General features: G+C 41.0%; 10 protein-coding genes and 1 pseudogene across 10 annotated transcripts; 6 read left to right on the forward strand and 5 right to left on the reverse strand.

Moving 5' to 3' along the window:
• Positions 1-9,273: 9,273 nt before the first annotated feature.
• On the forward strand, positions 9,274-20,387 carry LOC119720722 (exosome complex component RRP4-like). The gene is made up of 8 exons (XM_038190538.1): positions 9,274-9,421; positions 11,029-11,130; positions 12,069-12,114; positions 13,787-13,942; positions 14,881-14,949; positions 16,734-16,910; positions 18,995-19,123; positions 19,744-20,387. Exons 1-8 carry the CDS (start codon positions 9,309-9,311, stop codon positions 19,819-19,821), a joined length of 870 nt encoding a protein of 289 aa, XP_038046466.1. The 5' UTR covers positions 9,274-9,308; the 3' UTR covers positions 19,822-20,387.
• A 4,033-nt stretch (positions 20,388-24,420) lies between these two features.
• On the forward strand, positions 24,421-25,395 carry LOC119720401 (allatostatin-A receptor-like). The gene has a single exon (XM_038190066.1). The coding sequence runs from the start codon at positions 24,421-24,423 to the stop codon at positions 25,387-25,389; it is 969 nt and encodes a 322-aa protein (XP_038045994.1). The 3' UTR covers positions 25,390-25,395.
• Positions 25,396-31,255: 5,860 nt separating this feature from the next.
• Positions 31,256-32,499, forward strand: LOC119720402 (annotated as a pseudogene).
• Positions 32,500-33,682: 1,183 nt separating this feature from the next.
• Positions 33,683-34,735, forward strand: LOC119720813 (dopamine receptor 2-like). Its single transcript, XM_038190665.1, has one exon. The coding sequence runs from the start codon at positions 33,760-33,762 to the stop codon at positions 34,726-34,728; it is 969 nt and encodes a 322-aa protein (XP_038046593.1). The 5' UTR covers positions 33,683-33,759; the 3' UTR covers positions 34,729-34,735.
• A 3,462-nt stretch (positions 34,736-38,197) lies between these two features.
• Positions 38,198-39,163, forward strand: LOC119720411 (allatostatin-A receptor-like). Its single transcript, XM_038190076.1, has one exon. The coding sequence runs from the start codon at positions 38,198-38,200 to the stop codon at positions 39,161-39,163; it is 966 nt and encodes a 321-aa protein (XP_038046004.1).
• Positions 39,164-42,636: 3,473 nt separating this feature from the next.
• On the reverse strand, positions 42,637-43,573 carry LOC119720412 (perlucin-like protein). Its single transcript, XM_038190077.1, has 2 exons — positions 43,305-43,573; positions 42,637-42,853 (listed from the first exon to the last, which is right to left on the reverse strand). The coding sequence occupies exons 1-2, from the start codon at positions 43,571-43,573 to the stop codon at positions 42,637-42,639; spliced, it is 486 nt and encodes a 161-aa protein (XP_038046005.1).
• Positions 43,574-46,731: 3,158 nt separating this feature from the next.
• LOC119720842 (perlucin-like protein) lies at positions 46,732-50,273 on the forward strand. The gene is made up of 2 exons (XM_038190700.1): positions 46,732-47,016; positions 49,722-50,273. Exons 1-2 carry the CDS (start codon positions 46,748-46,750, stop codon positions 49,930-49,932), a joined length of 480 nt encoding a protein of 159 aa, XP_038046628.1. The 5' UTR covers positions 46,732-46,747; the 3' UTR covers positions 49,933-50,273.
• Positions 50,274-57,985: 7,712 nt separating this feature from the next.
• LOC119720413 (G-protein coupled receptor moody-like) lies at positions 57,986-59,146 on the reverse strand. Its single transcript, XM_038190078.1, has one exon. It carries the CDS (start codon positions 59,144-59,146, stop codon positions 57,986-57,988), a length of 1,161 nt encoding a protein of 386 aa, XP_038046006.1.
• Positions 59,147-64,197: 5,051 nt separating this feature from the next.
• LOC119720414 (G-protein coupled receptor moody-like) lies at positions 64,198-65,358 on the reverse strand. The gene has a single exon (XM_038190079.1). The coding sequence runs from the start codon at positions 65,356-65,358 to the stop codon at positions 64,198-64,200; it is 1,161 nt and encodes a 386-aa protein (XP_038046007.1).
• A 17,198-nt stretch (positions 65,359-82,556) lies between these two features.
• Positions 82,557-87,496, reverse strand: LOC119721023 (perlucin-like protein). The gene is made up of 3 exons (XM_038190895.1): positions 87,270-87,496; positions 85,115-85,436; positions 82,557-83,423 (listed from the first exon to the last, which is right to left on the reverse strand). Exons 2-3 carry the CDS (start codon positions 85,384-85,386, stop codon positions 83,219-83,221), a joined length of 477 nt encoding a protein of 158 aa, XP_038046823.1. The 5' UTR covers positions 85,387-85,436; positions 87,270-87,496; the 3' UTR covers positions 82,557-83,218.
• Positions 87,497-94,920: 7,424 nt separating this feature from the next.
• LOC119719932 (perlucin-like protein) lies at positions 94,921-102,736 on the reverse strand. Its single transcript, XM_038189415.1, has 3 exons — positions 102,403-102,736; positions 97,524-97,859; positions 94,921-95,997 (listed from the first exon to the last, which is right to left on the reverse strand). The coding sequence occupies exons 2-3, from the start codon at positions 97,790-97,792 to the stop codon at positions 95,778-95,780; spliced, it is 489 nt and encodes a 162-aa protein (XP_038045343.1). The 5' UTR covers positions 97,793-97,859; positions 102,403-102,736; the 3' UTR covers positions 94,921-95,777.
• Positions 102,737-117,868: the final 15,132 nt, after the last annotated feature.

A 117,868-nucleotide genomic window follows, 5' to 3' on the forward strand; every position in this document is an offset into this window, starting at 1 on the left:
AAAAAAAAAATACTACTACTAAGGGGCCATTGAGAATTTTCAATGTTTTAAAATTTCGTCTTTATTTCCAAATTATTTTGACCCACCCACCCACCCCTAATTTCGATTTATAAAAAAACTGATTTGTTACGCAGTATTAAAAAACAAAACATGTACATGTACATGTACATGTACATGCACTTGCATGTACATCATTACATCCCACTTGCGGGCCTGTGCGGGTTGCGTGTCCTTTGGGAAAGACTTGGATCTTTTTTTCCATGAAAAGTGAATTTCGATTTTCAATTATTTAGCTTGACCCACCCACCCACAATTTGGTAAAATAGTCGAAATTTTAAAACATTGAAAATTCTGAATGGCCCCTAAGTGGCGCCACCAACGTCAAAAAATAGCGCCCCCCCCCAAAAAAAATACTTCTACTAAGGGGCCATTCAGAATTTTCAATGTTTTACAATTTCGACTTTATTTCCAAATTATTTTGACCCACCCACCCACCCCTAATTTCGATTTATAAAAAAACTGATTTGTTACGCAGTTTTAAAAAACAAAACATGTACATGTACATGTACATTTACATGCACTTGCATGTACATCACTACATCCCACTGGCGGGCCTGTGCGGGTTGCGTGTCCTTTCGGAAAGACTTGGATCTTTTTTTCCATGAAAAGTGAATTTCGATTTTCAATTATTTAGCTTGACCCACCCACCCACAATTTGGAAAAATAGTCGAAATTTTAAAACATTGAAAATTCTGAATGGCCCCTAAGTGGCACCACCAACGTCAAAAAATAGCGCCCCCCCCCAAAAAAAAAATAATAATAAAAAAAAAAAAATACTACTACAAAGGGGCCATTCAGAATTTTCAATGTTTTAAAATTTCGTCTTTATTTCCAAATTATTTTGACCCACCCACCCACCCCTAATTCCGATTTATAAAAAAACTGATTTGTTACGCAGTATTAAAAAACAAAACATGTACATGTACATGTACATGCACTTGCATGTACATCATTACATCCCACTGGCGGGCCTGTGCGGGTTGCGTGTCCTTTCGGAAAGACTTGGATCTTTTTTTCCATGAAAAGTGAATTTCGATTTTCAATTATTTAGCTTGACCCACCCACCCACAATTTGGAAAAAAAGTCGAAATTTTAAAACATTGAAAATTCTGAATGGCCCCTAAGTGGCGCCACCAACGTCAAAAAATAGCGCCCCCCCCAAAAAAAAAAACCAAATAATAATAAAAAAAAAAAATACTACTACTAAGGGGCCATTCAGAATTTTCAATGTTTTAAAATTTCGTCTTTATTTCCAAATTATTTTGACCCACCCACCCACCCCTAATTTCGATTCATAAAAAAACTGATTTGTTACGCAGTATTAAAAAACAAAACATGTACATGTACATGTACATGTACATGTACATGCACTTGCATGTACATCACTACATCCCACTGGCGGGCCTGTGCGGGTTGCGTGTCCTTTCGGAAAGACTTGGATCTTTTTTTCCATGAAAAGTGAATTTCGATTTTCAATTATTTAGCTTGACCCACCCACCTACAATTTGGAAAAATAGTCGAAATTTTTAAACATTGAAAATTCTGAATGGCCCCTAAGTGGCGCCACCAACGTCAAAAAATAGCGCCCCCCAAAAAAAAAAATAATAATAATAAAAAAAGGGGCCATTCAGAATTTTCAATGTTTTAAAATTTCGTCTTTATTTCCAAATTATTTTGACCCACCCACCCACCCCTAATTTCGATTTATAAAAAAAACTGATTTGTTACGCAGTATTAAAAAACAAAACATGTACATGTACATGTACATGTACATGCACTTGCATGTACATCATTACATCCCACTGGCGGGCCTGTGCGGGTTGCGTGTCCTTTCGGAAAGACTTGGATCTTTTTTTTCCATGAAAAGTGAATTTCGATTTTCAATTATTTAGCTTGACCCACCCACCCACAATTTGGAAAAATAGTCGAAATTTTAAAACATTGAAAATTCTGAATGGCCCCTAAGTGGCGCCACCAACGTCAAAAAATAGCGCCCCCCCCCCCAAAAAAAAATAATAATAAAAAAAAAAAAAATACTACTACTAAGGGGCCATTGAGAATTTTCAATGTTTTAAAATTTCGTCTTTATTTCCAAATTATTTTGACCCACCCACCCACCCCTAATTTCGATTTATAAAAAAACTGATTTGTTACGCAGTATTAAAAAACAAAACATGTACATGTACATGTACATGTACATGCACTTGCATGTACATCATTACATCCCACTTGCGGGCCTGTGCGGGTTGCGTGTCCTTTGGGAAAGACTTGGATCTTTTTTTCCATGAAAAGTGAATTTCGATTTTCAATTATTTAGCTTGACCCACCCACCCACAATTTGGTAAAATAGTCGAAATTTTAAAACATTGAAAATTCTGAATGGCCCCTAAGTGGCGCCACCAACGTCAAAAAATAGCGCCCCCCCCCAAAAAAAAATACTTCTACTAAGGGGCCATTCAGAATTTTCAATGTTTTACAATTTCGACTTTATTTCCAAATTATTTTGACCCACCCACCCACCCCTAATTTCGATTTATAAAAAAACTGATTTGTTACGCAGTTTTAAAAAACAAAACATGTACATGTACATGTACATTTACATGCACTTGCATGTACATCACTACATCCCACTGGCGGGCCTGTGCGGGTTGCGTGTCCTTTCGGAAAGACTTGGATCTTTTTTTCCATGAAAAGTGAATTTCGATTTTCAATTATTTAGCTTGACCCACCCACCCACAATTTGGAAAAATAGTCGAAATTTTAAAACATTGAAAATTCTGAATGGCCCCTAAGTGGCACCACCAACGTCAAAAAATAGCGCCCCCCCCCAAAAAAAAAAATAATAATAAAAAAAAAAAAAAATACTACTACAAAGGGGCCATTCAGAATTTTCAATGTTTTAAAATTTCGTCTTTATTTCCAAATTATTTTGACCCACCCACCCACCCCTAATTCCGATTTATAAAAAAACTGATTTGTTACGCAGTATTAAAAAACAAAACATGTACATGTACATGTACATGCACTTGCATGTACATCATTACATCCCACTGGCGGGCCTGTGCGGGTTGCGTGTCCTTTCGGAAAGACTTGGATCTTTTTTTCCATGAAAAGTGAATTTCGATTTTCAATTATTTAGCTTGACCCACCCACCCACAATTTGGAAAAAAAGTCGAAATTTTAAAACATTGAAAATTCTGAATGGCCCCTAAGTGGCGCCACCAACGTCAAAAAATAGCGCCTCCCCCCCCAAAAAAACCCAAATAATAATAAAAAAAAAAATACTACTACTAAGGGGCCATTCAGAATTTTCAATGTTTTAAAATTTCGTCTTTATTTCCAAATTATTTTGACCCACCCACCCACCCCTAATTTCGATTCATAAAAAAACTGATTTGTTACGCAGTATTAAAAAACAAAACATGTACATGTACATGTACATGTACATGTACATGCACTTGCATGTACATCACTACATCCCACTGGCGGGCCTGTGCGGGTTGCGTGTCCTTTCGGAAAGACTTGGATCTTTTTTTCCATGAAAAGTGAATTTCGATTTTCAATTATTTAGCTTGACCCACCCACCTACAATTTGGAAAAATAGTCGAAATTTTTAAACATTGAAAATTCTGAATGGCCCCTAAGTGGCGCCACCAACGTCAAAAAATAGCGCTCCCCCCCCCCCCCAAAATACTTCTACTAAGGGGCCATTCAGAATTTTCAATGTTTTAAAATTTCGACTTTATTTCCAAATTATTTTGACCCACCCACCCACCCCTAATTTCGATTTATAAAAAAACTGATTTGTTACGCAGTATTAAAAAACAAAACATGTACATGTACATGTACATGTACATGCACTTGCATGTACATCATTACATCCCACTTGCGGGCCTGTGCGGGTTGCGTGTCCTTTGGGAAAGACTTGGATCTTTTTTTCCATGAAAAGTGAATTTCGATTTTCAATTATTTAGCTTGACCCACCCACCCACAATTTGGTAAAATAGTCGAAATTTTAAAACATTGAAAATTCTGAATGGCCCCTAAGTGGCGCCACCAACGTCAAAAAATAGCGCCCCCCCCCCAAAAAAAATACTTCTACTAAGGGGCCATTCAGAATTTTCAATGTTTTACAATTTCGACTTTATTTCCAAATTATTTTGACCCACCCACCCACCCCTAATTTCGATTTATAAAAAAACTGATTTGTTACGCAGTTTTAAAAAACAAAACATGTACATGTACATGTACATTTACATGCACTTGCATGTACATCACTACATCCCACTGGCGGGCCTGTGCGGGTTGCGTGTCCTTTCGGAAAGACTTGGATCTTTTTTTCCATGAAAAGTGAATTTCGATTTTCAATTATTTAGCTTGACCCACCCACCCACAATTTGGAAAAATAGTCGAAATTTTAAAACATTGAAAATTCTGAATGGCCCCTAAGTGGCACCACCAACGTCAAAAAATAGCGCCCCCCCCAAAAAAAAAAATAATAATAAAAAAAAAAAAAAATACTACTACAAAGGGGCCATTCAGAATTTTCAATGTTTTAAAATTTCGTCTTTATTTCCAAATTATTTTGACCCACCCACCCACCCCTAATTCCGATTTATAAAAAAACTGATTTGTTACGCAGTATTAAAAAACAAAACATGTACATGTACATGTACATGCACTTGCATGTACATCATTACATCCCACTGGCGGGCCTGTGCGGGTTGCGTGTCCTTTCGGAAAGACTTGGATCTTTTTTTCCATGAAAAGTGAATTTCGATTTTCAATTATTTAGCTTGACCCACCCACCCACAATTTGGAAAAAAAGTCGAAATTTTAAAACATTGAAAATTCTGAATGGCCCCTAAGTGGCGCCACCAACGTCAAAAAATAGCGCCCCCCCCCCCAAAAAAAAACCAAATAATAATAAAAAAAAAAAATACTACTACTAAGGGGCCATTCAGAATTTTCAATGTTTTAAAATTTCGTCTTTATTTCCAAATTATTTTGACCCACCCACCCACCCCTAATTTCGATTCATAAAAAAACTGATTTGTTACGCAGTATTAAAAAACAAAACATGTACATGTACATGTACATGTACATGTACATGCACTTGCATGTACATCACTACATCCCACTGGCGGGCCTGTGCGGGTTGCGTGTCCTTTCGGAAAGACTTGGATCTTTTTTTCCATGAAAAGTGAATTTCGATTTTCAATTATTTAGCTTGACCCACCCACCTACAATTTGGAAAAATAGTCGAAATTTTTAAACATTGAAAATTCTGAATGGCCCCTAAGTGGCGCCACCAACGTCAAAAAATAGCGCTCCCCCCCCCCCCCCAAAAATACTTCTACTAAGGGGCCATTCAGAATTTTCAATGTTTTAAAATTTCGACTTTATTTCCAAATTATTTTGACCCACCCACCCATTCCTAAATTCGATTTATAAAAAAACTGATTTGTTACGCAGTATTAAAAAACAAAACATGTACATGTACATGTACATGTACATGCACTGCATGTACATCACTACATCCCACTGGCGGGCCTGTGCGGGTTGCGTGTCCTTTCGGAAAGACTTGGATCTTTTTTTCCATGAAAAGTGAATTTCGATTTTCAATTCTTTAGCTTGACCCACCCACCCACAATTTGGAAAAATTGTCGAAATTTTTAAACATTGAAAATTCTGAATGGCCCCTAAGTGGCGCCACCAACGTCAAAAAATAGCGCCCCCCCCCCCCCAAAAAAAAAAAAAAAATACAACTACTAAGGGGCCATTCAGAATTTTCAATATTTTTAAATTTCGTCTTTATTTCCAAATTATTTTGACCCACCCACCCACCCCTAATTTCGATTCATAAAAAAACTGATTTGTTACGCAGTATTAAAAAACAAAACATGTACATGTACATGTACATGCACTTGCATGTACATCATTACATCCCACTGGCGGGCCTGTGCGGGTTGCGTGTCCTTTCGGAAAGACTTGGATCTTTTTTTCCATGAAAAGTGAATTTCGATTTTCAATTATTTAGCTTGACCCACCCACCCACAATTTGGAAAAATAGTCGAAATTGTTAAACATTGAAAATTCTGAATGGCCCCTAAGTGGCGCCACCAACGTCAAAAAATAGCGCCCCCCCCCAAAAAAAAATTACTTCTACTAAGGGGCCATTCAGAATTTTCAATGTTTTAAAATTTCGACTTTATTTCCAAATTATTTTGACCCACCCACCCACCCCTAATTTCGATTAATAAAAAAACTGATTTGTTACGCAGTATTAAAAAACAAAACATGTACATGTACATGTACATGTACATGGACTTGCATGTACATCATTACATCCCACTGGCGGGCCTGTGCGGGTTGCGTGTCCTTTCGGAAAGACTTGGATCTTTTTTTCCATGAAAAGTGAATTTCGATTTTCAATTATTTAGCTTGACCCACCCACCCACAATTTGGAAAAATAGTCGAAATTTTAAAACATTGAAAATTCTGAATGGCCCCTAATATATATATTACAATGTACATCCTTATTTTCCCCGGTATGTTATTGCATGGCGTTTCTTACGTCAATTGGAAATAGAGCCATGAATAATGGTATAGTCATAGTGATCGAACGAAACTTCGTTTTGATTAGGACAATAGTCAGTTGCTAAATATTTATTGATTCATGACACAGACCTTGGTTTAGTTTTGGATACTACCGTAGACCTGCCGAGCGGCTGTAAATATCAAACTTAACCAAAGTTGAAAAAAATAGAGATAAACAAAAATCAAAAAGTTATGTGCTAGCCAAGCTTTCAGGGGTCGGTCTGAGCCATAACAATGCCCCAGCCCGCCCCTTAGTTCTCTTCTGGGCTCTCGGGTGTCCCGGCCAATACACACTTCCTTCCCTGTCCATCCATATAACCCCGGAGGGCCAGGCACCATGTAAAAGCAAGAGCTAAGGGAGGAACAGGGCGGCCCCTAAGCCCTGATCCTCCGAGTGGACCACATGCCCTGAACCTATACGAAGGCGCCAACCTGGAACTCACGGACAGTACCAGCCGCAGAGCTTACCGATTAAGCTAAGGTACCGTTGGTAATTTACGACGGGAAATTAAACATCTTATAATGACTGAATAGAACGCGTGCGTTGAAAAGCAAAAAGACACCGACGGGATTCGATACCGGGCTCCGCGATTCGTGGACGACGAATCTAACCACTCGGCCATCAGGCTTCCTTGGAATTCTCCTCAAAAACAATTTGTCTTAATAATAGGCGGAGAAACCCGGAGCATTGCTGTGTGCATCTGTTTTGGCTCCATGGGCGAACAGAATCGAAGTCGATATTTCAGGCAATAATGAATCATCTGTTTTGTTTGGAAAATTGTATACGGCAGCCTCATTAGTCGTAGGCCGTGTGCTAAACATGTCTTGTCGTTACGCGACAATGAACACTATTATTATGTAGCCTGAAACAGGTTTAAGGGGCGGATCTCGAAATTTTGCCGGACTGGGGGTAAGGAGTCGGGCCCGTTAGATGTTTATATCTGATCTTATCATTTTTCATAATTGTACAGCCTATACATTATTCTGTGTGTGTCAGAGCGGGATTGGCGGGGCGGGATGGGGGGGGGGGGGGTCGACCCCTGCTGTGGATCCGCGCCTGACTTCTATTCTTTGTATTTTGGACAGGGACAGATACGGATTCTCAACTCCGCCACTACTACTTTAGTATTGTGCGGACATTTTTAAAAAAGGAAACGATAATTGTTTTGACAGATTTTTTAAAAACAGTTTAAATCAGGCCTGTATTGCGTTCGCTTTTCAATCCTTCATCAGCCTGTGATCAGACATTATTTTCGTGCAAAATAATGTGAAGAGCAAGTTTTCATCCTTAACTCTCAAAATACGAATATTGAAATGTAAACAAAAACAACCCTACACCAGGACACCACATTGCACTAGGGGCGCTGTTCACGATATTGGTATTTTATTTTTAGTACAAAGATTTAAACTTGGTGATATGTATGTGGCCTATTTTCAAGTAGTATAATAGGGGTGTAAGTGGCGCCACCAACGTCAAAAAATAGCGCCCCCCCCCAAAAAAAAAAATAACAAACAAAATACTACTACTAAGGGGCCATTCAGAATTTTTAATGTTTTAAAATTTCGACTTTATTTCCAAATTATTTTGACCCACCCACCCACCCCTAATTTCGATTTATAAAAAAACTGATTTGTTACGCAGTATTAAAAAACAAAACATGTACATGTACATGTACATGTACATGTACATGCACTTGCATGTACATCACTACATCCCACTGGCGGGCCTGTGCGGGTTGCGTGTCCTTTCGGAAAGACTTGGATCTTTTTTTCCATGAAAAGTGAATTTGGATTTTCAATTATTTAGCTTGACCTACCCACCCACAATTTGGAAAAATAGTCGAAATTTTAAAACATTGAAAATTCTGAATGGCCCCTAAGTGGCGCCACCAACGTCAAAAAATAGCGCCCCCCAAAAAAAATAAAAATAATAAAAAAAAAAAAAATACTACTACTAAGGGGCCATTCAGAATTTTCAATGTTTTAAAATTTCGACTTTATTTCCCAATTATTTTGACCCACCCACCCACCCCTAATTTCGATTCATAAAAAAACTGATTTGTTACGCAGTATTAAAAAACAAAACATGTACATGTACATGTACATGTACATGCACTTGCATGTACATCATTACATCCCACTGGCGGGCCTGTGCGGGTTGCGTGTCCTTTCGGAAAGACCTTTAATTTTTTTTTATTTCGTATTTTTTTTTTCAATTCTGTGCTGTTGTTCGTGTTTGTTTTTATCTGTATTGTAACATTTGTTCTTATTTTTATTCACATTCCATCTTTTACATATTTTGTCTTTATTCTAATTGTTGTACTTAGTGTGATTTTACATAATGTTCTTCTTTTCTATTGCATTTTATTCTTATCATTTTACACAGGGCCCTCAGTAATAGAGCTGTTTTTTTAACTGATAAATAAAACGATAAATAACATATAAATCAACGGCACCAAGATTGTCTCTTCATCGGTATCTTAAATTTTTTTTGGCAAAAAGGAAAGGAATCTGGACAGAAAGTGGGTCAGTCCGGAGTATTTAAGCTTAATTGTAGAGGGCCAGACTCCGGGAGAGAAGGGGGGGGGGGGGGGGGAGTAACTAGAGCTTCAGCTTGCATATTTCAACAACAGGGGGCGCACTCCAACATGGCGACTTACATTAGACCGGCGAGGAAACGAAAATGTAGTAAAACTATTCAGGAACCCAAGCGTCTTGTCACACCAGGAGACGTAATCACATCCGACACTGATTTTATGAGGTACATGAAATGCTATGGTTGAAAATGAAACAAGATTTTGGGACGAAATCGTGATGGAATTGTAGGCCTACATGTTCTGCACTGCACTGGCTGCCCTGGCCTCGTCTCATGGGGTCATGCTATGCTAGCCCCACTAGCGTGGCCGTCGGTATGCTGCGCTGAACCTCTGGCCACACACCGTGGTACCGCGCGCTACTGAGGACGAAGTTTTCATAAAATTCAGGGCAGTTTCTTACATTCTCAGTTTCTTACTTTCTTATGGTCATGGTTGTATTCTATGATGTCTCACCTATCACTTCTGGGATGCTTAGGTCTAATGATGTTCCATTTTCCGAGATATTCTTCAATCTTTCTGGAGCCCATATGCACTCGTGAAACGTCTGGTGGTGGCAGCCATTTTGAATGTGACAAGAGATGACCTCAAGTTGTGACGTCGCGTTTATGCAAATTGCTTGTCGAGCGCGCGAGGGCGCGAGTTGCAAAAGCCCTAAATAAAGTTAATCATTGGGTTGTCATGACAACCCAATGATAAATTTAGGACTGGGTAACTCCAGCTAGCCTACACCTTTTTTTGCAATTTTGAACGGCTTCTTGAATCTTACTAGGTCTAGGGTAGTAGTAGTTTTACTATAGTATTAGTAGTAAATCACAATTTTCCTGCGCGGTTTAAATTAGGGCCTATAGCGCCTACTGCTGGTTATTGCGTTGCAATTCAGCACACCTTGATAATAATATACAGTCAACCTGGAGTTGAGTTTTGGAGCGGCGGCTGTATATTTTACCCCACGACTATGTCCAGTACTTCTTGACATAAGTTTAGTCCACTCAAAGTGTACCTTGGTTGAATCGATCCCGATGGTGCAAAAAAATGATAAAAACAGTCCCATTTCCGTACCGAAGCTACCGTTTGAGATTTAACGAATAATGTGCCCACGAAGCGTTGTTGGCGTGACGTCAGAATAGCCAAGAGTCTTTCGGTCTGGGAACCGACCACAGACACCGTCTAGGGCCTATAGTGAATATCGAGGACGGCGTCCGACCGGCCAATCACGAGGCACCTCGTGATCGGCCCGTCTGATGCCGCCCTCGACGGTGTCTGTGGTTCTTCAATGGCTCCTCAGGCATGCACCTTATGATCAACACCAGACCCCCTGCTGTGTTTCGTCCCAACTATTGTTGGGATTTCCCAACTATTCCGTCCAAGCTGGGACAGCCCCAACTACAGTGGGGACCGGCCCAGGTATAGTTGGGAGCATTGCCGTACATTGTAGTTTGGGCATAACAGCAATACGCATGAGGGGACCTCTTGTTTGGAAATTCCACAGCTGTAAATTCATCCCAAGATATTAATTTCTTAATTCCTATGTTACTTCATCAACTCCTAATCCTATTCTCTTCTATTATTTCTTTTCTGCAACTACATGCCCTCTATAAGTTTAGATCAGATTAATTTAACCAAGATTTGCTGGGTCATACATGTATGCCCAAGGCTTCAATTCGACCCAAAATTCCAAGGAAGAAATGAATAGTCCCAATCTTGGGCACGAAGATCTTGGAATTCAAACCACATTTCTTTTAAGTAGCCATTCATTGTTTTTGTCATGCAGAGGACATGGAACTTATATGGAGGAAGACAAGCTCCATGCATCAGTAGCAGGGGTTGTAGAAACAGTCAATAAGCTCATCTGTGTAAAGCCACTCAAGACAAGGTGGGTCAATGTTTAGTAGAGATCTAGCCCCAGACACATGTAAATGTGTCTCAAATACTGGACTGCCGCTGTATTTCAGAGCCACGTAGCAATTCATTTCCTGAAACAGTGTAGATTTCAAATTCAGGAGACACAACTTTTTGGGAAAGTTAGCTTGCACCGCTCTGTGGCGCTAAATATGGAGAAGGTCAAGTATTTGAGACATTTATGGGGCTAGTTGAGATCAAGTGTTGCTATGTATTTTTGTGAATTAAGGACGAGCTGCTCAAAAGTGTACTAGTGTGCATGTACATTGGTTCAAATTAATAAGGGTATAAATATGAACTTGGGAGGTGTTAAGTGCTATGTTTAAAGGGAATATACAACATTTGCAAATATCGAAAAACAAAACTACCAATTTTTTTACGAAATACCTTACTAGGATGTTGGTAAATGACAGTCTAAAGCATCCTGTAAAATTATGGCACCATGTGTGAAGTCCTTTTCAAGAAAAGTGGTATTTTGTATACATTTCCTACGGTGGTCGGCCGACCACCGTTGGAAAAACCTAACTATTTTCAACTACTGCTCCAAATTTCCCTTTTTTCAGTCCAAATTTTGATTGCTATTGGTTACATGTTCTTGAACGGGTGCAGGCCAGTTAGACTGATTCCATTACCTTACAATTGATCCATTTCATCTTTAGTGGAGTCAGGGAACCAGACTACTTGAACATTTTTGGTTTTCTTGGTTTTTTAAGTATTTTTAAACACAAAACTTCAAACATGTCAGTGTAACAATTTAATCTGTTATACTAACCCCTCAAAATAGTTCATTTCCGAAAATTACAGCAAAAGCCAATGATGTACATTCCCTTTAAGACTGGTTGGAGTCTGGAATGCTGATAACTATCCGAGGCAAAGGGTAATCAAATGATTGATTAAATTTGTTCTTCACAGATACAATGGTGAAGTTGGAGATGTGGTCATTGGCAGAATAACAGAGGTACGTGTATCACAAACAAATGATTACAAACACTCTTTACTGCTCAGTGTATAGCAGTCAGCGAGTGTGTACTTCAATCAAAACCCTTCGTAAAATGCAGCAATGTTCAACAAGGTGTAGAATTCTTTGGGACCATTGTTGCAGTTGCATCAATGCCCCCCAGGGCTCATTGAACAAGGTCACTGTTGGATTGTGTTGTGGCTAACATACTCATTTGAATGGCTAGCCACTCGACTTGATACTGACTTGCGATGGACTTGTGAGGACTTAACTAAGGGAATAAATGTGTGCTCCGGAGGTTTTTATCACTCTGTTTAAGACCGCTTAGAGTCTGGGTGCTGATAATTACCCGAGCCGGAGGCGAGGGTAATTATCAGCACCCAGACTCTAAGCGATCTTAAACAAGCGTTCTTAAACAAGCGGTCTTAAACAGAGTGATAAATATCGACCCAGCACACATTTATTCCCATTCATAAATACCTTTTCGGTAAAAAAAATCAAATAATTTGTTCAAAAAATCTCGGTTTTGTTCAACAAGTTCACTTCATGCTTTTTGAAACATCCCTCTAGCAAAATAATGGAGTGTTCAGCTGGCGAGTAAGATGTAAACAACCCTTTTATGGAGATTGACGCGTGCGTAGCATGTTCTGCGCGATGTCGCGCAGAACGCACCTGGGGTGTTGCGTTTTGAATTTAGAACTATAAAATTCTGACTCACTGGTAGTGTTGCACACGCCTACGTGAGGATTGTGAACGTTCAGCCAATGAAATGGTAAGAGGCACTGGATTTTTAGGAGTCCACATTTTATGTGACACTGGAAAAGTGTTTAAGACCAACTAGCCATGTCTTTATCATCGGTTTAAGACCAGCCATGTGACGGGTTCTCGACCAATAGGAATAGCTAAACTGTCTGAGGTATTTATGAATAAACTATTATACACAGGTACATGTCATTACTTTTGCTATTGCCCTACCATATTTTACATGGATCTACTTTTGCATGCATTTGTGTGCTACCCTAAAGGTTATTCTTAAAAATATAAGACTAAGAAAGCAGTGTGCACAATTGATTCAGAATGGCTATTCACTGGGAGTCTAGCATCTGGTCTACATGTACACAATGGACTGAATTCAGTCCATTCGTTTCATTGTCATTGTGGAGTACTTGATACATGTACTTGGTACTTGGTTAGTTTCCTCCTGAAACATCCTCTAGGGATCTTGACTAGCAAGTCACAGGGAGGTGTTGGCATCTAGGTCTCGGTCACAATGTGGTTATAATAGTTGTCTCTAAAGGTCTTGTGCGTCACAGATTCAGTGATGTGTTGGGCAGATCATTCCAGAATTTTAATAGTCCTTGGCAAAAAAAGAGTTCTTGAATGCAGTTGCGCATGTTTGTACTATGTTGAATTGGTTGTTGTTTCCCCTTCTCGATCACTGTTGAGTCATCTGGTGGGTTTCCCTTCTGTCAGTTAACTTGTCCCATGCAAGGGACGATAGCATGTTGGAGACACTACATGTACTCTATTATCCCTATACAATAGCACTGCCCAGCTCACAACTCAGTTAAACAGTGAGATGTGTACAAAGAGGACACAATGGTGGCCCGCTGGGACCAGTGAAACTCTTTAAGATTCAACCTTATGTTATAATCTTGGATCAATTATTCAGGTAGGCCAAAAGAGATGGAAAGTGGACACCAACTCCCGTCTGAACTCCGCCCTGATGCTGTCTGCCGTCAACCTGCCTGGCGGGGAGCTGAGACGAAGGTCAGCCGAAGATGAACTCCTGATGAGGGAGTATCTGGCTGAGGGTGACCTCATTAGTGTATCCTTTGAACTTTAACCTTTGAACATTGACCTTTGAAATTTTACCTTGGAACTGTGACCTGTAGAAGAAAGTATAACATGATTTCCAGCAGGTTTGAAAACAGAAATGTCTCCAAGACCACACCCAAATGAGCTCTCAATTTATGAGACCATCAGATTTGAGTTGAATCCAAGGTATATGAACAAGGACTCCAAATTATTGGACTTTGAACAAAAAAAAAACAGTTGGGTTGTTTTAGTTTTCGGGATAAGTTAACAAAAAAAATTGTCGGAAGTCTAAATTTCAAAATAGTTTAGGTAAGACGTTAAGTAAAAATAATACAATTTTTTTAAATTGTGTTTACTTAAGTCTGTGGCCCGTTCTCGACGTGTTTTGCCTCTGAAAAATAATTTGAAGAAAACTTCAAAAGGTCTGTTTGCAGCAGTTTTGAAAATAGGAATATTTCCAAAACCACACCCAAATGAGCCCTGAGTTTATGAGACCATCAGATTTGAGTTGAATCCAAGGTATGTGAAGAAGGACTCCAAATTATTGGACTTTGAACACAAAAAAAAACAAAAACAGTTGGATTGTTTAAGTTTTGGGATAAGTTAAAAAAAAAAGTCTAGATTTCAAAATAGTTGACGTTGACTCAAAAAAATGAAGTTTGCACCTGAAGGCCGAAGTTGATTTTGTTTTACTTAGTCTGTGGCCTAGTTCTGGATTTGTATTGTCTCTGAAAATGATTTAAAAGAAAACTGGAAAGGTCGTGAAGGAGGGGAATCAAACACCTTTTAACATGAAACCTGCACATTCAAGATTCAGCTTATGTACATCTTTGTAATCATTGGAAGGCAAAGGTTACCAATTTTAAAAAGTTCACCCAATTTGCAAAACATTTCTGACACTCGTGCTCTGTTTGCTTTATTGATTGTTTCCTTGATGCACCTATTCAGGCTGAGGTGCAGTCAGTATTTTCAGATGGTGCTCTTTCAATCCACACAAGAAGTCTGAAATATGGAAAGGTGAGAGACACCTTCAGTCTTTCAAATTAAATTGATACATTTTCCAAACATTTCAAATGAGGCCTTCTGTAACTGCAATTGACTTACCACAAATACAGTGTATGCATTAACCCTGCAAGCTGGGAAGGGGCTCACGCGCTAGGCACTTTTTTGGTTCTTAACTTTTTTGATGAAGCTATCGCCCAATTCCCTTGAAACTACATGTATTCCTAAAGTGAACCTTGAGATGGTATGGTCGCTTTTCTTGTAGGAGTTCACTTGGGGGTCAGCCGTCCCTGGAAAAGTTGGGCCTCCAGCCAAAGCCCATTCACTTGTGCACAAAAAAAGTTCTTAAAAAAGTTCGCCTAGTTGATCATGAGGTGCCCTCACAACAATGTCATCAATCATCCTGGCCCAGTGACAGCTGGGGAACCTATTTAGGCCTTTAGAGAAAGGATTGTGTACACGGAATGGTATTTGACACCGAAATCAAAACTGCCTCACGCGTGAGCACCTTGGGAACTCGGCGTCAGTTTTTTTGCTTCGCAGCTCGCAGGTTTAAAAGGCCAAATGGGATGAGGCACCTTTTTGTCAGCTAGTGTCTGATTCCAACATCAGTACTGAGAAAGTGAGAATCAGTTTTGGGATGTTTGAAAGCTTAAGTTTCTGCTCAATAGCTAGCAAGCATTTGACTAAATAGCGAGGGAAAAGACATGAAACACAGACGATTGCACACAATTTGCCTGGTTGACTCAATAGAAACAGTTGGCAATCGACGAACTAGTTAAATTTTCAGTGAGAAGACGTTTAGGATCGGATACATCTATACATGCTTGTACTGCTTTGTAAATTAAATAGGTTGACAGGGGTCTGTAATTCTTTGTTATATATAACTGGACAAGGTCCCATTCTTAAAACTTGAGTTCTGTTTAGGCATCTCGATTCTTATCCAGAAAAAAAATGTATCGGGTAAAAGTTGCAGGATTCTGAACAAGTTGTTCACAACATTCCTGCTATGAAGTTATCAGCATTGATGATTGAAGTATTTGCCAATGAAAAATTTCCCCGGAACAAATGCAGAGCATCTTCCGGACAAAGTGAATGACTCTAACAGAAACTTGTCTGGAACTTGTACCGGATATGAAATGAGATGTGAGTTGATAGGTGTTAAAGTTTCTTTATTTAAAGGGAATATACAACATTTGCAAACATCGAAAAATAAAACAACCAAGTTTTTTCGAAATACTTTACAAGGATGTTGGTAAGTGACAGTCTAAAGCATCCTGTAAAATTATGGCACCTGGTGTGAAGTCATTTTCAAGAAAATGGTATTTTTGTATACATTTCCAATGGTGGTCGGCCGCCCACCGTTGGAAAAACCTAACTATTTTTCAACTACTGCTCCAACTTTACACATTTTTCCATTCAAGTTTTGTTTGCTATTGGTTACATGTTCGTGAACGGGTGCAGGCCAGCTAGACTGGTTCCCTTACCTTACAATTTTCCGGCATCTATAAATTGATCCATTTTATCTTTAGTGGAGTCAAGGAACCAGACTACTTGAAAATATTTGTTTTTCATGTTTTTTTCCAGCATTTTCGAACACAAAACTTCAAACTTGTCCGTGTAACAATATTTGATCTATTATACTAACCCCTCAAATAGTTCATTTCTGAATATTACAGCAAAAGCCAATGATGTACATTCCCTTTAAATGTTTGAATTGGTAAACGTTGCATCAACAGTTTATTTATTCAGACATTACTGCATATGCTAATCCTTTATATCTCTCATCCTCATTCAAGCTTGGTCAAGGCGTTCTGGTCACTGTCTCACCCTCCCTGATCAAACGACGCAAGACCCACTTCCACAACCTAACCTGTGGTGCCAGCATCATCCTGGGCAACAACGGCTACGTCTGGATCAGCCCCATGGCGGGGGCCGAGGAGGAGGAGGGTGGGGGCTTCATTCAGAATCTGGAGGTGGGTAAAAAATCAATGTAGACAATCTTATCGAGAATGGTGAAGGACTCTTGTCCGGAATAGTTTGGAGACCACTTTGCAGTGTTGTAGTGAGTCCATCACAAGTCCTTTTGCAATTCCAGTCTTTAAGGTAAACATGTAGTCCATCATTTTGAACAAACGTGCTCAAAATCTAAAGAAGGGTGCTCAACAACCAACTTGATGAAGTTTCAGCTCAACTTCAGCTATATATTTCAAGAAAAACAGCATTCTAGGATCTCGATTTCAAATCAAAAGTTGCTGAATCATGTTTTGAATTGGGCCTGCAGCATCCACCGAGACACGTTCTCACTGAACGTGATGTCACACACTGATCAAACTAATTATAACTGCTATGCGCTCGTGTGCGTCGTGTCAACGCTTGCGCGTGCTTCGCCGAATAAAAACAAACAAACTACTAATGGAAATTTCCAATGGTATTTCTTAAGATGCACTGTTGGAAAGGCCTTCTTTCGCTGATTTCTTCAAAATGACAGCATGCCAGAAAGAACAATTTCACCGAGAGTTTAGTCCCCTTACTATCTTTCAACCAAGTATGTTTTTCAACAATAATTACGTCTGTTACTTTTTGGACAGCTGCAAATGATGGACTGTAGCTTTAAGTTTGGTCACAAGTAATGGGATGAACAATGACAGCAAGTGACTTGACTTGAGACTGAAGGACGTGTGATGGTCTTGTGATGGACTTGCAGGGACTTGTGATGTGTTCGACTACAACACTGGACCACAACACAAGTGGTTTATGATGTGAAACTTTGCTGCAAATCCTGCATGGACAACTCATTGTCAATCACCTTTTGAACTTTATAACACCAAATTAAGTTTTGCCCTTTACCAACGTTTTAAACACTGTATACTCAGTGTGTTACCTCCCGAGTGAAAGTTGGAAAAAATCACTCGGGTGGGACTCGAACCCACGACCTCCTGCTTTCTAGTGCAGATGTCTTACCACTCGACCACCGAGCTAACGGGATCGGTTGGTCGGTTCGAATCTGATGTACATAGCAGCGGGTACCGCATAAACTATCGGTAAAGGTAAAACGTCATCGTAAAGGGCAAAACCTATTTTGATTTATATCACCCCGGCGCAAAAATTCCATCTTATAATAGTTTATGCGGTCGAGTGGTAAGACATCTGCACTAGAAAGCAGGAGGTCGTGGGTTCCAGTCCCACCCGAGTGATTTTTTCCAACTTTCACTCGGGAGGTAACACACTGAGTATACAGTGTTTAAAACGTTGGTAAAGGGCAAAACCTAATTTGATTTATATTACCCCGGCGCAAAAATTCCATCTTATAATAACGTTATAACATATGCTGCTGTTTTTGTTTCATATCTTAAATAAACAGGAGGCAAGCGAGGGGGGGGGGGGGCTGGTTTCTTACTTGCCCCCTACCGCCGTCCCGGCGATATGGTGCCATTTATTTGTAGGACATAAAAGCACCAGCACCTCACAACCGCTACAAGTAGTATTGACAAACCGCTTTTTTCTCTATTTTTGCAAATGGAAAAACAAGCAATGGAGCCACTAACCTGCATATGCCGCTATTGTAGAAGATTGACTGCAGGAGCATTGAGTTCTCACATGTGATTTGCACACAAACGTGGTAGCTATCACAGCTGATGAAGAATAATTATAAAATCATTCTCCTACTTAAATAGTGGCCTCCCGAGTGTAACATTGAATAATGCATTTTGTCTTTAAACCACGAAAGGAGAATGCGGGGTTTTAACCTGCGACCTCCAGATTACCGTTCATGTGCTCTACCTACTGAGCTATCCAGCCCTATGTTGGCGGTTCCCCATTTCGTCAATGTCTTTGGTCAAGGGCGCTAGTCCTATGGTTTCTGACTAGCACACTCAAACAAAGACACTGACAATCCGGGGAACCCCCAACACAGGGCTAGATAGCTCAGTTGGCAGAGCACCGGTATGGTTTTTCCGGAGGTTGCAGGTTCAAAACCACCTCCAGTCAAATTTTGCTGTTCAAATTTATCATTATTTAATGCATTTAAGTGTTATTTAATGTATTTTTTTTTCTTCAGCCTGTTCTACTTTCAGATAGGGAGGTCATGACCAGACTCAAGAACTGCATTGTGGGATTAGCTGAGTATCGCATGATGCTGTACGACACGAGTATTCTGTATACCTATGAGGCGTCACTAAAATACACAGTGAGTAAAAACAAATCTGCTGCATGGACAAACAAGATTCAACAAAGATTTTTGAAATTTAGAACAGTGAAGGTTATTAAAACAAACGAGTTGGTAAAAAGCTGAATATTTTGAGAATGTGAAGTTATTTGAAAATTAAATATCTTTATTTATTTTTTTTTCTCTCAAGTTTTCTTGCTTTTCAATTAAGATTCCATAAAAGAAAGAAGCGGTCACTCTTTCAAATTTGAAATTGTTCAATATACATATACATTGAATAACTCACAGACAATTTGAAGGTTATTCTGTTATGCATAGGATGTTGTAGTCTGAGTATCACCCGTTATCCGTGGAGCCAAGTCTCTGTATAACATTTGATATGTCAAAGCATGCAGAGTTAGAAGAGTAGAAAAATTTCAACTTCTACGACGTGTTCAGCGACAATCAGACAATTTCTTAGTTTTGTGACCTGAGCATAATTTTTGTGCTTGATGCCGACGGTTCCTTCGTGGCGCAAGCAAATCGTGGGTCAACCTGAGGCCGGCTTTATATCCATTGTCTCTGTCATATGCTTCAGTATGGTTAAGGGCGACAAACTGTTTTTTGGTTGTAAACAAATGGTGTGTTTGTTTTTTCTGCAGCTTGAAGAGCTTCTGAAACCAGAGCTCATGGAGGAGGTTGTGGAAGACACAAGGCGGAGACTGGAACAAGAGACATAGCAGAAAGCAGTCAACCAGATATGGAGAGCCAAAGAGGAAAAGAAACACGCCTCACAAAAAAAAAAAAATAGTACACCAAAAAATGAAACGAAAAAAAATCAAAAGAGAAAATTTTTTAATCCCTTGAATTAAGTAGCGTCCCACTAGACATGCTTTCTTACTTTGTCTTAGGGCCATTTCGACTAGCATGGGTGTGCATAAAATACACAATGCTCATGTATTTTCTTTTTGGGGTAAGATAAACACATTATAAAGTATTTGAAAAGAGTCAGCCGAAATATACGGTTTCACACAGCGAGTTACACCCAATTTCGCTTGTACAGTACTCACATCCTTGTCTGTCTGATCAGTCCATTTCATCTCATCATGATCATCAATGATCACACCTGGACATTTGGTTTTATGAACCCTTTTGAGAACAATGTCATTTACCTCCACATCTAGAGTTTTGCTCTAGATCCTATGATCATTACAATGGTTTTATCATAATTTAAAACAAGACGATTTGTATTCAGCCAGCTAGAGATCTTCATCAAGGCAATAAATAATTTTTGTTCGAGACAACACCAGCAAGTCGTCTTGCCATTAACTGTGAGAGTTGTGTGGTCGGCATACATGAGCTACAGAAACTTCATTTGGGTCAAAATAGTGATAAAGTCAATAGCACATTTCATTTTTCCAACTTACTTCAGAGGGGGATCTATACCGACTTTTGCGGGGGGGGGGGGGGGGAGGGGGGGTGTTTACACCCGTCAGATTCAGGCCCGTCAGATACATATTAACCGCGTTGAATAACTTTACTTTGTTGTGTCAGAGCAGGGGAGGGGTTCGACAACCCAAACCCCCAACTCCCCCCCAAAACCTCTGGATCCGCGCCTGCATGTCAATGACTGTAAAAAGCAAGTCTATAAAGCCCCATGTAATGTCTTTTTAAATTCAATCCTTAATGTGCATTTTTGTGTTCCGCTTGACTTTGTTTGGTTTGGGGCTTTGTTTTCTTGTGTTTTCCTATTTTGTGAAATGGTATATTTTTGGGAAATGTTCACAATTAAAGAAACGTTATTTGAAACAGGTATTTGAGATATAACAAGGTACATTTTTATTTTTCCCGGTACAATATTGCATACTTCGTTTTTTACTTCAATTGGAAATTGCGACATTACTAATGGTATTATATAGTCATATTGATCGAACGAAACTTCGTTTTGATTAAAGTCAATTATTAAAAATTCATTGCTTTATTACATAGACCATTGTTTTGTTTTTAATAATACCGTAGGCCTTCCGAGCAGATGTAAATTTCGAACTAAAAAAAGTTTTAAAAAGATAGAGGATGAAAAAAAAATCAAAAAGTTATATGCTAGCCAAGGGCCCTATCGATGCCCCTTCATAACCCCTTAGCACTCCTCTGGGATCTCGGATGTCCCGGCCAATACACACTTCCTTCCCTGTCTATCCATGTAACCCCGGAGGGCCAGGCACCATGTAAAAGCAAAGAGCTAAGGGAGGAACAGGGCGGCCCCTAAGCCCTGATCCTCCGAGTAGACCACATGCCCTAAACCTGTACGAAGGCGCCAACCTGGAACTTGCGGACAGTACCAGCCGCAGTGCTTACCGATTAAGCTAAGGTTGTATGGCGGGAAATTAAACATCTTATAATGACTGAATAGAACGCGTGCGTTGAAAAGCAAACAGACACCAACGGCACTAGATTCGTGGACGACGAATCTAACCACTCGTCCATCATGCTTCCTTAGAATTCTCCTCAAAAACGTGGAACATTGCTGAGCTGTGTGCATCTGTTTTGGCTCCGTGGACGAACAGAAGACTATATTTCGGGCAATACTGAATTAGTCAACTGTTTTGTTTGGAAAATTGTATACGGCAGCCTCGTTAGTCGTAGTTCTAAACATACTTATCGTTACGCAACAATGAATACTATTATTGTTTACGAAATAGACACTAATCCGCTTAGAAATCTTTGTTCAACTTTTGGGGCTGACAGGCTGCATACCAGTAGGTTGTTAGTTGAGTGACTTTGAAGTGCCGTCGAGATAATGGAGCAAGACCGGCCTTTTACCGGCCGGAAGGGGCAAAAAAAAAATACAGGCCGAGGATCATACCGGCCTCAAAGGTCCGGTACAGGGCAGCGCAGTGGAAGAGGTCAGATGTAGCCATCCAGAAAATTCTACCTCCTAGAGAGCACATGGCTACATTAATTGGCAGATATAGGCCTATATGACGCTTTTCAATTTTTTTTACCAATAAGGCGGGCGTATTGGCCGCCATATTGGCCGCCATATTGGCCGTTGAATTTGAAGCATGATAGCAAAAAGGGATACCAGAAATGAATTTGTGAGGGTCAAAAAAATCATATAACTAACAATTTTATTGATGATTTTATCATATTATTAGGCTGATAATGACTTTTTCAATTTAAAGAAAGATAGCAAAAAAAAAAAAAAGAAACCAGAAATGAGTTTTTGAGGGTCTAACACATATAACTAACCATTTTATTCATGCTTTTATTATATAATTTGGCTGATATGTATATGCCTTTTCCCCCAGTTTTTACCATTTTTGGCGGCCATATTGGCCGCTATCTTGGATATCTCCAGAGCATCGGATTTGTTTTTACCGTTAACATCCAAAAAGTGTTTAAAGACCCTAAAAGGCACCCAAACAATTAAGTGTTGGTTAGTTCTGGAGGGGGGGGGGGTGCACGTGGGTCCCCATACAAACTTTACTAATTGTTATTGCAGTTCTTTGTGCACGCAGGTCTATTGTATTTAATCTTATGATAACACACGTGTGTACAAGCTGGTTTCTGACAATTTTTCTGTAAATGCACGCCATTTTTACTTTAGAACAATATCAACATGTCTCCCCAATTTCGAGAAATCTGCCTTTGAAAAGGTGAAAACATTTTTGGAGCCACCCTGTAGATCGAGAGCAATCAGCAGCCATACAGGGTGAGTAAAAAAAAAACGAAACCAAAAATGTCGGGACCATTGTTTTAGTGACGTTCTGCATGTAGCACTTTCAAAATATAGGATATGAAAGCCCAATTCATAAGCTTTCTTTTAGTACAAGAATCATTCAAATCACTTATGTACTTTGTAAGTTACGGAGTTTTAAAGACAACCGACGTTTCAGGTTCTGTGCACGGATCACAAAAAACGTTCGGTGTTCTTTCAGCAAAACGAAAACAAATCACATAGGGATGTGTGTGAATTGTTTTTCGTTTTGCTGAAAGAACACACACTTTTTTTGTGATCCGTGGATAGAACTTTAAAGCGGTGGTTGTGTTTAAAACTCCGTAACTTGAAAAGTACATGAGTGATTTGAATGATTCTTGTGCTAAAAAAAAAACGCTGATGAATTGGAATTTCATATCCTAGATTTTGAAAGTGCTACAGGCAGAACTTCACTAAAACAATGGTCCCGACATTTGGGTTTCGTTTTTTTTTACTCACCCTGTATTTGAGGTGTGTTTTGTTATTAATGCACAAGAAGTCTATACTCCTGCATATCCCTGATGAACGAAAGGCACCTCAAACATGGCTGCAGTACAAATGATCTATCTTGAAAAGTAACCTACAAGAACTTCAACAAGATCTTTGAGGCAGATACTGCAAGGAACGAAATATCAGACCATGTATTACTATTTTGATATAGAAATTCCAGCAAAGACTATTAAATCATGACTGGTAAGTTTCAGCGCACACACATGTATTATTAGATTGCCGTTTACGTCACTGAGTCCTGCGATTTATTTTCATTTCGTTTATTATTTGGCAGGTATAAAACAAAATATACATATAAAAATATATTAAGATGTATATGTATCAACAAGTAAGTACAATTATGGAAATCAGAGGGACAAATAAGCGAGTAGGAAAAAGAAAAAACTTAAGTGCACCCTGCAGGATCTTTAAAAAGTTAACTTAATAACTATAGAGTAGTTCTCAAGGTATTCTCCTTTCCTGTCAAAAGGAAATTTTTGGAGAGGAAAGCTTTCAATTTTGCTTCCTAAGCTGAGCTAATGGAGGTTTTAAAACAGCTTTGTTCTTCAAGTTTCATGGGAAACATGAATCGGTCGAGCTTTTACCAAACGAAACGTGACTTCGTGACTTGGTTGTTGGTTTGCCCGAGGACAAAAGCAAGATAGGATTGAAGGGATTCTTTTCAATTGAAATCCATTATGAATCTGTCTTTAATGTTTCGACCATTGTTACAAATAAATGAAAACCACAATGAAAGCGTATGCGTCTATGAGCATTACTTCCAAGTTAATTGCCACATATGCTTTTAAACTGGATAAACCTTGATAGCATGAGACCTGCACGAAATTTCATCACAAATGAAAACATAAACCTGAGTCTTGTATTCAATCGAGGAAAAGGAGAAATTCGATTGATGGTAAACGCTACATCAATACGAAGTGGACCATCTGCTTTGATTCACTTGTGGGCAATATGTCGGTTTGAAAAGTGGAATTGATTAAATTCTAGGCACTCAAAGTTACATCAGTGTGTCGGTATAATAAAACGGGGTTGTCTTGTCTTGAAGTAACACACCGCTGCAAAAATCTCCAAGATGAGTGCTCGGTCTATTCTACGTACAGTCATCGGGAGCATTGGCATCCTGGGTAACTCTGTCGTCTGCATTGTCATCGCTAAAGTTCCGGCCATGAGAACGCTGACCAACGCCTTCATCTTCAACCAGGCTCTGATCGATCTACTCGGCTCGTTGTTCATGGTGCTTCACAATAACATCAGAGCACCGAAGGTACTGCATCCCAATGCCGTGATCGCGACCATCCAGTGCTACATTTGGCAGTCAAATGTCATCCTCTGGGTTCTTTACGTCGCATCGACTTTGAATCTGGTCGCTCTTACATCTGAGCGCTACGTGGCCATAGTGTACCCGTTCAAGTACGTGACTTACTTCGGTAGGAAACAGGCCACGGGTATGCTTGTTGCAGTTTGGGTGTTGGCAATCGGCTACAAAGGCACCAATGCGTTCTATTATCGAATGGAGGATCGCGCTTGCGTGTTTGCCAGTCTGTCTACCGCGGCGAACGTGGCATGGGGAACTATTGCATTTCTCGTCGAGTACTTGATCCCGTTGATTTTTATGTCTTTCTGCTACGTCCACATCATCCTTCAGCTGAAGAAAGCTTCGACAAATGTCCACGCCGAGCCATCAACCAGCCAACAAAGCGACAATAGTATGAGTGGTTCCCTTCTTCGCGCCCGACGTAACACGTTGAAGACCCTCTTCATTGTCTTTGTGACATACACCATCTGCTGGTCGCCCAATCAGATCGCCTTCTTCATGTTTAACGTCGGGTTTTTCTCGCTAGATTACAACAGCGCTTTCTATTTTATCTCAGCGGTGCTGGTGCAGCTGAACTCTTGCATGAACCCGATCATCTACGCCTTCAAGTACAAACAGTTCCAGACAGGTGTACGAGTTTTGCTAGAACCGTGTTTCCCGAAACTGGCTCCTAAACGCCAGCAGGAATCGGTGGCAACCATTGCTGGCAACCACCGCCCAAATTAAGGACAATTTCGTGTCACAGTACATGTACTACGTGTAGTACTGCGCGATCTCTTCATAACTGCACGTCACCACTAAATAAAGCCGTATGCTTGCCACAGAAAGCACTCTCATCACGTCACGTACACCTCTTCTTTCTGAACATCACTGACTCCCAATCACCTTCAAGACAGCACTAGCATGTACAAAACCGTATCGAACAAGTTCTCATAATCCTGATGTTATTGATCACACTCGACTCTATATTTCCTAAGCTGTGAGTGCTCTGTGTGAACTCGAGTCCCTAACCTTGAAAGATCACTCTCAGTGGATGCTAATTAAACACGAACTTTCCGAGTTGTGCTCAAAAACAGCTAGCGAGACCGTGTAACTCCGTCCTTTCCGGAGATCTTCCAAAGGTTGGAGACAACAAGGTGGCGTCTCAGAGGATGAACTTGTAGCTTTAAACTGTAATCGTCACCACGAACAGCCTGCGAAACAGCTCTTGCTCTGGGAGCCGCTACGTGGCACCAAGAAGCTAGGAAGGCAGAACATCACATTAAAATTGTAGATTAAAATTGTAGTGGAAGATCGAGACGATTTGTAGATCAAAATGTGGAGCTTAGCCCGCCCGAATGTGGCCGACGGAGTAGTCCTAGTAGTATGTTTTTTTTGTAGTTTATTTTTTATCTCAGCAAACCTTGAAATGACAAGGTCTCGATCCGCTCGGAAATCAATACCGCGCACTCTCAGGAGAACTGGGAAACGTGCTTTCTCCGCTGCTATGGTTTCCAAATATGGAACACTCTGCCCATCACTGTCCGGAATGGATCGTCGTCTGTTGAGCAGTTTAAAAGATTCTCAAAAACCTATTCTAATCTCACTTTAACCCAGTTTTGTAGGTTTGTTCAAACCGCTTCTGAAACGTATGGCGTCTTATAATAGAATGCGTGACAACCTGCGGCGGTCGTTGTGGTGATTTTGAAAAATGCTCAGAATGGGTTAATACATGTGTCAAAACTTAGGTTAAGGCCGATACTTTATGGCTCTTTTTTGGGAATCGAAGGGCGCTGAGCAAAATATGCAATCTCAATTCTAACTGGGTTTATTAAGCTTTTCACTGTGGGCCTATGTGATTTTGGCTGTATTTATTAGCAATATATCTGGCTATTAGTTCAAATACAAGCTTATCAACCTCGTCCCCATACGCTCCAATAGCTGCTCCAAGGCCTCGTCCTGGTACTCGATCATGTTGCATGTTTAAAAATCTCCTCTCTTAATTTATTGAGTGAAAATGTCATATTTTGAATGAAAAGGGTTAGTTTTGATGAAAAAAATCCACTTTAATAAAAACTGACCACTTCTTGAAAGAAAACACACCGCGAAAAAGCCACCTGCTCTTCTTGTGGGAGACTTTCAGGTTGAATAAGCCAGTTCCAAGCACTTCTGTTCATCAAAAATAATTATACAGTTGTGCAGCCCACTATTAAAAAGAAATCGAGATTTTAAGTTTACCGTATACCATTATACCATAAGACACCTGTTAGTATATAGCTATAACAGACATGGCACTCTGTTGTTCAAGTTGATACCCATATTGTCAAACGCGTGTTGTTTGGTATTTCAGAATTCACACATTTATTATTCACAAAGGCGTAAAACTGTGTCAGGACGGGGGATACCATTGTGGACATAACCATAGGTACACCCGATAAACATTCTGCATTCGGTAACTTTCAAATATGTTTGACTTCAAGAGACCTTGGTGGTTTTCTTGACATTTTATATAAATCCATTGGGAGCATAGCTGCAATGTATCAATAATAACATAAGAGTCATTTTATCGATTGGGAATATAGTTTGCAATACATCAAGTGGGAACAACGCCTGAAAAGTATCCGATATGACCATGGCCCGCAATGTCTCCAATGCGAACGCAAGTACAGCCTACGTGAGTGTCCTATGGGCACATGTTTGCATTGTATATCCAATGAGGACAAATTCGGGAGCATAGTCTGCAATGTATTCTGTATAAAACGAAGCCTGAAATAATATCAAATCCGATGTTTCATATCCAACGGGTACATTGCTTGCAATGTATCCGATGGGATCAACTTGCAATGTATCAAAGGGAAACAAAGACATTTTAGTTTTGGGAAATGATGATTTTTGGCGTTCTCATCTTCTCCTACATTCTCAAGAAAAGCTGTGTCTTTCACCGTGTATATTATATTCGTCTTGTTCCTCAGCACTGGATACTTTTAGCAGGGTGGTTGTGTTGCACTTGGTAATAGTGCCTTCCAGACTTTGTAAAGTCGTAGGTCTGATGTGTTCGCGCTGCGAAATCGCAAGATTTGAACACGTTTCAACTCCATCGAAATTCGCTGCGAACGTTTTGCGACGTCAAATTAACTTCGCTCAAGTTTGGCATTCATGTGAAGTATGAGCCGGCCTTAACTGAGTTAACCTAGATCTCAGCCAGATACATAGAAACCGATGGCATTGGGAGCATTCGATTGCATGGGATGTAGATTTCATTAGAACGTATAGTTCACAAGGAAACGTGCCCACAGATTACGTAGATTGTAATGAGATAACATTAGAACGAAGTTCACATTGAAACATTCGTTATATCACATTAGGACGGCGTAGCCCTACATTAGTTTGGAATGTTTATTACATAAGAACGATCGTTCACATTGAAATGTGAGGTGGACACAGATTAGAAACGTAGGCCTAAATTTAGACTAGGATATTTACTGGAACGTAGTTTAGAACGTATAGAGTTTACATGAAAACGTGCAGTTGACACAGATTACATCCAAAATGTCGATTACATGAGATATGTAGGGTATCTTGGGATGTCGTACGCTTTCACCAAAGGATTTCTTTTCACTTTTGAAATTCATATTACATGTATCCAGTAAATTATAGTATTTCCCGTTTGATAAACGTATAACATTATAATATGTAGTACATTTCCAATCTGTAAACTTCTTCTTTTCTGAATTCACTATTTCTTTCCCTTCTTTGAAAGCCGTCTCTTTCAAAGCCCCTCTTTCATAGCCACTTGATCGACGACTTTCAATTAAAAAAAAAGGGATGTTATATCTATCCGTCATTGGTGAATCGGTGCACAAAATGTAACTGATGTTCATCTGTGGCATAAGGCATTGTATATACTGTCTTGTAGGCTTATTTCTATAAATTGTCTTATTTGGTGACAAAATGTCGGGATTTGTTTTACAAGATTGTGTTCATAAATTAACAAAAGGAAGTTATAATTCAGAAATGTGCTCAAAGTTTATGGGGAATCTAAAATGGGTCCATAGCTACAAACAAGCTCAATATAACTTCGGTTATTGCTTCTGGCATTGTTCGAGAATGTCATGTACATTGGGTTCAAGTCTTCGAGAGATTCCTTTCAATCCAATTTGTTTTTAGAGTGAGTCCTCCTTATGTAGTCTGAGTATCACACGTTTACCGACAGAGCTCTCTCCGACATCTGATATAATATATCAGAATAAAATATCGAATAAAATACAATAACATATCGAAAACAATTGTGCATTGCTCAAATATTGTGTGAGCAATGCAAATTGTATTCGACCCACGCGCCAGACAATCGGAGTCGACTTAAGAAATGGTGAGGTCATTTGATCAGAAATATGGGCTAAGCTGTTGATTGGTCAATTTGGCCGACATGTTTTTGAAATTCAATATTGGAAGGCGCCAACTGAATGTTCAGAATTTCGACAGCAAGACGAACTCTTTGTTTTGTGTAATTAATCGCTGAATCTGCTCGCACGTCACAGACCCTTGCTACTCATTCATTTGGCCATTGTTACACATATTTAATGAAAAACATGTCTCTCAGATTGCTTTTGTAGTGTGTCACAAGAGGGCGCAATTTTGTTTCTTTAAATTTAATATTCATTAGGTCTTCACGGTCCGCCTCCCTTTTGTTGATACCGCCTATAGTGAATATGTTAATTGTGATTGATTTTTGGGGAGTGGTATCCCGAATAAGGCCGTAGCTGGAAAGTTTGAAAGAATTTGTGGATTTTTTAAGTTACATAACATTTAGAGGGGTGTGTGTGGTATGTGAATTTCTAAGGTTGTAATTTGCATTTTCTAGACTGACTTACTGAAGTATTCACATTCTTTGGGTGCCGTAGAATTTTAGGGAGCGGTTGAGGGGAGAAGCAAACAGGTTGGAGGTGCGATAGCACATACTGAGCGATAGCTCCTGATAATTAGCTTTGCTAGATTTCATTTTGGGGATTTGAGAATCCTGGTTTTTGGTGTTAGCCAAAGTGTCAGCGTTAGCTGTTTTTAGCTGTTTTCAGCGTTTGTTGCCTGTGACTAGCTGTTTCTCACAAGCTGTTTTAGCCAGCGAGATTTGCACCCCTTGACGGTGTACCGGGTCTTAGGAGCCAGTATATACTGTAAGTTGTATTTAAATGATTTTTCTTATTGGTTTAATGTAATTATTTCATTTCAACATCGATAAATGAGTCAATTTTGTTGTAATGTAGATCGTGCATATTTGAATGGGTTAACATGGTAAATTTGCTTTTTGAGACACGCCCCTTTTGGGAGGATATTCACACTGTTTTGTGGTCCATTTGATGTACTTAAGTTAAGCCTGAAAATACTAGGAAGTAGGTGTTTATCATTGTATTTAATATTTTCAGGGCTCCTTATTGTGGTTTTAAAACCACACCCGACAAGTTTGACCGGACCGCCCATTGGCTGGGACCGCGGTGATTTGTCTCACTGCACTGTGGAGCCTTCCTGCTCTCTAGACACTGAGGTCGTGGACATCTGGCCCGCCCAGTCGCATGTAAAGGAGCGTCATCCACCTCCGATTCGCCAGTGCAAGGATCCCTTCGTGGACCGCTGGACGATCGCTCACCCAACAGTGAACTGATTGAGTATTATCCTCAGGTTGTAGAGTTATAAGTATTGGGAAAGTCATTAGGGTCTAGGAATTGAATTAGGCAAACAGTACTCCCCATTCATTGAATTCTGGTATATTTTGTAGATAGTGTAAATAAATATTTATTTTCTTTTGTAAATATCAATATCTGTTTCTGAAGATTTCCTTTTTTTTATCAGGGACGTGTCCTAGAAACATAAATTCTTCGTATAGTTGAGCCCGGTTTGTGACATAGTGAATAGACAGGAATGCTGACATTAAAGCCCCAGGCCTTCACTAATTCAATCACAGAACACATTTTTTCACTTCCGAGAGTGCTTCAATTTAATTTAGGTACAAAAGAAACGTGGGTACGTAATTATCGTTAGCGCACTACAATGGTGAGGTCATTTGATCAGAAATATGGACTAAGCTGTTGATTGGTAAACTTGGCCGACATGCTTTTGTAATTTGACAGCGGAAAGATCCGATAGAAGGCGCCCATGCACTGATTGTTCAGAATTCAAAGACACGACAAAGTCTTGTTTGGCGTAATTATTCGCCGAATCTGCTCGCACATTACAGACCCTTGCTTCTCATTTTATTTGGCCATTGTTACAAATACTTACAAAACATGTGTCTCTCAGATTGCTCTGAAGTGAATAAACAAGAATGTCGACATTAAAGCCCCAGACCTTCATTCATTTCCGATCGAGCGTTCTTCAATTTAATTTAGGTACAAAAGAAACGTGGGTACGTAATTATCGATAGCGCACTACAACACAGAGCAAGGGGAATTTCTATACAATTCATACCTAGGCCAGGCTGATCACTTACGGTGGAAAAAAATTAAGCTAATATGACCTTGGGGCACATTTTGATTCAGCGTATCAGAATAAAACACGCGGAGTAAGCTTGTCTTGATTCAGAAGCTTCATCACACCACTATAGACTTGCCACATCTAAAAGATGGATGCTTGGTCGATTCTGCGTACAGTCATCGGGAGCATTGGCATCCTGGGTAACTTTGTCGTTTGCATTGTCATCGCTAAAGTTCCGGCCATGAGAACATTGACCAACGCCTTCATCTTCAACCAGGCTTTGGTAGATTTCCACGGCTCGTTGTTCGTGGTGCTTCAGAGTAACATCAGAGCACCGAAGGTACTGCATTCCAACGCCGTGATCGCGACCATCTAGTGCTACATTTGGCAGTCAAATGTCATACTCTGGGTCCTGTACGTCGCCTCCACATTGAATCTGGTCGCCCTTACATCTGAGCGCTACTTGGCCATTGTGTACCCGTTCAAGTACGTGACTTACTTCGGTAAGAAACAGGCCACGGGTATGCTTGTCGCAGTTTGGGTGTTGGCCATCGGCTACAAAGGCACCAATGCGTTTTATAATCAAATCGTTGATCGCGCTTGCGTGTTTGCCAATCTGTCTAGCGCGGCACACAAGGCATGGGGAACTATTACATTTCTCATCGAGTACTTGATCCCGTTGATCTTTATGACTTTCTGCTACGTCCACATCATCCTTCAGCTGAAGAAAGCTTCGACAACTGTCCACGCCGAGCCATCAACCAGCCAAGAAAGCAACAGTAGTATGAGTGGTTCCCTTCTTCGCGCCCGACGTAACACGCTGAAGACCCTCTTCATTGTCTTTGTGACATACACCAGCTGCTGGTCGCCCAATCAGATCGCCTTCTTCATGTTTAACGTCGGATTTTTCTCGCTAGACTATAATAGCGCTTTCTATTTTATCTCAGCGGTGCTGGTGCAGCTTAACTGTTGCATAAACCCGATCATCTACGCCTTCAAGTACAAACAGTTCCAGACAGGTGTACGAGTTTTGCTAGAACCGTGTTTCCCGAAACTGGCTCCTAAACGCCAGCAGGAATCGGTGGCAACCATTGCTGGCAACCACCGCCCAAATTAAGGACAATTTCGTGCCACAGTACATGTACTAAGTGTAGTACTGCGCGAAAAGCGAAAAGAAATCCTTAGGTGAAAGCGTACGACATCCCAAGATACCCTACATATCTCATGTAATCGACATTTTGTATGTAATCTGTTCCCACTGCACGTTTTCATGTAAACTATATACGTTCTAAACTACGTTCTAGTAATTAACGTTCTAGTCTACATTCTAATTCACATTACATGTATCCAGTAAATTATAGTATTTTTCGTTTGATAAGCGTATGACATCATAATATGTATCACATTTCCAATCTGTAAACTTTTTTTTTACTGAATTCACTATTTCTTTCCCTTCTTTGAAAGCCGTCTCTTTCAAAGCCCCTCTTTCATAGCCACGTGATCGACGACTTTCAATTTAAAAAAGGGATGTTATATCTGTTCGTCATTGGTGAATCGGTGCACAAAATGTAACTGATGTTCATCTGTGGTATAAGGCATTGTATATACTATCTTGTAGGCTTATTTCTATAAATTGTCTTTTTAATATGTGGCGACAAAATGTCGGGATTTTTTTTTTACAAGATTGTGTTCATAAATTAACAAAAGGAAGTTATAATTCAGAAATGTGCTCAAAGTTTATGGGGAATCTAAAATGGGTCCATAGCTTCAAACAAGCTCAATGTAACTTCGGGTTTTGCTTCTGGCATTTTTCGAGAATGTCATGTACATTGGGTTCAAGTCTTCGAGAGATTCCTTTCAATCCAATTTGTTTTTAGAGTGAGTCCTCCTTATGTAGTCTGAGTATCACACGTTTACCGACAGAGCTCTCTCCGACATCTGATATAATATATCAGAATAAAATATCGAATAAAATACAATAACATATCGAAAACAATTGTGCATTGCTCAAATATTGTGTGAGCAATGCAAATTGTATTCGACCCACGCACCAGACAATCGGAGTCGACTTAAGAAATAGTGAGGTCATTTGATCAGAAATATGGACTAAGCTGTTGATTGGTCAATTTGGCCGACATGTTTTTGAAATTCGACAATGGAAGCTAGGCGCCAACTGAATGTTCAGAATTTCGACAACAAGACGAACTCTTTGTTTTGCGTAATTAATCGCTGAATCTGCTCGCACGTCACAGACCCTTGCTACTCATTCATTTGGCCATTGTTACACATATTTTATGAAAAAAACATGTCTCTCAGATTGCTTTGTAGTGAATAGACAGGAATGCTGACATTAAAGCCCCAGCTCTTCACGTAATTCCATCACAGAACACAATTTTTCACTTCTGAGAGTGCTTCAATTTAATTTAGGTACAAAAGAAACGTGGGTACACAATTATCGATTGCGCACTACAACAAAGAGGGACATCTCTATACAATTCACATCTAGGCCAGGCTGATCACGGTGGAAAAATTAATCTGAGGATAGGACCTTGGGGCACATTTGATTCAGCGTATCAGTATAAAACACACGGAGTTAGCTTGTCTTGATTCAGAAGCCTCATCACACTAATATAGACTTGCAACATCTCCAAGATGGACGGTTGGTCGATTCTGCGTACAGTCACCGGAAGCATTGGCATCCTGGGTAACTCTGTCGTCTGCATTGTCATCGCTAAAGTTCCGGCCATGAGAACACTGACCAACGTCTTCATCTTCAACCAGGCTCTGGTCGATCTACTCGGCTCGTTGTTCATGGTGCTTCACAATAACATCAGAGCACCGAAGGTACTGCATCCCAACGCCGTGATCGCGACCATCCAGTGCTACATTTGGCAGTCAAATGTCATCCTCTGGGTTCTTTACGTCGCATCGACTTTGAATCTGGTCGCTCTTACATCTGAGCGCTACGTGGCCATTGTGTACCCGTTCAAGTACGTGACTTACTTCGGTAAGAAACAGGCCACGGGTATGCTTGTCGCAGTTTGGGTGTTGGCAATCGGCTACAAAGGCACCAATGCGTTCTATTATGGAATGGAGGATCGCGCTTGCGTGTTTGCCAGTCTGTCTACAGCGGCGAACGTGGCATGGGGAACTATTACATTTCTCGTCGAGTACTTGATCCCGTTGATTTTTATGACTTTCTGCTACGTCCACATTATCCTTCAGCTGAAGAAAGCTTCGACAACTGTCCACGCCGAGCCATCAACTAGCCAACAAAGCGACAGTAGTATGAGTGGTTCCCTTCTTCGCGCCCGACGTAACACCCTGAAGACCCTCTTCATTGTCTTTGTGACATACACCATCTGCTGGTCGCCCAATCAGATCGCCTTCTTCATGTTTAACGTCGGGTTTTTCTCGCTAGACTACAACAGCGCTTTCTATTTTATCACAGCGGTGCTGGTGCAGCTGAACTCTTGCATAAACCCGATCATCTACGCCTTCAAGTACAAACAGTTCCAGACAGGTTTACGAGTTTTGCTAGAACCGTGTTGCCCGAAACTGGCTCCTAAACGCCAGCAGGAATCGGTGGCAACCATTGCTGGCAACCACCGCCCAAATTAAGGACAATTTCGTGACACAGTACATTTACTACGTGTAGTACTGCGCGATCTCTTCATAACTGCACGTCACCCCTAAATAACGCCGTTTGCTTGCCACAGAAAGCACTCTCATCACGTCACGTCTGTACAGCTCTTCTTTCTGAACATCACTGCGACTCCCAATCACATTCAAGACAGCACTAGCATGTACAAAACCGTATCGAACAAGTTCTCATAATCGTGATGTTGATCACGCTCGACTCTATCTTTCTCTAAGCTGTGAGTGCTCTGTACCCGTGGACCCTAGTCCCTTACCTTGAAAGATCACTCTCAGTGGATGCTAATTAAACACGAACGTTCCGAGTTGTGCTCAAAAACAGCTGGCGAGACCGTGTAACCCCGTCCTTTCCGGAGATCTTCCAAAGGTTGGAGACAACAAGGTGGCGTCTCAGAGGATGAACTTGTAGCTTTAAACTGTAATCGTCACCACGAACAGCCTGCGAAACAGCTCTTGCTCTGGTAGCCGCTACGTGGCACCAAGAAGCTAGGAAGGCAGAACATCACATTAAACTTGTAGATTAAAATTGTAGTGGAAGATCGAGACGATTTGTAGATCAAAATGTGGAGCATAGCCCGCCAGACTGTGGCCGACGGAGTAGGCCTAGTAGTATGTTTTTTTTGTAGTTTATTTTTATCTCAGCAAACCTTGAAATGACAAGGTCTCGATCCGCTCGGAAATCAATACCGCGCACTCTCAGGGACACTGGGAAACGTGCTTTCTCCGCTGCTATGGTTTCCAAATATGGAACACTCTGCCCATCACTGTCCGGAATGGATCGTCGTCTGTTGAGCAGTTTAAAAGATTCTCGAAAACCTATTCTAATCTCACTTTAACCCAGTTTTGTAGGTTTGTTCAAACCGCTTCTGAAACGTATGGCGTCTTATAATAGAATGCGTGACAACCTGCGGCGGTCGTTGTGGTGATTTTGAAAAATGCTCAGAATGGGTTTATACATGTGTCAAAACTTAGGTTAAGGCCGATACTTTATGGCTCTATTTTGGGAATCGAAGGGCGCTGAGCAAAATATGCAATCTCAATTCTAACTGAGTTTATTAAGCTTTTCTCTGTGGGCCTATGTGATTTTGGTTGTATTTATTAGCAATATATCTGGCTCTTAGTTCAAATACAAGCTTGTCAACCTCGTCCCATACGCTCCCATAGCTGCTCCAAGGCCTCGCCCTGGTACTCGATCATTTTGCATGTTTAAAAATCTCCTCTCTTAATTTATTGAGTGAAAATGTCATATTTTGAACGAAAAGGGTTATTTTTGATGAAAAAAATCCACTTTAATAAAAACTGACCACTTCTTGAAAGAAAACACACCGTGACACCACCAGCTCTTGTTCTGGGAGACTTTCAGGGTGAATAAGCCAGTTTCAAGCACTTCTGTTTATCAAAAATAATCATGCAGTTTTGTAGCCTAAAAAAGAAATCGAGATTTTAAGTTTACCGTATACCATTATACCATAAGATACCTGTTAGTATATAGCTATAACAGACATGGCATATTGTTGTTTAAGTTGATACCCATATTGTCAAAACGCGTGTTGTTTGGTATTTCAGAATTCATTTATTATTCAACAGGGCGTACAACTGTGTCAGGATGGGGGATACCATTGTGGACATAACCATAGGTACACCCGATAAACATTTTGCATTCGGTAACTTTCAAATATGTTTGATTTCAAGAGACCTTGGTGGTTTTCTTGACATTTTATGTACATCCATTGGAAGCATAGCTGCAATGTATCACAGTGATAACAGAAGAGTCGTTATATTGATTGGAAATATAGTTTTCAATACATCAAGTGGGAACAAAGCCTGAAAAGTATCCGATATGACCATAGCCCGCAATGTCTCGAATGCCAAAACAAGTACACATGAAATTCCAATTCCTTATCTTTCTTTTAGTACAAGAATCATTCAAATCACTCATGTACTTTGTAAGTTACGGAGTTGTAAAGACAACCGACGTTTTAAGGTTCTGTCCGCATGGATCACAAAAAAAGTTCGGTGTTCTTTCAGCAAACGAAAACAAATCACATAGGGATGTGTGTGAATTGTTTTGTTTTGCTGAAAGAACACACACCTTTTTTGTGATCCGTGGATAGAACTTTAAAGCGGTGGTTGTGTTTAAACTAAACTCCGTAACTTGTAAAGGACATAAGGGATTTGAATGATTCTTGTACTAAACAAAAAAACGCTTATAAATTTGAAGTTTATATCCTAGATTTTGGAAGTGCTACATGCCAAACTTCACTAAAACAATGGTCCCAACATCTGGGTTTCGTTTTTTTTTACTCACCCTGTATTTGAGGTGTGTTTTGTTATTAATGCACAAGAAGTCTATACACCTGCTTATCCCTGATGAACGAAAGGCACCTCAAACATGGCTGCAGTACAAATGATCTATCTTGAAAAGTAACCTACAAGAACTTCAACAAGATCTTTGAGGCAGATGCTGCAAGGAACGAAATATCAGACCCTCTTATAACTTGTTTTGATATAGACATTCCAACAAGGACTATCAAATCGTGACTGGCAATTTTCAGCGCACACAAATGTATTATTAGATTGCCGTTTTCGGCACTGAGTCCTGCGATTTGTTTTCATTTTGTTTATTATTTCACAGGTATAAAACAAAAAAAATATATAAATATATTAAGATGTATATGTATAAACAACTAAGTACCATTATGGAAATCAGATGGACAAATAAGCGAGTAGGAAAAAGAAAAAACTTAAGTGCACCCTGCAGGATCTTTAAAAAGTTAACTTAATAACTATAGAGTAGTTCTCAAGGTATTCTCCTTTCCTGTCAAAAGGAAACTTTTTGGAGAGGAAGCTTTCAATTTTGCTTCCTAAGCTGAGCTAATGGAAGTTTAAAACAGCTTTGTTTTCCTTCAAGTTTCATGGGAAACATGAATCGTTCGAGCTTTTACCAAACGAAACGTGACTTCGTGACTTGGTTGTTGGTTTGCCCGAGGACAAAAGCAAGATAGGATTGAAGGGATTCTTTTCAATTGAAATCCATTATGAATCTGTCTTTAATGTTTCGACCATTGTAACAAATAAATGAAAACCACAATGAAAGCGTATGCGTCTATGAGCATTACTTCCAAGTTAATTGCCACATATGCTTTTAAACTGGATAAACCTTGATAGCATGAGACCTGCACGAAATTTCATCACAAATGAAAACATACACCTGAGTCGTGTATTCAGTCGAGGAAAAGGAGAAATTCGATTGATGGTAAGCGCTACATCAATACGAAGTGGACCATCTGCTTTGATTCATTTGTGGGCAATATGTCGGTTTGAAAAGTGGAATTGATTAAATTCTAGGCACTCAAAGTTACATCAGTGTGTCGGTATAATATAACGGGGTTGTCTTGTCTTGAAGTAACACACCGCTGCAAAAATCTCCAAGATGAGTGCTCGGTCTATTCTACGTACAGTCATCGGGAGCATTGACATCCTGGGTAACTCTGTCGTCTGCATTGTCATCGCTAAAGTTCCGGCCATGAGAACGCTGACCAACGCCTTCATCTTCAACCAGGCTCTGATCGATCTACTCGGCTCGTTGTTCATGGTGCTTCACAATAACATCAGAGCACCGAAGGTACTGCATCCCAATGCCGTGATCGCGACCATCCAGTGCTACATTTGGCAGTCAAATGTCATCCTCTGGGTTCTTTACGTCGCATCGACTTTGAATCTGGTCGCTCTTACATCTGAGCGCTACTTGGCCATTGTGTACCCGTTCAAGTACGTGACATACTTCGGTAGGAAACAGGCCACGGGTATGCTTGTTGCAGTTTGGGTGTTGGCAATCGGCTACAAAGGCACCAATGCGTTCTATTATCGAATGGAGGATCGCGCTTGCGTGTTTGCCAGTCTGTCTACCGCGGCGAACGTGGCATGGGGAACTATTGCATTTCTCGTCGAGTACTTGATCCCGTTGATTTTTATGACTTTCTGCTACGTCCACATCATCCTTCAGCTGAAGAAAGCTTCGACAACTGTCCACGCCGAGCCATCAACCAGCCAAGAAAGCGACAATAGTATGAGTGGTTCCCTGCTTCGCGCCCGACGTAACACGCTGAAGACCCTCTTCATTGTCTTTGTGACGTACACCATCTGCTGGTCGCCCAATCAGATCGCCTTCTTAGTGTACAATTTGGGGTTTCAGCTGAATTTCAGCGGTGCTTTCTATTTCACCTCGCTGGCTTTGGTGCAGCTGAACTGTTGTATTAATCCCTTCATCTACACCTTCAAGTACAAACAGTTACAGACTGGTGTACGACTTTTGCTGGAACCGTGTTGCCCGAAACTGGCTCCTAAACGCCAGCAGGAATCGGTGGCAATCATTGCAGTAAGCCACCCCCAAAATTAAGAACAGTTAAGCAGAGTCACAACGCCATATCATGTCCGTCACCACTTGAATAACGTCCATGAATTGGGAGCAAATAACGTGGCGATGATTGGGCTGCTTTCGAAGAAAATTGATCCTCGCTAGCCATAGCAGTCTTACGTCGTAGGACGTCCTGACAAACCCATTCCAAATCTTTACTACAGCATCCCCCCACCCAAAAAAATGTCCGTCTGATTCCTTTTAAACTAACTACAAAACCATGAGGTCCATTTTGAAATTTGTTAGTTCTGCAGATACATGTATACTCCTAAAGCCTTGGCCTCAACCCCTATAAGTTTATTTAATTTCAGTCAAGCATTACTGAACAATTGAGTACAACAACAATTTTGGACACTGTGACATTGGCAGCGGTGGTTGACACCGGAACAAACACGGGTATCACGTGGTGGCTAATCGAACGCTCTCGTGTGAACCCACCCACACGTAATTGACAGATTCGCAATCAGAGAGGGCGGGAGTTTGGGTGGACACCCGGACACAATTTGGCATAAACAAACACGTTGGTATAAAGTATACTGTGATGGCAATTTTCAGCAAAATGCCCTCTTCTGCACTGTGTGCTTATCTCTTTAAGTATGAGTGGTTTAAAAGTGTTGACATGAACTTTTTCCTGGGGAAAAAACAATAAGCCAAAGATAATTAAATGTTTGAGTTGAAGTCACATGGCACATTGACTTTTATACTTCGTGTCCATTTTCGGCACTGCATTAGTACTTCAAGCTATAGGCCTATTTCAATTTTTTTTTAAAAGGGTTATCTTAGACATTGTAGCGTTTTGTATGCAATATTTCACAGTTTATTCAATTTCTTTAATAATCAATTCTTAGCACCAGTGAAACAAGGGATTTGTTTAAGGAAATATTAATTAAAATGTCGTTCTGCAAACGCGATGACTATAGGGGTGCAACCCTGCATTAAATTTACCATAGACACTAGTGATAAATGCCAATACTTCAAAATTCTTTTAACAATTCTCAAAACTCTCTTAGGTATTGAAGCTGCACAGGAAAATGACGATCAACGAGTACTCTTTCATTTTCTTTTCATTTTTTGGTGGGTTGACCATTGACTTTTCGAGAAATTCTAACCCAAAGAAGACGACCCCTATTTTCCCCAAATAAAGTAGGAAAAGTAGTCATCTTGAAAACAAAAACGATCCCTTCACAACATGGCAAAATAGCGCCACTTTCGGGCTCAATTGCATCAAAAATGCTCGGAATTGGAAGCCCCATATCCGGGCCAAAGCTTTATTGCCATATCTCTTCAATTTCCTAAGTTTATGGCTCTCAGAACTCTCTAATATAGAATATGTCGAGGGTATAATTTTTATTCATGAGCTCGGCGGAGGGATTTAGGCTATTTACCGTTGTGCACCCACAGGGCACCCACTAAGTCTGTACGCCACATTCAACCCCCCCCCCAAAAAAAACCCGGATGTAACAGAGCTCACTAGTATGAGCTCCGTGCGCTACCAAAAGAGGGCGCCCTTTTACCCAACAACGACGTCCCATGGGCGGGACCATTGATCTCCATATACACAGTGTATATGGAGACATATGGAGACATATACACAGTGTATATGGAGACATTTAGCTGGCGGGACATTTAGCTGATTGACGCGCACCGTTCCTTGTGTGTGACGCACGTACACCAGGGGACTTGTTCTATTTACGCGCAGTGGCCGCGCTTCGCAACAAATGAATTGCAGTCGGGCAAGATGGCGTCGGTCGGTCACCCCCAACTGTACTTCCTTTGCCGGTGAGGGGTACTTGTGAACGGAGCGGATAGGCAGTTCACGTTCATTCTCATGTAAATAGCTCCATACTAAACACTGACTAACCAAGCCACAGATTCTCGTGTTAGAATCTACCCAATTAGTTACCCAATTTTCTGCGTGATCGATTATATGGAAGTTGAGGTCAAAATGTCATGAACGTGCAATGTTTTGAATAGGCCTACACTGTTGATTGTAATGTTTTCCTTTCTTTCACAGAAGAGAATTACTTCCGATGCAGTCGGGACACAAAATATAATGCAATTAAAAAAGTCATTGCCACTGTTGTAGATCGTATAACTAGTACCCGGATGTACTTTATTTATATAAAATCTCGCAGGTTTTGTGATCAAATTTTACGCTCTACTTGCCAAACGACAAATGAAAACCGATCGGCTTGTATTAGGCTAGTTCGTTTCCTTGAGGTTTGCTCAGAGCAAATGTAAGTTGACATTTTAAGTGACTATTTCCAGTAGAAAAAGTTGTCGACGATTTGATAATTGCATTTTATATACGACATGAGTCCCGACAATTTTATTTCAGAATTTTATGTATATACGGTAACGAGCAGCTTCCAGTCTGAAAACTGCTTTTTCAAAAATCTTGTTGATGCTAAAACTACCATATTTGTTTTAAATGATATCACGGCGACAGGGTAAAATTAGATAAATATAATCTTCCTGGAAGGATATGCCAATGCAGATTCAATATCCTTTACTGAATTAATTAATACCATTACGATTCAAGTTTTGGCTGAGCACTTCGTTTTTGTTCAGACAAATGGACCGGGAAATGTTGAAAGTCCGATTTGTAGTTTATCCCAAATCTTTGCTTTTGTACTTTTGAACATAGGCCCTCAGAGAACATCTTGTCTGGTATGCAAGAGATGACATTCTTTTTAAAAACTTGCCTTGTAAAGTAAAATAACAACGTTAAGTTATTTAGTCTATTGTCGGATTTTGTAAAAACATACTAGAAACACTTTCCAGACACACTTCAAAAATGCTGAAAGGGCATTCTATTACTATGTTTCATTTTACCAATTGAAAGTACTTATTTGATAATAAAGGTTTTCCCGGCCAATTTCCTACAATGTTTATTCACTTCTGAAAATCGGTCATTCAGTTTCGTCTGATTTTGAGAATCGCTCTGAATACGCGTTTCATTTTCGCTACCAGAGCGTTCGATTCCATTTCAGTTCAATCAATTAAGTGATTGAGCAGCAATTGTTGTTTATGTCCATTCAGATTCGTTTACAAGACTCTTTTGTTTTTGCTTTTAGAGGGCGATTTCAAACATTCACCATTCCATTTCACTTTTAGTTTAATGCATTCGGCACCAGATACAATCAGGGGTTTCTTTTTCATTAACCGTCAATCAAATCAGCTGTACCTGAAATCAATTTAGAAAAGGTATGCTTGCGTAAATGAATGCAAATTTAACGTAATTGGCCGTCTGTTTCTCAAAACCGAATGCACGGACGATGAAATCGAATGAACTTTCGTTGAATTGAAATGGGATAAAAGACGTGCATTCAAATTCAGACGAAACTGAATGACCGATTTTCAGAATTGAATGAATATTTTAGGAAATTGGCCTGGAAAACCGATACTAGATATAAAAGTATTATTTCAATTGAAGCAAGGTCAATTGTTATTATTTAGCAACTGCCTATTGGTTTCTTCTCACAGATGAAGCAAAGTTGGACACCGTCGAGGATATTGTCGTTCCACTGTCGATTGGCGCTGTTGACCTCCACCACGTCCTCGTTGTAACCTATGTGATGGTTTGGTTCGCCAGGCAGCCAGTTGAAATACTGGAGTACGCTGCCATCCTGCACCCATTCATAGACTCCCTCCCTCACAAAATCGTTGGCTCTGTATGCAATACAAGACGAATATCATTATAGCAAATGTATTTACAAAATACAAGACGAAGTTACAGAGTGGATAATTAGCGTGATACTACAGTAGTAGCCTATATACATTGGGGCCAAAAATAGTATTGTTATATGGAATGCTATTGTTCCCAAAATGTATTCTCAAAATTGCCTTAGAATGCAGAAGAAAGTAACCTTAGATTTCAGAGTATTTTCCGGGGGCTTGCTCCGGGATCCCCCTTGGAAATCTTGGCACGCCCTCACCCCCTCCCCTGCTTTTATCAATCCTTCATTTCTTGAAAGCTAGACCCGCCCTGACAATGCACATGTACATGCGCACACACACGGGTTTGAGCTGGAACAACTGCTTATGCCATGCGTATGGGCAAAGTTATGGTATGCGTTCGATGATTTTCTGATTATTTGTAAATAGTTGCATTTTAACATACCCAATCCAGTACCAATCCGTGCAGAAGTGGCGCCTGTTCTCATGGAAGAAGCTGTTGACCCACACACTGTCCGCCTCGTTTCGGAGGGTGGTCAGCCAGCCTCCCTCAGATGTGCAGATGTGGTCGGCGGTGAGCCAATTGTGCCTGTTCTGACCGAACAACTTGTAGCAGTTGCCCCCCTCACGCTGTGTGTAACCGAAGACACACTCTGCCTCCACTGCAGCGTTGGCAGCCGCCAGAACCACGCATGCAAGGAGAAGTCGGTTCATGATTGGCTTCAGTGTAGCTCGTTGTTGACGAGTGAAGACACATCTGACTGTGGGCCCTTACATCAGGTTTCCTCCGAAGATGAGTGACAAGTGAAAGACAGGAGACCTTTTTTGGCCTAACGAGGGGGAGGACTTCATATCTTATGCAACAATAGCAACCCTGTCGAAAACACGTGCGATGTACCACGGTTCGTAGGATCGCTGTCGCTTTGACGACAAAATCGAAATAATGTTTTGTTTCATTATCAGATGGAAATGATAATGGTTCTCAATCCAGTTTGAATAAAAAAAAAAACCAGTTTGGTTAGTAATGAATCGAAGATTAAAAGTTCTTTGGAATGCTAAAGAGTTGTTGAAAATTACTACCATTCAATGGCAACGCTTTTCAAGGGTCGAAAAAGCTAAGATAAGAACAATATTTTAGATAAGTTGGAAATAGGAGACGCCAATGTAAGGACGTGGTTGGAGAGAAAGACGTAGGCTAAAACCATTTTGAATCAATCCACCAAACCCTTCCTAATCCTTATTGTACCTATCTCACCGACTCATTAGCTGACAGTCATCAGACTTGCAAAAGCCTACGACCTTGGCCCGTTAATTGGACTCAAATTAGTGTACCTAGATTTCTTAGATCCAATTGATCTAAGGCTAGCTTCATAGGATTGCCTGGTCTTTGTTTATTTCCTAATATGGGGTGGGGGTGGGGGGCTCGTGTGAGCCTTATTTTCTGGACAGGGTCACTCAATGTTTGCCGCCCCCCAAATAACCGCATGCAAGATACTGCGTTGTAAACTTTCAAGGTACAATTTTTAAAAAAATGTCATTTTTCCTAACAAAAAAAAATTAAATCCCCATCTCGTCCTTTGAGATAAAGCCGATGGAACTTACAATCCCCACACTGGTTTGTGGGGAGTTAATTCAAGATGCCAGAGGGACCGAGTGTTAGATTCATTGACCGCGGCACATGTCGCGTTCAGTCACGTCACACGACTCCAGAGCTAGGACCCATACTGTAGTTTGCAGTACACGTTTGAATGGGGTCCCAATGGCTGCGAAATGAACTTCTTCACATACGGTTCCACGTTCGTATAGCAGTTTCCTGTGCAATGTTCTATAGGGTCCCAATCCATGATACCACTGTGCATCAGTTTCGGGTTGCAGGCCAGTAAGTCGGTCCGAAATTGCCTACGCCGGCCAAATCTCGATTTGCATGCTCTCAAGTTCTTTACTATTTGAGCATATTGGTGGCCATGAACTTGAGAGTTTTTAGAAAAAAAAAAGAAGGGCCGGGCACAGGACTGTGAGCTTGAGTTTTAGTAACATTTGGATGAAATTGGTGCCCTAAAAGTGCTCTATTTTCCGTAGGATTTAGGCACTGTTTTTCAAAATGGCGATATGCATCAGGAATATTTTAAGGGTTGACCATTTTCGGATGGAAATTTCTCCTAGAAGTCATCACATTAACCCCCAAAAAATTGAAAAGAAAATGAAAGATGATGTAATAGCTTTAATTTGATGTGCGTCTCGAACACCCCTGAGAGTTGTGATTTTTTTCCCGAATTTCTGAAGTGGGGGCATTTATCATTGGAGTCCATGGCAGTTTATTTACTGGTTTGCAACTCTAGGGTTGTTTTAGTGGTCAGGTGACTGGTTACAGCCGTCACGTGAAATAACCGACTAGTCTTGTTGACGGGATGATTGATTATCAATGCTCTGCAGAGAGGGCGGCTAGACGCCCTGGGATATCATTGAACACATTTCGTGGTTCTTGTCAGAAGGGGCTGGTGTTTGGCTATGATTGTCATGCTCAATAGTTCAACCCAGGCGTGACTTCTGAATGAGAAACTTATTGTGAGAGACATATATAGTTTTAACGTGGTCCTCATAAGTCCGACGCCTCATAGGTCCGACGCCTCAAAGCTCCGACGCCTCGTAAGTCCGTCAAATTAAACGCCTCATTTTACCGTTGTCGGACTCATGAGGCGTCGGACTTATGAGGCGTCGGACCTATGAGGCGGAATAAATAAATGTTATGCCTCATAAGTCCGACGCCTCATAAGTCCGAAATTTCGGACTTATGAGGCGTCGGACCAATGAGGCGTCGGACTTATGATACGGCCCCGTTTTAACAAACCAATGTCGCAGTAATAAAAAAAAGTAGCAAAACAGACTTTATTATAAAGGGCAATCACAGCGGTGGGTTTTGATTTACTATCGTATAAACAACTTACTGCTTGGACTGTCCACAAAGTCCATGTTAGCATCTTCGTAAGTGTCAAGGCATCTACTGATCCACTCGGGGTCAGGGCTTAAGTTGCTGCCTTGGTTTTCTCCCGTTTCAGGGTGTTTGGTCTTCGGTTTATTTGGATAGGAATGGAAGTGCGGTGGGTCAGGATTCCCGATGCTTAGAAGAATGATACGCATAATTACACAATGTTGTGGAGGATTATATAAGAAAATATGAACAAAGTACAATACCATTTCTAAAATGAAATTTGTTTTTTAATGAGCTCTTTCTGGTGGGGAGGCTTTCGCGCTAAAGTGGACATTGTAGCTTCAACCATGAAGCTACCCTCTAAAAGTCATATTTACGATTGGGAAGTCGACGCGAATTTTACGTCAAAACAGGCTCAAAGCAAGCTTTCTTATCATGACTGATATACACGGAAACTCTGACGAAGTTAAAATGCTTCAACTTTTCGCACGATAGTGCTAGTACTTGACGTGTCGTCACGAAGTCCCGCTAATGTGTCCGCGTCTAACATATGAACTGCTCTCTACTTGAGTTATATTTTCCCCTGCTTTGGAAACCACTGTGATGACTTTTATCCGTCAGCACAACTCTCCACAACAAAGCAATCTAAAATTGAATACCAGCCAAAGCTTCCGTGTTCATTCTGACTGGTTTGATGTGTCCTATCATTTACATCTGATAAGAAAATGAAAGCTAATGTCGATATATTTGCTCAGTGACAGCAACCGTGGTTCGCGGCATGTGTTTTTGACAGGGTTACTATTGTTGAATAAGATAAGAAATCCTGTCCCTCCTGAATCTTTTTGCCCTTTCTCTCTCAATATGTTTTACCTGTCACTCATCTTCCAGGGAAAAACCCTATATAAGGACCCCCAATCAGATGTTCCTTCACTCGTCAACGAGCTACATCGAAGCCAACCATGAACCGACTTCTTCTTGTCTGCGTGTTTCTTGTGGCTGCCACCGCTGCAGTGAGCGCCGGGTGTTCCCCGGGTTACAAACAGCGTCAGGGGGGCAACTGCTACAAGTTGTACGGTCCGAATTGGGAGTGGTGGCAATATGCCGACCATATCTGCTCAGCAGATGGAGCCTGGCTGGTGACCATTAGAAGCGAGGCGGACAGTGTGTGGGTTAACAACTTCTTCGCAGACAACAGGCGCCACATGTGTCCAGATTGGTACTGGATTGGGTAAGTTACGTTGCCGAGTTACATATCGCGCTGCCGTTTGGTTAAACCAAGTTGTAATGCAATTTCAATACGACTTTGCCAGCCTAGTCCCCTCTTTGCGCCTATCACAATTACTGACTGTCACTTGTGACCACAGAGTATAATGACTCGAGTCAATGACTCGAGTCGAGTCCGCCTCGGGTCACAATTCTTGGCGACTTGGCTCGACTCGAGTCAATGACTCGAGTCGAGTCCACATCGGGTCACAATTTTTGGCGACTCGGCTTGACTCGAGTCAATGACTGGAGTCGAGTCCACTTCGGGTCACAATTTTTGGCAACTCGACTCGACTCGAGTCCAAACGGGTAACTGACTCAACTCGAGTCATTGCGAGAAAATGACTCGAGTCACATCCTTAAAATGACTCAGCTCGACTCGAGTCACAAAACGGAATGACTCGTTACAACTGTGTTTGAGACTTAGACTGGTTAATGACTGTGGTGGAGAGAGTAGGCATGGGCGTCGCGAGGGGGGGGGGCAAGGGGGGCACTTGCCCCCCCCCCCCCCTGGAAAAGCAAAAAAAAAAAAAAAAAAAGGGAAGAAAAAGAAAAGAAAAAGAGGCGCGAAGACAAAGTGGTGTAAATTTAATGAGTTGGGGGGGGGGGAAATGTCCCTGCCCCCCTCTAAAACTGATAAATCGAGAATGTGTTGAGAAATACAAGCATTTTTTGGTCAAAAAAATGTTTGCCCCCCTCTAGAAAAAAATCCTGGCGACGCCCATGAGAGTAGGGTACTCCTATCATACAGGAATACCCCGTACGTATCACCAAATGAATAGGCTAAGCCTGGCGCAATGTGTAGTAGTGGCGCAGCACGGGTAATTTTTATTGGGAAGTTAAACATTTCTTGAAAAGGGCACTTGCACATCCGTGGTGAGATGTAGACACTTTTTTTTCTCTCAGGACACTTAGGCCATTCAAATTTTCAACGCTTTTAAATTTGGATTTTTTTCCAAATTGTTTCGACCAACCCACCCACCCCTATTTTCGATTTAAAAAATATGAATTGTCATGCAGTATTAAACATCCAAATGGGCCTACATGTACATGCCGTTGCATACACTCATTTGTAAACACTGGCAATCGTGGACCCCCTTGGTTTTGTACACGAATTTTAATCGAGGACTATCGGCCAATCGTTGACATATCGTTTGTGTCCTTACCCTTTTGTCCTTAGTCCACGATTGCCGGTGTGTAAATACTCATGTGCACACAGTACATGTACAGCAGGTCATTCTGTTGGGGACGAAGTTAGAAAACAAATGCACGCAACGAACGCTGGTGTGTAGGCAAATCGAAATTTCTAGATTTTTGTTTTTTCTTGTTTTTTTTTTAATGAAAAGTGAATTTGGATTTTCAATTATATACCTTGACCCACCCACAATTTGCCAAAAAATATCAAAATTTAAAAACACTGAAAATGTTGAATGGCCCCTTGGCCTCCGTAAAATAAAAAAAAAAGGGGGGGGTTACTATCTGTCGATGGGGGCACTATTCAAAACAAACGATTATGCAACCCTAAACTAACGGAAAATGGTGCTTTTCAGGGCGATACATGCGTACAATTCAAAGAAAGGTACCCGGAACGGCCGATGGCACGGCACCGCTTCTTAAAAGAAAAAGCACGTGTTCAGAAAAAAAGGCACTCTTTACCAATTATTTTTTTTTGGGGGGGGGGTTAAGCGCTGGTGAAAAAAAGGGCATTTGAATGGAAAAGGCCAGTCTGTACATAACATGGGGAATACCCCCCTCCCTCCCCCCCCCCCCCAGCTGACAACGCCTATGTGTATTTAAACCAGATACATGATAAGATTTCCAGTAAACACTCATGCTGAATAAATTGAATAGTATTTTGTGCGCTCTGGGGCAAACTTCACAACGCCAATTACTATAATTACAACACTATTTTGCTTGTACTCTCTGTCTCATCCAAGAATGCTGTTGATCGATAATATATTGCTAGCTCTCACCATGATCAAATGCACATTCACTCTGAGCGCAACAGACCTACGAGCACACTGTCACTGGACACTCACGAAGGCCCCTTTACATGGCGTAAGCTTGTGTCAGGTATTGGACCACTGATCTCTATTATACTGACTGGATAGCTCTTCGGGCCGTGGGGCTGAAGTCACTGGACGCCATTTTGTCACTCCCTTTGGCCCGTAAAAATATATTCAAAGTCACGAAAGAGAATTATATATTTGAACAAATAATAACCCGAGTAAAATAACACTGTGGGCAAAATGAATGAATAAAAAAGGTTTCGATGATCCAAAATTGCTTCTTAAACTATTGTAATTGTGTGCTTTTTATATACGGATCCCTGTGTTGTGGGGTTTTGAGGGAGTTTCAAAATGGCCGCCGCGTGTGTGCGAGGGCGCCACGGTCTTGTGTACACGCATTGGTCGAAGCGCTATCCAGTCGGTATAATAGAGACCAGCGAATTGTACAAAGCCACTGCCCATGACGGATTATCTTAACCGCTTAATATGCTTTCGCCATCGATGAAGGGCGTCGTCGTGTGCGTACGTTGTCTACAGTCATACAGATTCAATTAATTCATGTAGGCCAATTCCCCTGAACTGAACAGTTCTGAACGAATGAGATCTCACAATCAAATAAAACACGGTAGAAGCATTGGAATTGCCTTCTTGTCTCCCGCAGAGCCACCGATATGGCACATGAGGGAACCTGGAGGTGGACAGAGGATGGCAGCCTACTCGACTATGTCAACTGGATGTCTGGCGCCCCGAACAACGACGGAGACGAGGACGCGGTGGAGGTTTACAGTGGAACCCGCAAGTGGAACGACAACAAAACGAGCGGAGTCTGGTCTTCCAAAATCTGCTTCATCTGCGAGAAGAAACCAAATTAAAAACAAAATTACGACATGATCACTTGAAATTCATTTCCAATGACGAAAGCGAAAATTGGTACTGAATTTTGAAAAAAAACATTCCTTTTAAATTTATCTTGAAAGTTCATGATTTGTCACAAAATCCCGGTGATTTGTCGTAGGAGGACATAGGCATATGGACTAACATTTTGGAAATCATATGACTGTTTCAAATAGAATAAGGGATTTGAAAAAAAAAGCTACACATTTCTAAAAACCGAATTTTCAACAAAATCATGAAGACCAAATCATTTGTGTGCTTATCAATACATTGATTAATTTTTCATCTGCTTTATAATGTAGGCTAAGGTTCTAAGCATGAAAACTAGCCAAACGGACAAAGGCGTTTTATTTTCTTCGTGTGGTAAGCCTAATTAATAGTTTGAGCATACTGAGGCGATTTGCATACTACAGTTATTTCCATAACAAATTGTGTTTCTTTATGCATGTTGCATTCGTACAACATGGTAAACAACCTTGCTTCCATCCCTGCTTCATTAATCGCATAGAGAGCTAGGTTAATCGGCTTCAAGACTCCAGAGGGCGTTCTAGTGTATCAACCTCTTTTTCAGCACCACTTTCTAAATGTTTCAAAAGCAGTTTATTTTGTGTCACTCGACTTTCGATCAGCAGTTATATCAATTGCAATGTCAGAAAAATTCTGTAAATTGTAAGGAAGTTGAAGAATTGAAATAAAATCTGAAATAGTGGATCGCAAAATTAAAAATGTCTCTAGAGTTAATTAACGCTATCTGGACCGGGGTATTTTTGGTCTTCTTTTGGACAGTTTCCGGGGATGGGCACATGCCCCCCCCCCCCCCATGCGACCATTATCACAAAAGTGTGCTTTTCTTTCTATTTCCCATTTTTTGGGGTCAAAAACAGTATTTTGGAAATAGTATCTACATTTTTCATTCACATGCTTTACAATATGTCACAAATATCTTGGGGTTAATATTAATCAAATTAAACACACTTTAGCATGATAAGTTACCGTAAGTGGGCGCTTTTTCGGGCAAATTATTATATATTTTTTCTTTTTTGTTTAACTGTTTGCCAATTTGAATTTTTCCACCCACAATCGGCACAAATTATGTACTTTTTGTTTCATGTTAAGAACTCTCCAAAGGGTACCCCACAAACAAAGCCAATCGTGCAGAAAAGGTGAAAATTAAAAGCGGCTTTTCTCGCCAACGTCGGCCACATTGTCTTGGTATCCTCAGTTACCCACATTTCAAGGTAATTTAGCAATGCACTTCGCTGACACTCAAGGAGAAAGACAGTCTACTCGGAGTTCATAAGTGGTGTATTTTAGTGTCCTCTTGCTTTGCACGTGCAGAACATTTTAACCCCAAATGTCACAGGAAGTGGAATTTTGTTAAGCTTAAAAATATATAAAGAATGGGTTTTTGTTTTTGTTTTACTGCCGATGAGATTTACAGCTTTTTTTTTTTTTTTTTAAAGTTAGCCCATTTAAACGCGCCCCATTATTTCAGTGTAGATAGTTTGGACCGACCTAATTGAGGAAACTGCCTGGATAAGTGTTGTAAGTTACGTTTAGCCTCCCAAATACCCCTTCACAAAGCATCCCAAAACCCTAGTCCGGACCTCCAGGTGTCCATACAAACAGGTGTTCTTCCGGACTAGCAACTTTGACTCTATTCGAACAGGACCCACCAATTGCATTACTCTCTTATTCATAAGAGTGATAATAGACACCAGACATCATTAGAATGTTTTCAAATAAGATTTAAAATTGTTGGAAAAGAATAGCAAACTCCAAAGCAAACTCGAGTTATAACTCGATGCATTCAACTGAATGGATAGGAGAGCAAGAGGAAGAAATTCATCGCTTACATCGACCCATCTGGCAAATGCTTGGATTTTGAAGTCTTTGGTTTAACATATCTATAAAGGTACAAAAAAAATCCCCTCCGACCAGCCATAAATTCAGGAACATTATGATGTAGATATAATCTGTGTATAGCTTGGCGCTGCTTTTAATGAAAAAGTCATTTCAGAAGGTATGCAATTATATACATAAAGTCATAAGAGGTTTGGGCTCTTTTTACTATGAAATTAATAAATACATCTGTCAATTGTTAATTATCTCCGAAATAAACGTATTTTTACGCCCTAAATAATGGTGTTCATATTAACAACCGTCAATTGATAGGCTTAATTGAACTCTGTTTTAAAACAAGAGAATTTAGTTTTTAAAACATCGCAGTTTTGCCGAGTTGATGTTTATTATTAAACAATGAAATTGATGAAGTAAAAAAGGGGATAAGGAAGAAAAAAAGTAGATAATGGTTTTGACCAAACATTCAAGAGTCAACCTTATACCCATATCTCTTCAGGGATCTCGGGTTTCCCGGTCCACCACACCTCCTTCCCTGTCCATCCAAATAACCCAAAGGGTCACCATAGAAAAGGAGGATAGGAGGCGGCACGTACTCTAAGCCTTGGCTGCAGAGATCAGCAAATGGGGCCCGTACCTTTACGAAGATGCTTACCTTGACTACGCGTGCAGTCCCATCTATTAAGCTAAAAAGCGATGCTGCAAACCCAATGTCGGTATTTTACAACGGGACTTTTAATCTCTGAAAGAAAATGACTGAACGCATGCATGGAGAACAAGAACGACACGACCACGGGGATTCGAACCCGGGCCCTTAGATATGTGGACTACAATTACTCTTCGGTTCAAACCACTGTGCCTAAATAGGCGAGGATACATGGAAGATTATTTGATCTGTCTGCTTTGGCTCTAAGGACAAAGTGGAGGGCTGTATAATGAACCCTTGGCGTTTTCTTAATTTTGCAATACTGTGTTCCGCAGTTTGTTTGTTTTTTGCTGAGTTGTAAACAACGTATCGTTACGCAACAATGAACACCACAATATGTACTTTGACAAGTAACAAATTATAAACCAGACTTTATTTCAAAGTGCAATGTATTAACGCTAGCTTTTGATATGCTTTCGTAAATTACAACTTAGCGTGAACGGTAGGCCCTGCTGCTGGGATTGTCCGCAAAGTCCAGGTATCTTCGTGACGGTTCAAGGTATCTACTGACCCACTCAGGGTCAGGGTTGCCACCTTGATTTCCTCCCGTCTCATGGTACTTACATGGCCTTCGGGTTATTTGGATAGATAAGGAACTGCGGTGGGCTACAAACCTCGAGGCCCAGACGAATGATATGGAAGTCGGCAACGGGTTCATTTAGTTGAAGTCCTAAGTCCGAGCTCCTGAATGCTTGATCAACCCCACATAACTTGTTTTATTTTTCTTTACGGCCACCCATTTTTCTCTGGGACGTAAATTGGAATAAACGTCAAGTCAATAGACACTTTTTAGAACCACACATACTCACAAAAGAGATTCATTTACATGGTGCTACCGCAAGGCTTATCTTGTCTCAACAGACACTAGCAGTGTATTTTAAAAAAAAAAAAAAGAAGAAGAAAAAGAAGAAAAAGGGTCTCCTTCTTAAAGGGAATGTACAACATTTGCTTTTGCTGCAATATTCAGAAATAAATGGATTTGGAGGATTAGTATGGTATATAAAATATTTTTAAACTGACTTGTTTCATGTTTTGGGCTTGTAGATGCTGGAAAAAACCAAGAAAACCTATTATATTTTTGTAGTCTGGTTCCCTGACCCCACTTAAGATGAAACGAAGCAATTAATACACTTTGAGGAATTGTAAGGTCAGAGAATCAGTCTAGCAGGCTTGTACCCCTTCACAGGTGTGTGATCAATTGCAAAGAAAAGTCAGAATAACTAAATATGAAAAATTAAGAACAGTTTTTGAAAAAAGCCAGTTTTCTCCAACGCTGGTCGGCCGACCAGCGTTGGAAAAATATAGTTTTTCTTGCCCACCAGGAGCCACGATTTTAAAGGATGGTTTAGACTGTCAGTCCCTAACAATTCAGTACGGTATTTCGTGATAATTTGATCATTTCGCTTTTTGATGTTTGCAAATGTTGTATCTTCCCTTTAAAAACAAAATACTTACATGTCTAATGCGTCAAAAAAGGAGTTTAGTTTGGCCAATCAAATAAAAAATAAATCATTTGAAGTCATTCTTTATGATATTTTAATGGCAAAATAAGTACCAAGGTAACAGGGAAAGGAAAATTGTCACACATTGGATTATAAATGTATAGAATGATCCTATAGTTTCAAACTTAAAAAGCAATGTTAAGAAACATAATGACAAACTGGTACTATTTTAATCGATAACCCACCACCCGTTCCCTTGTAAATATAAATTGACCCAAGAAAAACAAAGCCAGTTCTCCAACACAAAATGATTCAGTGCAAAAAGCAGACAATAACAGAATAAGTATATACAATATTTAACCCATGAACAAACCTTCAATTTGAACCAAATTATGATCAAAGAACCTTCCCCGCCCCTAATTCTACAAACAGAGGACGCCCTCACAGCGCTAGTAAGGACGAGGGATTGGCAGTCAGTCTATTTCATCATACGTGCAATTCGTAGATGAATGAAATAAACTCCCGCTGTTTTTCAGCTTGCCATGCGCTCCAAGCAACGAACACCCGAATTTCGCAGACGCCAACTGTCATCATGGACATTTAGCGGCAGATTTAACGGGAGTTTTTTCAACTTGGGTTTCAGTGAAGTGAATGATACTTGAAAGAAAAAAAAAATATGACCTAACCGATCAGGGAACTACTTCACACAGCAATTTGTAATGGATCTAATAATACTCGTGTGTCCCATGCAGGCATACGTTTACCCATAATACAAAAAGGGTCATCATCAACCAAATGCCTACAATCAAAATGACTACAACCCTTCCGTGCAATGAAAGAATTTATGATGTAACAAACTCTTTGTTTTCTGTTGGGTCAGCTGCATTCATTTTTTCATTGTATTGGCGCAGTATAGCCACGTCTGCTCGGGTGGAGAATTGTAAAGGGCTCAAAGACTGCCCTCTATTGTTGCAATTTACATTTCGATATTTTTGGGTTGGAATTCGATGTGATCGAGTAGTGAGAAAAGTATCTCTTTAAGATTTTGTTTCATACAGTAGGATTTTAACCATTTTTAGAGTCAGTGGGATCCAAATGAAATAACAAAAATTAAAAAACATGCTTGAATTAAAGGTTTCAGTAGGCCTACTCAAGTCTAACTTTCATCATCAAAGAAAAGTAAACATCTCTCGCCTTTTGCCTTGTGTATTAAAATCCGACGAAGTTGCGAAGAAAATGCATAGTTTACATATGGTTTCACTCTCAATTTACAACTCTAGTGACAAACACTATAATGTATACCTTTGTAACACATCCTCAAGACACTCTTTCCTATTTTTTGTATTAAGCTTATTATTATTCTGCAATTATTGGCATCTAATTGTGTCTAATGATTGGCTGCAGTTACATGCACAAATTATCACACTTCGAGGATTAGAATAGTCAAAATGTCACATTTTTTGTCTGAAATGCCAGTTTCCACTTGTTCTTGTCGATAAAAGGTTTCCTCTTTTTATATGACTTTTTTGGGGTCATTCTTCAGTGAGTGTCCACTTTCATGTCCCGACACTTTAAGGCACTATAAATCGAAATATATAGAATGAAAAATTAGATTGTTCTCGGTAAATTAACTTAAACATGACTGTGCCGTGTTAAAAACTCTTGAAAATAATGGACAGGGTGTTCATTCTACACAATACTCCCTTAAAACCCCCTCACAACGCATGTCCCTATGTATTTCTCAACATGTACCTACAGCCATAATTTGCAAAGTTAGCAATTTGAAAAGGTGATTATACCACCAAAAGCCGAGTAATATTGGTCTCTTCCAAATGTGAAATTAAAAGTTGCACCAATAAAACCATATTTGCAAGAAATAAACTTCCAAGCACATATGTGATATTCATGCTTCAAACACACTGTTAATGGCGCTATACGACTTTGATTTATAATTTTGACAGCTCCGTCAGTGTAAGCTCCATCACGTTTTACCGTGACGAAAATGATTTCTTGACCATTTTCTTTAGTCGATAATGGTAATAAAATAAGGATAAAAATCGATTGGGATTATCATTTTTAAAGCCCCTCTATTCACTGGTTATTATTCTATGTTCACATTTTAATAATGTTCTCATTTGAATTTACTCACATTCATTCAATAACTGTCATTTCGGTCACAAAAGGTGTGACGGATACGACTTTTGCATTTTTTTCTATGGTACAACACTGAAAATTGAGTGTTTATAAAGTGACTAAAACTCCAGTGAAGATTGCGCCGTGCGCTAATAATAGTTGTTGTGCAACATAATGAACACATTCCATGAAGGAAATTCAAAATATATTTTTTTCCCCAGAATTTTCAAAAGCCCAAAGTAGACACTGAAAAATGACTCGTATACGTCCTTAAGCTTGACATCAAATTATTCAATTTTTTTTTTTAAAGGCTTATTGATGTATAACAAGTGCCAAATATAACATCTTTAAAGTTTATACAATAAATTCTAAATTCCTCTTCACATTTTCAACCAATCAAAGTTTCGTCAGGCCAAGGGCGGATCCAGGGGGGGGGGGCAAAGGGGGCCATGCCCCCCTCCAAAAAAAAAGAAAGAAACCAATTGTTTGTTTTTTATGTGACGTCGCAATAAAGGCAGGCAATGAGTACACCACCATCTTTTCCTCAAAAAACATTGGCTAAAATGGTCAAAAATTGCCTCAGATCGCACCACAGAGCATCGAGAATCCAAAAAAATTTCGGGGCCCTTAAGTGGGCCCCGAACCCCACGCCGTCATTTTTTGACCCACTTTTTGGGAGACACAATTTTTTTTGGGCCCCCCCCCAAACAAAAATTGTGTTCTGGATCCGCCCTTGCGTCAGGCAAGTGGTGACAACTTACCATCTACTCTACAGCTTTCCTATGATCATTACAGCATGCTTGTAACAGAAACAAACGTTTAATTTGTGTGACAACTTACTGCTTAAGTTGACTTTGCACATTATAATGGAAGGGATGCCAACTGCGCCTTAGCAACAGCTGGGATTGTTACACCTAATGCTGGGACCCTCTAAACAGCAGCTTGGCCGGACAGTGCTATACACATATTTGGGTAGTAATAACACCTTGCATTGATCTTGTCTTTCTTTTTTCCAAGATGGGATCATCTAGTTCAGTGCCTTTCTCTTCTATCTTTACTGAATTGTCCATGACACTAGTAGTGCCTCCCCTTGTGGGCCAGGTGAGTTAATCTAAAGGCTGCATACACTCACATTACTTGGCTATTGCTCACAATTACACATATCCCTATGGAAGCGGTTGAAGCCATATCTAATAGATTTGAATGTTATTGCCGACCATAGCCACGTTGGGATCAAATGGGCTAGGGGGAAAAGGAGAATCGAGCGGCACGATCCCCACTGAAGTACTCCATCGTATAGCACAGCGTCTCAACATTAGCCTCTCCTAATCAAATCCCACTGTCTGGCTTCTCGTGCCGACCCTGTTTCTACAAAACGACAGGGGATATCGGATGTCAGCGAGTCTCGTTAGACTTGGTTGCTAGTCCACCTAGTTGAAGGAACACTCTAATCACTAACCTGGCCGTAGGTAGACCTCGTAAGCCTAGGTCGGCAGTCTGCCTAGGAGAAGGTCCACTCTGATCGCAAACCCGGTAGGTGGAACTCGTTATAGTCTTGGTTGGCAGTATACCTCCCAAACCGTACGTCACGGCATTAGGTAGTCTCCGAGTGTGTGACTGGAGTTCTGGCATGACGGTGCAGCGCTTTGGTGTCGCAGGTTGGCTCAGATTCCCCGTGCCATGGCATCCAACTCCTCAGAGTCAAGTCTTGTGAGGTTGGTGGATGGCGCACCCCCTTTCTCAAATTAATCTCTTCGCTGCGCAGGTTTATTCACTCTCATCACCTCATCTTTTCTATTGGAGAATTGTGAAGACGTCATCGTCAATTCGACTACATCCATAGCTACGTTTCTCGGACGTGGCCGAGACGGTACTGTGTACATGGCGATCTTACTTGCCTCTGGAGAGCAAAACCTTAAGCAACCGAGATGGTTCAGGGATATCAGCCCATCGATGACGCAAGATGCATAGCATGATCTCCTTGAACATGGGATGCCTGGCTCCATACAGCAACGGGTTGACAGCGCTGTTGGCAAACAAAAAGATGACACCGTACAGGAAGAGATCGTCCAACCCTAGCATGAGAAAGACGCTGTTTGGTAACGGGAGAAGGAAACAGACGCAGGACACAATGAATAGGTTCTTGGTGATCTGAATCTGATGCTTGTGGATTCGCTCATTGCGCAATTTGTATGTGGCGATGCTGACCACGGGCTGTGCTTTGTTGGGTTCCGGGGAGCTGGTGGTGGTTAAGATGCGAACGCTAGGGCAGGCTAGTCGTTCCTTCTTGAAGTGCCGCCGGATGAAGACATAGATGATGCTGTAACAGATGAGGGTGATGGCAAGCGGGCCGGGGTAGAGGATTCCAGCAAGCAGAAACTTGTACAGACCTGATGTTGGGTTTTCGTTGTCATCCAAACAAATGTGGAAGTTGATGTTGTAGCTGAGACGACCCACGCCAGTAGCCAGCAGAATGGTGGTAAGCATAATGGGAACCAGCCAGATGATGACAACCATTGGGAAAAGTGTGCAAGCCGTATATATCTTCTTGTATGCGGTGGCGTGCTTGGTAATCAGCAGCATGCGATTGACAGCAATGGCTGCGATGCTGAACATTATCACCCCCGATGCGATGGGCGACAGGAAGGCCACGGTCAGGCATAGATTCTCCAGCGAGGGCGGGAGACTACTGCGTATCAACACTATCACTGCATTCGGCAGAGCGCACAGACACATCAGGAGGTCAGCTACGCTGAGATTGGCCACAAATACATTGGTTATGGTCTGCAGCCTGCATGACAAGGCAACTGCCATTAGGACGATGACATTCCCTGTAATGCCAATCAGGGAGATGATCAACACACTAATGGAAACAAAGACTCGGCCACCGTATGTGTATTGCGATGTGCTATTAGAATCCTGCCAGTTAGTGATGTTGAATGGATCAGCAAGTAAAGGTAGAGTGGTGGTGCTGTTATACAACACTGTCGAATTACTGCTGTCGAAAACATCAGAAACTAACGGTAGGGCAGTTGTGTTATGCCTCGCCATAGTCCATGGCACTTTGTGGGTTCAAACCACAGTTTGTGACTGATGGAAGTTTCAGTATTGCAAGGATCTGATAGTCACTTGTGATGCTTCATACATGCAAACTTGAACATCAGCTGTGAATAATGCTCTTAAGAACCAATACAGAGCTTGTCATTGAGAGCCCGTGGGGTTCTGGTCTTTTTCTGGTCTAGAGGCAAGCCGGTATATTGTAGTGGTCTTTCAGAAACTGAAACACAAATTCAATATGTGTCGTCCTGTCAGAGATGGGGTTTTCCAGGCATGTGATTTCTTACTGAATGAGAGTGAAACCGAAATAAAGCATTGATGGTTTGTTTGTATATCCTTGTACTTGTACATGTATTTATCAACTAAAATGTTCATAAAAAATCACGTTTAGGCAGGGTAAAGACTCACAAGATTGAAACCATGGTACATTTACATGGTACATTTATATCCTCCCCATTATTCATCTCACAAGTGCAATATTTTGGATTTACTCCCAGAGACACTGCATCAATCATGTTCTGTTCCATTAAAAATTTTTACACTAGGTGAGGTAACTTTTGTTGATTGATGCTTGAATAATGATTTCTTAAATTCATATCAATATGGCACTCCGCAGGTATATGTACCTACATGTACCTGGGTTTTTTTTCTGCTCAAAAAAAAAAAACACAAGCGTGTTTGTTAAGACTCGAACCCACAGCCTTCTAATGACTAGTGCAGATGCCAATAAGCACCTAGCCCAACTTGCTCGGGATGGCCGGCCGGTTTGAATGTAATATAGCAGCAAGTTCCACTGTTAATTATTTTAATGGACAACTTTTTTAACTTGAAAATACGGTCGCTTGCACTAATCCTAATGTTGACGTCCACTCTTTTCTCTCAACTCTCATGACAGGCATACCGATGTTAAAGACTGTGTTTACAGGTTATAATATAAGCAGCTGTCATATCTGATCTCTATCCCACTCCCTGTCTACCATCCCACACCGATCCTACTGGATGGTGTCTAACAGTGGATGGAAACAGCTGAAAAACAGATGTACGCTCTAAAGACCATACTCGTTGTGGATTATGTGTTACTGCACTTGTTGCACGGTTTTGTTCTGTTTGACGGTCTGGAATTTATGTAACCGAATTGTACTTTCGTTTTGTCAGACTTTGTGGTGCATAAGCCATTGTCCTTTGATTGTGTGTGTTTTTATGTTCTTTTGACTTTGATTTAGAACTCTGAAATGAAAACCGGATAATGCAATTTTGTGGGTAAAAGAAAGTAAAGTTTTGTAGTTTCAGGTTTGGATTCTGAATCAAGAAATCGTGTTTTTAAAGTTGGTTAACCTTTATGGCTGTGTAAACCTCTCTCGATCCATTTTTTTTTAACGGGGCATCTGATAAATGAATTGAATTTATAGAAAATTAACAAACTACTCATCAAAATTCACATATACACATACAAAAGTGAGTATAAAGCATTATAAAAACTGCTTTCCGTGCTGTAAACCAGGTCATATCTGATGTATTATGTTGGAGACTTCCAAGCCCTAATAGAGGAAAAAGACATTTGAACTACATTGGTGTGATTGGCAGAGATATCCAAACAATATAATGTCCATGTACATGAAAAGACTTACAGAGCTGTTGTGCCTCCAAACATATACTGACGAACTTTGAGAGAACAAGTCACAGAGTGAATCGTAACCTAGGGTGAATAAACAATAAGCAATTTAAACAATAAAAAAATCAAATGAAGTACACTGCACAAGGACTAAGAATGATATTTATCAAAAATGAATATGTAGGCACATGTCACTACATGTCAGAAGTCCAAGCTAACATTTTAAAGAAAATGTATGCAAAGAGGGATATGGCAAATAGCTACCACTGCACATAAACAACATACGAGAACTTGATCTAACACACACTATGGATTCAATAAATTTCAAAATCGAACAATGATAATTAATGCCTACGTTACGTGAGAGATTGGAATTAAAACAAACATGGCTGCCCCCAACAGAAATGAGAATTTCACAAAAATCATGGATAAGTAACAGTCAATTGGATAATCATAAGTTACATAAAGGATCAAGCAAATTCTAACAAGCTTACTGGGAATTATGATTAGAGCGGTGAACATATTAATTACCTTGCAAAGATCAAAAAGGAAAGGAAAACTAGTACAAAAACATTGACGTGTCCGGTCGGCTGGCGGCTTGCGCCCAGAACGCCCAAAAACTCAAGAGGGCGCTGTTGCTACCTAACGGTCGCTCAGATAACCAAAACTGCAAACAGCACAATGGCGTTATGAGAGCTTTTTTGGAAAAATATGTTGCCAACCACGTGTTCAACTGAATGGATGGAAGAGCACGAGGAAGAACTTCATCGCTTACATCGACCCGTCTGGCAAATGCTTGGATTTTGAAGAATTTGGTTTTACACATCTATTAAGGTAAAAATATCCCCTTCCACCAGCCATAAATTCAGGAACATATGATGTAGATATTATCTGTGTATATAGCGTGGAGCGCTGCTGTTAATGAAATCGTCATTTCAGAAGGTATGCGATTACGTACATAAAGTCATAAGAAGTTTGGGGCTTTTGATATTATAAAATTAATATATAGGCTAAATCTGTCAATTGTTTATTATCTTCGTAGTAAACTAATAACCTAATTTGGAGATTTATCTTTTAAATTACGCCCTGAAATACAAATAAAATACAAAGCATGCTAAAGGTTTCAGTAGGCCTACTCAAGTCTAACTTTCATCAAGAAAAGTAAACATCTCTTGCCTTTAGCCTTGTATGTTAAAAAGTTGGAAAGATAATGCAAAGTTTTACATACGCTTTCACTCTCAATTTACATCTCCAGAGACAAACACTCGTGTGTAATCATTATGTAACACATCATCAAGACATTCTTTCCTACTATTTGCATAAAGCTAATTATTATTCTGCAACAATTGGCATCTAATTGTGTCTAATGATTGGCTGCAGTTATGTGTACAATTTATCGCACTTCAACGATTAAATTTCACTTTTTTTGTCTGAAATACCAGTTACCCACTTGTTCTTGTTGATAAAAGGTTTCCTCTTTTTATACGTATGCGTCCTTTAGCTCGACATAACATTTTTACAAAAATGCTTATTGATGTAGCAAGTGCCAATATTATATCTCACAATTTGATACCATTCTAAATTCTCCTTCACATTTTCAACCAATTAACGTTTTGTCAGGTAAGTTGTGACAATTGTACATTCAAAGATTTGCCTTCTACTCTACAGCTCTTCTGTGATCATTATTATAATGCATGCTTGCAACAGAAACAAATGTTTAATGTTTGTGACATCTTACTGCTTTAACGTTGACTTTGCACATTATAATTGAGAGAATGCCAACTGCATGCGCTTTTGCAATAACAGGGATTGTTACAATTATTGTTGGGACTGTCTAAACTGCAGATGGGACAGTGCTATACATGTATTTGGGACGTTCAATCGCACCTTCTATTGATCTTGTCTTTCTTTTTTTCCAGATGGGATAATCTAGTTCATTCCTTTCTCTTCTATCTTCACTCAATTTTTCATGACAGTAGTAGTGCTTCCCCTTGTGGGTCAGGTGAAGTAATACAAAGGCTGCATGCATCCAAATTACTCGGCTATTGCTCACACCTACTCACACGCCTATGGACGCGGCTGAAGCCATATCCAATATACAGGGTATCCTGGAACTAATGGCGCATGTAAACCCCGCCATGTTTGCCAATTTACAACCGGAATTTACTACAAATGTTTACACGATCTTCAAGGTTACAGGTTTAGCTTGAGAATATCGTCTGTTTAAATAAGATTGCTTTTGTAAATCCGGAGATATGTTTGAATAACCGCAAAGCCTAAAAACCCATTCTCTGCCACTATTAGGAAGCGAGTGCTTCAAAGATCAGACAATGCTAGTATGGCTCTTTTGATAACATTATCCCTGTGGGTGTAAGACAAACATCCCATTCACAAGTCAATATAGGGTTTTGTTCTTACGTTGAAACGATTTAATAGTAAAGGCAGGTTCACTTCTTTAAACTTCAATGAAAGAGTTCAATTAAATATGAATAGATATTGCACACTCTGCTTAAAATTGTTAAAATCACTAACAGTAAAGTGATTTAGTTTTAGACTAGGACTATACTGATTTTAACTACTTCACAGAAAGTGGCACAAAATGGGTTTCTTGGCTTAGCCGTTATTCAAAGATATCTTTGGATTTACAGAAGCAATCTCAATGAAACAATCGGTATTCTCAAGCTAAATCTATTACCTTGAAGATGGTGCAAACATCCGCAGCACCATTTTTTCAGGACGCCCTGTATGTGTATGTTACTACCATCCATTGGGGTCAAATTGGGATGTGCTTGGGTGAATTTAAGAACTGAGCGGCTCCATCCCCACTGAAGTACTCCATCTATAGCAGGCGTCTCAACATCAGCCTCTCCTAATCAAATCCCACTGTCTGGCTTCTCGTGCCGACCCTGTTTCTACAAAACGACAGGGGATGTCAGCGAGTCCATAGCGCTATACCAGGCTGCTCCGGGTAGAGGAGCTCGTTAGACTTGGTTGCCAGTCCCCTTAGTTGAATGACCACTCTGATCACCAACCCGGGTAGGTAGAGCTCGTAGGCCTAGGTTGGCAGCCTGCCTAGGAGAAGGTCCACTCCGATCGCAAATCCAGGTGGGTAAAACTCGTTATATAGTCTTGGTTGTCAGTATACCTCAGTCAATCCCCCACCGTACGTCACGGCGTTAGGTAGTCTCCGATCAGTGACTGGAGTTCTGGCATGACGGTGCCGCGCTTTGGTGTCGCCGGTTGGCTCAGATTCCCCGTGCCATCGGATCCAACTCCTCGGGGTCAATTCTTGTGAGGTTTGTGGATGGTGCACCCCCTTTCTCACATTAATCTCTTCACTGCGCAGGTTTATTTACTCTCATCAATTCGACTTCATCCATTGCTACATTTGTTGGACCCGGCCGAGACGTACGGTACTGTGTACATGGCGATCTTACTTGCCCCTGGAGAGCAAAGCTTTTAGCAACCGAGATGGTTCGGGGATATCAGCCCATCGATGACGCAAGATGCATAGCATGATATCCTTGAACATGGGATGCCTGGCTCCATACAGCAATGGGTTGACAGCGCTGTTGGCAAACAAGAAGATGACACCGTACAGGAAGAGGTTGTCCAACCCTAGCATGAGAAAGACGCAGTTTGGTAACGGGAGAAGGAAACAGACACAGGACACAATGAATAGATTCTTGGTGATCTGAATCTGATGCTTGTGGATTCGCTCTTTGCGCAATTTGTCGGTGGCGATGCTGAATATGGGCTCTGCTTGGTTGGGTTCCGGGGAGCTGGTGGTGGTTAAGATGCGAACGCTAGAGCAGACTCGTCGTTCCTTCTTGAAGTGCCGCCAAAGAAAGACATAGATGATGCCGTAACAGATGAGAGTGATGGTAAGCGGGCCGGGGTAGAGGATTCCAGCAAGCAGAAACTTGTACAGACCCGATGTTGGGTTTTCGTTGTCATCCAAACACATGTGGAAGTTGATGTTGTAGCTGAGACGACCCACGCCGGTAGCCAGCAGAATGGTGGTAAGCATGATGGGAGCCAGCCAGATGATGACAACCATTGGGATCAGTGTGCAAGCCGTGTATATCTTCTTGTATGCGGTGGCGTGCTTGGTAATCAGCAGCATGCGATTGACAGCAATGGCTGCGATGCTGAACATCATCACCCCCGCTGCGATGGGCGACAGGAAGGCCACGGTCAGGCATAGATTCTCCAGCGAGGGCGGGAGACTGCTGCGTATCAACACTATCACTGCATTCGGCAGAGCGCACAGACACATCAGGAGGTCAGCTACGCTGAGATTGGCCACAAATACATTGGTTATGGTCTGCAGCCTGCATGACAAGGCAACTGCCATCAGGACGATGGCATTCCCCGTAATGCCAATCAGGGAGATGATTAACACACTAATGGAAACAAAGACTCGGCCACCGTATGTGTACTGCGATGTGCTATTAGAATCCTGCCAGTTAGTGATGTTGAAAGGACCAGCAAGTAACGGTAGAGTGGTGGTGCTGTTATACAACACTGTCGAATTACTGCTGTCGAAAACATCAGAAACTAACGGTAGGGCAGTTGTGTTATGCCACGCCATTGTCCATGGCACTCTGTGGGTTCAAACCACAGATTGTGACTGATGGAAGTTTCAGTATTGCAAGGATCTGATAGTCACTTGTGATGCTGCATACATGCAAACTTGAACATCAGCTGTGAATAATGCTCTTAAGAATCAAGACAGAGCTTGTCATTGAGAGCCCGTGGGGTTCCTGGTTCTGTGTGATTTGCACCGAGAGGCAAGCCAGTCTTTTTATAGTGGTCTTTTGGAAACTGAAACAATATGTGTCGTCCTGTCAGAGATGGGGTTTTCCAGGCATGCATGTGATTTCTTACTGAATGAAAGTGAAACATAAATATAGCATTGATGGTTTGTTTGTATACCCATGAACTTGTACATGTATTTATCGACTAATATGTTCCTAAAAAAATCATTTATAGGCAGGGTAAAGTCTCACAAGATTGAAACCATGGTACATTTTTGGAGTTACTCCCAGCGGTAGAAATCAAGTTCTGTTCCATTCCCATTTTTTTGTACACTTGGTGAGTTACCTTTGCTCGATTGACGCTTGAATAACGATTTTTTTAAAAATATTATTATATTTTTAAATATCATTATTGCATTCTGCAAGTATAATATGTACCTACATGAACCTGTTTTTTCTGTTCAAGAAAATAAATCACAAGCGTGTTTGTTAAGACTCGAGCCCACAGCCTTCTACTGACTAGTGCAGATGCCAATAAGCACCTAGTTCAACCTGCTGAGGATGGCCGGCCAGTTTGGATGTCATATAGCAGCAATAGTGGGGGGGGGGCAATGTACTTCCGTTGGCATGTCATGTTAATTTATGGCAACCATTATAAATGTAATCTTATGAGTCCTGAGAACAAGAAAATTGATGTTGCCATTTTTTCCATTGACCTTTAGTGACCTTGACCTGAGGTCAAAGTTCATGGTTCATTTTCACCTAAAATTTGCCTTTCGGAAGGGTTTGCGAAGATTTTCTAGGCAAGTAAGCACACATTGTATTTGGTTGAGAATTTCTCCATAATAATAAATGTTATTATTAATGTATTTATGGGTTTTCCTGAAGAAAACATGGGAAAATGTCACTTTTGCCCGAAAAGGGCCGGGTTGTTTTGACCATCTCACGCAGATTCCGCCCCCCCCCCATGACCTCGGCCATCGAGTGACGAAAAATTATGAAACTCGGTACATGCATAGAACAACTTAACATGAACAAACCCAAGAAATTTCATGACTATGGGTCAAAGGGTTTTGGAATTACGGCCAATTAATAATCATAAGCACATATGGTAATTCAAATGTGTACCCTACGTATATGGGGAAATGCAGTTTTGACGGAGGGTAGCGCCGAAAATATTTCGCTGCGCGGCAACCTGTGTTTCGAATTTTATGTTTTTGGTATCAAAAGATGTGCAAGACTCGAGGCTAAAAAGTCAGGACAGCTCAGGCCGCGAAATAAATAACTCTTTAAGAGTATTGCGGAAAAAGTTGAAAGGGGGGGGAATCTGCCCCCTTTTAGGGCAAAAATATGACCAACCCTTTAGGGCCTGGCATCTTAATATGAAATGTTGTAAAGTGTCCTCTGCAGTACCGCACTCACACAGGGTGTTTGTCGGTTGAGGAAAATCCCCACTCCTTCATGGTGCTTTTGGTGCGAGCCACTCCAGAGCGGAGGTGATTTAAGCACCTCCAGGTCTTCCATCCTAATGCCACCGCCACAATCCACAAACAGCCCAAGCCGCCGCATAATTATCGGCGATTTAATAGCCACAGCAGCATCATTGGCTATCATTCCAGCACAGACGTCGACGCTTTTGAATCGCTGGCCGAAGCAAGTCAACTGAGCCTTATTCACAATCAGGCATGCAACTTTTCCTCGGATCAGCTGATTTCCTCTTTTTTTATTTTCATTTCTGCCATTCAAACTTGAAAATCACTGTACAAAGTCTTCTGAATTTAGGAATTTCCTCTTTTTTGTTGAGTTTACAGTTGCATGCCTGCACAATGCGAAACTGTCGAAGTTTTTCCATAGTGGCGGCTGGAGATAAAGTTTCAACCCTGCTCTAGCCCTTGTGAGCCACAACATCGCCTCACTTAGCAACAAGATGGTCCTTGACCCCATTCCAAAGACCCGACATCGCCCTATTGGAATCAAAGTGACTGCTGCTGTCTCTTTGCAACAATTCCATTCCACCGCTGTTTCAACTTAGTAAGGCCAACTGTGAAGGCTTCACCAATGAGCTCAAACACCATCTAGCTGACATTGATCCAACCCCTGAATACTATGACACCGGTTTGTTGATGTGGTGGTGCAAGAACATCCCTAGGGGCTGCCGCACTGATTACATCCCAGGCTTAGAATCCCGTAGTGCTGAACTTTACAGGAAATAGAGACGCATGTATGAAAACGACTCTCTTGCTGTCGATACCATCTCATCTGGGGAGGAATTAATAACAGCCATATCAGAACAGCTTCAAAGCTTGTGGCAAACCCTTGTGGTAACCACCAATATGGCCAAGAAGCCAATATGGCCTCCAAGCCTGGAGTATAATATAAAAAAAGCTCAGCCAAGTGAACAGCATTGTAACATCACCGCCAACCAATAGCCCACAACAACTGCTATTTAAATGGTAAAGTGCCAAGTTCTCCTGATAAGCGACCGAAAGCCAAGCTCCGCCAGAAAGACCCCGCCATCGACCTTATTGGCTTCATCAAATCCTTCTCTGCTAATGAACTTGCGACTGGCATAAATAAAGAACAGGAAATCAACCAAACTGGATAACATTTTCACCAAAGAACTGAAACATCTTGGACCAAACGTCTCAAATTGGTTACTCCAGCTCATCAACACCTGCCTCGCCACACAAACAATACCTAAAGTGTGGCAAAAGTCGAATGTCATCGCCCTCCTAAAACCCGGAAAAGACCCAATGCATGTCAAAACTTATCGTCCCAAAGTCACACATTCAAGTTGCTGGAATATTTCCTCCTCAACCTTCTTGCCTCTTCATTGAGAAACAACTGATACAGGAACAGGCAGGCAGGCTTCCGTCCCGGCAAATCTACAACGGGACAGCTTCTAAACCTCACTCAGTACATTAAGGACTGCTTCCATCAGAAAAAAAATAGATCACTGGCGCTGTCTTTGTTGATCTTACAGCTGCTTTTGACAGTGTTAACCGTTGCTGACCCCTTCAGAAGATCCTGGACATGACAGCAGACCTGACCCTTATCCAGTTTATTGGTGTTCTATTGAAGAACCATCGTTTCTTTGTAGTATTCAAAGGCAGAGTAGAGTACGTCTTCAAAGGAACGGTCCCCCAAGGGAAGACGTTGACCGATGTTCTTGACCAGTCACAGCAGTGCTTCACTGTGAGTCACCTGAAAGCGATCAACCCTGCTATTAAGACCCAAGTGTGTGCCTCCTGGGTTGACCAGACTGGTGGCGTCTCCCCCACTACATGAGATGCCAATCAAGCCTGCAGAAGCCTTACCTGCAGGATCCAATGCAGGATGGAAGACCTGGAGGTGCTTAAATCACCTCCGCTCTGGAGTGGCTCGCACCAAAAGAAGTGGGGATTTTCCTCAACCGACAAACACCCTGTGCGAGTGTGGTACTGCAGAGGACACTTTACAACATTTCATATTTAGATGCCAGGCACTAAAGGGTTGGTCATATTTAGGCCCTAAAAGGGGGGGGGGCGGATTTTCCCTCTTTCAACTTTTTCCGCGATACTCTTGAAAAAAAATATTTATTTCACGGCCTGAGCTGTCCTGACTTTTTAGCCTCGAGTCTTGCACATCTTTTGATACCAAAAACAAAATTCGAACCACAGGTTGCCGCGCAGCGAAATATTTTCGGCGCTACCCTCCGTCAAAACTGAATTTCCCCATATACGTAGTGTACACAATTGCATTACCATACGTGCTTATGAATAATTAATTAGCCGTAATTCCAAAACCCTTTAACCCATAGTCATGAAATTTCTTGGGTTTGTTCATGTTATGTTGTTCTATGCATGTACCAAGTTTCATAATTCTTCGTCACTCGATGGCCGAGGTCATGGGATGGTCAAAACAACCCAGCCCTTTTCGGGCAAAAGTGACATTTTCCCATGTTTTCTTCAGGAAAACCCATAAATACATTAATAATAACATTTATTATTATGGAGAAACTCTCAACCAAATACAGTGTGTGCTCACTTGCCTGGAAAATCTTCGCAAACCCTTCCGAAAGGCAAATTTTAAGTGAAAATGAACCATGAACTTTGACCTCAGGTCAAGGTCACTAAAGGTCAATGGAAAAAATGGCAACATCAATTTTCTTGTTCTCAGGACTCATAAGATTACATTTATAATGGTTGCCATAAATTAACATGACATGCCAACGGAAGTACATTGCCCCCCCCCCCCCCACTAGCAGGTGAAAGTTGCGTTTTTTATATATTGCTGATACTTGATCGCTCATGGATAGATGGCAGTCGAGGATTACACCTAGATTTCTGCACTTGGAGGATGACTGAATTACAGTTTCACCAATGACGATGCGGTAATACTGTGAGTAATCGTTTTGGCTGACAAAGTGTGCAATTGAGAGTTTTTTGGTGGGGTATGCCTGAGATCAAAATCACTTGTGAAATGCGATCAAAACCTCGGTTTGCTCCATAATTATACTCCCCCGATCAGTCGGCACTATTTTGGAGCTATACGGCACTATTTTGGAGCTATTTTACGGCGGGAAAAAGACTGTTAATAGTAGTAGTAGAAACATTTATTCAATGTTGCCATTTCCACACAATAAAATGTTACAATGCCGTGTAAACATTATTATACAGAATAAAATGCAATGAATTATGTAATTGAGTATTTACGGTTACTTGAACAGAATGCTTGTAAAATGAGGATTTTGTTTTAAAATTAATATTTAATTATGGTTTTCCCAGTTACTTCAACAATTGTATAATATAGCATTCCTTGGAAAGATACTTTAATTTCGTTCCAGAACGTCGTTGGGCTCCATTGTTTATTCCGAATTCGAATGTAATTCCTATTATGTCTCCAGTGTAATTCGCACATATAATATAAAGCATTCAGATTTGTCCACGTTTCGGGAAATTCGTCTAATGTGGAGATAGGTGTTGAATTAAAAAAACATGCTTTATTATTTTTTTAATTTGTTACTCGTAGTTTCGTTTCCTTTCGTTTCCTTTCGTTTCCTTTCGTTTCCTTTCGTACTTTCGTTTCGTTTCGTTTAGGTATATGTTCTGATACCTTTATATTTGCGGGCCGCGTTCCTGTACTTCTGTCAGAAGTCAGCACAGTTAATCAAAAGACATCGTCGGCAATGTTTTTTTTTTAGTTTTTTATTTTCGTCTTTAAATCTCTTCGTACATTTCTGTTACTGAATATATTGTAGTAAATTTTGTAATAAATTGTGTGTAGGGCCTACCTATATTTCCTATGAATCCCAAGTAAAATTAATACAATAAATTAATGCAAAATTATATTGAGCATTATTTTCTCTCGCCCATTGTTGAAAGTCTCGAACGAGACGATGATGGATCCATAATTTTACCTGATTTCAGTGTTCCTTTTTTTCTCAAAGAGAGAAAATTTATTTTGTCTGACAAGTCTTGCTTTCTGGTAGTAGGCCCTACTTTCAAACCTGTGAAATCACTGGCTGTTCTTGACTAAACTTATCACTCTCGCAAAACACAGCATTGTTAATATTGTTTGTAAAAAATAATGAGGAAGTTTGAGGGGAAAAAAACAATGACTATACCGGTACATGTTTTTGAACATTTTGAAATAGGCCTATATACCTTTTGTCCGGAACAGCAATGTGTTTACAATCTATCCAGTTCCCTTTCCCACACAGTTCCTGAATAAATTAACCTCGAAAAAAATACACTTTTTTGTAAATTTCAGTTGCCAGTAGGCACTGAGAGCTATGGATTTTTTTGAATCTGCGCAAATTCACATTTTCAAGAACTTGTATTCTAATAAACTGTTATGTTGAGAAATTGACTCCTACTTTTTTCACTTTAGTCATGAAATTTCTTGGGTTTGTTCATGTTATGTTGTTCTATGCATGTACCAAGTTTCATAATTTTTCGTCACTCGATGGCCGAGGTCATGGGGGGGGGGGCGGAATCTGCGTGAGATGGTCAAAACAACCCAGCCCTTTTCGGGCAAAAGTGACATTTTCCCATGTTTTCTTCAGGAAAACCCATAAATACATTAATAATAACATTTATTATTATGGAGAAACTCTCAACCAAATACAATATGTGCTCACTTGCCTGGAAAATCTTTGCAAACCCTTCCGAAAGGCAAATTTTAGGTGAAAATGACCCATGAACTTTGACCTCAGGTCAAGGTCACTAAAGGTCAATGGAAAAAATGGCAACATCAATTTTCTTGTTCTCAGGACTCATAAGATTACATTTATAATGGTTGCCAAAAATTAACATGAAATTTCGACGGGAACCCAAATCTGCACATTGGCCCCCCTACTACAAGTTCCAAAGATAATTATTTTAATGGCAACTTTGAAAATACGGTGGCTTGCACTTTTAATCCTAATGTTGACGTCCACTCGTTTCTCTCAACTCTCATGACAGGCATACCGATGTTAAAGACCGTGTTTGCAGGTTATAAGCACCTGTCATATCTGATCTCCATCCCCCTCCTTGTCTACCATCCCACACAGATCTAACAGGGGATGGAAACAGCTAAAAAACAGATGTACACTCTAAAGACCTTACTCGTTCTGGATTGTGTGTCACTGCACTTGTTGTTGCACGGTTTAGTTCTGTTTGACGGTCTGGAATTTGTAAAACCGAATTTCACTTTCATTTTGTCAGACTTTGTGATGTATAAGCCATTGCCCTTTTGATTTTATGTGTTTTTATGTTCTTTTGAGTTTGATATAGAACTAAAAATAAAAACCGGATATAGCAATTTTGTGGGTAAAAAGAAAGTAAAGTTTTGTGGTTTCAGGTTTGGATTCTGAATCAAGAAATTGTGTTTTTAAAGTTGGTTAACCTACTGTGTAAACCTCTCTCGATCCATGTTTTTTTTTTAACGGGGCATCTTATAAATGAATTGAATTTATAAAAAATTAACAAATTACTCATCAAAATTTACATATACACATAAAAAAAATGAGTATAAAGCATTATAAAAATTGCTACCGTGCTGCAAACCAGGTCATATCTGATGTATTATGTTGGAGACTTCCATGCCCCTTATAGAGGAAACAGACCTTTGAACTACATTGGTGTGATTGGCAGAGACACCCAATGTGAAATTGAAGACCTAACGTACATAATTAGGGATAAAGACACCTGGCGTGGCGTTGTGAACGAGATCTCGGTTGCGACCAGTAGATGATAATAATGATGATGTCCCCTGTATACGTATTAAAACCCTGCGAAGCTAAAGTCGGGTTCTGCAACCCGCGGCAAAAGATTGTACATTCTGTCACGTAGGCATTAGCTGCCGCGCAATAGGTCGCTTCATATACGGGCTTTGACAGCTACAGCTGTGCAAAACACAAGCACGTGCTCGCTCGCAGGCAGTTACAAATTTAGCTGATTCTTAGTGACAACTCCAAATTATGGATCAAGCTAAAGAGGGCATATCTCGAAAGAGAGTCAAGCTACAATTTTGATGTAAAATTTGTGATGTAATAATAATTTGTGATGTAGTAATAATCAACTTTGATGACCCATCCTCATCTCCCTAAGACACGAGCACATTCATTCCAAAAGTAAGTGGAGTCTGTGGCCAGAAAATGCCTCAGATTGCACCAGATAGCATCTACAATGCAAACATTTCTCGGGGCTATTAAGCGGCCCCCGGACCCCACGCCTTCATAGTTCCACTATAGGCTATATGATTAAAATACATTATAGTTGAATTGAATTTGTATTTTTCGAGCAATTTTTTTTTGAATGATTACAGTGCAAGCTCTTAGTCTTCAGGAGTCGGACTTACTGACCCTAACTCAATGAGCCCCTTACCGACTTCCATTATAGAACTCTTTCGGGACTCGGTACCCGGCCCACCAAACCTCCTTCCCATCCATGTTACTCGAAAGTCAGGCACCATGAAGGGAGGAAACGAGGTGGCACCCTCAGTCTTGCTGCCGAGTCAGCAAAAGAACCCCGTACCTATATGCGCCAACCTGGACTTCGCAGAAAGTTTCAACTTGTGAATCAAACTTACCGACCGACCGACCGACCGACCGAGCTACCTGATGTTGGTAAATGACGAAGGGAAATTAATACTCTTAAACTAAATGGCAAAGCCGCGTGCAACGAAAACCAACAAAAAATGACACTCAGTGGGCTCGAACCCCTAACCCTGGGTCCTCTGTCAGACAGCTTAACAACTAGGCTGTTTCAGCAGGCGCTTTTGTCCTTGCATGTAAAAGAAACAATTCTTATTTCTGCAGTGGGATCGAGTCACATGGTTGTTCATAGGGGCGTGATAGATGCACCGCGTTATACGAACGAGTGATATTACGTAACTCCTTTCTACAATCATTATTTTGTACCGAGCAGTCGACTAATCGTTCCGAATCCACACTTTTTGACCACACAAACAGATTTGTAGTTCCGAATCCACACTTTAAACAAAAGTGTGACGTCATAGCAATGGTTTAAACTAAACTAAACTCACGATGACATGTTTGACGGGACGACATTTTAACGTGTGTAAAATCACCCTGATTTTACACACGTCAAAATGTCATCGTTTTTGCTTGACAGCATTATTTGCCTTGCAGGTACATTTACTTCATTAAATGAGCTGCTACAATGTTTTGCAATAGTCCCCATTACTATAATTTGGTCCTTTTAAACAGTGCCTTGACTCCACCGAAAATCCACTACGACTCTTTGAGAGAATCAATAAACCCCATTGGAGAGTCACCCTAGCCCCATAGAAAAGTCACCTAAGCCCCATAGGAGAGTCACCTAAGCCCCATGAAAGAGTCACCTTAACCCAATAGTACATTCACCTCAACCCCATTGGAGAGTCACAGTAAACTTGCAGCAGTGACTCTTCAAAAAGCTTATGAGAGTCATTGTGACTCTGGAAAAGGAGTAAATATGGAGACTATTTAACGGAGTCAGTTTTGACAAAGTTGTTGGACTCCATTAAAAGAGTAAGCCCGACTCTGATTTGGCTATGAGTGTATGCAAAATCGCCAGTGTCTTCCCGTGTAGGCAAGTTTCACGCATTTCAACTGCATACAGGTTTTAAATACTAAACAGCATTGTCTGTCTCTATTTTGATATGTGTCAGAGACACTTTCGAATTTAGCAACAAATTTCAGTGTTGGAGTCGAGTCCTCAAAGCCGGGTGCCGAGTTCTCCGACTTCTTTTAGGGGCCGCGTCCAGGGCCGAGTCCAAGTACACTGTGACGAGTCCGAGTCCACAGCACCGAGTACGAGTACATTCAAGGCCGAGTACTGGGTCGAGTCCGAGTACCTAAGTCCGAGTCCGAGTCCGAGTTTGAGTACAATACCAACAAAGTACAAAAATAAATTCAAAAAAATATTATACAATTAAAATAGAATAAAAACAAACATAACATGCATTCCACCCTTCCTTTCTAACTCAGTCTGGTTAACACTAAACACGTTATAAAAAAAATATTAGTGTGAACAATGTAAAAATAAAAATTAAACAAAATTCATCAAATCAGTGAATGACCTGGCAGTTTGTTTTCACCATTTCTTAAAATTACAAGAACAGAAATCATTGATAGCTGAGTAAATACCTGAAGTAGTGGCTATTTTGGAAACCCTTTCCAGACAACAAACTCGATTAAGTACACAATAACATTTTGTTAATAAAAAATTAACAAAACCAACTAAAGCAAGACTTCAATTGCTGGTTGTTTGTTATTACATATTGAAAAAGCCGTGAAGCCACGAGTGAACATATATATGAAGCGTGAGCTTGGCTGGCTCCCGATTCACGAATCCTCAGTGTATAAATTAAAAGTAATAAACATTGGGGAGGCGGGAACTGGACTAATTAGCCGTAACACAGACTGCAAAGGCGCCATGGTGCACCAGGTTGAGCAATGAAATCGATTTAAAAGCAATGTACTTGATTTGTACTCCCCAGTACGGGGGTCGAGTACCGAGTACCAAACCGTCGAGTCCGTGCGCAATTCGAGTACGAAGAATCGAGTCCGGGCCAAGTCCATTTTTTTTTCCGAGTACTAATAGTCGAGTACGGGCCGAGTTCTTGTGTGTACTCGAGTTGTACTTAAGTACGAGTATGAGTACGAGTACTCCAACATTGAACATTCGTGGCCTATTGCCATTTTGCAATACGCTGGTTGCACGCAAACATTACCGTTGTGATTTTGAATGCATATCAGGAGGCGGGCCTCAAGCCTATAATGCACGTCATGCATATAATTTTCCTACATTAGCAGGATTGCCTCCTAATGTATTCAGAATTCATTGGTAGCTGCCTCTCCCCACATTTGAAGTCCGAAGGACAATGGGGATAGGGAACCACACTATAATGCGAGCAGATTAGTCGATAATTATGCAACTAGATTGCGTATGTCCTGGAGACCAATCAGTGGACGCCTTCAACACGCGCGTAATGTGAACTCCCCGCGCTGGGATCGCTGGGCAGGGATGGGTTGATGAGCTTCACGGAATCTTGTGAAGAAAGTGGGGATGGTATAGTGGGTAACTTATGATGACCTTGTTACAATGCCGCAGCTGTAGTAAAGCGGTCCGAAATTGCATACGCCGGCGAAATCACGATTTGCATGCCCTCAAATTCTTCAGTACTTGAGCATATTGTGGGCCATGCACTTGAGGGTTTGTGAACGATCAGGGTGGAGCCGTGCACAGGAATGTGAGCTTGTATTTCTGTGCAATTTGGATGAAATTGGGACCCCGAAGCGCTCTATTTTTTAATGGAGTGTAGGCACCGTTTTTAAAAATGGTGATGGGCTTCAGGACTATTTTTAGGGGTGATCATAATTCGGATGGAAATTTCTCCCCAAATCATCTACTTACTCCCAAAAAAACTGAAAAGAAAAGGAAAGATGATCAAATGAGCTCTAATTTTGATGGTGTCTCGAACACCATGGAGAGTAACTTGTGAGTGTTTTTCCTGACTTTCTGAGGTTGGGGAACTCATCATGGGTGAGCTTACTGCACCCATAGGGTCACTTTTAAAAGCGGACACTCATGGAAACTCTCGGACAGTAGGTGGCGCTCTTCATCCCTGCCGACTGACGTGAGACGCTTTTTCCGACAGGCCGATGTCGCCGGCCAGATTCTGCTAAGTCACGCGTCCCCGCCTGGCTGGCTCTTAAAATCTCTGGCCGGTTGCAATTTGCCACTCTGCAACACACCCGACACCTGCCCCCCCCCCCCCAGCAACTATTTTTAAAAGCGATAATTAAAATACACATCGAAAAATAAAACTACCAAGTTGTTGCGAAATACCTTACTAGGATGTTGGTAAACGGCAGTCTAACGCATCCTGTAAAATTAGGGCACCTGGTGTGAAGTCATTTTCAAGAAAAATTGTACTTTTGTACACATTTCCAAGCCGACCACCGTTGGAAAAACCGAATTATTTTTCAACTACTGCTTTAAATTTACCATTTTTTTTTCAGTCCAAATTTTGTTTGCTTTTGGTTCCATGTTTATAAACGAGTGCAGGCCAGCTAGCCTGGTTCCCATACCTTACAATTTTCCGGCATTTTTGATCTATTTCATCTTTAGTGGAGTCAAGGAACCAGACTTCTTGAACATCTGTGTTTTTCTTGTTTTTTTCCCAGCATTTTAGAGCACCATACTTCAGAAATGTCAGCGTAACAATATTTTGATCTATTATACTAACCCCCCCCCCAAAAAAAAAAAATACTTCATTTCTGAAAATTACAGCAAAAGCCAATGATCTACATGTACATTCCCTTTAAAGAACTATAACATCCTGTAAGGGGCCATTCAAAATTCTCAATGTTTTTAAATTTGGATTTTTTCTAAATTGTTTTGACTCACCTACCCACCCCTATTTTCGATTTGAAAAATAAGATGTGTTATGCAGTATCAAAAATCCAAATACATGCGCTTGCATGAACACACATTCGTAAACACCGGCAGTTGTAGACCCCCTTGGTTTTGTACACAAATTTCAATCAAGGACTATCGGTCAATTGTAGACGTATTGTTTGTGTCCTTACCCTTTTGTCCTTAGTCCACGATTGCCGGTGTGTAAATACTCATGTACACACAGTACATGTACAGCACGCCCGTCTGTACTGTCGGTCTGTATTGGGGACAAAGGTGGAAAACAAATGCACGCAAGGAACGCTGGTGCATAGGCAGGTCAAAATATCTAGATTTTAGTTTTTGCTTGCTTTTTTTTGAAAAGTAAATTGGGATTTTCAATTATTAACCTTGACCCACTCATCCACAATTTGGAAAAAGAAAATCAAATTCAAAACATAGACAGTCTTTGGAATGGTCCCCAACAAATAAATTTGCTGGTTTGCTTTTGCAGGCCTTTACACATTTTTGAAAGTTGGTTTTAAATGGCGCGCTTCACTTCTAAACTTGCGCACAAAATTCAGAATTAACGATATAAGGAGCGTCCTACACTTAATTCCAGAGTTGAAATTAATTAATTAATTGATTGCTTGATTTGACATGGGCCGATTTTTTGTTTTTGTGCGATGTCTCATTTGAATGCTCATAGAAGTTGTTGATTTGTTTCGTTTAGTTCTATTTGTAAACAACATAGTTATTGAGGTAAAAGACTTTTTTGACACGACGTATGATCTGACGTTGCGCTGGCATATACTATCGAATTAACACTAGCACTGTACAAGAGTCGCCCAGGCGCAGATCCAGGGTACGTGTTCGGGGGTCACACCCCCCCCCCCCAGCTCTGTCAAAGAGATTGTGCATAGAATTACTTTAAAAATAGTACAATCCCCCTCCCCTCCCCTCTATCTCTCCGACACCCCCCCCCCAAAAAAAAATACTTGTACCATGACGTCCGACTGTGTACAAAATACGGACAGGACAGAGGCAGCTTGGTTAGGGGGGGGGGGACTTTTACATTTTTTCCTTTCTATAGTATTTATAATCGTCAGATTTGAACAGCGCACCCATTGAAAGCATGGTGCGAGCCATAATATACATCATATCTTTATTTGTTCCCGTGTAATATTGTATATGGCGTTTCTTACGTCAATTGCAAATTACGCCATTAATAATATTAGTCATATTGATCGAACGAAACTTAATTTTGATTATAGTCAATTATCAAATATTCATTGATTTATCATATTATTATAGACCAATGCCTCGTTTTAAATATCATCGTATAGACCTGCCGCGCAGGTGTACATAACAAACTAAATCAAAGTGTAATAAAATAAAGGATTAAAAAAAAATCGAACAGTTATGTGCTAGCCAAGCATTCAGGGATCGGTCTGAGCCATAACAATGCCCCAGCCAATCCCTTAGGACTCTTCCGGGATCTCGGCGTTCCTGACCAATACACACTTCCTTCCCTATCCATCCATATAACCCCGGAGGGCCAGGCGCCATGTAGAAGCAAAGAGCTAAGGGAGGAACAGGGCGGAACCCTAAGCCCTGATCCCCCCAGTGGACCACATGCCCTGAACCTGTATGAAAACAGTACCAGCAGCAGTGCTTACCGATTAAGCTAAGGGACTGTTGGTATTTTACGACGGGAAATAAAACATCTTAAAAAGATGTACAGAATGCGTGGTTTGAAAAGCAAAAAGTCACCGACAGGATTCGAACCCAGGTTCCGCGATTCGAGGACGACAAATCTAACCACTAGGCCATTCGGATTCCTTGGAATTCTTTTCAAAAAATATTTGTCTTAATTGGCAAAAAAACGTGGAACAGGGCTGTGTGCATCTGTCATGGCTCCATGGACGAAAATAAGTCGACAGTTTCGAGCAATAATGAGCAATCTGTTGTCATTTGTTTGGGCAATTACATACGGCTACCTCGTTAATCGTGAGCGTATACGTGTGCTAAACATACTCATCGTTACCCATCGATCGAAACACCATTAGGTTTTTTTTTTTAAAGGAATTAGGTGCGTAAATCAGGGGCGGATCCAGGAATTTTTGCGGGGGGGGGTTCAGGCCCGTCAGATGTTTGTATCCGATTGATGCAGACAGGTGGACCGTGTTATAGTTATAATAATTATAAATATATTATGGGTGAAAACCGTGGGAGTCCTCAATCCGCAAGCCAACGTTGGACCACCGGTGGCTGGGGAGCGGCTTGTCGGCATCGGCACGCAGACCCAAAACATCATCAGTGGTCCGCCAGTGGCGCCCCAAAACCGCCAGCGGACCACCAGCGGCAATCAGCGGCATACCACCGGCGGTTTACCACTACAAAATCGCCAGCGGACCGTTAGCGGCAGTCAGCGGTTTACCATCGGCGGTCTGCCGCTCCAAAACTGCCTGCGGACCACGAGCGGCAATCAACGTTCGTCGCTGTCCCCAACAGTCCATCTTCTACCTGTATTTTTAAGCAAAATTAATGTCAACAGTACGTTCTCATCCTTAGGCCCTAAAGGGAATATACATCTTGGGTTTTGCACAAAACCAAAATTAACAAGGACAGCCCAAAACACTAGGGGCGCTGTTTATGATGCATGCCCATCTTTAATTTATGCATAGCGCTTCGCTCGTACCCGGTACGCCCTCCACGCCCTCCCCCGCCCCCTATCCCTCCTTGCAACCAGGCCCAAGGGGGTAAACATCACGCCCACGATGAGCAGTATTTTACTAACATTGTTGAGAGCAAAATGTCTTGTCGAGGAACAGTTGTTGTTGTATTACAAAAAAATAATGTGGCATCGAATTTAATGACTTAGACATTCTTATAGTCCAGATTTCGGAATGAAAGAAAGTCACGAAGACGGTGGACCGGACAACGGGTGATACTCAGACTATCCCCCCCCCCCCCCCCCCCCCCCCCCCCCCCCCGCTGAATACGCCACTGGCGCCGGACACATGAAGAATTTTTACAGAAACATTGGTAACGGTAAATTTCATTTGAATTAAAGAGGTCTATGTGTTCTTTTTCCTATCCCTTTTTTTACAACTGTCTTCACTTCTTTGGATGCATCATGTTGAAAGAACGTCGTAATGATACACAATGCAGTGTTAAGTTTGCAAAGCGTTTGATTTTTATTCAATTTCGTTATTCAGTTAGGTCTTATTACAAGTGACAGAAGCGATTTTCTTTTCCCAAATGAAAAATTAATTACAATTGTTATGATTGTCCATGTAAGAACAAGCCTTCCAGAGCCGTGTGTAGAGAGAATTGGGACAACTTTGGACAGTTGAACCATAATGGCCGAATATGTGCACAGTGTAGCGAGCGACTATTGTGTACGAAATATGAGCACTGATGCATAATCCGCAATTTTGTTTCCAACAGTGCGACCCTTACGGGTGCACTCAACTAATTCAAGCCCCATTAAAAACAGTGTAAAATCAACCAACTTCGAGGCCAAATAAAATTCAAGCTGATATCACTGGGGTTTCTCAAACAAGCATTTAATTATTTTTGTGTCCTTCATCTTTTAATTTCTTTCAAATTTTGTGCAGATTAGCCAGTTACATTTTTGAAAAATTCACACCAAAACGAAATCACATCCCCAAAATGTGATAGTTCTCAAGCCTGCATGTAGCAATTTATAAAACTGGCATCCTTCCACTTTCTCAGGCCAGGCAAATATGACACATTTTCAAACGTAATGTTATCAAGCCTGCCCTCAGATGGAAGCCCCAAAAGCCAGGGAATTGATCCTTGGCTGTATTTAAACACTTCCAACGTTTTTAAAGCCAAACGGTCTCCGTTTTAAAAGGGGCACTTTTTATGCTAATGAGCTCGTGTAGAAATTCTCACTTGAATTAGTGCACTGCACCCTTATGTCTTCGGTCGTACCCCCTGCCCTGCAAACAGGACGCTGGTATTAAAGGGCTGATGAGCTTCACAGAATCTTGTGAAGGAAGTACAGATTGACATTCGCATGCAGCTAGCGCGCGCTACGCATGATGGGCACCGGAAGCTAGTTTGTGTGACGCAAAATCTATGCAATGAGAGCTCAAATGCGTCAGCACTAACCAGCGCCCTGTTTGAAGGGCGGGGGTACGAGCAAGCTTTATGTCGCAACTCTCTCAATATGCGGCTCTGGAGCCTTCTATTGTTAGGCGCCCTCTGGAGCTTGGACACTACATTAATCCACTGAGATAGAAAAAAAAGAAAAACTGACTTGGCAAAGACTTCTTTTCACCAAATTATAACAACAAATGCAAACCAAAAAAAGGCACTCGCACTGCCCTCATTTCAATTCAATTCAAGCTCACATTTATTTCCATACTAAAATGATAACTTCAAGCATAGATTACACGATTAAGTGATAATCAACAAATATAGAGTTTGTCAAAGAAGTAGAAAATATAAAAAGGTATATCTTCTGGAAGCCTAGGCTTGTGGCGAGATACCTTGGACGTCCGTCCAAGGCAAAATGCAGAAAACAAACAAAAACAAATACACACGGACAGTTGGACCGAGACAGAACCGAAGCATGAAATGTATAAACTAGAAGAGAACGTAAATGTATTGAGAGAGAACAAAAAAATAAACAATTGCTGAAAAACCAAATGAGAAGCAAGCTATGTTACATATTGAGGGATGAAAGCTCTCTTATAGGCATGTTTGAAGCGACCCACAGATGAAAGAGATTTCGTAGATTCATCAATGGCATTCCAGAGACGAGACCAGCTGAAACGAAGTGTATTTAATGAGTATGATGTGCGTGTGTAGGGTACATAATATGTGATTTGTTACCCAAACTGGTTGGATACTCATGAGTGTCACAGACTGATGAAGTATCGAACTCCCTAGTCTTATGAATAAGACTGGATAGCCATGGGCGTCGCGAGGAGGTGGGGGAAGGGGGGCGCTTGCCCCCCCCCCGGAAAAAGCAAAAAAAAAAGGGGGGAGAAAAAAAAGAGAACAAAGAAAAGAAACAGAGGTGCGAAGTCATAGTGGTGTAAATTTAATGAGTTGGGGGACAAAATGTCCCTGCCCCCCCCCCCCCGCCTAAAATTGATAAATCGAGAATTTGTTTGGGAAAATATGTTTTACCCACTCTAGAAAAAAATCCTGGCGACGCCCATGTGGATAGCTTAAGCGCGAGTCAAAAAAAATTATTTGGACAGAAATACTGACAAAATTTTTGATGTTCGTAATTCCACCCGGAATTAGGTCTGTCTTAGTACCGCATGAGATTTACAATCACTGGGAAATAGAGAAATGTCTAGTACGATATTGGAGAAATCTCATTGTTTCACTTTTATGTGAAAGCATTACACAAGACAATGCGCCATTTTGTTCTTTCATAGTTGGAACACGTTTTCGACACCGTGCCATACGTTTTGATTAAAACTTACGTCACAGTGAAATCAACTGAAGTGACACGAAAGATTGATTTAACATTGCCGTTACTTGTAATGACATCATCCTTCATGTAGGAACAATAACAGAAATTATAAACACTCGCACTATTTTTAACAAAACTTGATGTCAGCGCCCTCATGTGGTCGCTGACAGAAAGACATTCACGCACAGTTGATAGATTTTCCCTTACCACAGTTATGGAAACTCTTTTTCAGATTCATTTGGTGAGGAGATTCTCTCACTAAGTTTGCGTGCAGTGACAAAAGCTAATTCGTTAGCAAATTTGTATAATTCAAATTAATTAAGCAATACCAATTGTTCGGCCTCTAGCAATTATCGTTCCCTATATTGGATTCTTCTCGCAGACGTAGCACAGTTGGTAGGTGTGGGTCACTTCATTGTCATTCCACTTGCGATTGTTGCTGTTGACCTGCACCACGTCCTCATTATCCATGTTGTTTGGCTCACCACGCAGCCAGTTGAAATAGCTGAGTTCGCTGCCATCCTCCGCCCATCTCCAGCGTCCCTCCCGTGCCAGATCATTGGCTCTGTACAGGAGACCAGACAAATAACAGAGATGCTGAGTTTCTAATCTGGAAATTTGATTTCATATCACACGTACTTGTTTATGACGATAGGCAACGCTCGCAGTGATTATGAAATGCCATTGATTGCTTTGCCATGCATGGTGTGTGATTCTCCAGCACGCCATACGATCAACGCGGAACGTGAATAATTAAATCAATTTGAACGCTATATATATATATTATGTCACAGGTCAATCGGTCAACAACGCACTGGCCGCACTCTGACTCGATTCACATATATTTTTGAGGTAGGCTGTAATGTTTAAAATAGGGAGACTGTGCCCCAGATATACTTCATGCATTTCACACTCGGCCTCAACAGCAAATTTAATGACAGGGTGCTGCTTAAAGCCACGGGACTGAGGTTGATAAGCACTTACCCTGTATATAGAGCAATTAAAACCATACGTTTGAGAAGTACACTAGCAACGCTATACCACTTAATTCGGGCGATTCAAAATGCAATGCGCCACCAAGCGTTCATTTCCTACGGAGAGTTCATTTTTCCCAGTGCATTGTGACAGAAGGTTGACAAATTCGCAGTGCGGGAAATTTGAAATTGTTTGGTTTTCCAGTCAGTACGTAATGTCGTAAGCGTATAATTCTAGTATAGTTCTCGTGTGGAGTGCTGTGGCCACGTGGTTAAGGGCACTGATTCGTTGTCTGTGGGTTAAGCTGCAGGTCGTGGTTCGAGTCCTGGCGGGGTCATGGTGCGTGTTCCCTTGAGCAAGGCACTTTGTCACCCATTGCTTCTCTCCACCCAGGAGTAAATGGGTACATATGAGGGCAGTGATGGTTATTGTGATTGAATTAGCTTCCTTGCGCCTAACAGGCAGCATCGAGCTGTATACTCCCCAGGGAGCTAAGATGGTATATGGAATGTTTAATTGGCCCAATGATCAGGGGTAATAATAATGTAAAGCGCTTTGATCTTAGTTAAAAGCGCTATATAAGAATCTGTTATTATTATTATGTTTGCCCATTTCTTTGCTTTTTATCAACATGGTGTTTTCTAAGGCGGTAGATCGCTATGCTCCTATATCTATAATAAATTAAATCAAGTTGTCTACTGACACTCAACGGGACCACGTTTTGTATCCCTTAAACTTGAAAAATGAACTCTCTATGGCAAACTCTTGGTGGCGCACTGCATTGTGAATCGCCCAAATTGCTTTTCTCTTCACCTGAAACTTCGTCATTTTCCCTTTGCACATCAAAATATCTTGATTGATAGGCCTATATTTTAAGATCTGACGAATTGTCAGTACTGCCAGTGCCATGTACTACATTTGGAATAACTCCGGTGACCGTTTTCCCTGATCTAATTACTAAATAATAATAATAATAATAGTAATAATTAAGTCTCATATAGCGTACGTATCTACCAACAATTAGGTACTCAAGGCGCTGGAAATTATGTCTATTATTAGAGACAGGTAAATGAAGTACATTAGAAATATGAGAACCATTATGTAGAACCTTATAAGGGTAATTACAAGGTTCTGCGGCGCATTAAGCAGCCACTGCCAGAAACACCGGGGTAAACCGGGGCCCCGGTAGCACTAATACAATGTACATCTCCACTACGACAATTTCAACTTATACAAAAACGATAATCATTTTATTGAATAATTCGTGATATTTTAACTTACCCGATCCAATACCAATCCAAATTACAGTGGTGGCCCCTGTTGGTTATGAAGAAGTTGTTGACCCACACACTATCCGCCGTGTTTCTGATGGTGGCCAGCCAGGCTCCCTCGGCTCTGCAGACGTGGTCGGCGTAAACCCACCATTCGCGTTTCGTGCTCCACAGCTTGTAGCAGTTGCCTCCCGCACGCTGAGTATAGCCTGGAGAACAGCTGGCGCTCACCGCGGCGATGGCAGCCACCAGGAACACGCAGGCTAGAAACAGTCGGTTCATGGCTCGGTTCAGTACGTGCAGCTCGTTGTTGACGAGTGAAGAGCGTACGACTGTGGGTCATTTAATGAGGTTTACCAAGATTAGTGACAAATTATGAAAGAAAAAGGAGAGAATGAGTAATGAGACAGAAGATTCTTATTTAATTGTATAATAGCAACCCTGTCAAAAACACGTGTAATATGTACCACGGGCCTGAGGATCGCTGTTTTACTCCATTTGAAGACAAGATCGAAATTAATTTCATTTCAGGGCTGTTCTTTGGCTAGGATTTTCAGGCTCAATGGCTATAGTGCAACCAAGGCAACGTTAGAAGGAAACACTTGTAAAATTTGAAAAATTTGGATAGAAAATGTCAGAACAAATTGAGCATAACAGACTTCATTGTGTTCGCTGAGATTGAGATTGTCCGCTGAGATTGTCCATAAAGTCCAAGTTCTTTAGCATCTTCTTAAGGGTCCAAGGCATGTGACGACCCACTGCTGGGGACAGCGTTATAGGGTGCCGCCTTGTTACCTCCCGTTTACCTCACCTTCGGACTTTTTTGATAGATAAGGAAGGAATTAGTATGGTGGGACGGGAAGTCCTCGACAATCAGAACAATGATATAGGCTCTGGAAATCGGCAATGGGTTTCATCAAGTCCGACTCCTGAATTTTTGGTCAACACCACCGAAGTTTGATTTATGTTTTCTTTACCACCCTACATTTCCCCCATTCATCATTTTGAATACAGCCAAGTCAAGAAAACAACAGTATTGTACCCAGGGTGTGCCGGGGCTCAAAGGCAGTTACAACATTCTTTTCTTGCGATCTAATTGGTTTCATGAAATTTCGATACTGGAAAAAATTGTTTGTTTGTTTTTTTGTTGTTTTTTTTTGTTGGGGGTTCAAGTTCCCCAGGCCCTCAATATCCGTGGAATTATGTACCGCGCGGTCCTGCATGGTTACACCTCTAAATTTCCGACACCACTAGTTCCGACACCCCTTTGATCCGACAACTCAACCTATGTTCCGACATAATCCCTTTGTTCCGACACCGCTGTGTTTCGACTACTCAACTTATATGTTCCGACACCCCATGTTCCGACTGCACATATTCTTAGCCCGAGCCCTAGCCCTAAACCTAACCCTAACCCTAACCCTCACCGGGAGTAACACAATCTTATGTGCAGGTTGTCGGAACATATAGGGGTGTCGGAACACATGGGTGTTGGAACATATAGTTAGTTGGCGGAACAATTTGTTTAAACATAGGGGTGGCGGAACATAGGTTGAGTTGTCGGAACATAGGTGTCAGACCATAGGGGTGTCGGAACATGAGCAGTCACCGTCCTGCAAACATTGCACACTAGCAGGCCGGCTATATAAACACACGTGTACCATATAGCACCCTCGCCGAAGCTTAGCCCACGAAGTTTCGAACAATTTCGTGAATTACTGCAGCGATTGGGGTCATGCATCGGTCATACGGGTTCTCTCGAGAGACCTGCACTGTGAGACCTGCACTGAGAAGTGTTTTCTAATAATTTGTCATCCATCAGTCTGAGCTTGTATAGTTGTACATTATATTCCAACTTGTGGTGCCCGATCCTTCATGCGCAATATTTAGATTTGGTGATATTTTTAAAAGTTTGTTTACTTAATTTGTTATTTTTGTCAGAGAGATTATTTAAGTTATTAGGCTTTTGTTTCCTAGTTGTTACTTCTATCTTACTTTGGCTGGTGTGTCTCTTTTAATTGCATAGTGATTTTTTTTTTATTTCGTCGTGTGGTATGTGTATTTGTACAATCTTTGTGATTTTTGTGGAAATTGTTGTGTGGAATACAAGGGCCGTATAGCTGCAATGTCATGGGGAAACAATGATAAACGATCAAAGTACTCACCGATTTTTTCAATTTGTCTGTTCAAGATGACTGTGATGCTGATCAGTCAGATGTAGACTCAGACGAATCAAGATGAGTGTGATTCAAAAGGAGGCGCTAATACCAATATTTATAGGAAAACAAAGCGGATGCGTCTCTGGACCTTCTTCTTAATGTTAGTAGTGTTTGTTAAGTTAATTCGGCAGAGATATTTTGGCAGAGGTAGAGTGAAAGGGACATCCCCAGTTCAGAACCTGCATACCTTCTTAAGCCAAATTACAAAAGGGGCTTTTGGAGTTTCTTACAAACCCGTACGGCTTTTGTAGATTCTTATTCGAGTCGTTTCCATGCCTCTAAAAGTTCTCACGAAAAAAACTCTTTACTGTTCGGAATCAGAACAGCATCCACGATGCACAAGGGAGAGACTGGTATGCAGACTAAATGTTGGCAATGTAATCCAAGCCGGATGTAACCTTGCCCCGAAATATCTGTAAAAAAGGGACTGTCCCTTAAAAAGTTCCTTGCACTCAGGTGCGTATGCAAAGGGTCACGTACGTGATATAACTAAAACCTGCAAGTGTTATTCGGGTATGTCACTCTCTATTAGTTGCATGTACACTCAAAAAAATTTCCGATCCACTCTGGTAACGTCATTTCAAATTGTAATAATGGAAAGTTAATGACAAGTCAGTATCTAAGTGAATGTTAGTCCAACCATTTACAATCTACTTGAAACCCACTTGCCTTTTTTTAAAGCAATTTCAACTTGTTATTATTTTAAGTTAAATTGCAGCCTCACACACACAGGCAATCTCGTAATTATTAGAATGATGGAATTCGCAGCTGCGTTGCTAGATTTAAAGGGAAATTACAACATTTGCAAACATCAAACAACGAAATGACCAAATTATCACGATATACCTTACTGGATTGTTGGAGAATGACAGTTTAAAGCATCCTGTAAAATCGTGGCTCCTGATGTGCTGACATTTGCAAGAAAAGTTGTATTTTCCCAACGCTGGTCGGCCGACCAGCTTCGGAGAAAACTGGCTTATTTTCAAAACTGCTCTTAATTTTTCATTTTCTTTGCAATTGATTACACACCTGTGAAGAGGTACAAGCCTGCCAGACTGATTCTTTGACCTTGCAATTCTCCAAAGTCTACAACTTGCTCCGTTTCATCTTAAGTGGGGTCAGGGAACCAAACTACAAGAAAATGATTGGTTTTCTTGGTTTTTCCAGCATCTACAAGCCCAAAACGTAAAACAAATCAGTTTAACAATACTTGCTACAACATTTTTTTTAAATCCTTGTATTTCTGAATATTGCAGCAACAGCAAATGTTGTACATTCCCTTTAACACATTTCAGTGTTGCTAAATTATATAGAAACTTCAAGTTATACTCACTAATATCACAACATATCTCGGAACACACGAAGCTTCAAGTTCAATTTTCTTATTCAATATAATAATTTTAAGTTATTGCAGCTTCACACACAGGGAATGTAGTAATTAATTGAAGGATGGAATTCTCAGATACGGAATTCCTAGATTTAAAAAATTTCAGTGTTGCGAAAACATAGAAACTTCAAGTTATACACACTAATATCACAACATATCTTGGTACACATTACAAAGCTTCATCAAGTTGGATTTTATTGTTATTCAATATACCGACAGTACTGGTGAAAGATATTGAACACTGCATTTGCTCACAAATGCTACTTAGTCTATATTCTCATTTTCTGTTTGCCGGCTGGACGGGGACGTCTCAATATAGTTCGGACGCCCATTGGTCCGACGTCCCATTGGTCCGACAATCCGTTGGTCCGACGTCCCATTGGTCCGACGTCCTATTGGTTTGACGCCCCATTAGTCCGCCGGCTCATTCTTCAGGGTTAGGGTTAGCCTTTCACCAAGGCCATCGTGGCTTAACTTGCCCGCATTCAAAGCGGCGAACGGGCAAAGCGACTGGAGATGGAGACCACACATGCGAGCGGTGAAGCCACGAGGGCCTTTTCTAACTTGTCGAGATATTCTTATGTTTTTCTTTATAATCTCGATTTTTTGCTGCCCCCAAAGGGTTGCTAAATTTCAACCAATCATCAGCCTTTTCGTGCGTGCTTGGCTACTACCCGGACGCGTCGACGCGCCCGGATGCTTGCACAAAATTTAAAAACAAAAAATGCGAGTCTAGTTTTCCACGAGATCGTGACCGCGTAATTGTTCTTACTTTATCTTATTTTAACTTTACTTATAAAAGTATTTCAAGAAATTATTTGAGTGTATGAACTTATTTTTCATCTGAACTTACAGTTATTTGTTCTTACGTTTTCCTTACTCACCCTTCTTTTATAAATGGAAGCGACTAGGCAAAATCCGCCTTGTGATTGGTTAACCTTCAGCACTCTTCTTATTTGCATAAAAGCTATGAATAATTCAACAAAATCAAGTTGGGAAAGGCCTCGTGGCTTTGCCACTCGTGTGTGCTGACTTAATCTTTGCTCCAGTCGCTTCGGGTCTTCGCAATTCCGCCGCTCTAAGCCACGATGGTCTGGGCGAAAGGCTAGGTTAGGGTTGGAGTAAGGGTTAGGGTTAGGATCAATGTTAGGTTATAGGGTCAGTCAACCTGAACCAGTTGTGAACCTACGCAGACCTATGGGACGTCGTACCAATGGGACGTCGGACCAATGGAACGTCGGACAAAGGGACGTTGGACCAATGTGACGTCGGTGTATAGCCATGTAACCGGTTGGACGTGAACACAAAATTAAAAAAAACTGTATCTTCGCTAGAAAGGTTAAAAGCAACGTCACGTCAAATTGAATTATACCAACCTAATGCATGTTATCATCAGTATATTATGATAAAATGCTTTATATCAGCAAGCATAATGCAAAGTATTCATTTTGCACTTGTCCCTAGTTTGTTATACATGTACAGGCGAGCATTCTGGCATGCTGTCAAGTTGGCATGCTGTCAAGTTCTTTGACCTAATTACCTGGATCAACCCATGCATTTCTCCAGCCTTGCACAGCTGGACTCCATGACCATATATTTGGTGATCATGCCACGGGGAGATTTGCATATGCAAATAAAAAGAGTAGGTTTAACCAATGAGAACGTGTTGTTCATGTTGCTTGGTGAAGCCTGATTTGGGCTATGCTCTCACTTTTGTCACAGTCATATTAAGATAGCAGGAGTGGAATGTTTATGTGTGCACATTTCTGTTGGGCCATTACGGTGGCCCACAACTGTCACGGCAAGGGCAAATTCGCCACGGCAAGAAGAAATTCGCCACGGCAAAAGCAAATTCGCTGCAGCAAAACATTTCCCCAGGGCTGCATGGTAATGTTAGAACTTTTATACGGGTTAAAGGTCAAATTTTGGTGCAGTGAACCATGGGAAATTTGTGTGAAAAATAATAAGGTTCGCTTGTACCCCCCGCCCTGCAAACAGGACGGGGGGGGGGGGGTGTAAGCGAAATACATGTAATAAAGCCCGGTTCATACTCGGCGCGAAAGCAAAAGCGAACGCGAATTTGTGACGACATGGCAAGTATTCGCGCTGCGAATTCGCAATAGTTGAACACATTTCAACTCGGACGAATTTCGCAGCGAATGTTTCATGACGTCAACTTCGCTTCGCATTCGCTTTCGCATTAAAGTATGAACCGGGCTTAAGGGTGCAACCCTGCAAAACAAATCCCGTACTAGACACTAGTGCTAAATGTGCATACTTCAAATTTCTTTTAAAAATACCCAGAACTCTCACAGGTATTCAAGCTACACAGAAAAAAAATGATGATCAATGTATCATCTTTCATTTTCTTTTCATTTTTTGGTGGGTTAATCATTGACTTTTCGAGATAATCTCACCCAAAGCAGACAACCCCTATTTTCCCCAAAGCGGAAAAGTAGCCATCTAGAAAAACGATCCCTCAGCAAAATAGCGCCACTTTTGAGCCAAATTGCATCCAAAATGCTCAGAATTGGAAGCTCCAAGTCTAGGCCAGAGGTTCATTACCATATCTCTTCCATTCCCCAATAATATAGAATATTTTGACTTTTATTCATGAGCTCAATTCGCTCTTTTCGTGGCGAATTAGCTCTTGCCGTGGCGAATTTACTCTTGCCATGGCCAATTTGCTATTGTCATGGCCAATTTGATCTTGCCGTGGCGAATTAGCTTTTGCCGTGGCGAATTTGCTCTTGCCGTGGCGAATTTGCTCTTGCCGTGACAGTTTTGCTCTTGCCGTGGCAAATTTTCTTTTGCCGTGGCGAATTTGCTCTTGCCGTGGCGAATTTGCTCTTGCTGTGACAGTTGTGGGCCACTGTAGGCCATCAACCATCACCTTGCTCCCCTTTATGGTTTGCTCTTTATCTATCTGGAATAAGAAAGTAGGGTTGGCAGGTTTTCTCACACGTGAGAAAACATTTTGGTCACTGCCAGGGGGGGGGGGGGCAGCGCTCCCTCCGGTTTTCATGACGATCCAAGGCATTTTTAGAAAGATAAATATACGAACATATACCATGTCAAGTTTTACCAAGATTGGTGAAGGTATGGCCATGTATCTGGAAGACCTGACACCTTCCAATGCCACCTAAAGGCTGAGATTACCAGAACCTGGATTCAGCAGGACGGTGTTTAACTTATTCAAAATGTGTATAGTTTTCAAATTGCCGGAACGTCATGAATTTCTCTGGAAGCTTAGACGTTGGACCTGAGACAGTGAGGGCCCCGTTGGACAACGGATGATACTCAGAACCCCCCCCCCCCCCCCGCCACTGGCGCCGGACACATTATGCATATAACAGAAACATTAGTAACTTTTGGGCCTGCATTACATTTGATTTAAAGAGGCCTTGGTGTTCTTCTTTTCCCCCCTTGTTTTCTTCAACTGTCTTCACCTCTTTGCAAGGTCATGTTGACATAACGTCGTAATAATACGCAAGCAGTGTTTAATTTGCAAAACTTTGGATATTTATTCAATTTCGTAATTCAATTCGGGCGATTCAAAATGCAGTGCGCCACCAAGAGTTTGCCACGGACAGTTTATTTTTAGCATTGCATTGTGATGTGGGAGACAGTCGCGGGACATTTTAAGTTGTTGCTTTTTTCCGGTCAGTAGTTTTTGTAAGCGTATGATTCGAGTATCGGTTTGTCCTTTTTTTTTTGCTTTTCATTATTTTTTTTTTGTTTTTTTGTTTTTTGTTATCGGCAGAACGATATGCCCCAATCTATAACAAATAAGCTAAATTGTCTACTGACACTCATTCAAATGGCCTTGTTTTGTCGAACGTAAACTTGAAAAATAGACTCTCCATGGCAAACTCTTGGCGACGCTGGCACTGCATTGTGAATGACCGGATTAAGCGATACAAGCAATTTTTCTTTTCCCAAATGAAAAAGTAATTATAATATTGATACAGTTGTGCATTTAGTCGAGCCATTTTTTCTGGGGCCCCATCTATCGACATCAACATCAACAATCATCAATCAAAATCAACAATTAACAATTAACATCAACAATTAACAATTAACATCAAAAATCATCAACAATCAACATCGATGACCACCATCAACAATCAACATCAACATCAACAACATCAACAATCACCATTAACTAATCATCAATCAACATCAACATCCACAATCAACAATCAACAATCAACAATCAACAATTAACAATTACCATCAACAATCAACAATCAACATCAACAATCAACAACAACAATCAACAATGCGAAAAAGCCATAATTATGTTCTGTTGAGTAAACGGACATAAACCTCTAGTTTATTCTTTTTGTCGCCTAAACCCCAAAGAATTTGTACACGTTTTTTCTCAGTGCAAGTTTTGGCATTAACCTTTGTCATACATCATTCAAAGTTACCACATGCGTAGTCCTTATTGCAAAGTTGTGTCCCGAAGAATGGTGCCATGATGACGTCATCATGGGTCACGTAACGTCATCATTCATGTCCGATTGGGTTGAAACTTGGTATGTGGGTAGACAGGGATGTGTTATAGATAACAATTGGGGTGACGTCATGATGACGTTATCAAGGGTCACGTGACGTCATCTTGAAAGTGCATATTGTAAAGTCATATATCTAGAGAACTGTAAGTCTGATTGGGTTGAAACTGGGTATGCAGGGATGTGTTATATGTAAAAAATTGAGGTGACGTCATCATGACGTCATCAAGTGATTTTACATGATTTTTTTTATTTTTGGACCTTTAAGCCATCTCACGAACGTAAAATGCAAACTTCAAAATTCTTTTCGTATCATGTTTGTTAGGTAATAAAATATATGCACACAATTTTGAAAAATGTGTGACGTCATCATGACGTCATCAAAATTGGGACTTTGGAAAACTCATGTAAGGGAAAGTTCGATTGTCATGAAACTTGGTGGATAGCTAGATAATGGTGCTAGTAAGCAAATTCCGAAAAAACGTCACCATGACGTCATCGCATGATTGTTTTAATTTTTTTTAGATATTTACAATTTCATTCTGCTTCCAAAATTTGACACTTCTTTTTATTGGATTGACTTCAAGCTTCGTACAAACCAAGACCACAATGCAAAAATGTGCATTGGACATGTGTTATCAAGATGATGTCGTCCCAGGGCATTTGTCGCTATCATAAAGATGCATTTTTAAAGTGTCATTTTGAAAAAGCTATCAGTCCGAATGGGTCAAAATAACGTATGAAGGTAACCCGACACGTCTGATTTAATATGGATTTATTTCTGTTTGACAATAATATATCTCACAAACGCTACATGCTAGATTATAACATTCTTGAACCGTATACTTTGAAAGTTGTACATGCATAGTCAGCGATACGCGATTTATTCATAAAAAAAAACATCATGCGGAAAAGCCTTATGTTCTGTTGGAAACAGACCAGGCGCGGTTCTACGGGGGGGGGGGGGCATTTTGTCTAGCCCCCCAAAAATAAATTCAGTAAAAAAAAAATTGCATTAGCGAAAAGAAGGATTGTGATGTACATGTGATGTACACGGTCTCCCCTAAAGAAATAGTCATGACAAGGGTGCATTTGTAGTTAATATAGTGTGAATGATTGTGGGATTTTATTGGCGCTCCCCATTGAAAATATGGCATGAGCCCCCCCCCCCCCTCCCCCACCTATTGATTTTCGGAGGCCTAAGTGTCTGGAGAAAATAACCGGTCTACATTTCAGCACGCCTTCCTGAAAAAAATTCTGGATCCACCCTGCTAGCCTCCCCCCCCCCCCAAACAAATAAAATATTGGTTCTAGAACCGCGCCTGAAACACACATAGAACTGTAGTTTTTTAAGGAATTTTTTTGGGGGTTAGACAAATTTTTTTTGGGGGGGGAGGGGGGCGCTATTAAAAGCCCCTCTAGCCCCCCCCCCCCCCCCCCCCATTAGAACCGCCACTGAATTTGGCTGGTTGTCAGACGTACCCCATTTGAGGGACTTGCCCTCAGAATTGCAATATAGCTGATCGATTTACCAGCTCGTGATAGGGTTAATAGGTCGTATTCGTGTTGGTGTTGAAAATACGGAGAGTATAATGTCAATGGTTATTTTGGTTAAAAGTTACCTTTATAGAAATGCAACTGCAAGGGATACAAAATAAGAAAACTATTAGACAAACAGAAACTGTACATTTAATTTTCCTGTACGTTATCAGTCACATTGAAACTTTTATTGGAAACAGTTAAATAAGAAGAAATCTGCTCAACCTGTGAACACAGTTTTTTTCTGCTGGTTCCCTTGTTTTATTCACTCTCTGATCTCCACACAGACCTTATTTGTGCATTAGATTACAGTTTTCTTGCCTACTCAGGCAAAATGGCAGCTTGTTCCACAACAGATACATTAATGAACTGATGTACTGATGAACTATTCTGAACTGACTGGTTAAACTGGTTCACTAAAATACAATAAAGACGGGATAATCTCGGATTAATAATTAGGCTATTACATGTACTGCAATATAACCCTTGAATTTAACCCCAAATCCCATTCATTGACCTGTACAAATCACGTGAAATTTGTAGGCCCTAAACTTGTCTTAAAATTTGCTTAAGAAAAGCCCCCCAAGTTACTGCAATTGATCTCCCTGAATATTATGAAACATTGTACAATTAAGGATAATCGGTTATGGATCATTTAAAATTCATACCGACAATTATGGACCCCGGAATTTATCCTCCAAAGATGAAACAAATTCTTCACGAAATTGACTCACGTACAGAGTTATAGCTAAAACGGCATGGTCTGACATCATGGCTATGAATAGCACACTTGGATTTGCAAAAGGGCGCGATACAACATCTATGGTCTAGCACTGCACAACCTTACAGCCATTCTTCATGGGAAAACTCTTTTCAGATACATTTTACGAAATTCGGTGAGCGGATTCTCCCACTCACATCCAATGGCAAGCACTGGCCATAATTTGTTTTAAATTTTATTAAGTATTTCTTATATTTTGACGTTATACAAGATCAACTATTGTGAAGCTTCTAGTAACCACTCCCTATTGGTTTCTTCTCGCAGACGAAGCACAATTGGGCAGTATCGGTTACTTTGTTGTCGTTCCACTGGCGATTGTTGCTGTTGACCTCCACAACGTCCTCCTCACCTCCAACGTTGTTTGGCTCACCAGGCCGCCAGTTGAAATAGTTGAGTACGCTACCATCCTCCGCCCATCTCCAGAGTCCCTCCCTTACCAGATCATTGGCTCTGTATAGGAGACAAGACAAAAAAGAGACGAGTTTGTGAACTGGAAATTTGATTTCATATCATTTTATGACGACAGGCAACGCTCGCAATGATTCTAAAATCCCAATGGTTGCTAGGCGGTCTGACGTTTCGCCACATGTAGTTTGTGATTGGCTTTATCTAGAGCACGCCTACGTCATGCGGAACGTGGGGATATTTAAATTAAGTTGACCCCTATATGCCACAGATCAATCGGTCACTGTCCGCACGCTACTCTGTTCACGGATATTCTGAGGTAGGCTAGTGTGTGAAACAGGGGAGCGTGAGGCCTCGGGTCTACTTTATTTCAAACTCGGTCTCAACAGCAAATTTAATGACGGTGTGCTGCTCAACATCACGGGAATGAACGATTTTTTTCTCACTATTTTGCTTTAAAACATTGTACTTAACCACTTGACATGTTTCTGTTAGCAAACATCATTAATTTCAAAATTACATCAATGATGCGAGGGGCAGACATCTCGATAATTGCATTTAAGAGACACATACATTTCGGCCCCTTGAACGCGTACAAAACCTATTGCACGGAAAGGCGTAAAAGTAGGTCAACTGAGATTTTCGTTATCACGAAGAGACACATATCTTTACTAATTAATTTTTGCTAATAACTATGTTCATTCTAAAATTACTGGGTTCACGTAAAAAATCCACCTCTTATAGAATCATTGGAAGTTTTCCTTACTGCACAAAGTTGTTGCAAAGTAGTATTTTTGCACTTTTATTATAGGAGAAACTACTTTTGTGATTATCTCGAAAATGTTTTTTCTTCAGTATCCACATATGGGGCTCTTCGTGAAAACGGTGACGACTTTATATTGGCTTTTAGTTTTGCAAAACGCGGACAAATGGCAAAGCCCAGTTTCAATCTCCCCGACAGAAATTGCATCATTGTATCGATCATTTTTTTTATCAAGGAAGTAAATGTGTGCTTGACCGGTTTTAAACACTCTGGATAGTCAGACCGGTTGATGTTTGGATGTTGATTGTGTGAGTCTGAGGGTGATTATTAGCATCCAGACTCCAACCGGTCTTAAGCAGAATTTTAATACCGGCCATGCATCAATACCTATTCGGTCAATGATAAAAACTTTTCACTCCAAAAGTCAAAACAAGTCAAACATTATAAATGTCCAGTGATTTTGCTCAGAAGTTTTACTTCATGTTATTTTTTCCGGGAAACCCCTCTAGCTATATATCATTAATGGCTCTCTTGCGAGTCGTCGTAAACAATTCCTTATATGGAGATTGGCGCGCGCGTCAAGTGCACTGTGCGAAGTGACGTAAAGCGCAGCTGTGCTAGTGAGTGTGAGTTTTAGGACAATGAAATACTGATCCAAATTTCATGTGACACTAGAAAAGTGTTAAAGACCAGTCAGTCGATCTCTATCGACTGTTTAAAACCGGCCACGTGACAGGCTCTCGACCAATAGGAATGGGTAAACTGTCCTTGGTATTTAAGAATAATAATTCGTGATATTTTAGCTCACCCGATCCAGTACCAATCCTCACAGTGGTGGCGCCTATTGGTTATGAAGAAGTTGTTGACCCACACACTGTCCGCCTCGTTTCTGATAGTGGCCAGCCAGGCTCCTTCGGCTCTGCAGACATGGTCAGCGTACAGCCACCATTCGTCTTCCGTGTTCCACAACTTGTAGCAGTTGCCTCCCGGACGCTGAGTGTAGCCCGAAGAACACCAGGCGCTCACCGAGGCAGTGGCAGCCGCCAGAAACACCCAGGCTAGGAGAAGTCGGTTCATGGTTGGCTTCGATGTAGTTCGTTGGGGAGAATCGTCTGACTGTGGGCCCTCAAACAAGTTCTCTCCCCTAACATGAGTGACAGGTGAAAGATAATGAGAGAAAAAATAGAAGTAGTAATGAGACGGTGGACTTCTTAACTCATTAAACAATTATAGCAACCCTGTCAAAACACGTGTTATGTACCACGGGCCTAAGGATCGCTATCACTTCATCTGAAGACAACATCGAAATTATTTTTATTTCATTAAGATGAAAATGATACATGTATAATGGTTGTAGATCCAGATAGAATGACAAAAAAAGTTTGGTTTGTAATGAAACGAAGATGAAAATGTCTTTGGAATGCTAAAGACTTTTAGGCTGACGGATTAAAATTGCTACCATTCAGTGGAACCGCTATTCAAGGGTTGAAAGCGTAAAGATAAGAATACGAGTCCCTGTTTTCTGACGACGGGTATAGTACACTGCCCGAAACGTTGAGTTTCCCTCGGTTCTTTTCAGAATCTCACAACTCACAAAAGAGATGTGTGACATTGTCACGTGATAACAGCCAAATGGAGTTGATTGCACAGTATATTGAGCAGAAGCAGATGCAGAAGCGCAGAACTAGAAGCAGAAACCGTGAACGTATTGCTATAATTGCTATCACCACAATGCAAAACCTTCAAATCCTATCGGATTCTCTCATATTATTACAAAATCACACGGCAAACAAACGCGTTGGCCATTATATTCTTCAAAACGAAATCTACATCCCGGAGCCGAGTTGAATGACCGCGGAAGATCTCGGGTCTCGCGCGGTTTCCAACGCACGCGTCCAGTCAACTCTGTAAGATAATTTGGCCTTGATCGCGTGGGTGCCATTATGCACGCATGATTCCACGGTCGTACAGTTGAATGAGGATCCTAGGACTGCAAAATTAATCTGTTAAGTTTTCTGTGCATATTTGAATAGGTCCCAAACCATGCTACCACACTTGTGGTAAGGCTGTTAAAAAGGTTGTGGAATCCTCGAAGACATTTCCGTCATTTTTCGGGTATATGTTACGAAAGCCCGTTAGTGCCATCGTATGATGTATACATTGCTCTTTTGCAAGTATATGTTTGGTAAATCTTGTTTTTCCGATGTATATGTTTGGTGAATCTTGTATTTCGGATGTATATGTTTGGTGAATCTTGTTTTTCGGATGTATATGTTTAGCAAGTCTTGTTTTTCGGATGTATATGTCTAGCAAGTCTTGTTTTTTGGATGTATATGTTTAGCAAATCTTGTTTTTTGCAAGTATATGTTTGGCGAATCTTGTTTTTTGCATGTATATGTTTCCCGAGTCTTGTTTTTTGGAAGTAAATGTTTCCCGAGTCTTGTTTTTTGCAAGTATATGTTTCCCGAGTCTTGTTTTTTTGCAAGTGTTTCGCAAGTCTTGTTTTTGTGCAGTCTATTTTTAGTAACAGTCTTGTTTTTTGGAAGTATATGTTTCCCGAGTCTTGTTTTTTGCAAGTATATGTTTCCCGAGTCTTGTTTTTTGCAAGTATATGTTTCCCGAGTCTTGTTTTTTGCAAGTATGTTTCGCAAGTCTTGTTTTTGTGAAGTCTATTTTTAGTAACAGTCTTGTTTTTTGGAAGTATATGTTTCCCGAGTCTTGTTTTTTGCAAGTATGTTTCGCGAGTCTTGTTTTTGTGAAGTCTATTTTTAGTAACAGTCTTGTTTTTTGGAAGTATAATGTTTCCCGAGTCTTGTTTTTTGCAAGTATATGTTTCCCGAGTCTTGTTTTTTGCAAGTATGTTTCGCTAGTCTTGTTTTTGTGAAGTCTATTTTTAGTAACAGTCTTGTTTTTTGGAAGTATATGTTTCCCGAGTCTTGTTTTTTTGCAAGTATATGTTTCCCAAGTCTTGTTTTTTGCAAGTATGTTTCGCAAGTCTTGTTTTTGTGCAGTCTATTTTTAGTAACAGTCTTGTTTTTTGCAAATATATGTTTTGCGAGTCTCAGTTTTTTTTAAAAGTATATACATGCATGTAGGGACCCGATCTGCTACTCCCCACACAAAATTGTTGCACCCCTATTTTTATTTTTGGAATAGTCTTACTAGCTTGTACATGTACTTGTAGCTGCATAACATGTGGTCCATGTAATAATGGTACGGTATCCGGTCACTTCGGCACCTTGGCAACTCGGCACCCACCAACTCGGCACCTTGCCAACTCGGCACCTCGCCAACTCGGCATTCAGTCGGCACACAGCCAACTCGGCACCTGGCCAACTCGGCACCCAAATTTTGCTTCTTTCTCACAACTTCCAACTCAGCACCTGACCAACTCGGCACCTGTCATCCCGAAAGCAAAATTTTGTTTTGCCGTTATTCACAACCAATACCCCATCTCGATTTTTTTGGGGGGGGGGCTGGAAATGTTGGCGCTGTGCGGCTAGGCGAGGCACTTGTCACCGGCCGTGCGCGGTGGCGATGGCCGGAGGGCATGTGCGGTCAAGCACGGTGCATGTCACCGGCCGTGCACCGTGGCGATGGCCGGTGTGGATGTGCGGCCAGGCCAGGCGCAGTGCACCGTTGCCGTGGACTTGGGAGGACAAGCGTTGACCGGTGACGGCCAGCGTACAGTGCTTGCTACCCGTACTCAAAATATCGAAGGAACTGTCAACGAACGTTGCAATCTGACATCGCAAGTTCCATTATAAAAACAATTAGGCTATTAGTAACAGCGTATTTTCCAGCTCAATGAAAATCAATAATGTGCGGACTGATTACTGAGAAACATTTCGAATTTTGCACATGGGGAGGTGCCGAGTTGGTCAGGTGCCGAGTCGGCTAGGTGCCAAACTGGTTTTTGTACAGGTGTCTAGTTGGTGGGTGTCGAGTTGGTGGGTGCCGAGTTGGTGGGTGCCGAGTTGGTGGGTGCCGAGTTGCCAAGGTGCCGAGTTGGCAGGTGCCGAGTTGCCAAGGTGCCGAAGTGACCGGATACCGTACCATTATTACATGGACCACATGTTATGCAGCTACAAGTACATGTACAAGCTAGTAGGACTATTCCAAAAATAAAAATAGGGGTGCAACAATTTTGTCTGGGGAGTAGCAGATCGGGTCCCTACATATATACTTTAAAAAAAAACCGAGACTCGCAAAACATATACTTGAAAAAAACAAGACTGTTACTAAAAATAGACTTCACAAAAACAAGCCGCGCGAAACATATTTGCAAAAAACAAGACTCGGGAAACATATACTTCCAAAAAACAAGACTGTTACTAAAAATAAACTTCACAAAAACAAGACTCGAGAAATATACTTGTAAAAAACAAGACTCTGGAAACATATACTTGCAAAAAACAAGACTGTTACTAAAAATAGACTTCACAGAAACAAGACTTGCGAAACATACTTGCAAAAAACAAGACTCGGGAAACATATACTTGCAAAAAAACAAGACTCTGGAAACATATACTTCCAAAAAACAAGACTCGGGAAACATATACATGCAAAAAACAAGATTCGCCAAACATATACTTGCAAAAAACAAGACTTGCTAAACATATACATCCGAAAAACAAGATTCACAAACATATACATCCGAAAAACAAGATTCACCAAACATATACATCGGAAAAACAAGATTCACCAAACATATACATCGGAAAAACAAGATTTACCAAACATATACTTGCAAAAGAGCAATGTATACATCATACGATGGCACTAACGGGCTTTCGTAATATGTAGCCTAAAGGTGTGATGAAATAAAAACGACTTTTGTGTTTGTCATGAAATGAATACAAAAGGTACCTCTGAGAACTGTTTTTCAGGTCCTGTTTCGACCCGAACGTGCAATTTGTGTAAAAGTCGTCGTTGGGGGCAACAAACAAAACATAGTAAATCGTGACGTAATAAACAGCGTAGTATAAACGAGTCCTGTTTATTACGTCACGATTTACTATGTTTTGTTTGCTGACCAATGGGACTTCGGACCAATGAAACGTTTATACCAATGGAACGTATAGCGACCAATGGGCCGTCGGACCAATGGACCAAGCGCGGACCAAGCGCGGTCCTGCACATCCACACTGTATCGGCCGGCTATCACAAACACACGTACGCACAGACCGTCACACCCATGTCGAAGCCACGAAGTATCAGTTACGAACAATAAGTACTGCGCAGTGATCGGGGTCATACATCGGTCATACGGGTTCTCTCGAGTGACATGCACTGCGTGCAATAATATGTGCACTGAGAATTGTCTTCTCATATTTTGTCATCCATCCGTTCGACGATCTTGTATACATCTGCATGCATATCAACTTGTGGTGTCATGCGCAATTTAGATTTGGTGATATTTGTAAAGGTCTGTTTAGTTAATCTTATATTTTTGACTGAGAGATTATTTAAGCTATAATTATTAAGTTTTTTGGTTCCTATAGTTGCTTCTATCTCACTTTGGCCTGTGTGTCTCTTTTGATTGTATAGTAGTATTTTTTCCGTCGTGTGGTATGTGTATTTATACAATCTTTGTGATTTTTGTGGAAATTGTTGTGTGGAAATACAAGGGGCCGTATAGCTGCAATGTCATGGGGGAAACAATAATAAACAGACAAAGTACTCACCGATTTCTTCAAACTGTCTGTTCAAGATGACTGTGATGCTGATCAGCCAGATGTAGACTCAGACGAATCCAGATGATTGTGAATCGAAAGAGGCGCTAACACAAATATATATAGGAAAACGAAGCGGGTGCATCTCTGGACCTTAATTCTCCTTGATGTTAGTTAATTCGGCAGAGATGTTTTGGCAGAGGTAGAGCGAAAGGGACATCCCCACACACAGAACCTACATACCTTCTTAAGCCTAATTACAAAAGGCGCTTTTTGCGTTTCTTACTGACACGGCTCTTGTAGATTCTTATTCGAGTCGTTTCCATGCCTCTAAAAGTTCTCATGAAAAAAAACACGAATCAGAACAGCATCCTCGATGCTCGGTATGCAGACTAAATGTTGGCAATGTAATCCAAGCCGGATGTGACCTTGCCCCGAAATATCTGTAAGGGATTGTCCCTCGAAAAGTCCCTTGCACTCAGGTGCGTTTGCAAAGGGGATCACGTGATATAACGGAAACCTGCAAGTGTTATTCGGGCATGTCACCATGATCTACTCAATAAAATTGTGTCAGTTTCTAAGCGAGTATTAATTAAATCCAACCATTTACAATCTACTTGAAACCCACTTGCCTTAGTTTTTTTTTTTCCAAAGCAATTTCACTTTGTTGTTTTTTTTAAGTTATTGCAGCCTCACACACACACAGGGAGTCTAGTAATTATAAGAATAATAAAATTTGCAGCTTCACTGCTAGATGAAAAGATATAGTCCATCATTTGTAATTTGTGCATTTTGTTCGTTTGAAGCAACAAAAGTGCTCAAGATCTAGTGAAGGATACTGAACAACTAACCGGATGAAGTTTCAGCTCAGCTTCTGCTGTATATTCCGAGAAAAACAGAATTCTAGCATCTCAATTTCAAATCAAAAGTTGCTGAATCATGTTTTGAATAGACCGCTTGCAGACGCGATCGATAATTGGCGCGCGAAGGTGCACGACGCCATGTTATGGGACAAAATGTGCATGGATAGATATACGCCTGTCCCACAACATGGCGTCGCGCGCCTTCGCGCGTCGATTATCGAACGTATCTGCAAGCGTTCTATTGGGCCTGAATTCAGCGTCCGAGAAGCGTTCTCACTGAGCCGATTCATAGATATAGAATAAAAAGACTAGATCGGCAGCGCGTACACACGCGCGGACTTGCATGGAGGGTCACTTGCTGGAGGAAAGCAGCCTCGACTCCAGGGGCGCGTGCTCGTTCCTTACAATTACCCCTGGCTGTGATGATGACGTAAATGACAGTGAATGGCTATTCACGGCGTACTGCGCGGGCATTTCGAAAATTGCACGCCGGGCGCGCCCGTAATGCGCTCGCGCTCGCGTGCTTAGCTTTGCACGTAACGTCACGTACGAAAAAAAAAAATATGATTCAAAAGTCGCGAAGCCTGTACGATATGGATTATGTCAGCCGCGTTTTTCGCTAAAAAAACCCCCGGTATCTGTGGTTGTAAGGCACGAAAGGGGTACGTACATTTAAAGCTATAGTCCATCATTTGTAATTTGTGCATTTTGTTCGTTTGAAGCAACAAAAGAGTTCAAAATCTAATAAAGGATACTAAGCAACTAACCTGATAAAGTTTCAGCTAAGCTTCAGCTGTACATTCCGAGAAAAACAGCATTCTAAGATCTCAATTTCAAATCAAAAGTTACTGAATCATGTTTTGAATTGCAGCTATACGCGACGTCGCGCACTGATCCGACGAATTATAACAACCGCGCGCGCGTGTGCGTCGTTCCAATACTTGCGCGCGCTGCGCTGAATAACAAACTGTTGTGTTCGTACGTCAATAATACCCGATTAAGGAGAGACTGAGATTAGGGATACTTTTCTGGTTGCTTCGTATTGTATTCACGTTCATAACACACTAGAGTACACACGTACTAGAATGTACAGACGATCAACAAATGACGTCATACACTGGTTGCACTATAAATAGATCACTGCAGTCTGCATACACTACATCCTCTCCCCCCTTAATATCGAAGCTGTACACACACAAAAACATCATTTTCAACCCTATGAAAATGTCCTCGACTGAAAATACTGTCTATTAAGCAATGTCACACCTCACAAAAAAAATGCTAATCCTACAAACACTTGTTGCAAGAAAACCAAAGTTCAAAACAAAGAAAATCCTTTTTTCCATAATTAAATCCAAGTCCCTAGACAAGGTAGCAATGGCTTTTTTTCTCTTCCTGCCCTTAATTTGAATAAACGGAACTTCCCTTAGGATTTCCTTCTTGTTTGCTTATTTTTTTTCTTCTTTTTAACCCATGACATTCCAATACCGTACAATTTCAACTGCAACCTTTTTTTTTGTTTCAAAACTGCAACTCTAAAAACTTGTTTAAACAACTTGAGTAACACGATACATGTAAACATTAACACAACTGTAACAACTCAAAGTGCAGTGCATGCACCTTTTAACTCTCATGCAGGCCTCTGCGAACAACAGTTAGGTTATTCCATAGTCTCAATGAGTCTGTCTGGGGGTTTGCTGACCCTTGATGAGTGACGTAGGGGTTTGGGTGAAGCACTGGAACCTGCGGTTACGGTCGGTGTCGCCGATTGTGAAGTTTGCTCACCATTTGTGACGTTTGAGGGTGGCGCGTGTGTACGTTCTGTATGAGGAATTTGCGAGCCAACGACTGGAGCTGTCTCAGCGGTAGGGATAAACACCGGCATGGATGCTAGGTCAGACATATCAGTATCTTGGTGAGCTGAGGTGTGCATCCCATCCTCGTCGCCACTGTTGTGTTCGTACGTCAATAATACCCGATTAAGGAGAGACTGAGATTAGGGATACTTTTCTGGTTGCTTCGTATTGTATTCACGTTCATAACACACTAGAGTACACACGTACTAGAATGTACAGACGATCAACAAATGACGTCATACACTGGTTGCACTATAAATAGATCACTGCAGTCTGCATACACTACACAAACGAACTACTAATTTAAATTTTCCTACGGTGCTTCCTAAGAATCACCGTTGGAAATGCCTTCTTTCGTTGATTACTTCAAAATGACAGCTTGCCAGAACGGATAATTTCACAGGGAGTTTAGTTCCCTTACTATCTTTCAACTAAGTTTGTTTTTCAACAATAATTACGCCAGTTACTTTTCGGATGGCTGCAAATGATGGACTATAGCTTTAATACAAATCTTTGCTAATTAACACAACGTCCAAACGTTGTGTTTGAAAGGACTGATTCTTCAAAATCACAACTTTTAACATTTTAAAGATGGCGTCGGCACGTAAAACGGATAAACTGCAGCCCAAATTATAATGTACCGTATTTTGGTACATTTAAATTACACAATTCCAGAAGTTACGATCGCGCAAGGCATGATGGGAAACAACATGGCAATGCAAGATCGTACCCACGGGGCACGAGGTTGGGAGGAAAGATCATTGATCTCCATATACACAGACTGGATAGGACATCGCGTACGAACGTGCGTCCGCGCGCGCGTTTTTTGAAAAGGGTGAAGAACACAATTTCGCATTCGAGTTGTGTACACTTTCGAACGGAGGATTAAAAAATGAAGTTGGGTTTTCTTCGGTTTCTTTGTCATTTTTGAAAGAATAAAAGAAACGGAGATCTAAATTGATCAAAATCGACGAGGAGTATAGTCAAGGTGTGCGCAGCATTAGATTGCTGGAGTCGGGAAGTAAGGAGTGTTGAAGAATAGGACAATTATTCGCAAGTAAGTTGTTTTTTTTTAACGAGGCCTATACAACATGGCATGGAGGAATATAAACATGGGAATGACAAAGCAATTATGTCGCTCTGAGTTTGAGAAGACGGGCCTGTGTGGTAGCTAGCGAGATATTCTGTTCAAATTCCATGCGATCTAGGCCCGTCATGCTCAGTGGTCGGCATCATTTTTCTTTAAAGGGAAAATACAACATTTGCAAACATCAAAAAATAAAACTACCAAATCATTTTGAAATACCTTGCTGGACTGTAAGTGAATGGCAGTGTAAAGCATCTTGTAAAATCATGGCACCTGGTTTACTGTCATTTTCAAGAAAAGTGGTATTTTTGTATCAATTTCCAACGCTGATCGGCCAATCAGCGTTGGAAACAACTGGCTTTTTTTCAAATACTGGCCCCAATTGACCATCGCACTTGTTTGCAATCGATTACAAACCTATGAACGGGTACGAGCCAGCTAGACTGGTTCCCTGACCTTACAATTCCCCAATGTATGTAAACTGCTCTGTTTCTTCTTATATGGAGTCAGGGAACCAGACTACATGAAAATGATTGTTTTCTTGGTTTTTATAGCATTTTCGAACCCAAAACCTCAAAAAAGTCAGTGTAACTATATTTACTATATATTTCCAACCCCCAAATTCCATCCATTTCTGAAAATAACAGCAAAAGCAAATGATGTATATTCCCTTTAAAAGACATAGGCCTAAACGTGCATGATTGACCCGGCAATGGCAATGAACAAAAGTTGACTTGTTTATTTAAGTTAAGTTTATTCGAATAACTTTTATAGGCAAATCTGATTGAATTATGTATGCCATGGCTTAACGCCTACCGAAATGTTTCTATTCTTTTCTTTAAAAAGAGAAACCGAGGAGATGGTTTATGCTAACTTACTGCACAACTGGCCGATTGACTTTCATATCAAACAAAGAACTTCAGCAAAGCCATATAGCAAAAACCACCAGCTGCAGGACCGAGCCGGACGAATATGGAGAACTTCACGGAGGGATGGAATCGACTGTATCATCCACTGAATGGAACATGCGATGTGAAAAGCATCTGCGCATTTGACTTAATCAATTTTTACGATGTGGAACTGTTAACATTGATTGATTTTGGTTTTGGAAAGAAGTTGTGGAATTCAACGGAAGTATTTTTATAAGCTCCCAAGATGACTGTCACATTATTGACAGTTTGTATGGTGAAGAAAGCAATGAGTACTTTTACGGTTTGAAATTATGTTGTGTACGCCGTTATATAAGATTACTAGCTATAGCCATAAACACCGTCATATTCGCTCACAAAAACGATTCCCATTACACTTACAAGTAATTATATTTATTTTCAGAAGTATAGCTAAACATTTAATTGCAAGACCGTTCGAAGCTTGAATTATTCTTTGACAAAATTAGTATAGAACTATTTTGGTTTGTGATTAATCTCCTTTCACACAATATCACAAAGAGGTTAACGATGTCATTCCCTGATCAATTTAGGGACGGGAAGAAGTTTTTACTAATTACTTTGTAAAATTAAGGTTTTTTTTTACCTTTTAGATTGTAATTGGTTTATGTTCAGGTTTTTCAATAAATATATCAATCGTTTGAATGAATCTCCATACAATTTCTCGTGTGAGTGTTCAGTTAAAAAATATGATGTCATTTCAGCATATTATTAATACAATTATTCATTTCGTTGATGGAGTAATTCAGTGTGCTCTAATGACCAATGTGCCAAAACTGAAATGGCAATTTACTTACAATCATTTTGGGAGGAGAAGGGATTTAAAAAAATAAGGGAAAAGGAAATGGGGGGTTCTTTAATTTCGAAAATGCATAATATTTAATAATAAGAAAGTGTATATCAAGAAAGTGTGGAAAAGCTGTTTGGAGGGTATAACTCTTCATCGTTCAGGATTTTTTTTTAAAGATTGTTTTGGAGGAGCGCTTCCTGTAAGAATAATTTCACTAAACGATCCATTTTCCAAAGTAAACAAAGTGAAAGCACAATGCGCGTTTACCCGTCTGACAGTAAACGCGCCGCCATTGTTCGGCCGCGCATTCGTGCACAAACACGGCGCGATGTCCTATCCAGTCTGTGTATGTGGAGATCAATGGGAAAGATACAAATAATGCGCGAAAACGTGACGAACGCAACGCCGTTTACGCTCACAGTGCAGCATGCATTGCTAACGCGTGGGCGCATCGCGTAAATACTCGGTGCGCATTTCTTGCTTCGCGCGCGTTGAGCTTGGTCACGTGCTGGAGGAACGATACATTTTAGCTCCATTACTTTACATTAATTTGTTGCGCATCCACGCCCTGCCGATCTAGTCTTTTCATTCTATATCTATGAGCCGATTGCAGCTATACGCGATGTCGCTCATTGATCCGACAAAATCATAGATAAAGAATAAAAAGACCACATTGGCAGCGCGTCCACACGCGTGGACTTGCATGGGGGGTCACGTGCTGAGGGAAAGATACAAATAATGCGCGAAAACGTGACGAACGCAACGCTGTTTACGCGCACAGTGCAGCATGCATTGCTAACGCGTGTGCACATCGCGTAAAAAGTCCACTGATCTCTACATAAAGACTGGATAGCTGATATCCATACACCAGTCGCACAGTAGACTTTGCATATTGACCAATTCGCCCCCGGTCTCACGAAGATGGCCGCGTATGTTACAAACGTTCTACGCGTATATATCGCGCGCTGTATGAAGAGTTGACGCGCATTTTGGTCACGTACACGTATTATGATGTTCTAAAAAGGACACATTTCCGCAGTGATTAATATTTCCAAAACGCCGAAAAAGGAACTTCGGCATAAAAAAAAAGTAAACCACGACATGTGGTCAGTGCATGGAGGTATAATTAGAGTGGTGGTGGTCAAAATATAAATCAAGTGAACCGCGATGTTACAAAAGTATTCATGATGCCTATAAAGACGGCAACTTGTCCTTTGTACATCACCAGCCGGTCTCACCGGTCTCACCAAAATGGCGTCAAATTCATTCATTGTGCGGCTCTCTATCCGCTATCCAGTCTTTATATAGATATATTTCAAGCTTCGCGCGCGTTGAGCTAGGTCACGTGCTGGAGGAAAGATGCATTTAGCTCCATTACTTTACGTTAATTTGTTGCGCGTCCATGAGAGACAACAAAAATGGCGGAAATTAATCGCACAGTGAATGGGCGCGTGTGGACGCGCTGCCGATCTAGTCTTTTTATTCTATATCTATGGACGAAATATAGCAACCGCGCGCGCGTGTGTGCGTCGTGCCAATGCTTGTGCGCGCTTCGCCGAATAACAAAACGAACTACTAATTCAAATTTTCCTACGGTGCGTCTTTTTTTGTAAATAAAAGAACAATTTATTAAGGCATGTTCTAAAACATTTAACTTTCTGCCAGTGAAATTTCTTGCATCGTTTGCACCACATGGTATACCGGGAAATAAACACGGTTGTGTTTACCGGAATCCACGTTACGTATGTCACAGGGACCAACTCAGGGAACTGACCCCAACTTTCACTCTCCACACAGTGCGTGCTTCACTGACTCTCAGTGACCTTAATTTTGATTAAATTGGCTGGTTCCCACACACGTACCCGACTTCAAGGGACTTTCCCTCAGAATCCTGAAAGTTCCCCTGTGATCGACTCGCTTCCGGTCCTTCCGGATCCCTCGATTAGCGAGGAGAGTTAGCGTGTGAAAGTCGGATTTTGTGAAATTAGTTTTGGTACATTTAATTATTTCTTAAGGAAATCACCCTCAGAAAAAAGGCCTTTGGGAAAAAAAAATTGCATCTCGATCAGTGGCGTATCCAGCTTTTGATTTCATGGGGGTGGGGCCGGGGAGGGGGGGGGGCAACAGCACTGGCAAATCCGTGCCAAAATGTAGCTACGTTGTTTTTTTCCGGACGCTAGTGTAAAATCAAAAAGCGGGGGAGGGGGAGGCTGGTACCCATCATCCAAATGTTGGCGCTCTTTAAAACGATACTGGAACATTTTCACGACGCAATGTATTGGTTTTGGAGAATCGCGTTTTTTTCTTCTTTTTTTTATAAGGTCAATTTTTGAAGTTCTGTAATTACTGGAAAAAAAGGATCTTTCACAAAAATCCGCTGGAAGGGGGGGTAGTGCCCCCCCCCCCCCCCCGATGCGCCACTTAGGCCCAATGTATCATGGAAACAGAAAAATCGCATGACGTGAAAAAGTGTTATTTCACTTACGAAAATCTAATTACAATACATACGGACTTGTGCATGGAACTTGGGGCACTTGTATGAACATGTATGAAATTGTTTTTTTTTGTGGAGGTCATTGGGTACAAACCGGAACTTATATAGCAGACTAAAATGTCTTTGAGACACAACATTTTCTTTTGGATAAACTTGAAGTGCTAATTTTCATTTACAAACAAATCTAAAATGACCGTTGATACAGCCGTATTCAAGCATATCCGACTAAATCTAGAATCCATCGGATGTACGTGGGTAAATCTTTGCGTCGTTATCAGTTTCGTTCTCACACAAGTACGCGATGTGAAAACTAAGTCACCATCGAACATAGAACAGAACCACAATCCTGGCCGAAACTCGCTATGGGCCTCCAACGCCCCGGTCCCCGCTAAATGTTGTCTCTCATGACGAAGTGTGTACTCCATCAGCTGGAGAGAACAACATTGACCGGGGGAGTGGAAGATTAGCAGCTGACCGTGGCAGGCTAGGGAAGTGTCCCAACCATTTTGGCCGGAATTGTAGGTACGAAATTCGTTTTTACCAATCTCCAACTGATTTTTTCATCATTTGTTCTTGTGTGATTCCAAGATAACTTAAAACTCAAACATGCATGTTTCTAAGGGTGATTACGGTTATAATGATTGAAGGTATAGTTTTGGACAATACAATTTTCAGCTACATAAGGCCCAAAAAAATGCTCGGTCTCTGGTCAGCGCGCGCGTCGATTTTAATCATGCACGTCAACCTTTATTTTTTTCTTCAAATTAACACGGAAGCTACAACAGCGCCCTCTATTGCCGCACCTCCTCAAATTTTTGTACCAAGGAGCACCAAGGAATGGGAAATTGCACCAAGGCAAATGATAAAGGGCACCAAGGCAATTTATGGAGGACATTAATGTATAATGAGGACACACAAAAAAGCAAAATAATATCCACCTTGTCTGTACAATTCAAGCTTGAAAAAAAACCCCATCAATTCCCGAACTTCGGTCTGACCAGAGACCGACTATTTTGTTTTGCCTAACACTGGGCTAAATAGCTACAGATACCTGTATGTTGGAATTAAGTTAGCCATTAATGTGTTTTGGATAGAGGGCATTTTTTTTTGAGAGAGAGAAATAATAGGCTTATTATGGAAGAATCAAAAGGGAACAATTTCCAAAATTGTTGGAAACTTTCCAACTACATCGCCTCATGATGAGTCATGGAAACAGATGGACAATTCATTAGGGCCATTTCCATGAAATAAGTTTGTATTTTTTTTTAGGGGGGGCATGAAATGGGTTTACATTGTTAAGGCAAGTGAGATCACAGTCATTCTGATTCGAGACTTGGCAGTACTGATGACCAACAATTTTCTTCCCCCCTCCTCCATTGTTTTTTGTGAAAATAGATGTGTTCCACAACTGTTTTGTAATAGTTTTGGCTCTTTCAATTTACTGTATACATTTGTATCCTGGCAGTGTTAGCTAGGGGAATCTGTATTGTTTCTTAGTTGGAATACAGAATCCAGTGTATGTTATGTGACAATGTAGAATTTCTGAATTCCATTTGGGTCCGGTCTGCTAGCCTTACAAGAAATGGTTTTCAATAATGTACACAAAGCGGCTTGAGTATTTGTCTCCTTATTTTTATGTGGTTCATTAAATTGGCTGATTTCCAGACATGTACCAGATTTCAGGGACTTTCCCTCAGAATTGCAGTATAGCTGATTGATTTACCAGCTCGTGATCGTGTTAATTGGTCGTATTCGTGTTGGTGTTGAAAACACGGGGAGTTTAATGTCACTGGGTATTTTGGTTGAAAATACAGTAACCTTTATAGAAATGCAAGTGCAAGAGATACAACATAAGAAACTATAAGACAAACAGAAACTGTAGTTTTTCCTGTACGTGATCAGTCAACGTGAAACTTTTGTTGGGGAGTGTAATATCTGGGAAAATCAGTCACTCACTCAACTGCATTAAAGTCGTGGAAATGAAAAGCCCTTTAGGAGGTTTGTTAGAAAGTGAAAGCAGCCCCCCCCCCCCTAAAAAAAGAGAGAAAATGATACCCATCATCACCTCTAAACGGAGTCCTGTATAGGCGATTTTTTTCCATACCACACGCTCTCTAGTATATATATATAGAACTATGCTGGAGGGCGCTATATATGCAATAATATAAAGTTTAAAACAACCACATTGTTCGAGTCACTACTGTAATGTAGTGGATACGTTGAATTGCCAATCAGGCCCAATTTCATCCAAATTTCACAGAAGTAAGATCTCGCAGTCCCTTTGAATATTGGACATCAGAGGGCGCATGCATATGAGAGAGTGCCGACTTTTACTGACCACTATAACAATACGTTTTAACAGGTTAAATTGAAACTTCACAGAGCCAAATTCAAAGCTATGTGTGAGCTTTAGCAGCAAAGGCATAAGCATACGGTTTTGTTAGATGGGGGGGGGGGGAGGATGTCGCCCGGAAAATAATTGTTGACAAAATTAATGAGACGAATTTCTAGCTATTGCAGTGCATTGGGGCGCAGTGTTAAAATTCAAAGCAACAGATTGTGACTGATTTATGATCTTTGTAAGTAGCCAAAGCGCTTTACCCAACCATGAAACAATATTTCTCCTGGCATATCGATAACCAGCAACATTTTATGTAACCCTTTTACCAAACTCACTGATGCACTGTTGTCATGTTTGTCTGGCTTGCCTCTTAAAATTATATTCTGTTGCGCATGCATCGGCGTGAAAACAGAGGACTTGGGGATCAGATGCTCTGAAGAAAAAAAATCGTCTCTGCATCTCAATTCATGACATCATGTCGTCACCGACACCACGACGTAACACTCATGTACATACCGGTAAAAATTAGCAATCGGAGAAAACGGCATCTAAAGTTGAACGCCTTCTAGAACAACACTTTGCGTCAAAACTACAGAGTATTTTCAGTTGAGTTTCTCGTTGTAGACACTTGATGTATTGATGTTATTAAATTTGCTGTGTTTGACCCGTTTGTGTATTAAAACAACAAGAAATAAGAGAAAAAAATATGAGTGCTAGTTCGTGAAACCAAAAAAGCTGCGAAACTGTAAATTTTCGTTTTCACGAATTAGGTAGCACGCTTCAATGTATTGCAACACTAGAAGAGTGTTACTTCGTGGAAACGGAGGTCAGCGCGCGCGCGCTCAAACAACAAGAGTGAATGTTTAAGTGGGCGCTGTTTATGATGTCCATCTTTATTTTATGTATAGCGCACGCTTCGCTCGTACCAGGTACCCCCTCCGACCGCCCAGGATCCTGGCAAACAGGGCCCAGGGTGCTGGGCGGGAAGGGCTGATGAGCAAGTTCACGGAATATTGTGGGGATCACTTATCATGACTTTATTATAAAGACGGTCAGAGCATACTGACCGGAACGTCGAGTTTATACGTCTGGTTCTTTTCAGAAAATAGTTGAGAAATTATTCGCACTTAGTGTTTCCGCAAACCTTCCTTCTTTATAAAAAAATATATAGATGCAGCTCTTTAAATGGTGCAGGCCAGTAAATCGGTCCGAAATCGCCTTTATACGCCGGCCAAAACACGATTTGGATGCCCTCAAATTCTTCAGTAATTGAGCATATTGTGGGCCATGCACTTGGGGATTCTAAACGATATGGGTGAAAGCTGTGCACAGGAACGTGAGCTTGTATTTCTGTACAATTTTGATGAAATTCGGGCCCTAAAAGTGCTCTATTTTGCAATGGAGTGTAGGCACCGTTTTTCAAAATGCCGATGGGCTTCCGATATATTTGAAGGGGTGATCATATTCGAATGAAAATTTCTTCCAAACGGGTTATCAAGTTACCCCCAAAAACTGAAAAGAAAAAGAAAAGATGATAACTAAGCTTGAATTTTGATGCGAGTACGTGTCTCAAACACCTCGGACAGTAAATTGTAAGTATTTCCCCTGACTTTTTCAAGTGGGGGCATTTATCATTGGGGTCTGTTGCAGTATATTGCACCAATATATAGGGTCACTGCTAAAAACGGACACTCATGGACACTCTCGGACAGTAGGTGGCGCTCTTCATCCCTGCCGACTGACGTGACACGCTTTTTTCCGACAGGCCGATGTCGCTCGCCCAATTTTGCTTCCCGCGTCCCTGCCTGGCTCGCTCTTAAAATCTATAGCCGGTTGCAATTTGCCACTCTGCAACACCCCCTCCCCCTCCCCCGCTATGCCACTGCTCCGAGTTGGGTAAAATTGGCGCTAGGAATATCGGTAAAGGAAAGGAAAAAAAATATTCAACAAGGCAGCAACTATTTTTGAGAGATCATTCGAAATACTGCATCGTCACGCACACATAAAGTATGACTTTTTTTAATGTGGTATGTAGGGCCTACCCGGGGGGTTTTCAAAATTCTGATATTTGTTCAGAACGAAATTAAAGGACGTTAACATCCTGTGACAAATTAATTTGCTTGTTTGCTTTTGCCGGTCAAGTTAAACAGTTTTAAAAGCTGGTTTGAAATGGCGGGCTTTACTTCTAAAACTTGCGCGCACTACCGGTATTCAAAATTAACGGATAAGGAGCGTCCCGCTCTTAATTCGAAAGTTGAAATTAATTAATTGATTGCTTGACACGGGCCGAGTTTATTTCCGTGCGTTGTCTCCTTTGAAATTCCATTTGTAAACAACATTGTTATTTAGATCGAATCATATTAAGGGGGGGGCGTACTATCTGTTGATGGGGGCGCTGTTCAAAACCGACGATTCATGATGCACACTAACGGACAATTATGTTGTTTTAACGGCGACACATGCACGAAATTAACCCCAAAAAATTACCCGCAACGGCTGATGGCACCAAAAAGGCCACCACTTACTTTTGAAAAGGGCACTTGCTCAGAAAAAAAGGGGCACTTGCTAAAAAAAGGGCAATCTTTGCAAAATATTGGGGGGGGGGGGGGTAAGCGCTGGACAGGTGAAAAAAGGGCATTAAAATAGAAAAGGGGCGTCTTTACAAAACAAATTTGGAGGGGGGTAAATACCCCCCTTAGCCCACCATTCCCCCCCCCCCCCGGCTACGCCTATGCACAAACACCGTACAAGAGTCGCCCAGGCACGGATCCAGGGGGTTTGAGATCAACTCAACCCAGCTCTGTGAGATAAAACAAAATGTACACAGAAATTACGTTAAAATGATGTAACCCCGCCCCTTTCTCTCCGACACCCAACAAAATTATACTTGTTTATCGTCCGACTGTCCACAAAATACACACAGAGGCAGCTCGTTTAGGTAGTGTAAATAATCGTCGGATTTGAACAGCACCCCCATTGAAAGTATGGAGCTAGCTATAATATACATTACCGATACATCTGTATCCCCCCCCCGTATAATATTGTTTATGGCGTTTCTTACGTCAATTGGAAATTACGCCATTAATAATGGTAGTCATATTGATCGAACGAAAATTTATTTGGATTACATTCAATTATCAAATATTCATTGATTTAAGACATTGACCTTTGTTTCGTTTTTAATATTACCGTAGACCTGCCGAGCAGATGTAAACATCAAACTAAACCAAAGTTTAAAGGGAATGTACATCATTGGCTTTGGCTGTAATTTTCAGGTACGAACTATATTTGAGAGGTTAGTATAATAGATCAAATAATGTTACACAGACGTGTTTGAAGTTTTGTCTTCGAAAATGCTGGAAAACCAAGAAAAACAAAAATGCTAAAGTAGTCTGGTTCCCTAACTCCACTAAAGATGAAATGTATCAATTTGTAGATGCCGGAACATTGTAAGATAAGGGAACTAGTCTAGCTAGCCTGCACCTATTCATTGAACATGTAACCAATAGCAAACAAAATTTGGACGGAAAAAGGTTAAATCTAGAGCAGTAGCTGAAAAATAGTTAGGTTTTTCTAACGGTATACAAAATACCATTTTCTTGAAAATGACTTTACACGAGGTGCCATAATTTTACAGGATGCTTTAGACTGTCATTTACCAACATCGTAGTAACTTATTTCGTAAAAACATAATAGTTTATTTTTCGATGTTTGCAACTGTTTTATTAAAAAAAAAAAAAAAAAAAAAAAGTTATGTGCTAGCCAAGCATTCAGGGATCGGTCTGAGCCATAACAATGCCCCAGCCAATCCCTTAGTACTCTTCTGGGATCTCGGCGTTCCCGGCCAATACACACCTCCTTCCCTGTCCATCCATATAACCCCAGAGGACCAGGCGTCATGTAAAAGCAAAGAGCTAAGGGAGGAACAGGGCGGCACCCTAAGCCCTGATCCTCCGAGTAGACCACATGCCCTGAACCTGTACGAAGGCGCCAACCTGGAACTCACGGACAATACCAGCCGCAGTGCTTACCGATTAAGCTAAGGTACAGTTGGTATTTTACGACGGGAAATAAGATATCTTATAATGACTGAATGCGTGCGTTGAAAAGCAAAAAGGCAACGACGGGATTCGAACCCGGGCTCCGCGATTCGTAGATAAGAATCTAACCGCTAGGCCATTTTGCTTCCTATGAATTCTTGTTAAAAACAATTTGACTAATAATAGGCGGAGAAACGTGAAACATTGCTGTGTTGCCTGTGTGCATCTGTTTTGGCTCAATGGACGAAAAGAATTCGACATTTTGGGCAATAAAGAGTCAACTGTTGTTATTTGCGGCTGTATCGTTAGTCGTAGGCCGATACGTGTGCCTAACATACTTATCATTACTACATGTATATGCAACAATGAACACCGTAGGTTTTTTTGGAAAAGGCTGAGGTGCGTACAAGGGCAGATCCACGATTTTTTTTGCGGGGGGGGGGTGGGGGGTTTCAGGCCCGTCAGATGTTTATATCCGATTGTTGCAGATAGGCGGACCGTGTTATTGTTACAAGAATGATGTATTTTTTTATGGGTGAAAACAGTCGGAGTCCACAGTCCGCCAGCCACCGCCGGGCGGACCACCGGTGACCGCGGGGAGCGGCTTATTGGCATATTATATCGGCACGCCAACCCAAACTATCAGCTGCGGTCCGCCTAGTAATAGGCTATTGGCATGCCACCAGTGGCCTGCAACTCCAAAGCCGCTAGCGGACCACCATCGGCAGTCAGCGGCATAGCACAAGTGGCCTGCCGCTAAAAACCCGTCAACGGACCACCAGCGGCAGTCAGCGGCATACCACCGGCGGTCTACCGCTCCAAAACCGGCAGCGGCAATCAGCGTTCGCTGTTCCCAGGCCCATCATTCTCCAGCCTGTAATAAATCGTTGTTTTACTGAGCAAACAATTGTGCAAACAGTGCGTTCTTCGATTCTTAATTAAAAAACAACAACATAAAAACGGTAGTGCGAATATAACATTAACCGCACGACACCAAATTACACAATGTTTGTAGTGGGCGCTGTTCATGATGTCCATCTTTATTTAATGTATAGCGCGC

Source organism: Patiria miniata, unplaced genomic scaffold (genome assembly GCF_015706575.1).
Source record: "Patiria miniata isolate m_02_andy unplaced genomic scaffold, ASM1570657v1 HiC_scaffold_9, whole genome shotgun sequence".
In the NCBI taxonomy this organism is placed as follows: Eukaryota; Metazoa; Echinodermata; class Asteroidea; order Valvatida; family Asterinidae; genus Patiria; species Patiria miniata.

What these genes read in the sequence shown, in the direction of transcription:
- LOC119720413 (XM_038190078.1), bottom strand. Translation starts at nt 59,146, where the DNA reads ATGGCGAGGCATAACACAACTGCCCTACCGTTAGTTTCTGATGTTTTC.
- LOC119720401 (XM_038190066.1), top strand. Translation starts at nt 24,421, where the DNA reads ATGAGTGCTCGGTCTATTCTACGTACAGTCATCGGGAGCATTGGCATC.
- LOC119719932 (XM_038189415.1), bottom strand. Translation starts at nt 97,792, where the DNA reads ATGAACCGACTTCTCCTAGCCTGGGTGTTTCTGGCGGCTGCCACTGCC. An exon ending in GAGGATTGGTACTGGATCGG is followed by an intron (nt 95,998 to 97,523) that starts GTGAGCTAAAAT and finishes TCTCCTATACAG; the next exon opens with AGCCAATGATCTGGTAAGGG.
- LOC119720414 (XM_038190079.1), bottom strand. Translation starts at nt 65,358, where the DNA reads ATGGCGTGGCATAACACAACTGCCCTACCGTTAGTTTCTGATGTTTTC.
- LOC119720411 (XM_038190076.1), top strand. Translation starts at nt 38,198, where the DNA reads ATGAGTGCTCGGTCTATTCTACGTACAGTCATCGGGAGCATTGACATC.
- LOC119720842 (XM_038190700.1), top strand. Translation starts at nt 46,748, where the DNA reads ATGAACCGACTTCTTCTTGTCTGCGTGTTTCTTGTGGCTGCCACCGCT. An exon ending in CCAGATTGGTACTGGATTGG is followed by an intron (nt 47,017 to 49,721) that starts GTAAGTTACGTT and finishes TGTCTCCCGCAG; the next exon opens with AGCCACCGATATGGCACATG.
- LOC119720412 (XM_038190077.1), bottom strand. Translation starts at nt 43,573, where the DNA reads ATGAACCGACTTCTCCTTGCATGCGTGGTTCTGGCGGCTGCCAACGCT. An exon ending in ACGGATTGGTACTGGATTGG is followed by an intron (nt 42,854 to 43,304) that starts GTATGTTAAAAT and finishes TATTGCATACAG; the next exon opens with AGCCAACGATTTTGTGAGGG.
- LOC119720813 (XM_038190665.1), top strand. Translation starts at nt 33,760, where the DNA reads ATGGACGGTTGGTCGATTCTGCGTACAGTCACCGGAAGCATTGGCATC.
- LOC119721023 (XM_038190895.1), bottom strand. Translation starts at nt 85,386, where the DNA reads ATGAACCGACTGTTTCTAGCCTGCGTGTTCCTGGTGGCTGCCATCGCC. An exon ending in TTGGATTGGTATTGGATCGG is followed by an intron (nt 83,424 to 85,114) that starts GTAAGTTAAAAT and finishes TCTCCTGTACAG; the next exon opens with AGCCAATGATCTGGCACGGG.
- LOC119720722 (XM_038190538.1), top strand. Translation starts at nt 9,309, where the DNA reads ATGGCGACTTACATTAGACCGGCGAGGAAACGAAAATGTAGTAAAACT. An exon ending in GTAAAGCCACTCAAGACAAG is followed by an intron (nt 11,131 to 12,068) that starts GTGGGTCAATGT and finishes TGTTCTTCACAG; the next exon opens with ATACAATGGTGAAGTTGGAG. An exon ending in GAAGTCTGAAATATGGAAAG is followed by an intron (nt 14,950 to 16,733) that starts GTGAGAGACACC and finishes TCCTCATTCAAG; the next exon opens with CTTGGTCAAGGCGTTCTGGT.